This window comes from Chlorocebus sabaeus, chromosome X, assembly GCF_047675955.1.
Source record: "Chlorocebus sabaeus isolate Y175 chromosome X, mChlSab1.0.hap1, whole genome shotgun sequence".
NCBI classification, from domain to species: domain Eukaryota; kingdom Metazoa; phylum Chordata; class Mammalia; order Primates; family Cercopithecidae; genus Chlorocebus; species Chlorocebus sabaeus.
In genome coordinates, this window is record NC_132933.1 from 14,317,299 (window position 1) to 14,461,477 (window position 144,179).

The following is a 144,179-nucleotide window of genomic DNA, read 5'->3' on the forward strand; positions in this document are numbered from 1 at the left end:
GAAAGGGACAACCGGTACCAGCCACTGCAATAACATGCCAAAATGTAAAGACCATCGATGCTAGGAAGAAAATGCATCAACTATCGAGCAAAATAACGAGCTAACATCATAATGACAGGAGCAAATTCACACATAACAATATTAACCTTAAATGTAAATAGATTAAATGCTCCAATTAAAAGACACAGACTGGCAAATTGGATAGAGTCAAGACCCATCAGTGTGCTGTATTCAGGAAACCATCTCTCATGCAGAGACACACATAGGCTCAAAATAAAGGAATGGAGGAAGATCTACCAACCAAATGGAAAACAAAAAAAAGCAGGGGTTGCAATCCTACTCCCTGATAAAACAGACTTTAAACCAACAAAGATCAAAAGAGACAAAGAAAGCCATTACATAATGGTAAAGGGATCAATTCAACAAGAAGAGCTAACTATCTTAAATATATATGCACCCAATACAGGAGCACCCAGACTCATAAAGCAAGTCCTTGGAGACCTACAAAGAGACTTAGACTCCCACACAATAATAATGGGAGACTTTAACACCCCACTGTCAATATTAGACAGATCAACAAGACAGAAAGTTAACAAGGATATCCAGGAATTGAATGCAGCTCTGCACCAAGCTGACCTAATAGACATCTACAGAACTCTCCACCCCAAATCAACAGAATATACATTCTTCTCAGTAGCACATCACACTTATTCCAAAATTGACCACATAGTTGAAAGTAAAGCACTCCTCAGGAAATGTAAAAGAACAGAAATTATAACAAACTCTCTCTCAGACCACAGTGCAATCAAACTAGAACTCAGGACTAAGAAACTCACTCAAAACGACTCAACTACATGGAAACCGAATAACCTGCTCCTGAATGACTACTGGGTACATAACGAAATGAAGGAAGAAATAAAGATGTTCTAGAAACCAATGAGAACAAAGATACAACATACCACAATCTCTGGGACACATTTAAAGCAGGGTGTAGAGGGAAATTTATAGCACTAAACGCCCACAAGAGAAAGCAGGAAAGATCTAAAATTGACAGCCTAACATCACAGTAAAAAGAACTAGAGAAGCAAGAGCAAACACATTCAAAAGCTAGCAGAAGGCAAGAAATAACTAAGATCAGAGCAGAACTGAAGGAGATACAGACACAAAAAAACCCTTCAAAAAATCAATGAATCCAGGAGCTGGTATTCTGAAAAGATCAATAAAATTCTTAGACCACTAGCAAGACTAATAAAGAAGAAAAGAGAGAAAAATCAAATAGGTGCAATAAAAAATGATAAAGGGGATATCACCACTGACCCCACAGAAATACAAACTACCATCAGAGAATACTATAAACACCTTTATGCAAATAAACTAGAAAACCTAGAAGAAATGGATAAACTCCTGGACACATACACTCTCCCAAGACTAAACCAGGAAGAACTTGAATCCCTGAATAGACCAATAACAGGCTCTGAAATTGAGGCAATAATAGCCTACCAACCAAAAAAAGTCCAGGACCAGATGGATTCACAGCCGAATTATACCAAAGGTACAAGGAGGAGCTGGTGCCATTCCTTCTGAAACTATTCCAATCAATAGAAAAAGAAGGAATTCTCCCTAACTCATTTTATGAGGCCAATGTCATCCTGATACCAAAGCCTGGCAGAGACACAACAAAAATGAGAATTTTAGACCAATATCCCTGATGAACATCGATGCAAAAATCCTCAATAAAATACTGGCAAACCGAATCCAGTGGCACATCAAAAAGCTTATCCACCATGACCAAATGGGCTTCATCCCTGGGATGCAAGGCTGGTTCAACATATGCAAATCAATAAAGGTAATCCAGCATATAAACAGAACCAAAGACAAAAACCACATGATTATCTCAATAGATGCAGAAAAGGCCTTTAACAAAATTCAACAGCCCTTCATGCTAAAAACTCTCAATAAATTCGGTATTGATGGAACATATCTCAAAATCATAAGAGCTATTTATGACAAACCCACAGCCAATATCATACTGAATGGGCAAAAACTGGAAGCATTCCCTTTGAAAAGTGGCACAAGACAGGGATGCCCTCTCTCACCACTCCTATTCAACATAGTGTTGGAAGTGCTGGCCAGGACAATCAGGCAGGAGAAAGAAATAAAGGGTATTCAATTAGGAAAAGAAGAAGTCAATTTGTCCCTGTTTGCAGATGACATGATTGTATATTTAGAAAACCCCATTGTCTCAGCCCAAAATCTCCTTAAGCTGATAAGCAACTTCAGCAAAGTCTCAGGATACAAAATCAATGTGCAAAAATCACAAGCATTCTTATACACCAATAACAGACAAACAGAGAGCCAAATCATGAGTTAAATCCCATTCACAGTTGCTTCAAAGAGAGTAAAATACCTGGGAATCCAACGTACAAGGGATGTGAAGGACCTCTTCAAAGAGAACTACAAACCACTGCTAAATGAAATAAAAGAGGACACAAACAAATGGAAGAACATACCATGCTCATGAATAGGAAGAATCAATATCGTGAAAATGGCCATACTGCCCAAGGTAATTTATAGATTCAATGCCATCCCCATCAAGCTACCAATGACTTTCTTCACAGAATTGGAGAAAACTACTTTAAAGTTCATATGGAATCAAAAAAGAGCCCGTATTGCCAAGACAATCCTAAGCCAAAAGAACAAAGCTGGAGGCATCACACTACCTGACTTCAAACTATACTACAAGGCGACAGTAACCAAAACAGCATGGTACTGGTACCAAAACAGAGATACAGACCAATGGAACAGAATAGAGCCCTCAGAAATAATAACACACATCTTCAACCATCTGATCTTTGACAAACCTGACAAAAACAAGAAATAGGGAAAGGATTCCCTATTTAATAAATGGTGCTGGGAAAACTGGCTAGCCATATGTAGAAAGCTGAAACTGTATCCCTTCCTTACACCTTATATGAAAATTAATTCAAGATGGATCAGAGATTTAAACGTTAGACCTAAAACCATAAAAACCCTAGAAGAAAACCTAGGCAATACCATTCAGGACATAGGCATGTGCAAGGACTTCATGTCTAAAACACCAAAAGCAATGGCAACAAAAGCCAAAATTGACAAATGGGATCTAATTAAACTAAAGAGTTTCTGCACAGCAAAAGAAACTACCATCAGAGTGAACAGGCAACCTACAGAATGGGAGAAAATTTTTACAATCTACTCATCTGAAAAAGGGCTAATATCCAGAACCTACAAAGAACTCAAACAAATTTACAAGAAAAAAAAAAAATCAAAAAGTGGGCAAAGGATATGAACAGACACTTCTCAAAAGAAGACATTTATGCAGCCAACAGACACATGAAAAAATGCTCATATCACTCACCATCAGAGAAATGCAAATCAAAACTACAATGAGATACCATCTCACACCAGTTAGAATGGCGATCACTAAAAAGTTGGGAAACAACAGGTTCTGGAGAGTATGTGGAGAAATAGGAACACTTTTACACTGCTGGTGGGAGTGTAAACTAGTTCAATCATTGTGGAAGACAGTGTGGCGATTCCTCAAGGATCTAGAACTAGAAATACCATTTGACCCAGCGATCCCATTACTGGGTATATACCCAAAGGAGATAAGTCATGCTACTATAAAGACACATGCACACGTATGTTTATTGCAGCACTATTCACAATAGCAAAGACTTGGAATCAACCCAAATGTCCATCAATGATAGACTGGATTAAGAAAATTTGGAACATATACACCATGGAATACTATGCAGCCATAAAAAAGGATGAGTTCATGTCCATTGTAGGGACATGGATGCAACTGGAAACTGGAAACAATCATTCTCAGCAAATTATCGGAAGAACAGAAAACCAAACACCACATGTTCTCACTCTTAGATGGGAATTGAATAATGAGAACACTTGGACACAGGAAGGGGAACATCACACACCGGGGCCTGTTGTGGGGTGGGGAAACGGAGGAGGGATAGCATTAGGATATATACCTAATATAAATGACTAGTTAATGAGTGCAGCATACCAACATGGCACATGTATACATATGTAACAAACCTGCACATTGTGCACATGTACTCTAGAACTTAAAGTATAATAAAAAAAAGAAAAATTAGCATGAGATGTACCCTCTTAACAGGTTTGTATGTGTACAATACAGAACTGTCAACTGTAGGCACAATGTTGCACAGTGTATCTCTAAACGTATTCATCCTCAGTAACTGGAACTTTACACCGTATGATTAGCAGCTACACATTTTCCCCTTTCCCTACCCGCTGGCAACCACCATTCTACAATCTGTTTCTATGAGTGTGAGTATTTTATGCTTCTCATGTAAGTAGAATCATGCAGTATTTCTTCTTCTGTAACTGGCTAATTTCACTTAGCATAATGATTTTGCTTCATTTTTAAAATACAAGTTGCAATAAATGTAGTGTTGCATTTTGGAAGCCATTGAGCAAATAATAAGCTAGCCCAGGATTATAATTGTAGACTAGGGAAGAGATCCTTTTGTAAGATTCATGCTGAGGCTTGTTAAAATTCACTTTCCCTCTTTAAAGAAGCTACACAAACAAAACTCTCTCAACTACTCAAACAGTTTTTTGGTGGAAAAGAAAAAACTTAGACACTGTGGGAACTCTAAAAACCGGTCTCTGATAAGCATGCGTATTGGGCCAAAACATTGTAAGACTGCATTCCTAACCAGTCCTGATTAGTTCCTGAGAACAAAATATAAATAAGGAAATTGGTCATCACCTCATAGAAATTCATTTTCATCTGTCTTCTCTTACATTTTCATACCCCGAGGGATGTGTTATGGGACACCTAGAGGCTTGTCTCCTTCCAGTGTTCCATTTGTGGTTTTGAAAATTGTGATTTCAAAATGATGTCCAAACAAATGACTCTGTTCTGCCTTTAGCAATCTATCAGTATCAGTGGTCCTTTTCCTCCTACCTCCTCAAGTTTGTCTTATTTTCTTCTCCTTCCCCTTCCCTCTAGCCACTGTTGCTTTTCTCATGTCAACCAAAATCCCTTGGGCTTTGGAAAGAAGTCATTTGTTCTCCAGGAGTAGATGAAATAATCATGCTCTGAAGTGCAGTGAGGGACAGTAGCACACTTGCTCCTGTAACATGCCCTTGTAATGTAGACATCCGACACGCATGCACTTGGCTCATGTGGCTCACCTCTTACCACAACTGCAAAGGTAAGTCCATATCAGAAGAGACCAATTTAATAGCCTGCAAGTAAGCAGTTACACGACACAGAGCCTCTCACAAATATGGGAGGCAAGATAAATCAAATAATTTAATAATGCATGAAATTTCTACAGGAATCAGCCCAATTATGAAGAGATTGAAAATAAAAGAACACCAGGGAATTACAGTGAGTGAAAATGAGAAATGACTTTTAATAAATTGTACTCAGGATTACTTTAGAGTCATATATTGTGAAAGCTTGGGCTAAATGAATGCTGAGTTCCCTTTCATTTTTGTCATTTTGCAGATGAGGTCTTGAGTGGTGATTTCACCAAAGTTTGAGTTGTGTGATCCTGATCAAATAATTTAATCTCTCTAGGACTCGGGTTCCACATCTATAATTGGGGAGAACTTTTGGGAAAAATAAAAGTGATAAATTGCAGTGCTTGACAGGTCATGTCATGGTGTTGGTGACTGAATAGTCTATAAATAGGAGAAGGTTTAATGCTTTAGTAAAATATTGCTAAGTGACATTCAAGGATAATAGTAATTAATCATTAATTCAATAAATAAATGAATTTAAATTATGCATGCTAGCTGTCTTCTAAATGCTAGCCACTTTGCAGCGTTATAGAAATATGAAGATGGATAAAATCAAATCACAGGCCTCATCTGCCTCATTCCCAGCCCTATTTTCATCCTAATTAACATATGTCCTACCTTCATCTCACCTATTTCTTGTTATTTTGTTGTATAGCCTTTTAGTTGTCTTAAATTCTTGCCAAAATAAAGTCCAGCATAAAAAAATAAGGAAAGTATTTAGTTCATTTATACATACATACACACATAAACTAGTACTTACTCTTGTAGAATGCTTTTAGGAAGACACGCCCATTAACAATTGCAATATGTGATACATACTGCAATTGAGATGTGTGCCATAAAGCAGAGACAGGAGGTTTAACTCATTTTGGAATTAGGGGTTGTCCATTGGAGATCTCCTAAAAGAGGTGACATTTGAACGGAGCCTTGATGAATGAGTAAGCATTTATCATGGGAAAGAAGGCATGCTACCCTCAGGAAACAAAAACAAAGAGGCAGGAATATGCCTAGGGAATGAAGAACTGTATCGTATAGCTAAAGCATAAAGGAACAGGGCAGGGCACTAAAGTGTGGTATTCTGGTGGCTAGGACATGGTAAGCAGTGGAAGAAACCAATGCAAAATAAAATCATTAATCAAAGCAGAGCACACCACTGTTACAAGACAGTAAATTCAGAGCCATTTATCTTCAGTTGTCATTCGGTATATTGCAATGGCTTTCCCATGTCCACCTGAAACTGTGCACTAAGCAAGTACATTCTTTATCAAAGTAATTATCTCAAATGCCAAGTCCTTTTGTTGTTTAGGCATTAAACACTCAAATTTCCAGCAAGAATTTAGAGATTTCCAACTGAAATGTTTTCATAATAAAATAGATACAAGTTTTGCTTTATTGACCTTAAATGAGGACATTTTAAAGGAGCCTGGGCATGGTTAGAAGCACTTATGCTCTGACACCTTTCAGTTAGTTAAAATATAAGGGTTTCCTCTCAACACACAAAGCTGAACAAAAGGCTGTCATAGATGCTATGGTGGAAAAACTTGCTTAATTACACAAATGTGTATTTTTATTTCAAATAAAAATGACCTTTTAGTTCCTCAAATATCCATGTCAAAGTCAATCACAGAAGCATGCCATATTTTTCCTTTCCTGAATTTTTAAATAACCCTCTATCCCAAATTCCTCCTATAAAAAGCATTACAGTGATAAGGAGGTGCCTTTTGACTCGTCCCCAGCCTTAGGTTATCAGTGGCTTGCACTCTGACTTCACACAACCAAAAGTATGGCTCATCTCCAGTGGCTTACATTTGAAGGGAAATTCAAATTAACATCAGAAGAATTTCTGGTTCACCTTCCAGAGTACAGAAATTGCCTGCCAAAATGATGATCAGCGCACTATCTTGTAACTCTGGGGCTCTGAATAGCCAGTAAGAATATCTTGGAATGCAAATGGACACATCTTTTGTTTAACCTATGTAGGAATGAATGTGCTTCTTCAGCAAAAAATTATGTATGAAAAAATATTGTGGGACTATGTAACCAGGTAACCAGTGGTGATTTAATTCCTATTTGCATGAACTTAAGTAAGTCACTTGCTTTATCTTTGTTTCAGTCTTCTCATCTATAAAATGGATGCTATAATACATTTGGAGAATATTTTGTACAGTAGTTAAGGAAAGCACTTAACACTATGCTTGGCACTTTGCATGTGTCATCATAGATATTAGATATTATTATTACTGCCATGATTTCTCTAGAGTGATCCTACAGAATCATCAACAGTAAGGCTACTAGAATTCCTTAAAAATAAGTACTCAGTCACCATAAACTTTTGAACTGAGGTATTTTGAACATTATTTAACTCAATAAGCATCTACTGTTATTTTACAATATTCAGGGATCTGTGGTAATGACAGATGATTCAGACAGTTTTCATTCCTAAAGAGCTTCCAATTTAAGAGTAAATATAAATGCATGCGTGGACAATTTGGTACAGAATTGTCTGTGAAGGCTGCTATGTTAGATGTGGAGAGGAGATTATAAGAATTTAGAAGCCACAGGACTTGTCTCTGTTGGACAGTGAGGGGGGTGGTGGTAAGATGCTGCCTCAGAACAAACATTTATTGAAAATCTTCTATAAGTCAGGCTCCATAGGAGGCACCAATTATACCCATTAAAAGTAAGATATACATTATCCCTGCCCTCATGGGATTTACTCTAAACTTAAAAATATGGGAGGATTTGGTTTGGTAGAGGGAAAGGAAGTCAGTTTTAAACATTTTGAGTTTGAGATCACTATGGAACATTGAGGCATAAATATTCGTTTGGCATCCAGGATGATGGAAGTGGAGCTCAAAAGAAAGCTAAAGACTGTAACCTCCTTGAGAGGAGGAACTTTGTCATACTCACCATTTTACCCAAAGCACCAAAAGGGCTTTGGCATGTAGTGGGCACTTGGTCAAATTTGTTGAATGAATTGATACACAAAGACAAAAAGTCACTACTCTTCCTATTATTATTCCTATCATTATCACTATCATTATCATTACTATTTCTGTATAAAATCACCCAGAAACAAAGCTACTAAAATTGGCCTTGGTAAAATCTTGAGATTCAATGAGATCATTGGGGATGTTTAATGCTTTGTGTATGTAAATATATATAGCTACTATTGGATTTGAAATTTTCTGGATAAAATATAGACATTCTTGGGGAATCATTTTAACTTTTATTTTCTTCTTTATATATTTAACTAACATTTCTTGAATACCTTCCTTTACCAGACGTCATGCTAACTGCTGGGAACACAAGCATAAACTACTTATCAGTCTTCAAGAAGCTTGCAATTCTCAAATGGCATCACTCACATCAAGAAGAGGGTGGCAGAAAAGTGTAATCAAAATATATTATGTTGGTGCAAAAGTAATTGCACCAATCCAGTAAAAAGAAGAAACAGCATTGGGCAGTAGGATATCATATCAGAATTTTTAGATTACTGTTTATTTCCAAGAGCTGTGCTAGTGTATTTTCAAATACCAAGTATGAAATGTATCCCTTTTAAAAATAAATCCCCAGTCTAATTTTTCCATCCAGATATCTAGATATAATAGAAAAGCATATTCAAATATGTCTTGGTATAACTTCGGGGAGGGCTGCTTTTCGTCTTCCAGAACACAGCTTAATTCTTGAGGGGAGACTCAAGATTCATCACAATGAGCTCAAGGAAATAGAACAAGTCTTTCAGAGAAAGTAACAGCATTGATTAATAAAAATGATGGCATGATCTTATGTATTTACACTATTTTGTTAAATGATGAAAAGTGTCTATCCTCCAAAGTGGCCATGTATGCAAGCTTTTCCATTATTTGTAACATGGCAAAAATAAAGAATTTGTTCTATTCCAACAAAAAATTCCTGTTCACATAACTGGGGACATGAAGAGAGGATGGGAGAAATGAATACTTGCTATATAATGTGTCCCATGAAATGAGTTAAACTTTTGGCTGCTCGAGATTTTCAGGTAGCTAGCCCTAACAAATGAGGTCCTATTAAATATGGTATGATGAGATATGGTCCAAAATATATTAAAATAGCATTTCATAATTACTGTTGTCTCTAGATTTTTTTTTTAGAAATAGATGGTAATTACATAGATTTTGGGATATAAACATATGTATATCATGGATTTAACACACCTGATTCCTAGTATAAATATGACATGTAAATTATGAGATATGAATTAGCATACATAAAAATATGCATACATACACATCCTCAATGGATAGCGTGACCAACTTGTCCCAGTTTGCTGGGGCTCTACTGTTTTTAAAACTATAATTTTCCTGTCCCAGAAACTCCTTTAGTCCTGATAAAATCAGGAGAGTTGGCTCCTATACTCATGAAATACATCAGTAGAAATGACAATGTTATACTAAGTTGAAAGTCTAGCATACTTTTGAAGTGTAAGCAGAACAAACTACTATAGAAATCTCACGAAACCTCACAGGTTTTCATCTTGATTCTCTTCTTCAGTGTCCAACATTTCAGGATTACTGGATGAACATCCCCTTGACGCTGGTTCTTGCCAAGATCTTGGCTTAGGGATCGCTTTCTTTGGTGAACATATAAGAGACTGCAAAAAAAAAAAAAAAAAAAAAAAAAAGAAAAGAAAAGAAAAAACACCACAGAAAATTATTGTCAAAAATGTCCTCAACAGTACCTAACAAAGAGTTTAGGCTCTCAATAAATATTTTTGAATACAATAACTTAATATTCCCAATTCCAAGGATTCAATTTGTGACAACACTAACTTGCGAGATCATAGATTGGCTGATGTAACATAATCTGATTTATGATGAAAAAAAGGTACATTTTCCAATAGCTAGCATTAAGCTTTCTGTGTTAAAGCTTTCCTGGTTATCCTTGGCATTTTGGTAATGCCAAGAATTACCACATTAATGGTAATAATTTTCTTCTTTAAGCACCCATCATGCTATACAGTATGTTTGAACTTTTACATACAGGCTTTAATTCACACAGAAACTCTGGGAGAATAAGTACTGTTATTATCTCATTTTTTCAAATGAGGAAACTGAGGTTCAGAAAAGTAACTTGCTCAAGTTCACTTAGAAGAAGTTAAATTTATGTCAACTATATTTACCTAACCACTTAGACATACTGTCTCTTTAATGTATTTCTTAGATCCGATTATTCATTCATTCTACAAATATTGGTTGAGTACCTACTAAATTCCTAGCACTGTTATAAGCTGTGGGAATATAACATCGAGTCAAATAAAATGTCTCTATTCTAAAGGAGACAACACTCTGGTAGGGAGACATAAGAAATTATTATTCCATATAATATCAGCAAATAATAGGGGTCACTAAGTGTTTTAAAGTGAGAGTTCTGTGAAAGAAGGGGGCTATTATAGATTAGATGGTCAAGGAAAGCCTTTCAGTGAAGGCAATATTTGAACATAAGAGAGAGTTGAACAAACAAGGGAGTTAAAAGCATCCCAGGCACAGAGAAGGGCAAGTGTACAGTCCCAAAATGTACACTGCAAAATGATCATGCTTCGCAAGTTCAAAAAAAAGACCAGTGTAGCTAAAGCACAGGGGTAGCGGGCAAAGTAAAAGGAGACAGAGTTAGAATATACATGGCAATGCTAAAACAATGCTCTTCTTGGTAATGATATATTCCATTGGTACATACAGGCAATTTTACCCAGTAATGTTGACACCTGATAATTTAAATCAATTAATGTGTTTCTTTGAACTAACTTATTTATGGCCACAAATGAGAATAATAAAAGAGGGGATAAAAAGTGAGATTGAAAGAAACACTTAAAATTTACCAACATGTGAATACTGGTCACTGAAGGTGGATGGAATTCTATCAGCCAATGTAGATTAACAGTTTTTTGAGGGGATCACCAAACTTTTTTTGTAAAAAGCCATATAGTATTTTTTTTAGCTTTGTGGGCCATATAGTCTCTGGGTCAACTACTCATTTCCACTATCATCGCACAAAAGCAACCACAGAAAATACATAAATTAATAGGCATATCTTCATGCCAAAAAAAAGCTTTATTGACAAAAGCTGGTAGCAGACAAGATTTGGCCCATAGGCTATGGTTTGCTGACCACTGCTATAAGTAAAAGATATATTTTATTTTTCTGTGCTACATCAGATTTTCAAAGTTTCCTCCTGAAAAAAAAAAAGAGAGAGAGAGAGAGAGAAGCATGCATTAAGATGAAAAAGTAAAAGTGAAGGGCATCAAGAATGTCATTTATGAGATATTCCCAGGGGGCGCAAAAATGTGCTCTCACCAAGCCTTGCACCCTCCCATTCAGCATAGAGCTTGCAGCCCAGTATGTATTCAGTCAATGTTAGTGGAATTTGATTGACTGTTTCTATCTTTAACTGGTCACTTGGTGATATTTCATTTTGTCTGGATCATCCCTATCACTACCACTGTTGTCAAGAAAGGATTTAATGAGTGCGTGTGAAAGTTCTGTACTATATGCTGTGCCAAGAATAATAGAGAATTTTTGCCCTGGCTATTATATTAATTGTGAGAAGTCAAAGTTTTTTAATAAAGACACTATTGATTGTCTAGAATCTTTATCAGGTGGTCACCCATCCCTAATCCTGCAGATATACACTACTGTTTTCTCCACAATTTCCTATGAGAAAAATATTATCTAATTTGTTAAAGTGTAATTATTCATCTGGGTTTGACCCACAGCACTGAGGCTTCCTCCCTTGCGGAGATTTATCTGAACAGCCTGGGTCTGGATATAGTGGATTTCTTACTCGCTCTACCTATTTAGCACTAAGATAATCCCTTGAAAAATGGTATATTCCTACACCTAAATTCAGTTTCTTCTACCCTATAAAATAAAATTATCATTTCTTGAGGGTTGGAAGAAACAAAAAATTAAATAGTACATTCAGATTCTATGTATATAGCATAAAACCATGTTGATAAATATATTAAAGAAACATAAATTAAACTCAAAGCATTTTAGGTAATGATAAAAGCTATAATTAGTAGTTTAGCTTGAAGTTAGTCTGCATCCATTACTAGGAATTACGACAAGTGACAGTTACGGTGATAAAAGAGAAAATAGACTAAAGAGACATTAACATACTTATTTTATACAAGGGCATTACTTATTGGCAGAAATAAGAGAGTGAAGTTTTGCTTTATTAATACAATTTTTTGAAAAGACTATGAAATAGGAAGTGAAGATAAGTCAAAACACTGAGAAGTACAAGGAGCTTCCAGTTGGTTAAATGAAAAAATGAACAAAACCTATTTAAAAACAACATCAAATTTTAATGGCAAAATGAAAACCTTTGCTTGAAGCAATAAAGAGACAAATAAAAACATCAGCAGTCAAGCTAGCAATGAGAATGACAGGCTTAAGAAACTTCACCACAATGTCGAGATAGAGAATGAAGAAATGAAAATGATGAGAGAGGATTGTAGATATGGACAGATCCAGGTATGCAGTGTCCAGAAAAAGAAACAAGAAGTCATGCAACTGAAGCTATTTAATCCAAGGCATCGTTGTTTCTGAACTAGTGGAAAAGCTGAATAAATACTTTGAAAAGTCTCATCATGTGATTAGAAAAGTCAATGAAAAGACAACCAGGGTTAGCCATAAACTGGCAAACTGTTTTTGAAGTACAAGCACAAAAAATCTATAATCATCTAAGCAGGTGCACAAGTTATCTTCAAAGGAAAATAAATTGGGCTTTTCTCAAATGTTTCATCTGAAACACAAAATGGAGACAGTAAATCATGAAGATTTCAAGACCTGGTCTTAGCCTCCCTCTCTTTTCTCTGTACCTTTTCTCCCTATATGATCTTGTCTATAATCACATCTTCTATACATTCAAAACAATTGCTAAAAGAAAACAATGATAAATTTTACTACATTACATATAAGAACTTCTTTTCTTGAAAAGAATTAATAAAGTGAATGAAGAGGCAAATCACTAACTAGGAAAATATATTTTCAATGCATATGCTAGACAAAGGATTACTATCTAGCACATAAAAATCTTCAATAAATCATTAAGGAAATGATAAACTACTCAATAAATGAGAAAATAGGTGAAATTTTTTAACCAAAAAAAAAAAAAAAGAAATTTGCATAGGGCTATGAATAATAAAATGATATATTCAATAATAAAATAATATGTCCATAATGTGGAAGAATATGCAGAAATTTGTTCAACAATAAAGTCATATACACTAACATGGTTTGTTACTCAAGATTTAGGAGACATATAATACATTGTGTGTTTTCCGTTAAAAGAACCCACATAAAATAAGACATTATATACTTTTTACATTGTGTCTTTGTGTGTAATAACTTTGTCCTTCTCTTCCTAATCATCATCCACATTGGCCTAAATTTATTCCTTGAACAAATCAATAAAACCATTTTTGTTATTCTTGTGATTCTTGTTTCCTGGAATATCTTTATCTCATTTACTCATCTTTCAGTTCTTATCTCAAAACTCACCTCCTCAGAAGGTCTTTTCTGGTAACCTAAAATAAAGTAAAAACCCTCTTACTGCTATCATTTTCCAGCCCTTTGTTTTTCTGCCTCTACAGCACTCACATTTAAGACTCTTAACAATTGTGATTTTTTTAATCTTTTCCACCTGAGTGGAAGATAACAGAATGGCAGAACATTATTCTTACGTTTTAAATGTCCAACAATCCCACACATAACTGATCTTCAGAGAACAGGTGCCTTGTCCCACCTTAGTCGTCCCTCTCCAGGTTAGATAGCCTCAGTTCCTTCCATCATTTTGAAAAATCATTCTACTCTGAATAGTCTTCATTTCTTATTATTCACTTTAAACATTTTAACTCCTCTCCAAACTGAGTAGACTGTTAATTTCTATTGGACAAAGTGAAGTTAAGTGTCTCTCTCATTTTAGTCACTACACTTTCATTTATGCAGTCTAAGATAGCATTCTTTCTTTTGGAAAATGACACAAATTATACTGTGATTCATATTGAGTTTACCACTGACACTAAACTGTCTTCTACAAGTGCTGCTACGAAATGATGCCCCCAAATATGAATATGTGTACTGGATTTTTGATCCCAAGGGTGTAGATTTATATCAATTTTTATTAAATTTCATTCTGATATATTTTGTCTATCATCCCAGCTTGCCCATATGTTTTTACATTCTAATTCCCTCACCAAAACTACTTGCTCTCCCTTACAACTTTATCCATGAATTTGATGAGCAAATACTTAACTACTTTATCTAACTCACTGAAAATAATCATAATCAGGACAAGGTTTGAGCTAGTGTCCTGTGGTATACAATTATAAATCTCTCTCTAGTTGTATTACAGTACAATCAGGTATAATGCAGTCAGTCAGAAACACAATCATGCTTATATTTCTTCATGTTGTCTACAATATATTATGAGAAATAGTTTCCAAATGAGCTGTCGAGGTCCATATGTATTTTGTTACCTGCATAAACCTTATCTAATAAGCTATTAAACTACCTAATAATAATAAATATACTAAAATGACAGTACTAACAGTTAATATTTGTTGAGTACTTATTATGCACTATACAGTATAAGCATTTTATATGAAATAGTTCCTCTAATCTTCCCTACGAAACCAGGAATATATGCACTATGTTCACATTTTGAAGATGAAAAAGTGAAGTCCAGAGAAATTAAGTTAGAAAAAATTATAATTACTCAGAAATAAGTTATTTTTGTGAACTCAAATAAGTTTTTATTTTTTGTAAGCTAAGAGTGCACTTATTTTCTTAAAGGTATAGTATTTTGCCATGTAGCATATTCTCAAAATAATTTGAAAATTAATATAATACTTTCTGAAACAATAGTGTTATTCATATGTAAATATCAAATTGCTGAGGTATAAGAGAATGAAACATACAGACACTGTTAAATATGAGATACATTTCCTTAACCTGGAAGAAATTACTTGCCATTTGTAAAATCCCATAAAATATTTGCTACCCAAGTACCTTGGGAATTCTACAAAATAATCAATTGCTCATTCTAATTTAATGTTTATAATTCCACAAAACAGATGTTCTCTTCCCATGAGACTTTAGTGCAAATCTTATCTCCTCTTACCATTTACTGTCACTGGCTAAGATTACTTAAAGGGCATCATCTCTCTCCTCAGTTATCATAATTGGGAGCTCTATCCACAGTTTATTGGTTCATGCAAAACAGGAAGTAGGGACACGCTCCAGTTGAAATATGAGAAGAGCATGAGAACTGAGCCATGTGGAGCTAATGAGAACTGTCCTTTAAGAGCATAAAAAAGTACAAACACAGTCTTCCTAAAACCTTGTTTTATTAACCTTTATCAACTGCTGAGAAACTGGAACACGACGGAATTTTTGAACTTTCCTGTCAGCGGCAAAAGGGTAATGCTTTTTGTGATTGCTGTTTGGCAAAAACCTGGCTTCTCATTCCAAAAGTTCTCAAATTAACTTCATTCACAACTGATTAGAGAGCACAAGGATTATGTGGTTTTATTTTTGCACTTTTGCCACCACTGTGTAATATGCAAGTGAGGAATATTTGTTGCTCTTGATGTAGAACAATTTATTAACGTTTGTCAATAGCTGGCAAACTATTTACTACCACTGAGTTAATGCAGAAAGTTGCAGGGAGGTCATTGAGAATGTATTCGAGTTGAAATGAAAATGATGAAATTCCACTTTTTTCTTGTTTTACTCAATGTAAATGAAAAGCAGTCCTTATTAACAGTTGCTGGTTGCCAGGCACGGTGGCTCACGCCTGTAATCCCAGCACTTTGGAGCCCGAGGCCGGGGGATCATCTGAGGTTGGAAGTTGGAGACCAGCCTGTCCAACATGGAGAAACCCCGTCTCTACTAAAAACACAAAATTAGCCAGGCGTGGTGGTGTATGCCTGTAATCCCAGCTACTCAGGGAGGCTGAAGGAGGAGAATCGCTTGAACCCAGGAGGCAGAGGTTGCAGTGAGCCGAGATCGCCTCACTGCACTCCAGCCTGGGCAACAAGAGCGAAACTCCATCAAAAAAACAAACAAACAAACAACAACAACAAAAAACCACAGTTGCTGGCATTTCCCTACAGTAGGATCACTTGTCACTTGTTTCACTTGTTTTTAATCCTGTCAATAAGAGCTGTTGTTTTCCCCCAATGATAACACACCCTAATGTGTGTCTGTGCAGAATAATATACCTGTCTGCGCCTGTCTGAAAAAAATATTTTTTAAAAGGTCAAAGACAAATTTCTGTTTCAGACTCTGAATCTCCCCAAGCAGTAGGTTTTAGCTCTTTGCATTTTAGTGTGGATTATGGCCGTGAACTTTAGAGTCAGTCTTCCAGAATTGAAATTTTGATTCTACTGACTGCTATTTATGCTATTAATAAGCCTGCTGTAGAATTAAATTCATTAATTCATATTAAGTGTTTAGAACAGTGTCTACTACCTACTGAATGTAACTGCTGTTGCTGTCAGTAATGAGAGGCCACAGAAATGTGTGATCTAGATCCAGATTCTGGCTCAGATTTACTATTTGTAACCTATATGACTTTAAGCGGTACATCTTACCTAACCTCACTGGTTCTCAGATTCCCCATCTGTAGCTTGGGGTTAAGGATGTGTATCCCAAAACGCTGTTTTACAATAACATTAAATAATTCAGGTAAAGTGTTTAGCATAGTATCTGGCACCAAACAAGCCAGGAGTGTCATTTACTACTAATATTTCTTGCATGAGAATCATTCATATATTTACAAACATGAATAAGAAAAACTTTGCATTTTCCAGGATACAAACGCAATTAACCTTTCTAAGTGTTTACTAGTTATTTGTATGCTTATCCTCTGAATCATCTCTTATTAAAGAAAAAGTTATTAAACACTTGCATAATTTTTTATTAGCTCATTTCTGTTTCTGTTTTCATCTCAATTTGTAGGAATCCGTACATATCATGCACTGCTTAACTATGGGAATGTGTTTCGAAAAATGTGTTGTTAGGCAGCTTTCATCATTGTGTAAACATCATAGAGTGTACATACACAAACCTAGATGGGATAGCATACTATACACCTAAGCTATATGGTACAGCCTATTTCTTCCAGGCTACAATGTGTACAGCATTTTACTGTACTGAATACATAGGCAATTGTAACACAATGGAAAGTATTTGTGTACCTAAACATAGAAAACTTAAAGTAAATGTATGGTATAAAAGATAAATGTGGCACACCTGTATAGGGCATTTACCATGAATGGAGCTTACAGGACTGGAAGTTAGTCTGGGTGAGTCTGTGAGTGAGTGGTGAACGGATGTGAAGTCCTTATTGTAAACTACTACAGACTTTATAAAAATTGAACACTTAGACTACACTAGATATATTAAAAACAGCTTTCTTCCTTCAACAATAAATTAACTTTATCTTGCTGTAACTTTTTTACGTTATACAGGTTCAACTTTTTGAATCCTTTGTAATAACATTTAGCTTAAAAAATAAACACATTACACAGCTGTACAAACATATCTTAATTATTTATATCCTTATTCTATCAGCTTTCCTCTATTTTTAAATTTATTTTACTTTTTAAACTTTTTCTTTGAAGACACAAACACACATTTGCCTAGGGCTACACAGGGTCAGGATTGTCAATATCACTGTTGTCCACCTCCACAACTTGTCCCACTGGAAGTTTTTCAGTGGCAATAACAGGCAAGATGTTGTCATCTTTTATGATAACAATGCCTCATTCTGGAATACCTCCTGAAGGACTGACCTCAGACTGTTTTATAGTTAACATTATTTCAGAAGAAGTACATTCTAAAATAGTGATGAAAATTACAGATAGCATAGTGAATACTGTGAACCCAAAATATCTGATGCAGGTGTCAATTAGGAAGTTTATTTTGCCAAAGTTCAGGATGCACACCCCATGACACAGCCTCAGGAGGTCCTGACGACATGTGCCCGAGGTGGTCAGGGTACAGGTTGGTTTTATACATTTTAGGGAAACACAAGACATCCATCAATATATGTAAGATGAACATTGGTTCAGTCCAGAAAGGTGGGACAACTCAAAGCAAAGGAAGGGGCTTCCAGATCACAGGTAGATGAAACAAATGGTTGCATTCTTTTGAGTTTCTGATTACCCTTTCCAAAGAAGGCAATCAGATACACATTTAATGACTTTGAATTGAATAGGAGGCAGGTTTGCCCTAAGCAGTTCCCAGCTTAACTTTTTTCTTTAGCTTAGTGATTTTGCGGTCCCAAGATTTATTTTCCTTTCACAAAATATAACCAGCAAAATACTTGTTTGTTGTCATCATCAAATATTATTTACTACACATAATTTTATGAATTGCACATTTATATTACTGGCAGTAGAGTGGGTTTATTTATACCAGAATTACCACAAACATATGAATATTGCATTTTGCTACAATGTTACTAGGCAAAAGGAACTTTTCAACTCTATTATAATCTTATGAAAACACCATAGTATATGCAGTGCATCATTGACTGAAATACTGGTATGTAGCACATGAGAGGTATGGACTATATATTTATGTCCTCCCAAAATTCATGTGTGAAAGCCCTAATCCCCCTGATATGGTTTGACTCTGTATCCCCACCCAAATCACATCTCGAATTGTAATCCCCAGGTGTTGAGAGGGTAATCTGGTGGGGGATGATTGGGATAATGGGGGTGGTTTCTCTCATGCTGTTATCATGATAATGAGTGAATTCTCATGAGATCTAATGGTTTTGTAAGTGTTTGGCAAGTTTCTTACTCGCTTGCTGGCTCTCTCACCTGCCACCATGTAAGATGTGCCTGCTTTCCCTTCCACCATGATTGTAAGTTTCCTGAGGTCTCCCGAGCCATGCAGAACTGTGAGTCAATTAAACTTCCTTTGTTCATGAATTACCTAGTCTTGAGAATATCTTTATAGCAGTGTGAAAAATGGGCTAATTCAGTAAATTGATAGCACAGAGAGTGGGGTGCTGCTATTAAGATATTTGAAAACGTGACAGTGACTTTGGAACTGGGTAATGGGCAGAGGTTGGAACCGTTTGGAGGGCTCAGAAGAAGGCAGGAAGATGTGAGAAAGTTTGGAGCTTCCTAGAGACTCATTGTATGGTTTTGACCAAAATGTGGATAGTGATGTGAACAATGAAGTCCAGGCTGAGGTGGTCTCGGATGGAGATGAGAAACCTATTGGGAACTGGAGCAAAAATCACTCTTGCTATGTTTAACAAAGAGACTGGTGGTATTTTGCCCCTGCCCTAGAGATCTGTGGAACTTTGAACTTGACAGAGATGCTTTATGGTATCTGCCAGAAGAAATTTCTAAGTTGCAAAGTGTTCAAGAGGAAGTAGAGCATAAAAGTTTGGATTATTTGCAACCTGCCAATGCAATGGAAAAGAAAAATCCATTTTCCTGGGAGAAATTTAAGCCAGTTGCAGAAATTTGCATAAGTAATGAAAAGCCTATTGTTAGTCACCAAGACAATGGGGAAAATGTCTCCAGGGCATTTCAGAGATCTTGCTGGCAGCCCCTCCCATCACAGGTCCAGAGGCCAAGAAGAAAAAACTGGTTTAATGGGCCAGGCCCATGGCCCCCTGCTGTGTGCAGCATCAAGATTTGATGCCCTGTGTCCCAGCTGCTCCAGCTCCAGCTTTGGCTAAAAGGGACCAAAGTACATTTCGGGCCATTGTTTCAGAGGGTACAAGACCCAAGCCTTGGTGGCTTCCATGTGGTGTTGGGTCTGTGGGAGCACAGAACTCAAAAATTGAGGTTTGGGGACCTCTGCCTAGATTACAGAGGATTTATGGAAATACCTGTTTGTCCAGGCAGAAGTTTTCTGCAGGGGTGGGTGGAGCTCACATGGAGAACCTCTGCTAGGGCAGTGCAGAAGGTAAATGTGGGGTTGGAGCCCCTACACACAGTCCTCACTGAGGCACTGTCTAGTAGAATGTGAGAAGAAGGCCACCATCCTCCAGACCCAAAAATGATAGATCCACAGACAGCTAGCACTGTGCACCTGGAAAAGCCAGATACTCAATGCTAGCCTGTGAAAGCAGCTGAGAGTGGGGCTATACCCTGCAAAGCCACAGGGGCAGAGCTGCCCAAGATCATGGGAACCCACCTCTTGTGCCAGAGTGACCTGGATGTGAGATATGGAGTCAAAGGAGATCATTTTGGAGCTTTAACATATAATGACTGCCCTGTTGGATTCCATACTTGCATGGGGCCTGCAGTCACTTTGTTTTGGCCAATTTCTCCAATTTGGAATTAGAACATTTATCCAATGCCTTTACCCCCATAGTGTCTTGGAAGTAACTAACTTGCTTTTGATTTTGCAGGCTCATAGATAGAAGGGACTTGCCTTGTCTCAGATGAGAGTTTGGACTGTGGACTTTTGAGTTACTATTGAAATGAGTTAAGACTTTGGGGGACTGTTGGAAAGGCATAATTCGTTTTGAAATGTGAAAAGACATGAGATTTGGGAGGAGCCAGTGGCAGAATGAAATGGTTTGTCTCTTGTGTCTCCACCCAAATCTCATCTCATATTGTAATCCCCAGGTGGTGAGGGAGGAAGCTGGTGAGTGGTGATTAAATCATGGGGGTGGTTTCACCCACGCTGTTCTCATGATTGTGAGTGAGTTCTCATGAGATCTGATAGTTTTGTTAAGTTATTGGCAAGTTCCTTCTTCGCTCTCTGGCTCTCTCACCTGCCACCATGTAAGATGTGCCTGCTTCCACTTCTGCCACGATTGTAATTTTCCTAAGGCCTCCCCAGCCATGAGGAAATGTGAGTCACTTAAATCTCCTTAGTTTATGAATTATGTAGTCTCAAGTGGTATCTTTATAGCAGTGGGTAAACTAACTAATACACCCTCTATGGTTGTATTTGGAGATGGGGCCTCTAAGGAAGTAATTAAGATTTGATGAGTTCATAAGGGTAGGGCCTTTATCTGATAGAATTAGTGTCCTTATAACAGACATTAGAGAGCTTGCTCTCCCTTCCATGTGAGGACGCAATGAGAAGGCCACTGTCTATAAATAGGAAAAAAAATAATCACCAGAACTCATCATACTGACACCCTAATATCAGATTTTTGGTCTCCAGACATGTGGGGAAGAGAAAGCAACTACTTCAAAGAGGAAGGAAAAACAGGTAGCCCTATTTTAATTGCTCATCAGTGACATGTAAAAAGCAGTAAACAGCTTGGCTTTTTGTTTGTTTGTTTGTTTGTGTGTTTTTGAGACGGAGACTCACTCTGTCGCCTAGGCTGGAGTGCAGTGGCATGGTCTCGGCTCACTGCAATCTCTGCCTCCTGTATTAAAGAGAATTCTTCTGCCTCAGTTTCCTGAGTAGCTGGAACTACAGGCGCACACCACCACGCCTGGCTAATTTTTGTATTTTTATTAAAGGTGGGGTTTCACCATATTGGCCAGGCTGGTCTCAAACTCCTGACCTCGTGATCTACCCACCTAATCTTCCAAAGCGCTGGGATTACAGGTGTGAGCCACTGTGCCCAGCCCAAAGCTTGTTAATTATAGTTCTAAACGACAATAATGTGGAAAGATAGTGTATTAGTCTGTCCTTATATTACTAATAAAGACATAACTGAGACTGGGTAATTTATAAAGGAAAGAGGTTTAATGGACCACAATTCCACAAGGCTGGGGAGGCCTTACAATCATGGCAGAAGGCAAATAAGAAGCAAAGTCTCATCTTACATGGCAGCAGGCAAGAGAGCTTGTGCAGGTTAACTCCCACTTATAAAACCATCAGATCTCCTGAGATGTATTCACTACCATGGGAACAGTAGGGCAGAAGTCACCGCTATGATTCAATTATCTCCACCTGGCCCCACCCTTGACATGTGGGAATTATTATAATTTGAGGTGAGATTTGGGTGGGGGACACAGCCAACCATATCATTCTGCCCCTGGCCCCTCCCAAATCTCATGTCCTCACATTTCAAAACCAATCATGCCTCCCCAACAGTCCCCCAAAGTCTTAAATCATTTCAGCATTAACTCAAAAGTCCACAGTCCAAGGTCTCATCTGAGACAAGGCAAGTCCCTTCTGCCTATGAGCCTGTAAAATCAAAAGCAAGTTAGTTACTTCCGAGACACAATGTCAGTATGGGCACTGGGTAAAGATGCCCATTCCATATGGGAGAAATTGGCCAAAACAAAGGGGCTACAGGCCCCATGCAAGTCCAAAATCCAACAGGGCAGTCACTAAATCTTAAAGTTCCAACATGATCTCCTTTGACTCCATGTCTCACATCCAGTTCACGCTGATGCCAGAGGTGGACCCCATGGTCTTGGGCAGCTCCGCCCCTGTGACTTTGCAGGGTAAAGCCCCTCTCCCAGCTGCTTTCACAGGCTGGCATTGAGTGTCTGCAGCTTTTTTAGATGCACGGTGCAAGCTGTCAGTGGATCTACCATTCTGGGGTCTGGAAGAGTGGCCCTCTTCCCACAGCTCCACTAGGCAGTGCCCCAGTGGGGACTCTGTGTGGGGGCTCTGACCCCACATTTCTCTTCCACACAGCCCTAGCAGAGGTTCTCCATGAGGGGTCCACCCCTGCAGCACACCTCTGCCTGGACAGCCATGTATTTCCATATATCCTCTGAAATCTAGTCAGAGGTTCCCAAATCTCAATTTTTGTCTTCCACATACCCGCAGGACCAACATCATGTGGAATCTATCAAGGCTTAGGACCTGCATCCTCTGAAGCAATGGCCTGAGATGTACCTTGGCCACTTTTAACCTTGGACTGAAGTGCCTAGGAAGTAGGCACCAAGTCAAGAGGCTGCCACAGCAGAGGGTCCCTGGACCTGGCCCAGGAAACCATTTTTCTCTTCTAGGCCTCCAGGCTTGTGATGGAAGGGACTGCAATGAAGGTCTCTGACATGTCCTGGAGTCACTTTCCCCATTGTCTTGACAATTAGCATTTGGTTCCTCCTTACTTATGCAAATTTTTGGAGCTGGCTTGAATTTCTCCCCAGAAAATAGATTTTGCTTTTCTACTGCATTGTCAGGCTGCAAACTTGTCAACATTTTATGCTCTGTTTCCTCTTGAACACTATGCTGCTTAGAAATTTCTTCTGCCAGATACCCTAAATTATCTCTCTCAAGTTCCAAGTTCCACAGATCTCTAGGGCAGAGGCAAAATGCCATAAGGCTCTTTCTACAGTAAGAATGACCTTTACTCCAGTTCCCAAGAAGTTCCTCATCTCCATCTGAGACCACCTCAGCCTGGACTTTATTGTCTATATCACTATCTGCATATTGGTCAAAGTCATTCAACAAGTCTCTAGGAAGTTCAACAGTTTTCCATATCTTCCTGTCCTCTCCTGAGACCTCTAAACCTCTGTTCTAACTTATGCCTGTTACCAAGTTCCAAAGACACTTCCACATGTTTGGGTATCTTTAGAGTAGTGCTCCACTCTCTGCGGTACCAATTTGCTGTATTAGTCTGTTGCTGTATTAGTTTGCTGCTAATAAAGACAAACCCAAGACTGGGTAATTTATAAAGGAAAGAGGTTTAATTGACTCACAGTTCCACATCACTGGGGATGCCTCACAATCATGGCAGAAGGCAAATGAGGAGCAAAATCACGTCTTACATGGAAGCAGGCAAGAAATCTTATGCAGGGGAACTCCCATTTATAAAAACCATCGTATCTCGTGAGACATCAGACGTCCAGGAGAAAAGCATGGGGGAAACAACTAAAAGTACTAAGGGACAAAGATATTTAGAGAAAGTTCTGGTTTGAAAGTAATAAAATGAGACCTGGCTTCAAAAAAGGGAAACATTGTTTTCTGAATGAAGAAACACTCAAATATGCATTTAACAGGAAAAAAAATCACCAAAGAAATCTGAATAAGTTAAGCAACTTGTTTGCAGTTGGGTGAGAAATATGGGTTGTTGCTCATTTAGGCCTGTGGAAGGAGGTTGGAGAGGAGAGATGTTCAAATGATGATTCATCGGGTCCAAAGAGAAAATGTCATAGATCAGCCACTACCACAACTTCATTTTATAAGTTAATCATAAGCCATATACAACCACTTATTATGAAGTATCTAAGGTTATACGGTTTGGCTGTGTCCCCACCCAAATCTCTTCTTGTAGTTCCCATAATCCCCACACGTTGTGGGAGGGACCTGGTTGGAAGTAATCGAATCACGGGGTCAGTTATCCTCATGCTGTTCTCATGATAGTGGGTGAGTTCTCACGAGACCTGATGGTTTTGTAAGGGACTTTTTTCCCTTTTGCTTGCTTTCCCTCTCTCTTGTTGCCTTGTGAAGAAGGATGTGTTTGCTTTCCCTTCTACCGTGACTGAAAATTTCCTGAGGCTTTCCCAACCATGTGGAACTCTGAGTCAATTAACACCTCTTTCTTTATAAATCACCCAGTTTTGGGTATTTCTTCATAGCAGCGTGAGAATGAACTAATACATAAGGGTACCAGAATGCCTAGCTATTGAGCACAGGTGACCAAAGATAATTGTGTCTTCAATAAAAACAAATAAGCGGTCAGTAATCATGAGTTAACAGCAGCTTATACATAACATGCTAGCTCTTGGAGAGTTGGCAAAGAAAATCAAGAAGTAGCTTGCTTTTATTTATGTATTTATTTATATTATTGATGTCAATAACAGTAGCCATTTTATCAAGTGCCTATTATGTGTCTAATATAGTACCAGGTTTTTTACATAAATTACCTCATTCAATTCCAGAGTGACCCTAAGACATAGAGGCATACCATTATCATCTCATTTTATACATCAGGAAATTAATCCTTACAGAGGTTAAGGAACTTGCTCAGGGACAAATAACCTTTAGGTGGTGATGCTTTAAAATGAGGTCAAACTTCAAAGCCTATGCTCTAAACCTGCTATGTTAGATACTAAGCTGTATTCTTCCTGCTACAACCCTAGTCTTAGCCAATATTATCTTATACATGCATTGTTGCTACAATCTGTCACGTCTGTGGTCTTATCGAATCCACAACAACCAGTGGTATTTCTAAAAATTAAATCAATCTACATCACTATCATGCATCAAAGCCAAAATGGCTTTCCACTACATATAAAATAAAACCCAAGTTCTTACCCTGTGAGTCTCTACATGTCTTCATCTTTGCCAAGCTCTCTAGTCTCAGTTGTCTATTTCCATTCTTCCTCCTCTCACTCTACTCCAGGCATACTTGCCTATTTGCTGCTCCTCAACACATTGTTCTTATTCTTACTTCATGACATTGCTACTTGCTCTTCTTTCTATCTAAGATGTTGTTTATGAAGTCCTCACATAGCAGATTCTATCCATTGTTTAGTTCTGAATTCAAAAGTCAACTCCTCAGAGAAGACTTTTCCCACATCTCCTAAGTAAAATGTTGGCCTCTGTCCCACTACTACCATTCTCAACCTTCCCTTTGCCCATGTAAATATAAATTAAACAACTGCGCAACTATAGACTGTATGCTCTTAACTGTGAGTCCAGGATCTAGAACAGGTCTGACACATATCAGGCACTCCATAAAACATTTGTTTCCTGAGACATTGGTACAATAAAGTGTCATATTCATACGACCATTAATGCATATATTAGATAAATGCATAAATACATCATATGCATAAACGCATATTGTGTGCAGTACATGAGCTTCTTGTAGTCATCCTGAAGAAGTGGAATTTATACCCAACACTCAAAATTTGGTTTTAAAGTCAAGACTAATGGTGCCACACATGCACCAAGAGGGCACCATAAAGATTATTATTTACATGAGTCAAACAACAAAAATAGAGTAAGACTATATGAAACTTCAGCCCTGATGCTTGACTGACAACTGAAATTTCCCATGTTGTATTTATTTTGAACTAGTTTACATAACATTCTATGAGGCCTGCTGCCTAAAATCAACAAGGAAGGTATAAGTTCCATTGCCTTGTTCAAGAACTGAATGTTTGTTTTAAAAAGTGAAATGAGTATCTTGGTCACTATCAATGATGTCTGGAACTCCCAAAGTCTAGAACAGCAAACACAAAGGAGTGCCTTGGTAAGAACATGGTATTGTGGTTTTGATATGTACAGAGAAATGTATAATCTTAATTTATATTTGGGGTATCTATGAGTCAAAATATTTCAACAGTTCTTTACCCAAAATGGGGCAACCCTGGATAAAGAATTGTTTTCTCGATGGCCAGACCAAAGAGTCAGACCATTGACAATAGCTCAAAGGTCTCTAAAAATGTTCAGATGAGGTCAATTATTGGCCAGGACATCCAGCGTTAAGATGACTGTTTAAAGTTTGGCCGATCGAATCTTGGGTTTTGTCCTTTATCATGGAAATCCTGGTTAAGATATGAAAAGCAGCAGTTCTCAAGCAAGCTCTGTCAGGGATGAGGGTGGTAATGCCATTGGTAGTAGTGAATGATAACCCTTTGGTAGTCACTCTGTTGATTCTAAGGGACTCCCTGGTTATCCAAGGAGTCTGAGAGAACAATGTCCTCTTCCAGAACTGTGGAATCTAGTGAGGGACTGAGGACAGAGGAGTTGCCATCTCCTATAGGTGGGAATATACAGAAAAATCAGGTGTGGCTCCATCCTGTAGTGAGGAAGTGTCACTAGCCATGATGAACTGAGTGCTACCTCCATGACCCAGGTATAATGAACAACTAGATGTTGAGGGTCACAGGTTCAGGGCCTAAGAGAGCTTACATTTCTGGTCAAAACCCAGTAGGTTGCCAACAGTTGCCACACTAATGGCATATGGCATAAAGCCAAACAGAGAAGTTCCTTGTATCAGAAGCCCATGGGCAACTAATGGCTATCATTGCTGGTCCGGTGACTTCAGTAAGTATGAAGTGAGGTTGCTAAAATCTCTACAGTGAAGAAGTCTCTGGGGATCCCTAACACAAGTGCCTGCTGCATAGCAATTTAGACAAATTCCAGAGCCTTTTGTTGCACGTGGCCTCATTCAAGATGGACCAATTTACAAGTGAAAGAATAAATAAACTTAAATAAATTTCTATGTAGGGAATATATTACCTCTGGGATCCAAAAATGTCTAAATGATATTAGACTTGTTTTAAAAATGTGGGTGCTGAGACTAAAAGCTTTCTCTTGACACTATTGGATTGGAGCATCCCTCAGATTACCAAATAATTTTCAGAAATTTAACTGACGTAGTGTGGCTATGTACTACGTGTGGGGGCAATGGCTGATTTCCTTTTTGTGATCTTTTTTGCTAACATTTTTATGTCCTGAAGAAGTGTGTCATAGGAAACTCCTCAGAAGAGATTGTCATCAGTGTAATGTCATACTTGAGCATCTAAGAAAATCTTGATATAGTTAACATTCTGCCTGTGAAGATTATATGAGATGACAGGAGTGGAAAGATACCCCACCAAGTACCCTGGTAGAGTTGTATCGTGTCCCTTTTAAGGTGAAGGTAAGTACACTGCAGGTGAGAGGCTGTTGAAACAGGAACTGAACAGAACATTTAGCCAAATGCTTTGCTATTACTGCAAATTATTTACCAGCTACGTATTGGATGGAATCAGTAATTTGAATAATATTAGGTATGAAGACCTGATGAGGGGGACCATGGCATTAAGGTTACAGTAATATACACTGAGGCACCATTTATATTTTCCAGATTGAAGAACAATCCAAATTTGGCTGTTAAATGCATAAGCAGTGAGGGTAGTCATCTATATAGGTCTAATTCTCTAAATAGGTCTTACATAATGGGCTTCATTTACTGAAGATTCTATTTTAATTTAGATTTGGCTTTTTAAAAAAACAACTGAGGAAGATGTTAATTATTAACTTATCTTAACTGGGTGAGGCAGTCCATAGGGTCCCATTTTTCAAGCTGACTACAAGTACCAAAGACTTAATTTTAATTTATTAGTCATTAGGTCAGATTGTCCATGATCAGTAGGGGATATTTGGAAAGAACTGATGCCATGGGTATGGGGATTGTAGTCAAGGGAATAATTCCAATAGTTGAGGCTAGGCATGTCTGTTCATTTCCATTTTAAATTCAGTAACTCTCTAGCTGTTTTTATCAGCTTGCCCGGATGTGGGGCAGAAGGGAATGAGATGAAGCTTAAAATCTGGCGGCAGACAAACATCAAAAATGGAATCAAACTCATTATTGCATACTACCACCCCACAACACATCACAATTCTCTCTATCTATACCCTCACTGCCACCCTCCCCCCCACACAGAAACATCAATTCCTTTTCCTCTTTTACTGTGGGATAAAGTATTACGCAGGAAATTTGTCTTCAGTGCTCATTCCTCATCTAGTTCTTAATCCCAATGTCTGGCTAACTGTGGCTGCCAGCCTGTCTCATAACCTGGAAGGTTCACAACTCCCTCCCTCCTCATACACATGCTCTTCCCCTTCTTTCCTTCCCTCCCCATTATTAGAAAACACCACAGAGACACACAGAGCTTTTCAGAATCTTTTGGTTGAATTTTAATCATCAACATCCAAGAATCCTGGTGCAGTATTTCGTTTCTCTGCACAGGAGATCATTTCTAGAGGTTAACCTAGAGATGAGACAAGTCTTGGTCTTCCAGGGGGCTCTCAGCATCACTTGAGGTGGAGGATGATGGGCCCTCAGCATCACTTGAAGTGGGGGATTCCTCTTGGCTCTTGTCATCCTCATTTGGTTTATTTTCAAGCCCATTTTTACTATTCCTCTGATAGAAAATTATCACTTCTGACTTTTTTCCTGCTTTACGTCTCTCCGAATTCTCCTGAATGAATGTTCTTATCTTCTTTGCTGCTTTTAGCAGCTGGAAGAAAAACAGAGTGAGCCAAAATAGACATTAATTTGGAGAAGTGGATGGGGAATGTGTGGGAAGGGAGATTTTGTGATGATGAGTACAGGTTGAGGAAAGATTTTGTGCCAGGTAAGGACAAGGTAGGAATCTTGGGTTAGGTATCAATGGGAAGGAAGAGTCACATAATTACGGATAACTGACCTCATCGTTTCCACCATCTTTAGCTTCACTCTTCCTCCCTTTCATGCTGGGATTTTCTTCGCCTGTGGTTGTGGATGGTCCAGGCATGTCTGAACTACCTTCTCCTTCCTCTTCAGTGTCTTCTGGGAGAGTATAGTGACGGACGCCTACATCCGGTTTTGGCTCCTGGGTAAGCTCTGCCATCTTACAGCAATAGTAGCTTATAGCTTCCTTAATTTCGTCAGGGATATTTTCTATCTCAGCACAATGGTATCTTATAGTGCCTTCCTCTTCTTCTTCTGCCATGCTAGATCAACAGTAACTTAGAGCCTCTCTTAACTTTTTCCTAATCTCTGACACCCTAGAGCAACAGTAGCCTACCCTAGGCCTCCTGATTTCTCTCTATATATACTCCTCTGGACAATGAGATGCCATTCTTCAGTTTTGATTGGCCAGCAAGAAATTCCTCTGCCAATGGTAGCCCTGGGGTGGCTAAGACATCACAAAGCACCACTCCTGACAACTCCATGGCTTAGACATCACAAAGCACCACTCCTGACAATTCCATGGTGGGAGGGACAGGGTACAGAGGAGTTTAAATGGTCTGGTTAGAGAAAAAAGAGAGCTTCCTCAACACCACTAAGGGTCATTCTAAAGTGATCTCTCACCCTTCTTCATCTCTTCTAGTTTAATTGTGGTGTGTCACATGGCTTAGAAGGGTGTTTTCCCCAAGCCATTCCCCATGGCTACCTCACTCAGTCATTCATTCTGTTGTCTCCCAGCCTTCACCAATACTGGATATTTTGTATGCCTTATCGAAAATCCTTCTGAGCCAATGTGCCCATATTTAAGTCTCAACAGAGATGTGAGTTATCTCACTTTTCTCCAACACTTGCCTCTACCAGACAACTTTCCCAGGGTGTGTGTGTGTGTGTGTGTGTGTGTGTGGTTACTGGATACAATTCATGGACATTCCTCTCTACCTTATTCATACAAGTTTCTTCCTTCAGAGAACCTCATATCAAGTCAATATCAGGATTATGGGACTCCTCCATGAAAATGGTTGAATGAATCGCTTGTTTTTTTCCACAAGGGTGTCATGGATGTTTCTCCCTAAAACTCTGATGATCAAAATCTTTTTTGTGACAGTGACCTAAGCAGCATCGTAAGAAGCATTTTTAAAGCTCCTAGTGAGTTATCTGCTTTTAGGAGTGTGTTCTCAACATTTCAAATAGTAACTGCTCTCCCTCCATATGAGTGACCACCCAATGGGCCTGTATATTGAAGAGACTCTCAGTCTTTCTCCTGAGCTGTCTATAGAAAGAATACTAACACCTGGTTTAGAAACAACTGATGGTAAAAACGAAAGAGTTGTATCCTTGAGCCTAGTTTCAGTCATATCTTATATTGGAATTGAGATACATGATTCAATCTGAATTCACAGATCCAGGCTGAAACACAAGACTCAGGGCTGAAATGTCAATTAGTTGAACTGCTGACTTACGTTGTTGAAATCTTTAGCATAGGCTTGGTAGAACCCTACCAATGCTGCACAAAGCAGTACAGTTTAAAGTACAAGCTAGGCCGTAGGCAGTAGCTCAAACTGCATGTCACCAGGAGGTAGCAGTGCCAGTTAGGAAGCTGAAGCAAGAGAAAAAAGACCCCCGGTAGATATCCTCTTCACAGATTCAATGTGACAGGATGGATTCCACACCAAAAATTTGGTTTGGATGTCAAAACTGATGATACATGCACCAAAAGGGAATGGAAAAGTTTATTACTCACATAATGAGGCTTTCTGGAGAGATCAGGGCAGGTTTCCAAGCAGGTACAAGAATGCTTGAGAGAACAGAGAGAAAAAAAAAACTGGCTTGGCTTTTATGATGGTTAGAGGGGTAAAGCTGGTATGAGTGTCCTACACACAGACTAGGGCTTGCATGGTTTGACCTTCACACTAGCCCTAAAGAAGGAATCACCTGGGCTTTCTTATCAGATCTAGGTAAGAACAGGAAGAGGAAGTGGTAGGTCTTGAAAGTTGTTAGCCGTCAAATGTAAAACATGGAATCAGATTCTATTACAAAGCTATTTTATAAAAGTGTTGTGTAAATGCAAAATGTTCCAGCATAATTTAGAATTTTCACAATCACTGTAACCAAGCTGCTCATATTGTTTTTGGTTTAAGCTGCGTTTCATTACATTAGCATAATCCAAATTATGGTCCTTTAAATATTATTTAAGATAGCTTAGGATTATTATTTCTCTGTTCATCAACACAGAAACTGTGCAGAAAGACAAAGCTGTTACCATTAACAAGTCTGCTACTCTGTCTACAGGAGTGCAGGCCTAATTTCACTATCTGCTAAATTATGTGAGGCTTCTTACCTTCTTCCTATCTCAGATGATTACTGGACAATTCAAAGACTGTAATCATAATTACAGAAGTCAACATTTATTGACCACTAAATATATGCTGAAATTATGCTAAATAATTGTCGTACCTGAGACTGGGTAAGTTACAAAAATCAGAAATTTATTTCTCACCATTCCAGATGCTGAGAAGTCAAGATCAAGGTGCCAGCAGGTTTAGTTGTCTCGTAAGGGCTTGCTCTCTGCTTCTAAGATGATACATTTTTACTGAATCCTCTGGTCGGGAGGAACACTATCTTCACATGGAAGGTGGTAGGAGGAAAAGCCAGTCTAAAGTTGTATGAAGATTCTTTTTAAGGGCCGTGATCCTATTCATTAGTAAGGAGCCCTCATGCCCTAATCACCTCTTAATGACCCCGCCTCTTAATACTATCACACTGGCAACATCTGAATTTTGGAGGAAACATATTTAAACCATAGCTATAACCATATCCATATTCAACGCTTGTCACAACCCTACTGAGGTAATTTGCAAAATAACACTTTTTGCCACCTCCATTCCAATTGTGGAAGCAGAAAAGATCATGGAGGAGAACACATGGGAATATTTATAGGGCAGGTTAAAAGGGACATGTATCACTCCCACTCTGGCAAGAGCTCACATAGCCACATTTAACTGCAAGAGAGATGGATAAATGGAATCTACCAAGAAGAGGATAATTTGAGTGTTGGTGATCAGCTAGCAATCTGCTACAACTGTCCCATCATCACTTTATTCCTAGTACATAGAGTACAGACTGGTATGTAGTAAGTGGTCACAAACCTATCTGTTGAGTGAATGGGTTTGACTATTTGGTCAGAGTTACATAGAGAAACATATAGAACTAGGTCAGAAACATATAGAACTTGGTTAAGTAATTTTTTTAGATATGCCACCGAATGCACAAGCAACAAACAAAGATTGAACTGGACTATATCAAATTTAAAATTCTGCTGCAAAAGATTCACCAAAAAATGGAAAGGCAACCCGAAGAAAACGAGAAACATATTTGCAAATCACGTATTTGGTAAAGATCTAGTATGCAGAATACTCTTACAACTCAAAAACAAAAAATAAAACACCCAATTAAAAGTTACGTAAAGAACTTCAGCTGACATTTATCTAAGGAAGATGTATAAATAACCAACAAATACATGAAAAGCTGCTTAATATCATCAGCCATTAGGGAAAATGCAAATCAAAACCACAATAAGATACCACTTCACACCTACTAAGATAATTATATTATTATTTTTTTCTTTTTGAGATGGAGTCTTGCTCTGTCACCCAGACTGCAGTGCAGTAGCCTGAGCTCAGCTCACTGCAATCTCCACCTCCTGGGTTCACTGCAATCTCCACCTCCTGAGGCGTTTCTCCTGCCTCAGCCTGCTGAGTAGCTGAGATTACAGGCATGCACCACCACGCCCAGCTAATTTTTGTATTTTTAGTAGAGACAGGGTTTCACCATGTTGGTCAGGCTGATCTCAAACTCCTGACCTCATGATCGCTCGCCTCAGCCTCCCAAAGTGCTGGGATTACAGGCATGAGCCACCATGCCCAGCCGAGAGTGTATTTTTAAGAGGGTAGATTTAGAGCATGCCTGTGTGTTGATGTGAATGATTAAGTGAAATCAATGATTGTAAAGAGCAAGAGGATAACTGCAGAAGAAACAATATATATATTGATAATGCAAGAGGAGTATCAGAGCACTAGTAGATGGGATCTATGCTAAAAGTAGAAGATCTGGCCTTACATGAGAAGAGGTTATGTTTATATATTGTACAGAAGAAAAGGAAATGATTATGATATGGTTACAAATGCATGTAAGATGGTGAATTTGGTGGTAAAGATATAAGGGAATAATTCTCTGTTGATTCTTCTATTCTCAGTGAAAGAAGAGGAAAGGTCATAAAATGACAGGCATGAGAGGGTGGGTTTCTGAAGAACTGAGAAGAGGATAGGGTGTTGAATAGTTGGTTTTCATAGTAGAAAAGGACACACAACATGGAAAGATTGCTCATTTGAGATACGCGGTTAAGAATTTCAGGTGACATCAGTCAGTCTACTCTGGAAAATTTCTATACTTCAAATGAGCTCTGGATTTTGAAGAAGAAACAGAAATGATTTGAAAGTGACAAAAAGGAGCAAAGTGGCCACTTACTCCACCTCTAGTCTCTGGGGTAGGTGAGGGAAACTGGTGTTCACATGAAAGGACAGCCACATTCCAGTTATAACAAGAGAAAGGGAAGAGTTTGAAGCTACTGGGGAATTTCTTAATGACAGACTATGAGTTACAGACGACAGAAAAGAAGGGCTAATGATGGAGAGAGAGCTGGGTTTAATTTTGTTATGTATATAGCAATATGTGGATAAGTGATCAGGCAACGATGAATAATCTGCAGGTAGGTGACTTAAAAGTGATGAGACAAGATGGAATTAATCCTGATGGTCTCAGAGGAAGGTCACTAATCAGATTACGCTACAGTCCAGAGTATTTATCTGGAATATGAGATATACTTAAGACTGTTCTTTTCTGTACTTTGTATGGCAGTCTGGGAAGTGAGTAAAGACCTGCCTGTTGACTGCTTAATTAAGAGTGACCTAGAGCTCAGAAGAATCCAAAAATACCAGTAAAAAAACTTTCTCTAAATACCATGTATTCTGCTTTCTGATCCAGCCTTCCAAAGATAAACTACTGAGAACACTGGAGAGGGAAGATTTGAAAAGAGAGGAGTGTGTATGCTCAGGAGTGTGGGTATGAATAACAAAGACCAGTCGTGGGAAGCTATTATAGGCATATGAAGCTCTGCACTATTCTTGAACAACCCAACAAGCCTGTACACCCAGGGCTCAGATACAGACACCAACACTTACTGGGCACCTGCAAAGCCAAAGCTGGGGATGCAGAGAGGCTGAAGGGAAGCGTATTAGCTCAATGTAGGAATGTATTTACTTGGGCTTTCTAAATGGCAGATGGGGAAAAAATGAAAGAAAGGTAAGTGAGGTTTTTATCTAACTTCTCTCCTCAGGAAGCAGCACTTGAAGTTGTATTTCCTACATAAATTCGCCTGCTAAAACTCCAGGGAGCTCATCAGTGGGCAGATGTTCTCACATAAGTACAGTTACTAGCAAACATTTAATAAAAATCATGACTGCATCTGGCTCGCATTAAAAGGTTTATCTTTGTTATTGTCTTTTAAGAGAACAGTTCCCCATGCTTATAAATCCTGACTCAGAATATGAATTCAGTCTGCCTCAGGTGCTTTGTGGTTACACCTTCCTGCTAGAAATCAGCACGGTCCACAGAGAATAAATTTGGGGAGTATTGCCAAAGTGGTGTTTTTGTGTGTTTTTCGGTGTGTATACACTGGAATGTCTAGGAGTTATGCACAGTCAGGGCAATGCATTCCTAAGATTTAATTGTTTTTGGTCAAATGTTTACAATGTATGTGAGAGTCATGGCAGGAGAAGGGAAGCATTCATTGAATCCCCAACAGATATGAGCTCAAACCCAGGAATCCCTTAGTCACATTTTGAGTTAAGTGCTTACCCACTCAGTCTATTTTTGCATTTCTAAAAAAATTTAAAAAGATGGAGATGAGTGGGTAATTCCTTATGAGGCTATTGTAAAGATTAAGGGATCCATGAAAAGAGTGTAGCACTACAATCCACACGAGAGAAAATAATTGCAAATTATATACCTGATAAGGGATTTGTATCCAAAATATTTAACGTACACATATAAATCAATGAAGAAAAGATAAGTAACCCAGTTTAAAACGGGCAAAGAATATGAACAGGCATTTCTCCCAAGGAACATATGCAAATGACTAACAAACACATTAGAAAATGCTTGACAGCATCAATCATCATGGAATTGCAAATCAGAACCACAAAGATATCACTTCACACTCAGGAGGATGACTAGAATCCAAAAGTCAGATATTCACAAGCCTTGATGAGGATGTAGAGAAATGATAGCCCTCATACAGCGATAGTGGGAGTGTAAAATGGTGCAGCTGCCTTGGAAAATAGCTCAGAAGTTCCTAAAAAAGTTAAACATGAAATTAGCATATAACCCAGAGATTCCTCTCCTAGGTATATATCCAAGAAATTGAAAATATGTTCACACAAAAACTTTTACAAAAATTGTCATAGCAACAATATTTACAATACCCAAAAGGTGAAAACAACCCAAATGCTCATCAACTGATGAATGCACAAAAAAATTGACAATCCATGTAACAGAATATTACTAAGCCATCAAAAGGGATGAAGTACTTGGTACATACTACGACATGCATGAGCCTTGAAAACATCATCTTAAGTGAAACAGGCCAGTCACAAAAGATCACATACTATACGATTTCATTTATATCAAATAACCAGAACAGAAAATCTATAGACAGAAAGTACTATAAGAGTTGCACCAGGGTTAGGAGTTGGTGGCATGGGGGGTGATAGCTAAAGGGTACAGTTTCTTTATAAAGTGATAAAAGTGTTTTAAAATTGACTGTTTTGATGATTGCACATATCTCTGAAATACTAACCAACATTTAATTGTACATTTCAAATGGATAAATCATATGGTATGTTAATTATATCTCAATAAAGCTGTTTTTAAAAGCCTATGTGCTAGTAGGGGATAGCGGAGCAGAGTTTCAGTGACTCAAGAAAGAAAAAGTGTGTAGCAAGGTAACCCAGAACACAATAAATGCTAATTAAGTATCACCCATTATTATTCTACCATCATTTACTATATTCCTCAGACCAATTCAGTTTGTCTGTTTCAAAATCAATCCATAGCAAATGATTAAGTTAGTAGTCAGAAATTAAATGTGACCCACAGATGATAATTATTGAGAAAATGATCTTTGGAACCACACAATTATGGATCTACCATTGCTAACATATGGGCATATTAACTTTCCAGTTTCTTCATCTATAAGATGGACATAATAATGGTGCGTGCTCCATATAATCATTATTAGAAATAAATAAAATAAGATATGTGCTGAGAGCAATACAGTGACTGGCACTCATTAAAAATTACTTTCCCCTGCTTGGAGCCAACATCCGACATGTTCAAATGCCAACAAGAGATCTTTCCAATCTTTATATGTTAATAATTTTATTTTAAATGTAAAACTTTTCCTGGAAATTGCTTCTAATAACAACGTTTTGCTGCTTAAATATTGTCAGCTGCCAAAATGCAAAATATTCCAAAAGGCTGCATTTTTTTTTTTTTTTTTTTTTTGCCGAGTAGCTGGGACTACAGGCGCCTACCACCACCCCTGGCTAATTTTTTTTTGTATTTTTAGTAGATACGAGGTTTCACCATATTGGTCAGACTGGCCTTGAACGCCTGACCTTGTAATCTGCCCACCTCAGCCTCCTGAAGTGCTGGGATTACAGGCTGGCTAACTTTTTTTGTATTTTTAGTAGAGACGAGGTTTCAACATATTGTTCAGGCTGGCCTTGAACTCCTGACCTTGTGATCTGCCCACCTCGGCCTCCCAAAGTGCTGGGATTACAGGCGTGAGCCACGGCACCCGGCCAAGGCTGCATTTTTATACTCATTGTCCTCTACAGGTAACTTGTAGATAGATACAAGTCATTGATACTCGTTGAGTTAGAAGATACTCTTTTGTTTCTTTTTAATTTTGTGGGTACACAGCAGGTGTATATATTTACAGGGTACATGAGATATTTTGATAGAGGCATACAATGTGTAATAATTACATCAGGGTAAATGGGGTAGACATCATCTCAAGCACTTGTCATTTTTTTGTGTTACAAACATTCCAACTGTACTTTTAGTCATTTTAAATTGTACAATAAATTATTGTTTATTGTAGCCATGCTTTTGGGCTACCAAATACTAGATTTCGTTTATTTGGTTTAATTAGCCACTGGTGTTCCTTTGCTGCACTCTTTGGCTACCTATAAGAAAACTGTTCACTGAAAAGTCAATGAAATAAACGTGATTTAATGAATATGGTTGCTAACATCAGAAGTGAAAACTCTTACGAGCTAATTCAAGATTGTAGTATTGTGAAGTCTTTTACTTTTTTTTTTTTGAGACAGAGTTTCACTCCATCGCCCAGGCTGGAGTGCAATGGCGGCATCTTGGCTCACTGCAACCTCCACCTCCTGGGTTCAAGAGATTCTCCTGTCTGAGCCCCCGAGTAGCTGGAACTACAGGCGCCCGCCACCACGCCCGGCTAATTTTTGTATTTTTAGTAGAGACGGGGTTTCACTATGTTGGTCAGGCTGGTCTCAAACTCCTGACCTCGTGATCCGCCTGCCTCGGCCTCCCAAAGTGCTGAGATTACAGGCGTGAGCCACCGTGCCCAGTGGAAGTCTTTTACTCTTAAGGGTTTTTTTGGTTTTTTTTTGTTTTTTTCAGATTTGCTCAAAATAAATGACCTTAAATAGAAAAAGAAAAAAATACAACAAGATGTTAAAGAACATGTCAAGACGTGCTTGGAAATCAATACACAGTTGCTTTTAATACAAAGAAGAAAGATGAAACCTCCACAAAACCCCTGCTGGAACAAATATTATTCACTCCAGGGATTAAAGAGCAGAGCCATTTTGCCACAACTGTGTATCATCCATCCAGATGTGTGACTTTTTTTTTTTTGAGATGGAGTCTCACTCTGTGGCGCAGTGGCATGATCTCTGCTCACTGCAACCTCCGCCTCCCAGGTTCAAGCGATTCTCCTGCCTCAGCCTCCCAAGTAGCTGGGATTACAGGCAGCTACCACCACGCTGAGATAATTTTTGTAGTTTTAGTAGAAACGGGGTTTCACCGTGTTGGCCAGGCTTGTCTCAAACTCCTGACCTGAAATGATCCACCCGTCTCAGCCTCCCAGAGTGCTGGGATTACAGGCATGAGCCACGGTGCCCGGCCCAGATGTGTGACTTTTTACAAAATCTATGAAGCCTTCCACATTTCATTCTATAAAGTAGAAAGGCATTCACTGAATTTAAAAATAACCATAAGTACTTTTGTAATCAAGCTTAAATTTTTCTACAGTGGAATAAAACACATTTTTATACCTTATAACTTTATTCAGAAATGTAGCAAAGAATTGTCTATAAAAGTCTCAGTCTTCATATATAGCTCCAACATTATGCTTTAGTTCTGGAATTTTAGCTGTTTTAAACTAACTTAACAGAAACATTAACGAAAGCAAAACATACATTACAGGCTGTCTGGGGGAAATCTGTGCCCAGTAGCAAGTCTTTACACAGAGAATGGCATATGTCAAGTGTATTGTCTTGTCAAGATGTGAGCAAGTGACAGGCCAATGTGAAAATTTTAATCCTCGGAAGAAACTGCACGATGCTGCTTCTGAGAACAGGATGACCTGAAGGTCACAGAGATTGTCCCTGAGAGGGAAATCTCTTTATAGATTCACTTTGGTCTGGTAGCATGATTTCTGTCCACTCCTCACAACTACTGTGTTAATTCATTGGGCTCACTTGTGCTTACGGAATCAGATGCACTTTACTATCTTTTTGGCTTTGTCTCCTCTGAAATGCCTCTTGTCCATACCCTTGCTGGGCCATGCCAATGTCACTCCCATGTTGACAGCTTCTCTATCAGATCCTTCAGAGCCACCTCATCTTGCCCTACCATCATGCCACTACCCTGAACAATTTCTTCACATTAATGACTAATCATGTCATTAGAGCTAGCATTCAACAAGCTGTTATGTCCCAGACACTGTTCTAAGCACTTTACATGCATTAACTCATCCTCCTAACAACCCTATGAAGTAGGTTTGATTATCAGTTTTACTTTACCAATAAGGAAACTGAGGCTCAGAAAGGTTACATTGCTTGCTGAAGGACACAAAAGTAGGAGGCAGCAGAATTGGTATTTGTAGCCAAAACTGGTGACTCAAAATGTTATATACTACTGTCTCATTCATTTTTTGTCTTTTGCTAAATATTATATGAAAACTACAATATCTTAATTTACATTCCTTGATTTCTACTGCAGCAGATATAGAATGCCCCAAAATACATAGGACATGATATATTGCTCATGTTTTCTTTGCTTTGTTATTTTTAAGTATCATCAAACCTGGAACCTTAGAAATTAGAATTTGGGACAACAAAGGAGATGTTATTGGATAAAGAAACTGATCTTGATAAATATCATGGCTTTTCTTGCTGTCCAGCAGCACCATTAGATTATAGTTCTCCATAATTTTTAGGAACTGTTGCTTCAGTTGACTATAGAGATCTCCTTTACAATAATAACTCTCAGGATCTCAGTGGTGTGGCTACCCCACCAATGTTCTCCAAACCACAGCTGTCCCACCTCCTCCAGTCATTGGCATACAAAGCCCTTTTATATCTTATTCATTTATATCTTATTCTAGTTTTACCCTGCTACTCAGTTATTCTGAAGCAAATGCTAGACATTATATAATTTTAACCATTAAAATTTTAGTATAAGTCGCTAATAGGTAGTTTTTTTAATAAAAACATAACCAAAATACCATTATCACAGCCAGAAAATTAACAGTAATTCTTGAATGTCATCTAATATTCAGCCATAGTTCAAATATCTAATTATTTCACAAAGTTACAAATTTTCATTTTTACAGTTTGTCTGAATTAAAATCCAAATAAGGACCATGTGTTGCAATTGATATACCTTTTAATTCCATTTAAAAAATTATAATTATGGCCAGGGATGGTGGCTCATGCCTGTAATCTCGGCACTTTGGGTAGATTGTTTGAGCCTAGGCATCATAGCAAGACCCCACCTCTACAAAATAATCAGTGAAACTGGTAAATTAATACCTATCAATGGAATTTTCTGCGTTTTAACCAACTAATTATTTTGAAATCACGTTGGCCACAAGGTAAAACTCCAAAGCATGCTAGCTTAGTAGACTGAAATAGAGTAAAACTGACAAGGGGCATGAACAGAGCCCATTCAAAACTATACTGATTTTTTTTCAGAAATAGGGACTGAGGAAAGGCATGTAAGCTTTCTGTGGCAACAGAGAGCCTAATAACTTTTCCTGAATAAAATCACAGTTTCTCTGCCCCTCCAGAGTCATAGGGCATTTTTGTTTCTGAAAGCAGCCCCTAAGGTATAAGGCAGGCACACTATGAGAGCTCTGGAGTCATATTTATATAACTAGCAACACTTTATCTTTTTCCATTGTGTGTTTAGAAACACATAGTGACCCAGATTTTTTCTGTAGTGCCATTTGTTTGGTCCACCAATTCATCAGCATATTTTAGTGAAATTATTTACCTTATGTTAAAAGGGAAGGCAATAGCTTTCACAGCCAAAGAGATGTGATATGTTTGTTATGATAGTTGGCAGGCTATATTTGATGGTATGACTACACTTGTTAAAATTAGTCCAACTATACTCAATGTGATTTTTTATTATTTTTCTTCTTGGAGGACTGCAAGCCTCACAAAGAAGCAAACCGGGATTATATGATGTCTTTTTTCTCTTTCATTTTGCCTTTCTTACCTAGTGCTAAGCAGTTAGTTAATAACCAATACAAAACTTGAATAAATGAATCCATCAGTGAATCAGGCAATCAGTAATCACAGACTTAATATTTGGTTTGGTCCTGCCATCATGGGAAAGCTCTGTTATCTCTGGAGTAATTATTAAGCCCAAGTTCCTTTGATTATACAGAGACAAAAAAATAATAATAATAAGGAGATAGGTATTTTCCATATAACGGAAACATTCAGTATAATAAACTAAATTTATAATATAAACTGAGAAATTATCCTTGTCATATTAGGTAAACCAAAATATACAATTAGCCAAAATAAACTTAAATTTTATAGCATTTACAGATAAAGTTAAATGCCATTTATTTCTTTGACAGAATAAATTAATAGGGTAATGTTTTGTTCAAATTTTTTCCTGTTTATTCAGGCCTTGCTCATAAGCAATTTCAACTTCCATGTCCAAATAAATTAATCACATTTAATGTGTTCATTGGTGCAATGACATGCCTAAGGCAAGTAGGTGGAAACTGATTTTGCCAGTGTCATTAGAATGTGTTTTTGTCCAACTCTGAATGATCATACTTAATGGCAGTGCTAAGACAGATGATGTATTTGTTTTTGTTGAAGGAATTTCTTTTACTAAAAATAATTAAATGTGTAGTTAAGTCTGTTTCCATATGCATATAGTTAGTTACTTAAAATCTTATATCTATTCTGAACCCAGCTGTGCTTGGCCACATTTTTTTCAATGTTGAAAAAATCGATATGAGACTTTATAAGTATATTAACCTCCTTTTAGTGACTATGCAGAGGGAATAATGACTGCCCAAATATCTCTAAACTTTAATTATCAGAAATTGCAAATATATTACCTTACATGGCAAAAGGAACTTTGTAGATATGATTAAGGATCTTGAGATGAAGGGATTATCCCCGCTTATCCAGGTGGGATCAATGTAATTGCAAAAGTCCTTCCTTAAATGAGAGGGAGAAAGACAGATGAGTCAGAACTAGAGCGATGGCATCATAAGAAAGACTACACTGCCCATTGCTTGCTTTAAATATGAAAGAGAGCTATAGGTCAAGGAATGTGGGAACCTCTAGAAGCTGGAAAGGGGCAAAGTAACAGATTTTCCCCTAGAGCCTCAAGAAAAGAACACAGGCCTGCAGACTCTCTGCAGAATTTAGCACAGTTGATATCCATTTTCAACGTCTGATAGCTGCAATGGTAAGATAATAAATTTATGTTGTTTTAAGCTGTAAAGTTCATAATCCTTTGTTAAAGCAGCCACAAGACACTAATACAGTTGTTACAGTAGGTAGCTAGTCAGGCATGAACAGGGCAGGAGAGGGCTCCACCTTCCTCCCCCTGCCACACACTAGGAATGTCAAGTGATCATCAGATGATAGGCAGTTGTTAACTGTCTCCCTAAAATAATAATTGGTTACAGCGAGTGCCAGAGAAAGGCGGTCTCCTGATAGAAAGAAAATACCTGAAACTGGTGATCAGCAGCTTCCTGATAAGATCTCAGAAGTTGGGCAAGTGGGCTCAAGCATGCACTTTTGGGCTCTCAATTTGTATATCTTAACATTGATAGATTGAAATAAATGGAAAAAAAGTTACGTGCTTCCACCAGCTTCTCTTCCAACTAAGGCAGATACTCGCAATGGTTCACTGCACCCTTTTCCCCGAATCCAGATAGCTTCACAATCCCAAACCCAGCAATCCAGGCAGCTGCTACCAGAGTTAACATGTCAAGGTGAAACTTACTCATCTTTCTTGGAAACTGATCTCTAAAATGGCTTCCAGTTCCAAGAACTTAAGTTTCTGTGCTTTTCCAATTTAATGATTCTGCCCCAGCTATTTAAAAATGACTTGATAAGAGTGAATCTTCTCCTGCAGTTTCATTGACTCACTTCTCCTAAGAGTTTACAAGTTTTTATGAAATTGAGGAGGAGACAAAATTTTTGCAGTATAATAAACCTGATTTAGAGAGTTGTTTCTTGTGCTGACAAAAAAAAAAAAAAAAAAAAAAAGACAAGCTACAGAGAATAATAGGACAGGTGATTTATGTTGGTGCACTTGACCTTAATCTGTCTCTGTTGTTCTACTGAAAGTTGATAGCAGTTGAACAATAAGCATGATGATGACCTGAGAAAGAAACAAAATGAGTCTGGAAGGCTAACATTTAGTTAAACTATAAAGTCAACTAGAAGGAAGAAAGCAACTGCCCCCAAATAAGAAGACAGTGTTATGTAGTGGAAACAGCACAGGCTTTGTAATTACACACGGCTAGATTCAAAAAAGAACTTGAAACCTGTGTGAACTTAGGGAAGTCACTGAACTTCTTGGAATCTGGGTCTTTACATGTAAAAATGAGGCATAATAACTACCTCAAGTGGTTGTGATGAAAGTCAAATGAGCTGAGTTTATTAAGGTCAGCGAAAATGTCCAGTACATGATTTGGTATATACTAAATGTTTGATACATGTCAGTTTCTTTCCTTCTTTCCTTCCTTCCTTCTAAAGGGAAAACATGATCTGAAGCACCTTTCCTTACGCAAAATTCTGGCTACAAAGACTGCTGCATGCTTTCTTCCTGAGGTGAATCTTTTAAATTTAGAAATAATTTTTAGAAAATGTTTTTTGCTGTAAAGAAATCACTGTCAGATTAACTGCTGCCTATAGATCCTTTCTGCATATTTCTCTCAAGGTGGAGATTAAAAACTAGAATAGGAGGACATTTTGTAGCTCTGCTCTGAGAAAGTCTGATTGAACTGGGATTTTCTGATTAGGTTGGTAACATAAAAATGTTATTTGGTGGAATATAAAATCACTGGTAGTAATTCTATATAGAGCTGAATTTAAAAGGCAAATAATAGTGTCTGTTAACTGACTGAGCTAGGGAAGAGGTTTGAAAATGTGGCTTGCAGGCCTTATAGGTCAGATGGTCAGAGAAGGTGGACAGAGAAACTGTCCCTAGAAAAACAGCCTTGTCACAGAATACATTGCAGTATTGGCCAGCAGGACGACTGGGAGCTTCTAGGAGATACCATGTTGTCTTAAACATCGTCATGCAAATACAAGAACACGATTAAAGTATAAAGTAATGCAAAATCATGAAATCTTTCACCTCTTGAAAAGAATGGGAATGAAAATGTGCAATATTGGGACCTTTGAATCCCACATGCAAGCGGTTCCCAGCACAACATGGACTGTATTGAATTAAGAATCTCATCAGGATACCTAGGGAAGTATGATTGCTACTTTCACCCTTACTCCCATCTCAATTGGCTTTGTCTGTGGCATCTGTATTTGCACAGCCAAATATTTCAGTGCAATTTGAAGAGCTGAGTATATTTGCTGAAAAGTTAATGGGGTTTTTAATCTCTTAGAAGCTCGGTAGTTCCGAAAAAAAATATTTCTGTTTGTGGAAAAAGAACAGAGGCTTGTCATTTGAAAGATTTTATATGCATAAATGTAAAGTTCGACAAGGCTTTAAAGAAATCTTTAATGCAATTCATAATGTACAGCAGGCATTCACTAAGTTACACTTGCACAACTTCTGAAGAGCTGCAAGTAAAACATGGCTGATCAGGAACACAGGAGTAGTGCTCTTCCAGTTAAAACTTTTTTTTCTTACTCTACATCTAATTAAAGATATTTTCCTGGCACCATTTTATTCCCTTCAAATTGCTACAAGAACTGTGTTAACGAAGGGGAGAAATATTTCTGGGCTATGAGACAGGTATACAGCATAAAGTGAACAAAATATATTTCCCTAAGACACTGATTTCATCTCACCTTGGGGCATAAAACTATATAACCCATACAAAGGTCAGCTCCTGGCCTCAAGGTCCAATCACACAGAAGACTGCATTCAAAGAAACAATAGTATGTTAATCAAAAAAGTTAAAAAATTGAAATTCTTTTTTTTATTCTCTCTTTGACTTCAATAATGCATATTGGGACATTCCCTCCACTTGGGGTGGCTGAGGCGTGCAGGGTCTGTGGGCCTGGATACTAACGGGCCAGGGCTGACAAGGTAGTTGGGGTCAATGAGGCAGAGTGGAAAACAGAGCTGAAAGATCAGGGACAAAGAGGAGGTTAAAGCCAGGAGGGAGCTAAGGCTAAGGAAGTAATTGGGGCTGAGTTTTCGGCCGGGGCTGAGGGGGCAGCAGGTTACACTGGGGCCACAGAGCCAGGATGAAAAATGCAGTCAGGGCCAGAGAAGGTACCTGGAGCAGGGTGGAGCTGGGGATGAGATTGCAACTGGGAGCCTCTAATCGACTACCATTGCACTGGGCCACTCTATTTATGCAGGTTTTAGACAGCTTCTTCCTTCCTGGAACAAACATATTAGAAGTGCTTCCACTTGGCTCTTCTTCAGACTGTCATATTTTTATTCTGTCCCTGCCTTCTAACCTCAGCCCAACAATCCCAACTACCTGTATTTCTGTGGCCCACAGGTCTTAAGTAGGTCTGAGTCCACCTCTCCAATCCCTTGGCGCCTAAGCCTGAGTCTAGGTGAGGTCACCAGAAATGTGATGGGAGAGCTTGTTGTGGAGTAGTGAGTCTTTTGTCCTCTCCACTGAGGCCACCAGATCTCCTCTGTGTCCAGATGTGACTGCACAATCTGGAAGCAGTGTGCCCAGAGCACTTAGCAATTAATGCATTCAGATGAAGGAGGCTGAGTCAATGCTCGGGCCCCACAGAACACAGATGTGAAAGGGCAGATCATTGTAAATGCAAAATGCAGAGACATGTTGAGTGGCCCTCTCTGATCACTCCATGTTTCTCAATTAAGATTTGTCCACTTACATCAGAAGGTAACATTCCTACATAAAGTTCACATCAGATGGCAAATTATGTTATCCTCTTTCAAGCAAAACAACTGTATACACAGGTATGGATGCAACAGGATCTAAAAGGCTTTACTTAATATATAAATATAACAGATCACAGTTTTAAGTGCTTACGTGCATAATATAATTAACTCATAGGTTTAAAATATAACCAAAAACAAAGGGACAATTCTAGTCTCCCAATGCTATTACACTAGGAAAGTTTTCCTAAAACAGGACCATTTCCAGTAGGTGATTATTTAGGGATTATGACAATGAAACATTATACATGTCAGTAAATTCCAGAGCATAGTTTAGGCATCCTAGCTTTTGTCTAGAATTGTAATTACTCATTCCAGAAAAGAGAAAATACAGGAGCTGATATGATAGCACAAAATATTTTTTCCATGTTAAGGCCTCTTGTGGAGGTGATGGTCCATTTTGTTCTTTCTTCAGGAAACACAGTTCAAAAGGCAATGGGCTATTTCAATACATACGTAGCCATCTTCTCTTTGTACCCAACTGACCAAACATGCTTGTTATAGCTCTCATTGCATCCTATCTATTTTACTTATTTATTGGACCTACAAGGTTCTATATGCTACTTTTCACAGATATAATCAAATCTTTCTTTCTTTCTTACTGTATTTTAAAATGTCTACCCTGATTGATATTAAACTTCATGAAGACAACAAATACATTTGATTTGCCATATTTTCTCTAGTGTCTGGCATAATGCATGACTCCTAATAAATGCTCCATAAATATGTGGAGACAGAGAGAGAGGAAAGAAGGATAAAATGAAGTAAAAATGGAAGGAAGAAAGAAAGGAAAGAAAATGAAGGAAGATACAGATGTCAGAAAAGAAGAAAGAAGATGGAGGAAAGGAGATAAATATAAAAGTATTTTTTGGCCAGACGCGGTGGCTCATGCCTGTAATCCCAGCACTTTGGGAGGCCAAGGCGGGCAGATCACCTGAGGTCGGGAGTTCAAGACCAACCTGACCAACATGGAGAAACCCCGTCTCTACTAAAACCACAAAATCAGCAGAGTGTGGTGGCGCATGCCTGTAATCCCAGCTACTTGAGAGGCTGAGGCAGGAGAATCACTTGAACCCGGGAGGCAGAGCTTGTGGTGAGCCATATCGCACCACTGCACTCCAGCCTAGGCAACAAAAGTGAAAATCCATCTCAAAAAAAAAAAAAAAAAAAAAAAAAAAAAGGTTTTTGTGCAGTGCAACCAACGTGACTTATGAATAAATAGGTTAACAATGATTAACCATTTTAACATACAAGACAACAATTCACTTGGCAATGCATGACATTTATAAGACAGCAACATTTTAGTCCTTTCGTACAGCAGATATGTGAACTATAAATTATTTGTACAATTTTTGAACGGTCTTAGTTTCCTTATACTCTAACCTGTTTCCAAATGAATTCTGATCCTTTTTTTAAAATAGAAGTGTCCTATCCAGAAGTCTTTAATGTCTCCATATCATTCCATTCAGTAGCGCTACTCAAAAACCTCAGAGTCATTCTTGATACTTTTTCTTGCCACACATTTCCAATCCATTATCAGGTCTGTCAAGGTTCCCTCCTTGATATTTTTTTAACCTGTCTTTCCCTTCGTCTCCAATGTTACAAGTCTAACCTAAGCTACCATTATTTTTCCCTTAGTCAACTGAAATAACCTCCTAACTGATCTCCTTGCTTCTACTCTGGATACTCTGATCCACCTACCCTCCCACAACCAGAGTGTTTCAAAACACAAAATTGAGCATGCCAAACTGAATGCTTAAAAGTCATCAGTGGCTCATTCCTCATAAACAAATACTAAAATTCTTTTTTTTTTTTTTTTTTTTTTTTGAGACGGAGTCTGGCTCTGTCGCCCAGGCTGGAGTGCAGTGGCCGGATCTCAGCTCACTGCAAGCTCCGCCTCCTGGGTTTACGCCATTCTCCTGCCTCAGCCTCCCGAGTAGCTGGGACTACAGGCGCCGCCACCACGCCCGGCTAGTTTTTTGTATTTTTTTAGTAGAGACGGGGTTTCACCATGTTAGCCAGGATGGTCTCGATCTCCTGACCTCGTGATCCGCCCGTCTTGGCCTCCCAAAGTGCTGGGATTACAGGCTTGAGCCACCGCGCCCGGCCCTAAAATTCTTAACATGACCTACAAGGCTCTGTATGGTATGACCTCTCCATACTTTTCCAGCGATGTCTAGCAGCATTCTCATCCTCACCCTCTACACTCCAGTCCCTCTAGCCTGATTTTAGTGCCTTTAAAGTATCAGTCTCTCCTGCTGTGCAGTTATTATACATACTGCTTTCTTCTGGAATGTTCTGAGAACATCTGGAATGTTCTCATACACCTATGCCCTTTACTTAATTAAAGCCTACTGATATTGTGGGTCTCAGCTCAAGTAACAGTCCTGCAGAAAATTTTCCCTGGACAGCCTTTCCCCCTAGTCTAGGTTAGGGTCGTTTATAATATGTTCCATGTAATCATGTTCTCGGCCTTAATAAAATTTATTTTAGATTGAAATAAAATACTTATGTAATTGACTAATTAATATCTATTTCACCAATTAGAATATAAGAAGTATGAGAACCATGTCTGTTTTTGTCAGCATTGTATAAATATTTTCTAGCATAATGAGTACCACATAATTTATAATCAATACATATTATTGAAGAAGTTAAACAATCAAGTATACGCAAATATGGATGGTTTTTTTAATGTTCTCATAAACATTGGGGACATTTTTAGAAATGTATTTGTAACCTAAAATGAAAACTCAGATTTGATATTTTAATTAACTGCCTCTATGATTAAAAAGGAACAATAACATCACTATTGTACTTGGTGACACTTTCTTTTTTATGAAAAAATGTTGAAACATTGTGTTTTCATATAACTTTGTGATGAAACCAAATTATTATGCTGTACATCTCAATCGCATCATCAAATCACCTTGAATTTGAATAATAAAATGTCTCCACTGAGCCAAAGTTTGATTCTGATTTCAAGTGTCTGCCTATGGGAGAATGGTACAAGTGTCTATTCAAATGATATCAAAGCATTAGGTGATATTATGGTCTTATACAGAGAAATTTATTCACTGATGTGTTTTGATAGAAAAATATCCTCAGAGACTTTTTTCACACTAAAAGTTTGGAGTCAGTCTTTGCAGCTACAAGTCATCTGAATTGCTATCATTTAAAAATCCCAGGCTCCTTTGGCTAGAACAACAACAAAGAAGACAGTTTTCTTTATTTAATTGCACATATTGCATCTCGTTCTTATTCTTAAATGATGGAAAACACGAAGGTTAGATTAGAATTGTAGGATGAGCATATGGATACTACTAGTGCTGAATGATTATAGTCTAGGTTTGGGCCAAAAGAGAGCTAAATCAAATTAAATTGCAAGGTAGGATATAAAATTCATACAGGGCACAACATTCATAAGAAAAATAAAAATAGTTATGAGGAAATGGTGGACTCTGCGTGTAAAATAAAAGTGTCGACAATAAGAAAAATAAGAAATAAGAACTTTTCTGGCTCTTTTTGTAACCAAGTACCCCCATTTTTCAAAGAGATAATTTAATGGTTTTCTTTTCTCTTTTCCCCTCTCCCTTTACTTCCTACTTAGCGCTTTTTGAAATGCAAAATAACCTCTCACCTCTCCCTCATCAGACATTCTCTACAGGGCAAGTTCATCTGTGTGCTCTGGATCTCTCCTCCACAGTTGCCAGCCTATTTGCAGATCAAAGCATGTTCCCCATGGTACTCCCACCTCCAGGGGTTCGCCTCAAGAGGATATGCCAAAAGCATGCCCACTTGGACAACTGCCCAGTAGATAACTGCGCAGGAGCAGGGAGGACCCGTCCCCTTGCTCACTTCTCCCTTACCTTATAAAAGTGTCGCTTTTTGACACATGAAAAAATGCTCATCATCACTGGCCATCAGATAAATGCAAATCAAAACCACAGTGAGATACCATCTCACACCAGTTAGAATGGTGATCATCAAAAAGTCAGGAAACAACAGGTGCTGGAGAGGAGGTGGAGAAATAGGAACACTTTTACACTGTTGGCGGGACTGTAAACTAGTTCAACCATTGTGGAAAACAGTGTGGCAATTCCTCAAGGATCTAGAACTAGAAATATAACTAGTTTCTCATAGTTATATTTCTCATAGTTATATTTCATTTGACTCAGCAATCCCATTACTGGGTATATACCCAAAGGATTATAAATCATGGTGCTATAAAGACACATGCACATATATGTTTATTGCGGCACTATTCACAATAGCAAAGACTTGGAATCAACCCAAATGTCCATCAATGACAGACTGGATTAAGAAAATGTGGCACATATACACCATGGAATACTATACAGCCATAAAAAAGGATGAGTTTGTGTCCTTTGTAGGGACAAGGATGCAGCTGGAAACCATCATTCTCAGCAAACTATCGCAAGGTCAGAAAACCAAACACCACATGTTCTCACTCATAGGTGGGAATTGAACGAGAACACTTAGCCACTGAGTGGGGAACATCACACACTGAGGCCTGTTGTGGGGAGAGGGGAGAGGGGAGGGATAGCATTAGCAGAAATACCTAATGTAAATGACGAGTTGATGGGTGCAGCACACCAACATGGCACATGCATACATATGTAACAAACCTGCACATTGTGCGCATGTACCCTAGAACTTAAAGTATGAAAAAAAAAAAAAAAAAAGTGTCTGCTTTTTGCTCCAAAGGCCAGACAGCACATTTAAATCTCGGGGCTAGCTTGTCTCTGGTTGGGGAGGAGTTTGGAATGTTTCTGGTTGGAGATATTATTTGTGGTTTATGGTCATGCTGACCTTAGCCATTAGGCTGATGCCCTTTGGATTTAGGCGGTTTTTGATTAAGGTGAATTTTAAAAATGACAGTGCTTGTTCAAGATGGCGATACTCCTGCTTTGTCAATTTAGACCCTATAGTTACAAAAAGGACAAGGGGCTGTGTGTTCTTTTGGGCTACTTCCTCCTAATGAGGGGACGGAGAGTTTTTTGGTTTGGGGTTGACAGGAGGAGCAATGCCGTCTGTAGATGTTTTTGGGTAACTGTCTGTGAAATGGCCATGATCCTGTTAGTTAAAAATTTCTGAAAAAGGTTAATTATGCAGGGTGAGAACATTACTCCCAGGCATATTATTAAGAGAGGGCCCAGAAACGGGATGACCCATGGTATGATTTTGTTTCCAAACCAAGAATCTATTTGGTTGTTTTGGTACTCCCTTAGCTTTTTAGCCTTTTCTTTAAGTTTTTTAAGCAGCGTTTTTTACCAGGCCTGATTGGTTGACAAAGAAACAATATTCCTTACCTAATGAGAGGTAGAAGCACGTGTTTGGAAAGGCCCATGTGTTAGTAACCGTTATTCCTGCTATGAGGATAATAATTAAGCAAAATGCTACAGTAATTGAGATTTTTTTGTCTGATATTTTACCCTGAGGGTGCTACAGTATATAGTTTTACTGCAAATAGTAGAGTGAGTAAAGCAATTTCCACAAGGGTGGTGTAGTACATAATTCCCATTAAAAAGTTTTAATATTTGGCTTGAAAGGAGAGGTAGGAATAACAAAAGCACTCGGTGAGGTAGGGGTGAGAAATGAGTAAGATGAGTAATTCTTTCTCGGTTATTTATTTTTTATGATTTTTAGCTTAAGATTTCCTGTTTCTTTATTTCCTCCTGTGAGGGTTAGGGGGCTTAGAGGCAGTGCCTGCTGAAACATCTAGTTTTCAGTTGATAGGGCTTTAAGAAAGCACAGCTTATTTTGGAGACTTGTAGCCAGAAACAATAGAATTTAAACAATAAAAAATAATAACCAAAAAACATTAGGCAACTCTAGAATTTAACAACAAGGTGTGTTATAGTTTTGGAAACATAATATGCTCTCTCCACTTTCCCATTTTTATTAAAAGACAAATTATGGTAGGTTTGCTTTATTATACTTGGCATAATTATTTGCATACAGTGCAGCAAGAATAATTATTTGTTACATAGGCCTTTTAAATTGGCTTTGATGGAATTTGGTTTTGTAGAAGTAATCTGAGATAAGACTTTTTAAAGCCAAGCCCAGCCATGGATTTGTACCATTAAATACCTATGAGTTCGGTGAATTCTTCCCCTCTTGATGTTTCAAGATAACTTAGGGTTCCTGGACTGTTAGAAAGTGACATGTTTTATTTACCACAGATTAGAAACCCTGTACAGGGACTGTGTACACAAAATATGAGGCCAGTTTTTCAAGGGCTTTATTGGTTTTATAAGTTAAAGCTTGATTCCTTAAAGGAAAAGCACACCATTCCAGTTAAAGCCTTGGTAAAAATAACCAGTTTTTCCAATCGTGTCCCGTTACAAAAGAAAACAGATTCTTGTGCACTTTTGCAAATAACTATATTGCCATAACTTAAGAATACTCACAGATAGTTTCCAAATTTTAGAGAAAATCAGGTAGAGAGAAACAAGTATCCTCCAAATTTTGTTTATGGGAGTTAACAGTTGAAAGTTAAAAGTTAAACAGTTAGAAGTGAACGGTTAACTCCTATATGTGAGTTAGCAGTTAAAAGTGAACAGTTATGGGAGTTAGCAGCTAGAAGTGAACAGTTAACTCCCGTACATATGGGAGTTAGCAGTTAGAAGTGAACAGTTAACTCCCATACACATGGGAGTTAGCAGTTAGAAGTGAACAGTTAACTTCCCAAACATATGGGAGTTAGCAGTTAGAAGTGAACAGTTAACTCCCATACACATGGGAGTTAGCAGTTAGAAGTGAACACTTAACTTTCCAAACATATGGGAGTTAGCAGTTAGAAGTGAACAGTTAACTCCCATACACATGGGAGTTAGCAGTTAGAAGTGAACAGTTAACTTCCCAAACATATGGGAGTTAGCAGTTAGAAGTGAACATTTAACTCCCATACACATGGGAGTTAGCAGTTAGAAGTGAACAGTTAACTTCCCAAACATATGGGAGTTAGCAGTTAGAAGTGAACAGTTAACTCCCATACACATGGGAGTTAGCAGTTAGAAGTGAACAGTTAACTTCCCATACACATGGGAGTTTTAAAACTGAACAGTTAACTTCCCATACACATGGGAGTTAGCAGTTAAAAGTGAACAGTTAACTCCCATATATATGAGAGTTAGCAGTTAAAAGGTAACAGTTAACAGTTAAAAGCTGTTAATCGCTTTAAAAAAAAATTTCTTTGAAAGACAAAGGGTTAGCAATATATTAAGCAAAACATTAAACAGATTACTTTAGTTTCCTATTAGTTTAGTTTATGCAGTTAATTCCTATCCAGCTTTTTATCAGAAACCTGCATTCAGAGCTTTATAGCTGATTATAAAACCACCCTTTAAAGAGGACTAAAACAAGACAACAATTGTTTATCGATGACAAAAAGTTTTAGGGTAGCCATAGTTAAAGACACAATTGACAAGGATATTTGTTACCTCTGTGACACATAATAATTTTAACAAAACAATTATAATTATTACTGATAATGTACAATAAGATGTATTAGTTATAGGAGTCTGTCATAACTTTGGAACACATACCAATAGCATATTTATACAAATATAGTCCAAAGAAAGCCAAATACCATTTTATATTTGACAAGGTTTACTGAGTGATTTTATATCATATAAGCCAAATTTTACCATTATATTAGTGTGCTATTAATGTTAAACTCCATTTTTAATAAAACCTTGTAGACACACTTACCGAATTTTAATGTTTGACCATAAGGTAAGATTTTGAGAGACCCTTTTCAACCTTTATAATTTTGGTTAAAGAGCAGGTTAGTGCTTTAACAGAAACCCAGTGTGCTTTCATTTTAATGCTCAATTTACAGAAAAACTGAATGACACCCCTTTAACTTTAGCCAATATGTATACACACGAAATCTTCGTTACAATTAACCTTCCAAAACTTGCTTAAACCTTTAAAACAATTTTTTAACCTCTTAATGTAGGCAAAAATTCACATTCTTATGCCTTCTTATAATCTTTTTACCAAAAATATATTTTACTTTCTTTACACACCTTGCTCATAAACTGTTTCTTCAATAGTTTTAAATACATGTTACACTGCTAACTTTTAGCAACCTTTACTTTTGCTGAAAACCCTGGTAAGTTTGGGAATTTAATTATGTACTAGGTGTAGGGCCTAGGACTTAGACAGAAGTGCAGATAAGGTCTGGCTTATTCCAGCAGTTCACTCCATGAGTCCTAGGTTTTATTTAGCTGCAAAGCAGGCAAGTAGTACAGCTGAGAGTTAGAGTGACATTTTATAAAGCATTTAGGAGGCCTACTTACTTTTAAATTGTACAACATTTCTTGCATAAATTCCCTTTTATAAAATTTTTCACGACTTTCACAGACAATTTCTGACATGCCTTAACTTTCTGACTTGTTGTAAACATCCCGTTTTTTAAACAACAGTTAATTTACTTTAGGACAAAAATTTACCATATAAGATTCTTTCTTATACAAATTCTCTTTTCTTTAATATTAAAGATGATAACAGTTCTTTCCCAAAACAAATTTCCTTCATGTCTGTGGACTAGACTGCCTAAGGCCACAAGATCAGAAGTAAGGGTATTTTACTAAATACTTTAAGATGTAGTTATCCTTCATTAAACAAATATTAATGCTTTATTTGTTTTAAAAATTACACAAGCAAAGATTATTTTGTTTGGGCTGTGTTATAGTTTTGTAGCCTCTCTGCCAAATCTTGACACCTTATAGTATTCTGCAGCAATAACTATGAAATTGCTTGATTAATAAATGCAAACACAAATGTATGCAGGTAACTCTTCTGACACTTTTAACTTTGTTGTACCAGTAAGTTTTAAAGATTAAAGTTACAAGAAATGAAAGATCCCACAGCTTTTACTTTTCCCTTAAAAATATTTGATTTAAGTGCTTATTTTTTTTTTGCCAATTCATTAGAGCTCTTTTAATAAACATTGCACACATGAAACATACATAGCCACACAGACAACCAGAAGATTTAGTAGTTACAAGATTTTTTTTCTCCTAATTTTCCAATTGGATTATTGGCCTTCAGGTGAGGCCTTTTAAGAAGAGGGCTAAGAAAACAAGTTTCTAGGGCCTAATAAACAAGTATAGTTGGAAAACAAAGGTAGATTTTTGAGAGGTACTTATTTATCTTTAAGTCTAGGGGTTTCATAAGGAAAACAGATTTTTCCCACAATGGGATTGGAGGCATCTTTTTTGTTTTCCCAAGGAGTCCCAGGCCACCAGGAGTCATGTTAGGGTTTTCATACATGCACCAAGAGTGGCAAGACAGAGTGGAGAAAAGTAATTTAGTTGACTGGGAAAAAACCTTTTCCAGGAAAACAAAATTTGTTAAGAGGAAAACATAAATGCGGCTGGGTGCAGTGGCTCTCGCCTGTAATCCCAGCACTTTGGGAGGCCAAGGTGGGCGGATCATGAGGTCAGGAGTTCGAGACAAGCTGGCCCAACATAATGAAATCCCATCTCTACTGAAAACACAAAAATTAGCTGGGTGTGGTGGCAGGCGCCTGTAGTCCCAGCTACTTGGGAGGCTGAGACAGGAGAATCGTTTGAACCCAGGAGGCGGAGATTTCACTGAGCCAAGACCACACCATTGCACTCCATCCTGGGTTACAGAGTGAGACACCATCTCAAAAAACAAAACAACACAAAACAAAAAACCGTAAAGCCCTTTTGAATATACTTATAGCTTTGATTTGCAACAAATCAGACATGGAGAAAGGGACATGAACGCGAGCAAGGCCTTCAGCCCCAGCCACTGCCCGGAGAGGGAGAATGGGTTAAATGGAGTAAAAACAATTAAAAGTTAAAAGTTTCGGAGGAAGGAGAGACCTGAGGAGGGAGAGTTTTTATTAGGAAGAAAGATTGTATAAGAGGTGCAAGCGAGACACAGGGATGGCCGGAATTTACAGTACAGGTAGAAGAAAGCCTGAATATAGAGAACCTCTTGTCATTGCCATTCCTGGTTATAAAGACAAGGGAGGGCAGATTTTACCAGTCAGTTGAATTAGTGTCCAATGTTGGATGTTCCAGTTGGAATGTCCAAAGGGGCTCTTGGACTGCAGCTGCATGAGGAAGAGAGAAAGAGAGAAAGAAAGCGAGAGAGAGAGAGAGAGAGAGGAAGGGAGGATGAGGGAAAAGTGAAGTGAGAGAAAAAGACGGGGTGGGTGGCCAGAGACCCATAGGATTTAGGAATTAACTCAGGATGAGCTGTCGTTGCCCACTGCTTCCTGGGTTGCAAGAGAGCCTCTGCCCCCAGCATCTGTCCCAGGTTTCAGCACCAAATGCTAAAGAGTTAAAGAAAGAGGAAAGAAACACAAAACACAGCTTCACAGTTAAAGACAGGTTTATTTTAGAAAAAATCTGAGAGGGGATTCTTGGCGATTTCAGTTAAGAGCACTTACTTTTTTTTTAACAGACTAACAGTATATATTGCTTTTAGGGTGAGGAGGCTTATCACAAGCTTGGAATGTTTCTGTGTCGGGGAGAAGCTTACGGTAGGGTTGGAATGTCTCTGGGTGGAGGGTATGTTATCTTGGGGCTGGCATCTTCCTGGCCAGAGCGGGATTATCTTAGGGCTAGCTTGTCTCTGGTCAGGGAGAAGTTTGGAATGTTTCTGGTTGGAGATGTTATTTGTGGTTTATGGTCATGCTGACCTTAGCCATTAGGCTGACGCCCTTTGGATTTAGGCAGTTTTTGATTAAGGTGAATTTTAAAATGACAGTGCTTGTTCGAGATGGCAATACTCCTGCTTTGTCAATGATGTCCTAAGCCTCTAGACTCTGATGGCTTGGCATCATCACTGATTGCAAAAGCTATGTCATGCCTAATGTGTATTTTCAGGAAGGAACAATCACCATGTTTCTGAGTTTGGAGACCTGGATTCTTGCCAGAGACTATGGGTTCCTATGATCTCTTCCAGCTTTAATGTTCTATGGTAAAATGATGTCCAATGCTTTCTCTATTGCAAAAATCTGGCCAGATGTGGTGGCTCACACTGTAATCCTAGCACTTTGGGAGGGTGAGGCAGGTGGATCACATGGTCAGGAAATCGAGATCAGCCTGGCCAACACAGTGAAACTCCATCTATACTAAATATACAAAAATTAGCCAGGTGTAGTAGCAGGCGCCTGTAATCTCAGCTACTCAGAAGGCTGAGGCAAGAGAATTGCTTGAAACCAAGAGGCGGAGGTTGCAGTGAGCTGAGAACGCACCACTGTACTCCAGGCTAGTCGACAAAGCAACACTCCTTCTCAAAAAAGAAAAGAAAATCAGGATACATAGTGGATATTTTAGAAAAGAACGTTCCAGACAGAAGTATGCAAAGACCCAGATATGGATGGCAGGTTAGAGGAATCACATGTATGGTGTGGTGAGTTACAAGAATCACAGATTGGGGAGTGTGATAGTAGCAGAGTGATTCATGAGAAGAATAAGTATTAATGTCAGAGAGGTAATAGGTGCCCAAATCATGTACAGCCTTATTGGGAATTTGGATTTTATTTTAATCAAGATGAAAAGTCTGTGGAGTTTTCATCAAAGGAAAAACATGATCTGGCTTAAAATATATTGTAGGAGATCAAGGATAGAAGAAATAATCCATTGTCATTATTACATCACCAAAGATTTTTCAGAATTATTTTTTGTTAGCTCAGATGATTTTCAAAAACATCTTTAGCTACTTAACTTTAAAAAAGTAATTGTCAGTATTCAGACTTGTGAAGCTTTCTACCAATTTAGATTTAGAGATAGTATCCTCTCTTCTTTTCTCTCCTCATCTCTTTTCCTCCCTCCCTCCCTCCTTCCCTCCCTCCCTCCCTCCCTTTCTTTCTTCCTTACTTCCTGGTCCTCTTTCAGATTCCTCCCAGAGCATAAGATAACACAGGACAAGATTTGCTGTCTGAAATGAGTTCAAGCCCCCTGTTATTACAAGAGTTCAAAAATGCAATGACCTCCAAAGGATGATTAAGAAATAGAATCAGTCTTAAGTTGTAGTGTGGTGTATAGGGATCAGTCTCTAGGGTCTGTAGTCAGTCAATGACAAAGTATTTGCTGACTTTCAAATGGATCAGTGATTTTTTGTTTTTGTTTTTAGACAGAGTCTGGCTCTGTTACTCAGACTGGAGCGCAGTGGCATGATCTCAGCTCACTGCAACCTCCACCTCCTGGATTCAAGCAATTCTCCTGCCTCAGCCTCCTGAGTAGCTGAGATTACAGGTGCCCGTGACCATGCCCAGCTAATTTTTTGTATTTTAGTAGAGACACAGTTTCACCATTTTGGCCAGGCTCATCTCAAACTCCTGGCCTCAGGTGATCTGCCTGCCTCGGCCTCCCAAAGCACTGGGATTACAGGTATGAGCCATCACGCCTGGCCAGATCAGTGATTCTTAATTTTCTTGGCCATGAAGAAAATGATGCAATATGCTCTTCAAGGGCCTTTCTGCAGAATAGAGAAGATGCAAAGTATTATCATTTATTAACACCTTTGTTATACCTATATCTCTCTTACATTCAAAAAATTTTATTTGAATGCAAATAGGTATGAGAGACAACATTTTTTATTGAAATAGCTGGCACATGAATATACCCGGTTACAATGCTTGGCTGAAGGAGAAATGCAATGCCATTTTATGTAATTGCACTTAATTTGCATGAGTCTCACACTTAATCAATTCAGAATCTCAGAATTTCCCAATGCTGTGTCCATCGAACATCTCCCGAGATGCATATCATCCCATCTGGACCTAAATGGCTAATCGATGCAGAACATTTTCATGTCATCCTTCAATCCCAACCACAGGGCATCTTCAGATCCAACTCTCTTTAAACCACTTAGTGTCCTTCTTAGGGGCATGAGAAACATTAAACTGTTTTCTTTCACCATTCCAATTCTTCAAGAAACAAATTAGAGCTGTCATAGGCCATTTACTGACTATGTGCTGCTCTCAGGTAGCCTCACTCCCTCTACTGTACTGCACACAAAAACATAGTACATGATAACTACGTAAGACTCTCTCAGGCCCATCTTCCCAGGCAGAACACTTGGACATTTCTTTCTTTTTTATTTTTATTATTTTAAACTGACAGATAAAGTTGACTGTATTTATCATGTATATAATGTTTGAAGTATATACATTGTAGAATGAATAAATACAGCTAATTAACATATGCATCATCCCACAAAGTTATCATTTTGTATTGAGAACACTTAACATCTACTCTCTTAGCGTTTATCAATAATACAACACATTATGATCACCTGTAGTCACCATGTTGTACAATGTATCTCTTGAGCTTATTCCTTCAGTCTAATTGAAATTTGGTATCCTTTGACCAATGTCTTTCCAGACACCACCACCAAGCCCCTAGTCACCAACATTCTGCTCTCTACTTCTATGAGACTTCTTAATTTTTTGCCATTTTATTTTTAAATTTTTGCTAACTTTTATTTTAGGTTCGGGGTACATGTGCAGACTTGTTATATAGGGAAATTGTGTGTCACAGAGGTTCCAGCCACCACCACCAAGCCCCTAGTCACCACCATTCTACTCTCTACTTCTATGAGGCTTCTTAATTTTTTATTATTTTATTTTTAAATTTTTGTTAACTTTTATTTTAGGTTCAGGGGTACATGTGGAGGCTTGTTATATAGGGAAATTGTGTGTCACAGGGGTTTGGTGTACCAATTATTTCAACACCCAGGTAATCAGCATAATAGTTGACAGGTAGCTTTTCAATCCTCACCCTCCTCCCATCCTCCACCCCCAAGTAGACACTGGTGTCTGTTGTTCCCTCCTTTGTGTCCATATGTACTGATGTTTAGCCCTTACTTATAAATGGAAACAGGTGGTATTCCATTTTCTGTTCCCATGTGAGTTTGCTTAGAATAATGGCCTCTAGCTCCATCCATGTTGCTGCAAAAGACATGATATCACTTTTTCTGGCTGTATAGTATTCCGTGTTGTTTATATACCATATTGTCTTTATCCACTCTACTGCTGATGGGCATTTAGGTTGATTCAATATCTTTACTATGGTGAATAGTGCTGTCACGAACATGTGCATGCATATGTCTTAATGGTAGAATGATATATATCCTATGGGTATATATCCAATAATGCGATTGCTGAGATGAATAGTAATTCTGTTTTAAGTTCTTGCAAAAATCACCAAACTGCTTTCTACAATGGCTGAACTAACTTACATTCCCATAAACGGTGTACAGGTGTTCTCTTTTCTCTGTAACCTTACCAGCATCTGTTATATTTTGACATTTTAAATTTAATTTAGGTTTTAATTAAATTTAATGTAATTTAGTTTTTAATTAAATTTAGTTTAATTTAAATTTTTGTTTAATTTGTCAATTTTTGTTTTTGTTGCAATTGCTTTTGGCATCTTTATCATGAAATCTTTGCTTGGTCCTATGTCCAGAACGGTATTTCCTAGGTTGTTTTCCAGGGTTTTTATAGTTTTTGGTTTTACATTTAAATCTTTAATCCATGTTGAGTTGATTTTTGTCTATGGAGAAAGGAAGGGGTCCAGTTTCAATCTTTTGGATATGGCTAGAAAATTATCCCAAGACCATTTATTGAACAGGGAGTCCTTTCCCTGTTGCTTGTTTCTGTCAATTTTGTGAAAGAGCAGACGGTTGTAGTTGTGCAGCATTATTTCTGGGCTCTATGAGACTTTTTTAGATTGGGACATTTATGTCAATTTCTAACTACTTTTGGCTAGAGGCAATTTTGCCTCTTTTATCTTCTCAGGCATACAGAGATAATTGCGATCTCTGGCTCTAAGAGCTATTAGGGATTTCTATTTATCTGTTATTCGCCCCACCCAACCAAAGGCTTAGTATGAGCATGAATTGGGAGCTCATGGTGCAGGACTCCATCTTAGGGACCAAAAATGTTTATTTACTCATGGTAGATTAAGGTACATAATGCTTCATTTCGCATTTCAATAAAGTCTCTTCACATGGTCTCAGTAAAACATGCATATTCATCAAGATAAGCTAGTATTTGCTGGAAAAACAAACAAATCCAAAATCATAATGACTTAATATAATAAGGTCTAATTCTTGCTCATACTAAATATCAAGGGTTACTTAGGGGGCAGTCAGGAAGCAGTGACTATATAAATTAAATTACCAGTAAGTATGACTGAGGAGGAACAGAGCTATGGGGGTCTCACATTGGCAATTAGATATTCTGGCTCAGAAGTGACATCTGTCACTTCTATTACAACTCATTGACCTGAACACATTATACCCTCATTGTACCGTACCATCCCATGGTGTCATGCTTAGTTATATGATTGCTTTCACGAATAAAAAAAGTAAGCATAAATTATTTAGCAGAAGTTTTAAAAGCCACAGCATGGTTTTTCATATTTTTTTCTCTGCCACAAAGCTGGCAATGCTCTGGTTCCTCTTTCAGCCTAGATTCTAAAATGAGGATGACATTGAACAAAGCTGTAACCAATATACAATCAACAAGTAGCATGATCAAGAAATAAAGTTTTACTATTGTAAGCCACACATATTTGGAGTTGTTTGTTACTGGAGTATAACATTTCCCAAACAAGTTTATATAGCCTAAAAGTGAGGGGAATAGAAATATTATGTGAACAGCACTAACAATTTATAAATGCTTTATGTTCTGACCTCCTGGGTAATAAAGTTGTGGATGTGGAATAAAATTGAATTTATGATGAAAGTGATTAGTGATATAAAAATGATATTTGCACCTAGAAATACGCTTCTTAGAGTAAGACCAATGTCTTGACATTGTGCCCACAGAGGAAGAAATTTAATTAAGCACACTATTTTTCACAGTGAATGATATTTACATAATCATAATGATACACACACTCATAGTTTTCTACCCATACAATCAACTAGCTATAGATAAAAAAAGAAAAGTACTTAAGAGTTACATAAATTTGGTGCTTACAGAGCCTCGGTGCTAGAAGAGGGCAAGGATGGGTACAGGAAGGATATAAAGAAAGAGGAAGGAAAGAATTACTAATACTTCATCCTACAAAATAGGGAGTTAAGAAAAACTGTTTCTTGTTGGTGGACAAGAAATGGAAGAAACAGAGCTATATATAAGTAAAAGTTTTATATACTTTAAAAACTAAATTGTCACTAATTGAAGCTAGATACTACAAATTAAGATATTCATTGCAATCCCCTGAGATATCACAAATAAAATAAAAAAATATATATAAAACATTAAAATGATACATTATACAATGTCTGTGTAACACAAAAGAAAAAAGTAGTGAATCAAGAGAGAAACAAGAGAGACATCATGCAAATAGAAAATTTTTAAAATGGCAGACATAGATTCTATCTTACCAGCAATTTCACTAAAGGTAAATGGATTAAATAACTCAATTAAGAAGCAGAGGTTTCTAGAATATATTTAAAATAGTCCAACTATATGCTGTGTACAACAGAAACACTTTAGATTCAAAGACACAAATGGATTGAAAGTAAAAGGATGGAAAATGATATTCCATGCAAACAGTGACAAAAGAACAATGAAGTGGCCATTGACAAAACAGATTAAAAGGCAAAATTTGTTGCTAGGGACAAAGAAGGACATTTTATAAAGGTAAATGTGTTAATCTGTCAAGAATATATGACAATTATAAAAATAATTGCACCTAACAGAGCCCAAAAATAAAGCAAAAACTGACAGAATTGAAAATAGATATAGAACAACTCAACTGTAATAATTGGAAACTTTAACGTCCCACTTTCAATAATGGATAAATAAACAAAAATTTGTTGATTGCCTTCATTATGAGAAGCAGTATTCTAAGCTGTGGGAATACAACAGTAAAAAAAATAAGAAAAAATAACAATTTTTACTTTCAAAAAGTTTAAACTCTCATGGTGGTGTGCTATGGTTTAACATTCATAGCACTTATCACTATACAACATAGCTTAGATTTCATTTATATGGTTTGTTTTCTATCGCCCTTCATTCATTTTCTGTTGCTTATAATGTAATACTTAAAACTGGGTAATTTATAAAGAAAAGGAATTTATTTCTTACAGTTATGGAGGCTTGGAAGTCCAGGTTGAGGGGGCACATCTGGTGGGAGCCTTCTTGCTAGTGTGTTCTCTTTGACAAGTCCTGAGATGACCAAGGGCATTACATGGCAAGAAGACTTAGTATGCTAACATGCTATACTCAGGTCTCTCTTCCTCTTACAAAGCTACCAGTTCCCCTCCCATGATAACCCATTCATCTATTAACACATTAATCCATGAATTAACACATTAATCAATTCATGAGGCCAGAAGTCTCATAATCCAATCATATTAAAGAAGCCACCTCTCACCACCTCTCAATACTGCCACATTGGGGATAAAGTTTCTTTTTTATTTATTTATGTATTTTATTGGGAATAAAGTTTCAACATGGATTTATGGAGGTGACATTCAAACCATAGCACACCACCATGAGAATTTAAGCTTTTTGAAAGTAAAAACTGTTATTTTTTTCTTATTTTCTTTTACTGTTGTATTGCCAGGGCATAGAATAGTGCTTCACATAAAGAAGGCAATCAACAGATTTTTGTTAACTAAATACTATTGAATGAACTAATAAAAGACAAGAAAAAAATTCCAAAGTTTTGCAGTGTTTTGTTTTTGGAAAACACATCAATCTACATTAAACAAAGCAACTGAGTATTTTATGATCATAAATATAGGAAATAATATTATTGAGTTAAAAAACTAAGAATGAGAATAAAATGATTAGGAAAACTGGCAATATTTTTTAACCATAATGCAAAATATTTCTTATAAAGAAGCTGAGGTTATCCATCATACTTTCTGATTCGTCAAGATTGTGAAAAGAGATTCACTTGTTCTGGTAAAAAAAGAAAAAAAAAATCCTTAAAAAAAAATAACTGTGCTGAAAAATAATTTCTAGAGTGCAGTTGTGTATGTTAACATACCCTTGAGGCACTTACTTGACTGCTGGCCAATTGGATTTCAGGAGGCTTGCCTGAAGTCCAGCATGTCTTTATCCTGGCTTTGGCATAAAATAAAAAACAAGAGCTTTAGTCAGGAAAAGCTGACTAAGCTATCTACTTCCTAACTATGCAAACTTGAAAGACTGACTGAACTTTGCTGAGCCTCACTTTCTTATTTATTAAATGGGCCATACTACCTATCCGTGAGAGTTTTGAAAACTAAAGTATCATTTAAAAATCTATGGGCAGGCATGGGGGCTCACGCCTGTAATCCCAGCACTTTGGGAGGCCGAGGCAAGTGGATCACGAGGTCAAGAGATCCAGACCATCCTGGTCAACATGGTGAAATCCTGTCTCTACTAAAAATACAAAAATTAGCTGGCCATGGTGGTGGCAACTGTAGTCCCAGCTACTGGGGAGGCTGTGGCAGGAGAATCACTTGAACCCGGAAGACGGAGGTTGCAGTGAGCTGAGATCGCGCCACTGCACTCCAGCCTGGGTGGCACAGTGCAAAAAAATAAAAATATATAAATAAAATAAAATAAATAAAAATACATAAATCTTGGTCCTAGTTGAGACTCTGTCTCAAAAAACAAACAAACAAACAAACAAAATCTAAAGCTAGTAGGTGTTCATTAAATGACAGCCATTATGATTAGTTTTACATGATTATTTTATTGCTCACGATTATACACATGACTGGTTTGGGAGTATGCAGTATTATTCCCTTAATGGATTTGCATCTGTTATAATTAAGAAACGTCATTTATCTAGCTACCAACACGTACAAGTTATTTCATGAATAAGGCCTGTTACCACTGTGGGGAGGGCTGTTTTAAGTTTAAGTCACAGGGTGACAACTTGAACGAAGTAATTATCTTTGTGTCTAGGGATGTGGTATAAGAATTTCAAAAGGACAATTCTGTCTTGTTAAAATTTTTGATAATTAGTCTATTGACAGATTGGCAAAGTTAGTTAGTGATGTGAGTTTCCCACTTTGTATTTCAATTGAAATGCAGTTTAATTTAAATGTCATCCAAAATAAATTTTTTTTTTTTTCTTTTGTGGGACAGAGTCTTGCTCTGTTGCTCAGGCTGGAGTACAGTGGCGATCTTGGCTCACTGCAACCTCTGCCTCCCTGGCTTAAGCGATTCTCCTGCCTCAGCCTCCCGAGTAGCTGGATTACAGGCGCCCACCACTATGCCCAGCTAATTTTTGTATTTTTAGTAGAGACTGGGTTTCATCGTGTGGGCCAGGATGGTCTCCAACTCCCGACCTCAAGTGATCTGCCGGACTTGGCTTCCCAACAAAATAAATTCTTAAAAAGAGAACGATTTGCAATGATCCTATTTTGGCATATTATAATTACATCTTTCATATTACTCCTTCATTTCAATCTTCTTTCAAGTAGAAAAGTATAATTTATAAGTTTTCTGTATTTTAAATGAAGACACAGTAATCACAAAGGGGGGAAAAAAGTTGAATGAAGGAATTAGCCAACTTACACCCCAAATAAAACTTATTTTTAGTTTGTCAGACTACTGTCTTACTGCTCCCTTCACAGTAGCTCTCAGAGCAATAGTGTAAATGGAAAATAGTGTGTCATCAAAGAGTGTGGGGTCCTGCTTAGAGTCTTTTAACACATGAGATATAGTGCCATCAAATGCCACAATCCTGCAGAAAAAGTCAATGCAATCTGTTCCTGAAACATGCATCTTTTACAATCAAAACCAAAGAGGGTATACGTGGTAAACAACCTAATTCTAATGTGGCAAAATGAAGATTTGGGGACAAACACCAGAATTAGCTGTCTTCAGCACTGGTCAGCAGGTTATTTTTATCCTAATTCAAAAAATGTAATTCATTTCACATTGACTGAGCTTGTCATGTACCAGGCAATATGTTAAGTAGGTGCATAGGGAGGATTTACATAGGACAGAGTTGGGCAGGGCTTGACCCTGGTTATCAACAGACTTTCAGTCTATTAAAAGATATAAGCCTTATGTTTTAGTTAACCACTAAACATATCTGGCATATTCCAAGTTGTGTGTTACACATTTATTCATAAATTAACGAATCAGATTTTCAAAACAACACCAAGGAGTGGTTACGGCCCACATTTTGTTGATGAGAAGACTGAGGACCCTGTAGCTAAAGTTTGATTCCACAGGTAACAGATCTAGTAAATGACAAAGCTGGAGTGCGCATCCTGACTTTCACATTCTAAGTCCAAAAGCTATTTCCGCTTTACCACACTTTCCTCCTTATATTTCATGTGTGAAATGCTATAGGAGAGTGACAACGCAATCTAAGAGTTTAAGTAAGCCAATATTGAATCAGAAGTTTTGGCCATCCTTCCTGGGAGAATTGTTTCAACTAGAACTTGTTGGGTAGGCATAATTTCAGTAAATAGATGTGAGATGGAACAGAGGGGAGAAAATGGGCCTGTCATCTTGGGAATATCAAAAATAACAGCTGACTTTCAAGAGCAGAGACCTGTAAGGATGATGCCACCATTAACCATAATGGGAAACTCAACCAAGATAAGGCATGAAGCAATTGGTATTTATCAGGACTGCATCTATTTAAAAGACTGAATAATTCAAAATCCCATATTATCACATTTGTGCTAGAGCCTACAGTATGGAGCTGGGAAAGAGATGAATAAATAGAACTTGCCTTTTACCCATTAATTGTGTGTCTATTTCATTTAACTTTCAAAAGTAGTGCATACTTACTGTTTTTGAAAAAACAAACACTACAAGATTAAAAAGTTTCAAAAAATTACATTCCTCAACTCCATGTCTACAGTGCAAATGTAATCAAATAGCCTAGTATGCACTCCTGCACTTCATTCTCCACCTCTTACACACATGCCAAAATACATACATATACATATGTAAATATTTAAAATCAACTGCATTGAGTTATACTTTATGTACAATAGAATGGAACTATTTAAGTGTTCATTTTGTCATTTTAACAAGTTTTTACACCCATGCATTCACACTGACAATCAAGATACAGAATATTTCCTTTACGTTAAAAATATTTTTGTGCCCCTTTGCAATAAATCCTCACTGTTTTCAGCCATATCATTGATCTATTTTTTCCAATACATTAGTTTTACTTCTTGTAGAATCTCATAAATAGGACTATACTACCTGTATACTTTTCTCTTCTGGCTTCTTTTACTTACCATAATGTGTTTGATATCCATCTATATGCTGTATATATCAGTAGTTAGTTCCTTTGGATTCCTGAGTTGTACTCTATTGTATGAATATACTCTGATGATCCATTATCAGTTGATGGACATTTGAGTTTATTCTAGATCATTAGCTATTACAAGTGAAATTCCTTTGGACACACATGTGTATGTCTAGATGTTGCTGTATATTTTCATTTATGTTGGTGAGCCATAAAGTATGTTTAATTTAAAATGCCAGACTTTCCTTAAAGCTGTTGTAAATTTTTACTTTCTCACCAGCAATTTATGAGCATTCTGGTTTGCTGCACAACCTCACCAATACTTGTAATTTTCTATCATTTGCTATTTACTAGGTGTGAAATAGTATCTCATTGCGAGTATAATGTGTATTTCCTTGATGATTAAAGACCGAGAATTACTTCATGTGTGCCTTGGCCATCTGCATATCTTCTTTTGTGAAGTCACAAGTCTTTTCTCAGATAAGTGTATGGTGAATATTTTCTCCTAATGTACCATTTCATTTTGTTAATAGTGTCTTCTGAAAAGCAGGAACTTTTAATATTGATAAATCTGGTTTAACATTTTTCTTTTCTTGTATAGTTCACAATGCTGGTGTCCCACATTAGAAATCTTTGCCCTTAACAATGTCATAAGCATTTATATTTCCTTCTAGGTCTATTTTTGGACCATCCATTGTCTTCCACTAATTTGTCTATCCTTATGTTAATACCATGCTGTCCTGATTATTTTAGCTTTATATTAAATCTTGAAACCATGCTGTACATGTCCTGAAGCTTTTCTTTTTTTCAGAATAATTTTGAATCATTAAGTTCTTTTTATTTCCATATAAATTTTTATCTCAGTTTCTAAATTTCTATTTTAAAAAAAGAACCTGCTGACATCTTAATAGAGATTGTATTGATCAATTTTAGGAAAACTTACATATTAACAATATTGAGTTTTCCAATCCATGAACACAGTATAGCTATCCATTTATTTAGTATTTATAAGTTTATTTCAGCAGTGTTTTATAATTTTACATGTACAGGTCTTATAAGTACATTTTAGTATATTTACCTATATCTATTTTATACTGTTATAGATGGCATTTTAAAATTTTTATTTTCTAATTCTGCATGCCTAGGATACAGGAATACATCTAATCTTGTACATGGTGGCCTTTTATCCTGTAATGTTGGTAAATTTATTTACCAGTTCTAGTAATTTTTTAAAAGATAATTTAGGATAATCTATCTATCTATCTATCTATCTATCTATCTATCTATCTATCTATCCAGAGAGATGTATTCTGTGACTACAGTTTAATTGTTCCTTTCAAAGCTGTATATATCTTATTTTTTTCTCTTAACCAGAAAGAATTCAGTGCTAAATCATGAGTATGATGTTAGTTTGTCAGTTGTAGTAGTTTTTTCACAGATGCAATTCATCTGGCTGAGAAAGTTTACTTTTCTTCCCAGTTTTCTGAGAATTTTTATCATAAATATATGGTGAATTTTCTCACAAGCTTTTGCGGCATTTATTGAGATTTTTTCTTCCTTCATTGGTTAATAAAGTACAAATTTTGTTTTTCAAATGATAAATCAATCTTACATTACTAAGATTAAAAAACATTTTGACAAGATGGATTATTCAGTTTGCAGATATTTTGAAGGACTTTTGTATTTGTGCTCCTGAGGGAAGTTGTATTGTGATTTTCGTATCTAGTTATGTTTCTTTCTGGACTGTGTATCATGGTATATTAGTTTCCTATTCCTGCTTTAAAAAATTACCACAAAGTCAATGGCTTAAAACAACAAAATTATATTATTTTACAGTTCTGGAAGTCAGAAATCCAAAATGTGCCTTATAGGGCTAAAAGTAAGGTATCTTAAGGACTACACTCCTCTGGAGGCTTTAGGGGGAAAGCCTTTTATGGGAGAAAGCTTTTTACAGCTTCTCGAGATTGTCTACGATTTTTAGCTTGTGGTCTTCTTCCAGCAATTACATCACTCTGATCTCTGCTTCAGTTATTACATCTCTTCTGACTCTCCTGCTTCCCTTTTCCCTTTAAAATAACCCTTATGATTACATTGAGCCCATAATCCAGGATAAATATTCCATTATAAGATTCTTAACTAGTCACAACAGAAAAATTATTTTGATGTGTAAGGTAACATATTCAAAGGTTCTGGAGGTTAGGGCTTGGACATCTTTGTGGAAGAAGTAAGTATTATTCTTCATACTGACTGATCAGTCATCACACTGATTGATGCTAGCTGACATGGTTTGGCTGTGTCCTCACCTAAATCTCATCCTGAAGGCAGGAACCTGGTGGGAGGTAATTGGATCATGGGGGCAGGTATTTCCTGTGCTCTTCTTGTGATAGTGAATAAGTCTCATGAGATCTCTAATGGTTTTTTTTGTTTTTGTTTTGACAGAGTCTCACTCTGTCGCTCAGGCTGGAGTGCAGTGGCGTAATCTCGGCTCACTGGAACTTCTACCTTCTAGGTTCAAGCAATTCTCCTGCCTCAGCCTGCCCAGTAGCTGGAATTACAGGCACCCACCACCATGCCTGGCTAATTTTTGTATTTTTAGTAGAGACGGGGTTTCACCATGTTGACCAGGCTGGTCTCAAACTCCTGACTTCAGGTCATCCACCTGCCTTGGCCTCCCAAAGTGCTGGGATTACAGGCACGAGCCATAGCGCCCGGCCTTGATGATGGTTTTATAAGGTGGAGTTTCCCTGCAGAAGCTCTCTCTTTGCCTGTTGCCATTCACATAAGATGTGACTTGCTCCTCCTTGCCTCCTGCCATGATTGTGAGGCCTCTCCAGCCATGTGGAACTGTAAGTCCATTAAACCCCTTTCTTTTGTAAATTGCCCAGTCTCGGGTATGTGATTTTTGTTGAGACTAAGTCTTGCTCTGAGGCCCAGGACGATGTCGGCTCACTGCAACCTCAGCCTCCCAGGATCAAGGAATTCTCCTGTCTCAGCCTCCCAGGTAGATGAGATTACAGGTGTGCACCACCACACCCAGCTAATTTTTTGTATTTTAGTAGAGATGGGGTTTCACCATGTTGGCCGGGCTGGTCTCAAACTCCTGACCTTAAGTGATCCATCTGCCTTGGCCTCCCAAAGTGCTGGGATTACACGTGTAAGTCACACACCCAGCCCAGGTATGTCTTTATTAGCTGTATGAAAATGAACTAATACAGTAAATTAGTACCAGTAGAGTGAGGCACTGCTGAAAAGATACCCCAAAATGTGGAAGCTACTTTTGAACTGGGTAACAGGCAGAGGTTGGAACAGTTTGGAGGGCTCAGAAGTAGACAGGAAAATGTGGGAAAGTTTGGAACTTCCTAGAGACTTGTTGAATGGCTTTGCCCAAAATGCTGACAGTGATATGCATAATAAAGTCCAGACTGAGGTGGTCTCAGATGGATATGAGGAATTTGTTAGGAACTGGAGCAAAGGTGACTCTTGTTATGCTGTAGCAAAGAGACTGGCAGCATTTTGTCCCTGCCCTAGAGATTTGTAGAACTCTGAACTTGAGGGAGATGATTTAGGGTATCTGGCAGAAGAAATTTCTATGCAGCAAAGCATTCAAGAGGTGACTTGGGTGCTGTTAAAGGCATTCAGTTTTATAAGGGAAGCAGAGCGTGAAACTTTGGAAAATTTGCAGCCTGACAATGGGATAGAAAATAAAATCCCAGCCAGGCGCGGTGGCTCACACCTGAAATCTCAGCACTTTGGGAGGCCAAGGCAGGCAGATCACAAGGTCAGGCATTTGAGACCAGCCTGGCCAACATAGTGAAACCCCATCTCTACTAAAAATACGAAAAATTAGCTAGGTGTGGTGGCACGTGCCTGTAGTCCCAGTCACTCGGGAGGCTGAGGCGGGAGAATCGCTTGAACCTGGGAGGTGGAGATTGCAGTGAGCCGAGATTGTACCACTGCACTCCAGCCTGGGTGACAGAGTAAGACTCCATCTCAGAAGAAAAAAAAAAAAAAGAAACAAAAGAAAATTCCATTTTCTTAGGAGAAATTCAAGGCAGCTGTAGAAATTTGCATAAATAACAAGGAGGCGAATGTTAACCCCTAAGACAATGGGGAAAATGTATCCAGGGCATGTCAGAGGTCTTCATGGCAGTCACTCTCATCATAGGCCTGGAGGCCTAGGAGGAAAACCTGGTTTTATGGGCTGGGCCCAGGATCTTCCTGGTGTGTGCAGCCTAGGGATTTGGTGTCCTGTGCCCCAGCTGCTCCAGCCGTGGCTGAAAGGGGCCAACACAGACCTCAGGCTGTGGCTTCAGAGGGTGCAAGCCCCAAGCCTTGGCAGTTTCCACATGGTGTTGAGCCTGCAGGTGCACAGAAGTTAAGAATTGAGGTTTGGAAACCTCTGCCGAGATATCAGAAGATAGTATGGAAATGCTTGGATGCCTGGGCAGAAGTTTGCTGGAGGGGCAGGGCCCTCATGGAGAACCTCTTCTAGGGCGGTGCAGAAGGGAAATGTGGGGTCACAATCCTTACACAGGGTCTCTACTGAAGCACCGCCTAGTGGAGCTGGGGAAAGAGGGCCACTGTCCTCCAGACCCCAGAATGGTAGATCCTCTGACTGCTTGCACCTTATACCTGGAAAAACAGCAGACACTCAACGCCAGTCCATGAAAGCAGCCAGGAGGGAGGCTGAACCCTGCAAAGCCACAGGGGTGAAGCTGCCCAAGACCATGGGAACCCACCTCTTATATCAGTGTGACCTGGATGTGAGACATGCAGTCAAAGGAGGTAATTCTGGAATTTTAAAATTTGACTGCCCCGCTGGATTTCAGACTTGCATGGTGTCTGTAGCCCTTTAGTTTTGGCTAATGTCTCCAATTTGGAATGGCTGTATCTACTCAATGCCTGTGCCCCCATTGTATCTAGGAAATAACTAAGTTCCTTTTGATTTTACAGGCTTATAGGCAGAAAGGACTTGCCTTGTCTCAGATGAGACTTTGAACTTTGGACTGTGGACTTTTGAGTTAATGCTGACATGAGTTAAGACTCTGGGGGACTGTCTGGAAGGCATGATTGGTTTTGAAATGTGAGGACATGAGATTTGAGAGGGTCCAAGGACAGAATGATATGGTTTGACTGTGTCCCCACCCAAATCTCATGTTTAATTCTTATGTGATGTTGGAGGGACCTGGTGGGAGATAATTGAATCACAGGGACAGGTCGTTCCCATGCTGTTCTCATGATAGTGAGTAAGTCTCATGAGATCTGATGGTTTCATAAGGGGGAGTTGCCCTGTACAAGCTCTCTCCTTGCCTGCCACCATCCACATAAGATGTGACTCTCTCCTCCTTGCCTTCTGCCATAATTGTGAGACCTCCCTAGCCACATGGAACTGTAAGTCCATTAAACCTCTTTCTTTTGGAAATTGCCCACTCTTGGGTATGTCTTTATTAGCAGTGGGAAAATGACTAATACACCAGCCTTATAAAATAAAATTGGAAATGCTTTCCCAAACCTTTTTTCTTTTTCAGTTTTAAGAGACAACATCTCAGTATATCTCCAAGGTTGCTCTTGAACTCCTGGGCTCAAGCAATCCTCCTGCCTCAGCCCCCGAGTTGCTAGGACTATAGGCATATGTCACTACCCCTGGTTCCCTGACCTTTAGTTTCTGAAATAATTCATATATGATTTTCGCATGAGTCCCATTTTAAAATTTGATAAGACCATCAGTAAAGTTATATTGATGTGGAGTTTTCTTTGTGGCAAGGGGATTCATTTGGAACTCAATTACTTTCATGTGAATATGGATCCTCAGAGTTCATATTTTGGATTATAGTTGTTTGCAAAGTTGTGTCTTTCAAAGCAGTTGTCCATTTCATCTATGTTACAAATGTATTGTCATAATCTTCTTTGGAATGTGTATAAATATTTTAATGACTACAGGATATATAGTCACATTCTCCTTTGCACTCCTTATATTTGTAATTTGTGTCTTCTATCTTATTCTCCTGATCATTGAAAAAAAATTCTTCTAAACTTACACAATGTAATCATGATTTCCAGCCCCTTTACTTTGTGTAGCTCTAAAACTTGTGTAGTACATATCATTTTCCTTCAATCTGAAGAACCTCCTTTAACATTTCTGATGTTTCAGGACTGCTGCTATAAAATTATCTCTGCTTTTGATTTGTGTTTCTAAAAATGTCTATATTTTAACTCCAAAATTTATTTTATTTGATACAGAAATCTACGTTGATAGCTGGATTTGCTTAATGCTTTACAAATTCCGTTAAAGTGTCTTCTGGCATTATAATTTGTGACAAGAAGTCTGTAATAATTCTTTTTATTCCTCTACATGTAACACATCTTTTTTGTTCTGTTTTTAACTTCATTTGCCATCTTCTATTTTAGAAATTTTACTATGATACATTTGGTTTGGTTTTCTTTGTGTGTATTCTCCTGTGTTTTATTGAACTCCTTGGTTCTATGAATTTAGTTTTTAACCACATTTATGAAATGTCCATTATGTCCATGTATGTATATACTTTAGGTGGAGTCTCGCTCTGCTGCCCAGGCTGGAGTGCAGTGGTGTGATCTCGGCTCACTGCAACCTCCGCCTCCTGGGTTCAAGCGATTCTCCTGCCTCAGCCTTTCGAGTTGCAGGGACTACAGGTGTGTGCCACCATGCCTGACTAATTTTTTGTACTTTTAGTAGAGATGGGGTTTCATCATGTTAGCCAGGATGGTCTCGATCTCCTGACCTTGTGATCCATCCACCTTGGCCTCCCAAAGTGCTGAGATTACAGGTGTGAGCCAACACGCCCATCCTCCAAAAATTTTTCTAATCTTATCTCCCTCTCTTTTCATTCTTGGTCTCTTAATATACATATACAGAATCATGTAATATTATTCTCCTGGTCACTAGTGCTTTTGTTAAAAATTTTTTTTTTTTTTTTTTTTGGTGAGATGGAGTCTCACTCTATCGCCAGGCTGGACTGCAGTAGTGTGATCTCGGCTCACTGCAACCTCTGCCTCCTGGGTTCAAGCAATTCTCCTGCATCAGCCTCCCGAGTAGCTGAGACTACAGGCATGAACCACCATGCCCAGCTAATTTTTGTACTTTTAGTAGAGACACGGTTTCACCATATTGGCCAGGATGGTCTCGATCTCTTGACCTCGTGATCTGCCCACCTCAGCCTCCCCAAGTGCTGGGATTACGGGTGTGAGCCACCATGTCCAGCCTGTTAATATTTAATAAACATTTCAGAATAGTTTTAGATTTACTGCAAAGACATGAATATAGTACAGTAACTTCCCATATAAGAAAATCTCATACCTTGTATTTTTATTGTTAACATCTTACACTAGTATAGTGCATTTCTCAATACTAATAGCCAATATTCATATAATATTATTAACTAAAGTCCTTGTATTACTCAGTATTCCTTAGGTTTTACCTGTTGCTGCTTTCTGATCCCATGCAAGACACCATATTACATTTAGTCCTCAAGTCTCCTTAGGCTCTTTTTGGCTGTGACAGTTTCTCAGATTGTCCTTACTTTTTATGACCTTGACAGCTATGAGAGGCACTAGAGTGAGCTGTTTTATAGAGCATCTTTCAATGGGGATATGTCTGGTGATACTCTTATCATCAGACTAAGATTATGAGTTTTGGGGCAGAATCTCACAGAGGTAAACTACTTTTCTTGTCATATTATATCAGGGTTATGTGATATCGCATGACAAATTGCCTTAATCACGTTATCAAACTAGCATATGGCAGGTTTCTCCACTGTAAAGGTACTCCTTGTTTTCCATACATTGCTTTTTCATAGCAAATCATTAAGTGAAGCCAACACTAAAAACAGACGGGGATTAAACACACTTCTTGGATTAGGGGGTATTAACATAAAATATTTGAAATTCTTCTATAAGGATTTGTCTATTCTCCATTATTTGTTTTTTTTTTTCAATAATTAAGTTATATCACTATAAAATCCCAGATATTTATTGTAAACTTTGGGGTAAAATTTAACATTACCTCATTAATTTTCTTCCTCAAATTATTTCATCTTTGACCATTGTATGCTCTTTCAGTTGGCTCCTGTGTCCTTTTGATATGCTCTCACCTTTCTGTTTTTAAAATTTCTTTACCTTCTGGTACCACAAGATGCTTCAGGCAAATCTTATGTACTTCCTGCCCGAGTTCTAGAATCAGCCATTTCTTCAGACATTCCTATTTTGTTTTTGTCTTTAATTATATAATGATATTAGAAACCTAGACCTGGGTCCTAGGTTTGCTGGTTGCGAATGGGTTGCCATTGTTTTTAGGCCCTCATAGTTGACAAAGCAAGAAAACATAGGTATGTGTACTAAGCTGTGTAAATCAGCATATCTATAAATATTTCTGTATGTATGTTACGTTCAACATGAGTTTATACTGATATCTTCTGCTGTAATCCATTACTACATGTATTATTCTAGTTTTCTGCCTTGTTTGTCTACAACCTTTCATTCCAACTGTGAGAAACTAGGCTCCGACAATCCATCATTTATTTGCTTACTTGGTTAGTTACAGTGTAAATGTATACTGCTTTCAGAATTGTTAACCCATGTTCCCATGGGAGACAATGTTATACAACAGAGTGCAGTGTTTATGTGAGCTCCTTTTACATTTAATCTCCTAAGCTCATTTCCACCTTTTCTCCTAACCTCCCCAGTAAGATTATTTAATATATTTGTAAATCAGTCATATTCTGTTGTCACAGTCTCAATTTTCTATCTTTGTTTCAGTTTAAGTAATTCTCATATCTTTTATTTTGCAGTGTCTACTGTGATAGTAATTACACACACTTCATTTTCAATTTCAGATGGCATATGTTTCAGCTCCAAAATCCCATGTTTTGTCTTCCATTACTCTCCTCATTACAGTATTTTAATAACTATTTTAGGCTGGGCCTGGTGGCTCATGCCTGTAATCCCAGCACTTTGGGAGGCCAAGGCAGGCGGATCACCTGAGGTCAGGAGTTTGAGACCAGCCTGCCCAACATAGCGAAACCCCGTCTCTACTAAAAATACAAAAAATTAGCTGGGCGTGGTAGCCGGCACCTGTAATCCCAGCTACTCGGGAGGCTGAGGGAGGAGAATAGCTTGAACCCGGGTGGCGGAGGTTGCAGTAAGCCAAGATCGGGCCACTACACTCCAGCCTGGGTGACAAGAGCGAAACTCCATCCCCCACCCCCGCCCCCCAAAAAAACCAAACTATTTTAAAGCTTTGTCAGCCAGTTTCATCATCTCTGATTTCCTCCAGGTTATGGGTCACAATTTGCTGTTGCGCTGGTTGTTTGTTTGTTTTGTTTTGTTGTTGTTGTTGCTAGGCAATAAACTGAAGATCAGCTTAACCTTTTTGGATACTAATTTTAAAGTTTGTTTTTAAGCATCACTCGGGTATATCTAGAGTAGCCTTTACTCTTGGGATGGTTTAGCCTTCTGGTGCCCACTGATTGCTTAGAGCATTAAGTGACGTTTCTCTACTTCACTGGTAGGGTATTGAAGATGTTTCAGTCCTATGTGGTAGGAAATTTTGAAAAGCAGTCTTTGACAGCTGGCAACTGGTCACTCATACTAGGCCTCAGTGCTGTTAGAAGCTGGGCTGCCACTCACAGCTAAGCCATATTATTCTCTTGTTGAAGAATGGACAATTTCACAGAACACCAATTTCAGATCATGATAAAGAAAGATAAAACAAGATTATTTCATAATTTTGTCTGAGGACAGACAAAAATAAGATCACTGTGCAATCCAAAAATATCCCACCTACCTGCTAATTTGAGTGACTGCTACTTGTTTTCCCAGTTACAGCTTTATATTTGTTCTAGTCTGCCCTCCTTTTATATAAATTCTACTCAGATACCCAGTTATAGAATTACTCCTGTTTCCTGACAGCAGTTAATCTAGACAAAACTCCCACTTCCTTAGACCCTTTACCAAATTACCCAGCCAAAGCCCAAATCCTATAAGAAGTTCTTTCTAATACTCTATATCTGAGTTGTCATGTACTTACAGAACTTTTCCTTCCAATATAAACAGCCAGAAAATATATTGGAAACAATTTTTTTTCTAATCCAGACAATGGGCAGTGTAGGACTATGATCACTAAAAGAAGGAAAACAAACGAGATGGTGTTTATTCTCCTTCACCGCAATGAATGATTAACAAACCCAACTTCTTTAACGACAACTGTGTTCTTGTAGGGCAGTGACAGTGAGCTCTGAAAAAATTTCAGTTGATGATTCCCAGGCAGTCGTTCTTTCTCGTCTCATGGGACTCACCCTGCAAATGTGTTGATTAGTAGTGAAGGATTCAAAGGGCCCCCAGAAAGATTTCTGGAGCTTTTTTTCGGCATAGCTCCCTCCTCTCTATTATTCTGCTACAAAATTCCATTCATTTCAAATACCTAAATTCTGATTTCTATCTTTTCAATTTAGTGAAACAAAAGTGTCTCTTACTTGAATTCTTTCTGTGTCATTGTTCTAAAATTGCTTCCTGGTAGGAAGCTGGAGTGATTGCCGAGCTCACCTCTTTGTTTCTCTTAGTGAACACAGTGCTGTACTGCCCATTATCCTGATTAATGAAAAAATCTGTTTCAAATATTTTTTCTCATTTTCTGGTTGTTCACATTGGGAGAGAACATGGACAGAAGTGGAAGTTAGTAAACAATAATGTACTATATAGTTTCAAATAACTCGAAAGAGGTCATTGAACATTCCTAACACAAATAAATGACAAATGTTTGAGATGATGGACGTGCTAATTACCCTAATCTGATCACTATACGTTGTACATATCAAAGCATCACTATTAATGCATAAATATGTAATGCATACATATTTACTAGTATTATTTATCAATTACAAAATTAATTTAAACATTTAATCATACCATATATATTTCTTTGCTATTTTCAATCCCCACCTCACCCCTTTGTAAACATATCAAAGATATACTATAAAATTCTACTTTATTTAATATCTGGTTAATATTTTATAGGATATATTCACTAATATGAATATAATCAATGCACTTTTAATGAACATTTTTCCAGTGTATATGTCTGTGCATGTGGTATATTGTTATCCCTATACATAATGTTGCATTATTTTATTAATTCCTGTGTCCATATGCTCAAAATTATTGAGATGCTACTATATGTTAGGCACTATGTATTAAAATGGTTATGGCTTCTGTTGCTGTAACTATGAAAGGAAAAGAAAAACAGCAATGACTTTGGCTATTTCTGAGAAATGTACTTTAATTTTCTAGAATGGAATTTCTTAACTCTTATCAGAATCCTAGTTTATAGAATCAGGTAGATCCACTTTATATATCTGCAAAATATCTTATTTATTTCTCTCACAAATTCGTTTTTAAAGTTTATATGCAAGCTGTGATTGTATTAAGTGCAATTTTAAGTAACTTTTTTGGTGACAAGCTTATAATCAGGTGAGTCAAAGCCACTTGCTACATACATTTCATTTTCTAATATGCTATTTAAGGCAGGATACTGATGTAACCAATGGGCTATAGATAGTTTTAGGCAGTAGGTGATGTGTGGTTAAATTTTAAACATGATCAAAAAGAGAGGTAAAAATCCTTAAAATGTTTGATTGAAGAAATAAAATCACAGAGTTTCTTACTAGTCAACAGCTTTGCACTTTAGGATGAGAACAGGATATAAAGAACCAGAAAAGAGTTATAGCCTTTTCTTCCCTCTTGGTAATTTCTTGTCTGTGCTACCTAAGCAGGGCAGAAGGTAGGCTTACAGGAAGGGTGTATTAGTCCATTCTCATGCTGCTATAAAGGACTGCCTGAGACTGGGTAATTTATAAAGAAAATAGGTTTAACTGACTCACAGTTCCACATGACTGGGGAGGTCTCAGGAAACTGACAATCATGGCAGAAGGGGAAGCGAACATTTCCTTCTTCCATGATGGCAGGAAGGAGAAGTACCCAACAAAAGGGGGAAAACCCTCTTATAAAACCATCAAATCTCCTGAGAACTCACTCACTATCAGGAGAACAGCAGGATGGGGGCAACTGGCACTGTGATTAAATTACCTCCCACTGGGTCTCTCCAACAATACAGGGGGATTATGGGAACTACTACAATTCAAGATGAGATTTGGTTGGGGACTCAGCAAAACCTTATCAAAGGGTAATTAAAACCTGTTATTATTGGGAAACATAATTTTTTATACCTAGAAAAGGAAGAACAAAGGCAAAGGTATTTAATGTGAAACTGGTTTTGAATCACGAATGATAATCATAATATAGGGTTTACTGTATTCGAAATGCTACTCTTTATGATTTCTGTTTTCACTCATTATGGTTTTTACTTATTCTAGTAATAAAAAAATGAGGACTTTAGAAAAAAATGAAAAGAAGAATATTTGAGAACAATATTAAATTTCCTTTTCAGTTAACTATTTGCAATCCAGTTTCCTTTCTAATTTATTAAATCCTTATTCTGTACTGTTTGTTATATATTGGGAGTCAAAATATGTTTAAAAATGAAGGGGGGCAATAAGCAGAGAAGAAATGAGTAAAATCCATTCTTGGCTCAGGCATCTTGAAATACCAAGTCAGCAATACAAATAGGCTTTCATTTTCAAGCACTTACCGAGCTATCTATAGCTTTCTAAGTACTATTATATTTAATCCTAAAGAGGGTTCTATGAGGTTAAGTACTTTCATTATTCCTGATTCACACATGAGGAAATTGAGGCTTAGAGAAGTCAGTAGCTTGCCTAAGGTCACACAGCTAGTAAAATGTAAAGCTAGGTTTCAAACCCAGGTCTGTGTGAATACTTCATTTTAATTTTTGCCTATCATTTTCTACTGTTTTAATTATAGAGAGTTCTTTGTAAAGTCCTTAATCTTTTTAGTGGTAATTTTTTTTTTTTTTTTTTTTTTTGAGACGGAGTCTCGCTCTGTCGCCCAGGCTGGAGTGCAGTGGCGCAATCTCGGCTCACTGCAAGCTCCACCTCCCGGGTTCACGCCATTCTCCTACCTCAGCCTCCCGAGTAGCTGGGACTACAGGCGCCCGCCACTGCGCCCGGCTAATTTTTTTTCTATTTTTTAGTAGAGACGGGGTTTCACCATGGTCTCGATCTCCTGACCTTGTGATCCGCCCGCCTCGGCCTCCCAAAGTGCTGGGATTACAGGCGTGAGCCACCGCGCCCGGCCGGTAATATTTTTTTTCTTATGGTTAGCTTCAATTGGATGTTCCTAAGTAAGACATTTTTCAAAATATGTATGACTCTTGGCCTTATAAGAATGGTTTGACTCCATGACTTTACAGGATGTCTCCCTAGCCTTACTGTTTTCTCAGAAAGTTAATGAGATGAGGTGGGCAAGGCACACGGTAGGAGCCAGAAGATTTCCCTTAATCTAAGCTCTGCCTCCTATGGCCCTGGTGCTCTTGGTTGATATTTGACTTTACTCTGCCAAGGGGCAAGGAAGAGGCACTTATTACACAAAGATAAATGATCAGATGTTTCTCAAAGTCTGACTTTGGATCATTTCTAGACTTCTGAAAAGGTTTATTTATTCTGACTATTTTTGCCAGTGTTCTTGCTGCTTTTATGGAGGAAATGATTTCAAAAGTCCTTGTTTTGCCATTGTACTTAACATAGTTAACAAATTCGCTACTTTAAAAATTTAAAGAGAAAATACTCTCCCTTATAAATATTACCATAACAATGTTAACTAAAATATTAGAAAATTGAATTATGTGGAATTTTAAAATAAATAATACACTATGGCCATGTAATGTTTGATGAGGAAATTAAAATAATCATCCTATATTTGAAAATTAAAAATAGAATCAACCATATTTATGTGACTGTGGTAGGTAGTTTTTAAAACGTCTTCCAATGGTCCCTATTTCTTAGTATTCATGCCCTTGTGTAATTCCTTCTGGGACAGTTAATTTAAAGGTCAACATGACTCGGTAAAGGGATGCCCAGAAACCTGGTAAAACATTATTTCTGAGTATGTCTGTGATGGTGTTTCCTCAAGTGATTAGTATTTCAATCAGTAGACTGAGTAAAGAAGATTTTCACTTACCAAACCACTAGACATCAACTAATATTTTGAGAGATAAAACAGAATAAAAAGGCAGAGGAATGGATAATTCTTTCTGCTTGAGCTGAAACATCCATTTTATCCTACCCTTAGAAATTGCAGCTCCTTGTTCTTGGGCCTTTAGACTCAGACTAAATTATACCACTGGCTTTCCTGGTTCTCCAACTTTCAGACAACAGATGGTGAAACTTAGCCTTCACAATTGCATGAGCAAGTTCCCATTCTCTCTCTCTCTCTCTCTCTCTCTCTCTCTCTCTCTCTCTCTGTCTCTGTCTGTCCATCCGTCCTACTGGTTCTGTTTCTCTAGAGAACCCTGACTAATACAAGTCTCTTTTTGTGTGAGCTGAACCCATGGATTTCCTTCTAATAAGTAGAATAAGGCATGAGTGATGGAGTGTCAGTTGCAAATTACATGACAAAAGACTTTGTCTATTATGTTACTGGTACTCTTACTGACCCTCTATTTTGCCCTTGCACCTGCTCATACTGATGAAACCAGCTGCCTTGATGTATGCTGAACTATGGAAAAATCCACTTCCCAACAAGCACAGAATTATTTCCTCCCCCAGCTCATCCATAAAATGACTGCAACCTTGATTGGATCCTGTCAAAACCCCTGAGTCAGAAGAACCTCATAAGCCACATGCAGATTGTTGACCTACAGAAACTGTAAGATAATAAAGGTTTTTCTTTTAAGCCTAAATATTGTTGTAATTGTTTACGCAGCAATATATAATGCAATGATAACTGGAAAATTATATAATTATATTTACTGCTGTCATCACTGCATTGAGTTTTAACTGAAAGAATATAGTAAATTAGGACTAGGATACATACTTCCTCAATGACAATGACAATCCAAATCAATAGCTGAAACTATATTTAAAAGTAAACTCTATAGGATCCTCAACTGACATCAGGACATAAATTATTCAAGGTACTGGGTGAAAGAGAACACCATTTGAAAAGAAATATAGATTCACTGCATGTCACATCATGCACCAAAAGAAATAAAAATAGGTTAAATAATTTCTAAAAATAAAATTATAAAAGTGGGAAAAGAAAATACTGGTAAATATTCATATAATCCTGAGTTTGGAAACTCTTTTAAATACAACACCAACCAAGGTCAAAAACCTTAAAGAAAAATGTTAATATATCTGGCTACACAAAATTACAAATTTTAGGATTTCATAAAAATACATTAAAATTTTAAAAGAAAATTAATCAACTGTAAAAAATTTGTTGAAAATACTAGTTGTGGAGGTTCCAAGATGGCTGAATAGGAACAGCTCCAGTCTACAGCTCTCAGTGTGAGCGACACAGAAGATGGGTGATTTCTGCATTTCCAACTGAGGTACCAGGTTCATCTCACTGGGGTTTTTGTCCAACAGTGGGTGCAGCCCATGGAGTGTGAGCCAAAGCAGGGCAGGGCATGGCCTCACCTTGGAAGTGCGAGGGGTTGGAGAATTCCCTTTGCTAGCCACGGGAAGCCATGACAGATGGTACCTGGAAAATTGGGACACTCCCACCCTAACACTGCACTTTTCCAAGGGTCTTAGCAAACGGCACACCAGGAGATTATATCCTGTGCCTGGCTGGGAGGGTCCCACACCCACGGAGACTCATTCACTGCTAGCAGAGCAGTCTGAGATCGAACTACAAGGCAGTAGCAAGGCTGGGGGAGGGGCGTCCACTATTGCTGAGGCTTGAGTAGGTAAACAAAGTGGACAGGGAAGCTCGAACTGCATGGAGCCCATCGCAGCTCAAGGAGGCCTGCCTGCCTCTATGGACTCCACCTCTGGGGGCAGGGCATAGCTGAACAAAAGGCAGCAGAAACTTCCGCAGACTTACATGTCCCTGTCTGACAGCTTTGAAGAGAGTAGTGGTTCTCCCAGCATGGAGTTGGTGATCTGAGAACGGACAGACTGCCTCCTCAAGTGGTTCACTGACTCCTGAGTAGCCTAACTGGGAGGCACCTCCCAGTAGGGGCCAACTGACACCTCACACGGCCAAGTGCCCCTCTAAGAGGAAGCTTCCAGAAGAAGGATCAGGCAGCAACATTTACTGTTCTGCAATATTTGGTGTTCTGCAGCCTCTGCCAGTGATACCCAGGCAAACAGGGTCTGGAGTGAACCTCTAGCAAACTCCAACAGACCTGCAGCTGGAGGTCCTGACTGTTAGAAGAAAAATTAACAAACAGAAAGGACATCCACACCAAAACCCCATCTGTATGTCACCATCATCAAAGACCAAAGGTAGATAAAATCACAAATATGGGGAGAAACCAGAGCTGAAAATTCTAAAAATCAGAGCGCCTCTTCTCCTCCAAAGGAACGCAGCTCCTCACCAGCAATGAAACAAAGCTAGATGGAGAATGACTTTGACGAGTTGAGAGAAGTCTTCAGATGATAGGTAATAACAAACTTCACTTCTCTGAGCTAAAGGAGGATGTTTGAACCCATCGCAAAGCCTTCAACTTGTCCATAGCTAGGTTGGTCAGCAAGGCATTAAACACTCAATGGAAACTCCATTGCGCCCATCAACCCCAGAGCTCTGGACAGGTAGAACGCACGAAATGCACCCTAAAAAGTACTCTTACTAAATTAATCCTAGAAATCAGTGAGAATTGGGTAAAGCTCCTTCCTTTAGCCCTTGTTAGAATAAGATGCACACCTTACTGGGCTGGGTTTTCACCTTTTGAAATCATGTATGAAAGGGCTCTGCCTATCTTGCCTAAGCTAAGGGATATTTAGCAGAAATCTCACAAGCTAATTTGTTACAGTACCTGCAGTCTCCCCAACAGGTACGAGACATCATCCAGCTGCTTGTCCGGGGAGCACACCCCAATCCAGTTCCTGACCAGACGGGACCCTGACACTCTTTCCGGCCGGGGAACCTGGTGTATGTTAAAAAGTTCCAGAAAGAAGGACTCACTCCTGTCTGGAAAGGACTTCATACTGTCATCCTCACCATGCTGACGGCTCTGAAAGTGGACAGCATTCCTGCTTGGATTCATCACTCTCACATCAAAAAGGCCAACAAAGCCCAGCAAGAAACATGGGTCCCCAAGTCTGGGTCAGGCCCCTTAAAACTGCACCTAAGTCGAGCGAAGCCATCAAATTACTTCTTTTTATTTACCTCTTTTGTTTGTTTCTACCTGTCATGCCTTCTGTCCCTTCCTACTCTTTTCTCCTCACTTCTTTCATGACAGGATGTGTGTTTGCAAACACCACCTGGAAGGTGGGTATCTCCAAGGAAGTCTCTTTTGCAATCGATTTATGTGCTTTGTTCCCAGAGCCTGCCCATACCCTCGAAGAGCAAAGCAATCTGTCAATCACGGGAGCAGGGAGTGTCAACCTCGCTGTAGGGTTTGGACATACTGGAAGCCGGACTGGATGTGGAAGCTCCAAAGGTGTAGGAAAAGGACTCCAGAGCACTGATTTTTACCTCTGTCCTGGAAATCACCCTGACTCTAGTTGTCGAGATTCTTACCTGGTTTTCTGCCCTTCCTGGACATGTGTAACCTTAGCCACTTACCCTAGAGGATCAACCCGGTCTTCAACCCTCTCCATAACTCACACTCCCCCTCCTAGACCATGTACTATGGGAAATTGTAACCCTCTTACTATAACTATCCATAACCCTAGTTCAGCTCAAAGGTATTACGGCATGTCATGGGGATTAAGGCTTTATATCTTGGGATTTGATGTTGGAACTATGTTCACCACCCAGAAAAAAATCCTTGTCCCATGGAGCCCTCCTAAGCCAATTGGACCTTTAACTGATTTAGGTGACCCTATCTCTTCATTGCCTCTTTCAGTCATATAAGTTAAAACCAGGTACTATGAGTGCCCATCTAATTTTTGGTTCTTGTAAAGGTGTTTTTATCTGTGTAGGTAGTTGTTAACCTGATATCCTTGTGGGGGGGACGAATGGTGGAGCCTTCTATTCTGCAATCTTGCTCCACCTCTGCCTGTCCACAGCTCTTGCCATCACACTGTAGATCTTTCACATCTGCAGTGTTTCCCATTAGAGTTCCCTTGAAACTCTAAAGTAATTTTACAAAGTTCATTTACTAATCCTCTGATTGAATATCAATTCAAATGGGAGTATTGGCTGTTCCACTAACTTGGCTCCTATTTTTGCCTTATTCCCTTTCTTACATTCTTCCTTCTGCCTTTAATGCTTTACTTGCTTCTCTTTCCTTCCATGTTCAAGTATTTCCTGAAGCTTTCCTTCCTGCTTCTAGCCTGTCTTCTCTGAATTCTACTGGCACTTCTTATATGTTCTTTGTTTTAGAGTTATTTGTATCTGTGTGTGGCCCCTTGCATAGCCACCTTCTTATTAGAGACACTGCCCGAGGGTGTCTGCAGTACAGAGTGTTCTGCCCCAGTGTCAATTAGGAAGCTTACAGGCTGGCCCCACACTGTGGCAGTCACCATGGGCTCCCGGGGGCCAAGGGAGAGGGAGCCCCAGTCCCGTCAATCATCAGATTCCTCTGCAGCAGGGAGGGTGAGGATCTTTTTGTTCTCTGGTTTTAATGGGCATTCCTTTTTCCAGTGTCCAATCTGCTTGCAATAAGCACATTGGTTTCTTTGTAGGGGAGCCCGCTCACCTTTTTGGCCTTTCTGGCGGGGACCCGGGGTCCCCTGGCCAGTGCTTTGTGGTGGAGGCCCTTCCTTCTTGACTCCTTGGATAGTGGCTACTAAGATCTTTGCCTGTCTCTTTGATGCTTTGTCAGCAGCCCTTTCAGCTGCCTGAGCTGCCTATTTTTGCCTTTTAAACTCTCGATTGTCAAAAACTTTCTGGGCTATTTCTAAAAGTTGGCTGGTGTTCATTCCAGCAAATCCTTCCAGCTTTTGTAATTTTATTTTAATATCAGGGGCTGCCTGAGTCACAAATGCCAAATTAACAGCACGGCTATTTTCGGGAGCCGCCGGGTCGAAAGGGGTATAAATCCAATAGGCCTCCAGGAGGTGTTCTAGAAACGCTCCTGGTGACTCATCAGGCCCCTGGACAACTTCAGTTGTCTTGGACAGATTCATGGGTTTTCGAGCGGCTCCCTTGATACCCGCAAGGAGATACTGGTGAAAATTTTCCAAAGCTCTCTTCCCACTCGAGGACTTTGGATCCCAATCAGACTGGGTAGAGGGAAAAACTTCCTCAAGGAGGTCTTGGGCTTCCTCCTCTGGTCTACTGGCTGATATAAGGAAATACTTTCTGGCCTCTCTTCGGATACGGTCCCTCTCTTCAGAGGTGAAAAGGGTTAAATGGAGTTGCTGACACTCATCCCATGTGGGCCGGTGAGTCTGGAGCACGGACTCCATCAGTGAGGTCAAAACCTGGGGCTTTTCAGAAAAAATGGGGGATTATGAGCCTTCCAATTGTACAGGTCAGAAGTAGAGAAGGGGACATAAACTAAAAAGGGAGCAGAGTGCTCACTGTCCAGAGGGATTTGGGCTTCTCTCAGCAGGATTAGGGGGGTCACCTCCTCTGGCTGAGGCCGTAATTGTGTGGCTATAGGCGGAGAGGCCACAGGGGATGTAGTCGAGGAGACAAGGGAAGATTCTGGGGGAGCAGGAGGGTTGTAGGGCAGCAGACATGGGTGAGGAAAACTTTTCTCTTCTTCAGAAGGAGGCAGTACAGGAGGAGCCGAGGGAGCTGAGGGTCAGGGCGGAAGTGAGGTCTGGCTCAAAAGGACCTTGGAGGTAGGATTATGAATGGTGCATGAGCAGAGCCATGGAGGAGGGCTCCAGACTAAACTCAGCCATTGATCAATGTAGGGAAACTGTTTGAGGTGACCAGGAGTTCCAGCAATGACCTGCCACACATCCTGAGCAGCTGTGAGGTTTAGTGATGCTTCTGGGGGCCACACGGTTCCAAACTTTGGCCATTCTACTTCACAGAGTGTCCGGAGTTTGCCTTTTTTAAAGTAGACTCTGTAATCCTCTGAGAAGCCCAGAGAGAAATTCTGCAACATACCTTGGAGAGGACTTCAATCTCTACGGGACCGGGAAGAAGAGTTGTCCATTCTGGAGGCAATTTAACAAGGTTTAAGCAGAAATATTAAACCCAGCATGGACAGAGATATTCACGGCCTTGGGGGCTGTAGTATCAGAAGAACAGAAGTATTATAACTAGAAGAAGTAGGAAAACAACTATAGCCAACACTTCTTGCCACATAAGGTCTATCTCCTCAAGTTTTGAGATCAAGGGAGAGGATAAAAGGCGGGTCCGAGGCCAGTGGGACCTACATCGTGATCCCCTACTCCTTTTTGACTTATAAATATCTTTGGTGTCTCCAAGACTCGAAGGCCAAAAGTTCAAACTTGGCCTTTTCCTTCAAGGGTTTAAGGAGGGAGCACAGAGCCAAATCTTGGAGGTGCTGGACTTGCTGCAACACAGGAAAACGAGATGTGTGGAGTAAGGAATGGGGATGAGGAGGAAAGGGGCCACTCGGATCTTCTGAAAGGTTGGAGTAACCACGGAGGGATAAAATAAGAGTCCAGACAGAGCAAAGGAGTATGGGCGTAGCTTTCTCTGCGCAGTGCCTTATTTAAGGGCACGGGAAAAGTTACGGGATGACAGAAAAGGTGAGCAAGGAGGTCAGCAGGGTGGCTATTTTGGATCCACCACTGGTCTAAGGAGAAGATGGACCAGTCGTCGGGGCGTGGGGTATGGCAATCTAAATACCAGCAATCTATATGATGCCAGAAATCCCAAATGGGCAAATGTCTTCCACACCCCTCCTCATAACAACACCTGATTTGTTTCTGACAGAAAAGACAGGACTGGGATGGCCAGCCCAAATGACTAATGAGAGATTTGACCTCCTGGGATAGAAGAAGATTGGTACTGAGGACCTTGAAGAAGTCCTTGCCCAGTCGTCTTGGGCAGTATCAATGACCTGACATATGAAATTTAGACAGACACCAAACAAGACAACAGACAGTGGGGTATACAAACAATTATGGCAATTATTTTTATAGACAGACAAGGGGAGGGGGTCCCATGATGGAATCAGTCAGATGCCCGCCTGGCTACTCCTCTCGCAGGGACTTAGGCTCCTCTTGCCATTGGCAGGCTGGTATAAACCCCAGGCTTGGATCGAGCTATGCCCGACGCTGCCCTAAACCTTATGAGGTTGCCATGGAACCGCAGGTGAGGGCCCTCTCGAACTCTGTAGCTTTCATTGTGGAGCTACAAACTGGAAATTCAAGTGCAAGCCCTTGAACTCCACATTCACTCACTCACTCACACAGAGTTTATTACAATGTTTTATACCCGTTCTAAAAACAGAGGTCTCCTAGAGACCTGAACTAGAGGAGGAGAAGAGAGAGATTGACTACACTTAACAGAGAAGCCGGACAGAAACCAGCACTGTGTCCTCCATTGTCCTGGAGTGCGGACAGAGTCTGAGGGAGGACCCTCCTCAGGGAAGTTTCCCTCCCAGAGAGGCAGAGTCAGATCTGACTTACCTTCCTGGGACCAGAGACTGAGGACTCAGGAGCTGAATTTGGTTGGGCAAACTGGCAGTCGATCCGTTCCCCTCCGCCTATGGGGCCCTGGAACATCTTCAGATGGCGCCTCCCCTATAAGCCCGCCGTCTGTCCAGAAGAGCCCGGAACGAGTCCGGTCTTCACCCAGTGGCAGATCTCACTGGGGCCTCCAAATGTTATAACCGAACGAGTTATAGAGAAATGCCACACTATGAGACTAATTCAGGAGTCCTTTATTGCCAGCGACCGAGAGATGGCTTGAGCTCAAAATTCTCTTGGCTCTGAAGAAGAGGCTAGATTTCTTTTTATAATTTGGTCTAAATAGGGGAGGAGGAGTTTAGTTGAAGCAATTTTTACAAAAGCAGAACAGGCAAAAAGTTAAAAAGATGAATGGTTACAGAAACAGTTACAGAAAAATAAACAGTTCCAGGTGCAGGGGCTTAAACTATCACAAAGAGATAATGCAGGGGTTTTGGGTATCATCAACCGAGCACGTCCCCAGGAGCTACTGGTTCAGCTTGCCTCTATATCTTATCAGTAAGTGCATTCCTGGACGTGGTTGGAGTCAGCTTGCACTAGTTATGTCCTTAAGGGAGGGGGATAAGGGGGACTGCAAGTGAAGAAACAAAAATGGAGTCTGTCCGACTCTCTCAGCTGAGAAAGACAATCAGGTTAAAACAAGGTAGGGCATCACAGTAAGCCATCACTATGCCTCAAAGCCCTAATCTTCTCATCTGAACTGAAACTCTTCAGGTGACGAGTTGGGTATATTCTACTGCAAAATCAAAGTTAAAATTCCAAGAAGGGTGACAATCAAAGAGTTTAATTTTGTAGACAGGAGAGAGAGAAAACAAGAGACGAGAATATTTTATTTATTAGATAAAGATGACAGAAGGGTGGTTCTTTGCAGGCTCCAGAAACCTATGTTAGCATATTCAAGAAAAGACAGTCAATATCAGAGGGTACACACATGTAAAATAAACTCCTGACTAAAGAAGAAACTTATTTGCCACTTTAGAAATGGAAACTCTAACTGCCTAGTAGACTAGCAATACAGAGTCACATAATAGTACCACAATATGTCTGAGTTGAAAATTATTCAGTCATCATATTAAACCTTCTCATTTTATGATGGAAAAAAAATGAGATAAGGAGGCCGAGCGTGGTGGCCCAGGCCTGTAAGCCCAGCACTTTGAGAGGCTGAGGCAGGCAGATCACCTGAGGTCAGGAGTTCAAGGTCAGCCTGGCCAACATGGCAAAACTCCATCTCTACTAAAAATACAAAAGTTAGCCCGGTGTGGTGGCAGGCGCCTGTAATCTCAGCTACTGGGGAGGCTGAGGCAGGGAGAATCGCTTGAACCTGGGAGGCAGAGGTTGCAGTGAGCCAAGATCGCACCATTGCACTCCAAACTGGGCGTCAGAGCAAGATTCTGTCTCAAAAACAAACAAACAAACAAAAAAAAAATGAAATAAGGAAAGAGGAGGTTTTTTTGTGCAAGGTCACAGAGCTAGTTGGGACAGAGTTGGAAATAAAACTCAGTATTTCTGATTCTCATGCCAATGAATTACAACTGTAAGTCGTTATTAATTCAATAAACATTTATGGAGCACTAAATATGACTCAAACACAGTTAAGTCACAAATAGTAAAATGTGACCTGGGGCCTGTCTATAGCACACTGACACTGGTATTTTTCTGATGGAAGACCAGGAGCTGACTAGCTTTTCTGGAGTAGCCCAAGTCTTTCTTGAAATCCTCTCTAACAGAGACAATAGCAGCAAAAAGCTTTTTATCAGCTGGTCCTTTAAATCATTTAAAAATCTATTTTTCTCTATACAAGTGCTGACTAATAGAAATATAACATAAGCTAGTTATGTCATATAGTTTCCTAATAGCCATAATAAACACATAAAAAGAAATAGTTGAAATTATTTTAATTCATGCTTGATTTAACCCAATATATCTAACATATTGTCATTTCCTATGTATTTGATATAAAATGTATTAATGTCATATTATACATTATCTTATTTGTACTAAGTCTTCAAAATGCAGCATGCATTTTACCTTTGCAGCACATTCCTATTTGAACTGGCCACACGACAAATGTGCAATCATTTGTGGCTAGTTGCTACTATAGTAGACAACATAGCTTCATATCATATATTAGAAAAATTAGTCCATGATATATTTCTGAACAAGTAATTAAAATGCAACCAAAACATGTTATACTTATAAAACATATTATGTTTAACGCAATAAATTACAAAAGATGAAAAATTCCTTTTCAGATGGATTCTTATGAACTTCAATTAAGTGTACTTCTTCCTTTAGTTATTCTATGTCATGCCTGAGCATGCTAGGTCATTGGAAAGGTTAAATGAAAAGAAGCAAAAAGAGCATTAAAATAAAATGTTATATTAAACCCAGTACATTTTTAATGATTTCTGGCCTTCACTTATTCCAAGTCTTTATAATTGAGATTAAACATTATTTGCTCAGTGGTAGTCAGAACAGATAACAACAGAAATGGAGCCACTTTTCTGGTAATACATTAGGGAATTATCTGTCCATTTAAATTAGGGTTTTTTTTTCTATATCACTGTCAAGACTAGATTTTCATAAAAGGAAGATCATTTTACATGGAAGGAATTACTAAGCAGGCTAGAGGTTCGAAATCCATTACCTATTCATCACCTAGTTAATAGATGTTCATCCTCTATAACCTTGAAGAAACTCTGCCACAAAATTCAAAGGCAACAAACAGGTCATATTTCTGAACCTAGTGCTACAAAATATGGCTGGACAATATTACAGAAATTTCCAAATTAAAACTTTCTAGAAAATTCAAAATCTATGGTCACAGTAGCTATAAGTCAATGAAATGCTACAGTAAATTTTGGATCCTGGGAAAAAGTGGCCTAACATTACAGTAGCTACCAGAAGGTACTTTCTGCAAAATTGTTAAACACCATCCTCTTAGGGGTCCATTTTTCCATCACTCTAAAGAATAAATGCTCTGGGGAAAATGAAGTATTTTTATGGTTTGGCTGTGTCTCCACCCAAATCTCATCTTGAATTGTAGCTCCCATAATTTTTTTTTTTTTTTTTTTTGAGATGGAGTCTGTCTCTGTCACCCAGGCTGGAGTGCAGTGGCACAATCTCGGCTCACTGCAAACTCCGTCTCCCAGGTTCAAGCGATTCTCCTGCCTCAGCCTACAGAGTAGCTGAGATTACAGGCATGTGCTACCACACCTGGCTAATTTTTATATTTTTAGTAGAGACAGAATTTTGCCACGTTGGCCAAGCTGATCTCGAACTCCTGACCTCAGGTGATCCACCTGCCTTGGCCTCCCAAAGTGCTGGGATTACAGGCATGAGCCACCGCGCCCAGCCAGCTTTCATAATTTCTACGTGTTGTGGGAGGGAGTCAGTGGGAGATAATTGAATTATGGGGGCTGTTTCCCCCATACTGTTCTCATGGTAGGGAATAAGTCTCACGGATCTGATGCTTTTATAAGGGGTTTTCCTTTTTGCTTGATTCTCCTATGCTCTTTGCCTGCCACCATGTAAGACGTCCCTTTGCTCTTCCTTCATCTTCCACCATGATTGTGAGGTCTCCCCAGCCACGTGGAGCTGTGAGTCCATTAAACCTTTTTCCTTTATAAATTACCAAGTCTCAGGTATGTCTTTATTAACAACATGAGAACAGACTAATACTGGTATAAACATTGGCTATTTCATTATTTTTTATTTTCATTTATCTTGCTTCATGGATTGACACTTGACACAATATTACTTTTCTTTACCTGAAAAGTTGTAAAATATTTTATTTCATTTCCAGGTTTCTGGGGAGTAAAAAAATCTTACTTTACCTCTATTTTGCCTGCAATTTCAAACTTTCCTGCTCTAATTGTTAAGAAGATAAACAAGTAAAGTTTGTATGTAATTTAGTTTATAATAACTAAAATAATATGGGTTTTAAGGAAATATCAGGAAGTTTATTTTCTCAGAAGTTTATTTTATTTACTTATTTATTTTTAGATGGAGTCTTGATCTGTCTCCCAGGCTGCAGTGTAGTGGCACAACCTCGGCTCACCACAATCTCCGCTTCCCAGGTTCAAGTGATACTCGTGCCTCAGCCTCCCGAGTAGCTGGGACTACAGAAGCCTGCCACCACACCTAGCTAATTTTTGTATTTTTAGTAAAGACAGGGTTTCACCATGTTGGCCAAGCTGGTCTCGAACTCCTGACTTCAGGTGATCTGCCCGCCTCGGCTGCCCAAAGTGCTGGGATTGCAGGCATGAGCCACCACACCTGGCCCCAGAAGGTTACTTTCAAATAGTGTTATCTTCAAGTTTCCAAATATGAGTGTCTGCAGTTGCTTGGGGGCAGAAACCTGTCAATCATAAATGCTACAAATATTACTATGACCTGGAGGCATTTACAAATTGGAGGTTTATGTGAGGAATTGTTGATGGAATCAGGAAAAAGGCTGTGGGAAGATGCCGCCTTTAACATATATCTGTGCAACCCTCACCTCCCAATTCTAATTCAACTACAAGTCTACTCTACTTACAAGACTGCTGCTGAGGCAGAAATATCTATGAAACTCCAAGACTATAAAAACCAAGCCCTATGTATGCTGGGGTCCTCACAAAATTAGAGGATGACTGTGCTGTAGCTATCTGCTCAGACTAGAGCTTCATGATCTGCCAGTCAGGGGTGAGAAGTTGCTAGAAAGAGTTTAGCCAGAGAATATCTGTGAGTCCTCCTGCAGGATGGGAAGTGGTAACCCTAGCTCCCACTGTGCTACAGAAGATTATAAGATGCTCTGAGCCTTCTATATGCCTAATGGGACAGAGTGGAAATTCTTGCAAAGAATGAAAAAGCAAGAGAACAAGTTACTAGTGAAATGAAGCTGCTGGCAGAGATGGATGACAATAAAAATATGTTAATAATATAAAACGCTTGGGGCAGTTCCAAGATGACCTCCAGGCTACAGCTCCCAGCAAGAGCCACACAGAAGACAGGTGATTTCTGCATTTCCAACTGAGGCACCAGGTTCATCTCACTGGGGTGTGCCGGACAGTGGGTGCGGTCCACCGAGCGAGAGCCGAAGCAGAGTGAGGCATCGCCTCACCCAGGAAGCACAAGGGGTAAGGGAATTCCCTTTCCTATCCAAGGGAAACCATGACACACAACACCTGGAAAATTGGGTCACTCCCACCCTAATACTGCGCTTTTTCAAGGGTCTTAGCAAATGGCAGATCAGGAGATTATATCCCGCGCCTGGCTTGGAGGGTCCCATGCCCACGGGGCCTCCCTCATTGCTAGCACAGCAGTCTGAGATCAAACTGCAATGTGGTAGCGACGCTGCCAGAGGGGCACCCGCCATTGCTGAGGCTTGAGGAGATAAACAAAGCAGCCGGGAAGCTCAACCTGGGTGGAATCCGATGCAGCTCAAGGAGGCCTGCCTCCCTCTGTAGACTCCACCTCTGGGGACAGGGCATAGCCAAACAAAAGGCAGCAGAAACCTCTGCAGATGTAAATGTCCCTGTCTGACAGCTTTGAAGAGAGTAGTGGTTCTCCCAGCACGGAGTTGGAGATCTGAGAACGCACAGACAACCTCCTCAAGTGGGTCCCTGACCTCCGAGTGGCCTAACCGGGAGGCAACCCCTAGTAGGGGCAGACTGACACCTCACAGGGCCGGGTATCCCTCTGAGATGAAGCTTCCAGAGTTTGCTGTTCAGCAATATTCACTACTCTGCAGCCTCTGCTGCTGATACCCAGGCAAACAGGGTCTGGAGTGGACCTCCAGCAAACTCCAACAGAACTGCAGCTGAGGGTCCTGATTGTTAGAAGGAAAACTAACAAACAGAAAGGACATCCATACCAAAACCCCATCTGTATGTCACCATCATCAAAGACCAAAGGTAGACAAAACCACAAAGATAGGGAAAAAACAGAGCAGAAAAGCTGAAAATTCTAAAAATCACAGCGCCTCTCCCCCTCCAAAGGAATGCAGCTCCTTGCCAGCAATGGAACAAAGCTGGATGGAGAATGACTTTGACGAGCTCAGAGAAGAAGGCTTCAGACGATCAAACCTCTCTGAGCTACAGGAGGAAGTTCGAACCCATCGCAAAGAAGCTAAAAACCTTGAAAAAAGATTAGACGAATGGCTACTAGAATAACCAATGTAGAGAAGTACTTAAATGACCTGACAGAGCTGAAAACCACAGCACGAGAACTACGTGACAAATGCACAAGCTTCAGTAACCGATTCGATCAACTTGAATAAAGGGTATCAGTGACTGAAGATCAAATGAATGAAGTGAGAAGAGAAGATTAAAGAAAAAAGAGTAAAAAGAAATGAACAAAGTCTCCAAGAAATATGGGACTATGTGAAAAGACCACATCTACATCTGATTGGTGTGCCTGAAAGTGACGACGAGAATGGAACCAAGTTGGAAAACACTCTGCAGGATATTACACAGGAGAACTTCCCTACCTAGCAAGGCAGGCCAACATTCTAATTCAGGAAATACACAGAAGGCCACAAAGATACTCCTTGAGAAGAGCAACTCCAAGACACATAATTGTCAGATTCACCAAAGTTGAAATGAAGGAAAAAATGTTAAGGGCGGCCAGAGAGAAAGGTTGGGTTACCCACAAAGGGAAGCCCATCAGACTAACAGTGGATCCCTCAGCAGAAACTCTACAAGCCAGAAGAGTGTGGGGGCCAATATTCAACATTCTTAAAGAACAGAATTTTCAACCCAGAATTTCATATCCAGCCAAACTAAGTTTCATAAGTGAAGGAGAAATAAAATCCTTTATAGACAAGCAAATGCTGAGAGATTTTGTCAGCACCAGGCCGGCCCTACAAGAGCTCCTGTAGGAAGCACTACACATAGAAAGTAACAACCGGTACCAGCCACTGCAAAAACATGTCAAAATGTAAAGGCCAACAATGCTAGGAAGAAACTGCATCAACTAACAAGCAAAATAACCAGCTAACATCATAATGACAGGATCAAATTCACACATAACAATATTAACCTTAAATGTAAATGTACTAAAAGCTCCAATTAAAAGACACAGACTGGCAAATTGGATAAAGAGTCAAGACCCATCAGTGTGCTATATTCAGGAGACCCATCTCACATGCAGAGACACACATAGGCTCAAAATACAGGGATGGAGGAAGATCTAACAACCAAATGGAAAACAAAAAAAGGCAGGGGTGCAATCCTAGTCTCTGATAAAACAGACATTAAACCAACAAAGATCAAAAGAGACAAAGAAGGCCATTACCTAATGGTAAAGGGATCAATTCAACAAGAAGAGCTAACCATCCTAAATATCTATGCACACAACACAGGAGCACCCAGATTCATAAAGCAAGTCCTCAGAGACTTAAAAAGAGACTTAGACTCACACACAATAATAATGGGAGACTTTACCACCCCACTGTCAACATTAGACAGATCAACGAGACAGAAAGTTAACAAGGATATCCAGGAATTGAACTCAACTCTGCACCAAGCAGACCTAATAGAGATCTATAGAACTCTCCACCCTAAATCAACAGAATATACATTCTTCTCAGCACCACATCGCACTTATTCCAAAATTAATCACATAGTTGAAAGTAAAGCACTCCTCAGGAAATGTAAAAGAACAGAAATTATAACAAACTCTCTCTCAGACCACAGTGCAATCAAACTAGAACTCAAGATTAAGAAACTCACTCAAAACCGCTCAACTACATGGAAACTGAACAATCTGCTCCTGAATGACTACTGGGTACATAACAAAATGAAGGCAGAAATAAAGATGTTCTTTGAAACCAACGAGAACAAAGACACAACATACCAGAATCTCTGGGACACGTTTAAAGCAATGTATAGAGGGAAATTTATAGCACTAAATGCCCACAAGAGAAAGCAGGGAAGATCTAAAATTGACAGCCTAACATCACAATGAAAAGAACTAGAGAAGCAAGAGCAAACACATTCAAAAGCTAGCAGAAAGCAAGAAATAATTAAGATCAGAGCAGAACTGAAGGAGAAAAAGACACAAAATACCCTTCAAAAAATCAATGAATCCAGGAGCTGGTTTTTTGAAAAGATCAACACAATTGATAGACCGCTAACAAGACTAATAAAGAAGAAAAGAGAGAAGAATCAAATAGACACAATAAAAAATGATAAAGGGGATATCACCACTGATCCCACAGAAATACAAACTACCATCAGAGAATACTATAAACATCTCTATGCAAATAAACTAGAAAATCTAGAATAAATTCCTGGACACATACACTCTCCCAAGTACAAACCAGGAAGAAGTTGAATCCCTGAACAGACCAATAACAGGCTCTGAAATTGAGGCAATAATTAATAGCCTACCAACCACAAGAAGTCCAGGACCAGACGGATTCACAGCTGAATTCTACCAGAGGCACAAGGAGGAGCTGGTATCATTCCTTCTGAAACTATTCCATTCAATAGAAAAAGAGGGAATCCTCCCTAGCTCATTTTATGAGGCCAACATCATCCTGATACCAAAGGCTGGCAGAGATACAACAAAAAAAGAGAATTCTAGACCAATATCCCTGACGAACATCGATGCAAAAAACCTCAATAAAATACTGACAAACCGAATCCAGCAGCACATCAAAAAGCTTATCCACCATGATCAAGTGGGCTTCATCCCTGGGAAGCAAGGCTGGTTCAACGTACGCAAATCAACAAAGGTAATCCAGCATATAAACAGAACCAAAGACAAAAACCACATGATTATCTCAACAGATGCAGAAAAGTCCAATGACAATATTCAAGAGCCCTTCATGCTAAAAACTCTCAATAAATTAGGTATTGATGGAACGTATATCAAAATAATAAGAGCTATTTATGACAAAACCATAGCCAATATCATACTGAATGGGCAAAAACTGGAAGCTTTCCCTTTGAAAAGTGGCACAAGACAGGGATGCCCTCTCTCACCACTCCTATTCAACATAGTGTTGGAAGTGCTGGCCAAGGCAATAAGGCAGGAGAAAGAAATAAAGGGTATTCAATTAGGAAAACAGGAAGTCAAATTGTCACTGTTTGCAGATGACATGATCGTATATTTAGAAAACCCCATCGTCTCAGCCCAAAATCTCCTTAAGCTGATAAGCAACTTCAGCAGTCTCAGGATACAAAATCAATGTGCAAAAATCACAAGCATTCTTATACACCAATAACAGACAAACAGAGAGCCAAATCGTGAGTGAACTCCCATTCACAATTGCTTCAAAGAGAATAAAATACCTGGGAATCCAACGTACAAGGGATGTGAAGGACCTCTTCAAGGAGAACTACAAACCACTGCTCAGTGAAATAAAAGAGGACACAAACAAATGGAAGAACATTCCATGCTCATAGATAGGAAGAATCAATATTGTAAAAATGGCCATACTGCCCAAGGTAATTTATAGATTCAATGCCATCCCCATCAAGCTACCAATGACTTTCTTCACAGAATTGGAAAAAACTACTTTAAAGTTCATATGGAATCAAAAAAGAGCCTCCATTGCCAAGACAATCCTAAGCCAAAAGAACAAAGCTGGAGGCATCACACTACCTGACTTCAAACTATACTACAAGGCGACAGTAACCAAAACAGCATGGTACTGGTACCAAAACAGAGATATAGACCAATGGAACAGAATAGAGTCCTCAGAAATAATAACACATGTCTACAACCATCTGATCTTTGACAAACCTGAGACAAACAAGAAATGAGGAAAGGATTCCCTATTTAATAAATGGTGCTGGGAAAACTGGCTAGCCATATGTAGAAAGCTGAAACTGGATCCCTTACTGACACCTTATACGAAAATTAATTCAAGATGGATTAGAGACTTAAATGTTAGACCTAAAACCATAAAAACCCTAGAAGAAAACCTAGGCAATACCATTCAGGACATAGACATGGGCAAGGACTTCATGTCTAAAACACCAAAAGCAATGGCAACAAAAGCCAAAATTGACAAATGGGATCTAATTAAACTAAAGAGCTTCTGCACAGCAAAAGAAACTACCATCAGAGTGAACAGGCAACCTACAGAACGGAGAAAATTTTTGCAATCTACTTATCTGACAAAGGGCTAATATCCAGAACCTACAAAGAACTCAAACAAATTTACAAGAAAAAAACAAACAACCCCATCAAAAAGTGGGCAAAGGATATGAACAGACACTTCTCAAAAGAAGACATTTATGCAGCCAACAAACACATGAAAAAATGCACATCATCACTGGCCATCACAGAAATGCAAATCAAAACCACAAAGGAGATGCCGTCTCATACCAGTTAGAATGGTGATCATTAAAAAGTCAGGAAACAACAGGTGCTGGAGAGGATGTGGAGAAATAGGAACACTTTTACACTGTTGGTGGGAGTGTAAACTAGTTCAACCATTGTGGAAGACAGTATGGCGATTCCTCAAGGATCTAGAACTAGAAGTACCATATGACCCAGCCATCCCATTACTGGGTATACACCCAAAGGATTATAAATCATGCTGCTATAAAGACACATGCACACGTATGTTTATTGCGGCACTATTCACAATAGCAAAGACTTGGAACCTACCAAAATGTCCATCAATGACAGACAGGATTAAGAAAATGTGGCACATATATACCATGGAATACTATGCAGCCATAGAAAGGGATGAGTTCATGTCCTTTGTAGAGACATGGATGCAGCTGGAAACCATCATTCTCAGCAAACTATCGCAAGAACAGAAAATGAAACACAGCATGTTCTCACTCATAGGTGGGAATTGAACAGTGAGAACAGCTGGACACAGGAAGGGGAACATCACACACCAGGGCCTGTCATTGGGTGGGGGGAGGAGGGAGGGATAGCATTAGGAGATATACCTAATGTAAATGCCGAGTTAATGGGTGCAGCACACCAACATGGCACATGTATACATATGTAACAAACCTGCATGTTGTGCACATGTACCCTAGAACTTAAAGCACAATAAAAAATAAATAAATAAATAAAAAGATAAAACACACACATACACACGAAAAAATAAATAAAAAACACTTAAAGAAATTCAGCCTGGCATGGTGGCTCATGCCTGTAATCCCAACACGTTGGGAGGCTGAGGTGGGAGTATCACAAGGTCAGGAGTTCAAGACTAGCCTGGCCAACATGGTGAAACCTCGTCTCTACTAACAAAATACAAAAATTAGCCCAGCATGGTGGTGTGCGCTTGTAATCCCACCTACTCTGGAGGCTGAGGCAAGAGAATTGCTTGAACCCAGGAGGCTGAGGTTGCAGTGAGCCCACATCACACCATTCCACTCCAGCCTGGGTAAGAGAGCAACACTCCGTCTCAAAAAAAAAAAAAAAAAAAAAAAAAGAAAGAAAAAAAGGAAATTCAATTATGGCATTGAAAGACTGTGAAACAATAAAAATATCAGATGTGAATTAAAACATTTAAATGATGAAATGAGACGGGATACTACTTCCCGAACACAAATTACATCCTTGGATGATCAAGCAGAAGAAAAATCTCAAAAGATAAATGATGATGGGAAAACTTCATATCCACATGCAAAAAAATACGACTAGGTCTCTTCATCTCATATACAAAAATCAACTCAAAATGGATTAAAGGCTTAAATGCAAGACCTGAAACTATAAAGCTAGTATAAGAAAACAGTGAAAATGCTTCAGGACATTGGTCTAGGCAAGGATTTTTTGGATAAGAACTCAAAAGCACAGGCAACAACAGTAAAAATAGACTAATGGGATTAAATCAAACTAAAAAGCTTCTCCACAGAAAAAGAAACAATCAAAAGAGCAAAGATACAACCTACAGAATGGGAGAAATATTTGCAAACAATGTGCTGATAAAGGATATAATGTATATCTGGAATACATAACAAATTCAAAGAACTCAACAACAAAAACTAAATAATTTGATTTAAAAATGGGCAAAAGACCTGAATAGACATTTCTCAAAAGAAAATATACAAGTGAACAACAGGTATATGAAAAAATGCTGAACATCACTAATTATTAGGGAAATGCAAATTAAAATCACAATAAGATAATCTCACACTCTTTAGAATGGCTATCATGAAAAAGACCAAAAAACCCCACAAATGTTGGTGCCTATGTGGTGAAAAGTGAACTTTTATATGCTGCTGATGAGCATGTAAATTAGTACAGCCATTATGGCCAATAGTATAAAGGTTCCCAAAAATGTTAAAAATGGAACTACCATATGATCCAGCAATCCCAGTACTGGGCATATATCCAAAGGAGATAGAATCATTATGTCCAAGAGATATCTGCATTCTCATGTTTATTGCAGTACCATTCACAGTAGCCAATATACAGAATCAACCTAAGTGTTCATCAGTGAATAAATGCATAAAGAAAATGTGGTGCATGTACACAATGGAATACTATCCAGCCATAAGAAATAATAAAAACCTGTCTTTTGCAACAACACGGATGAACCTAGAGGACAGACATTATTTTAAGTGAACTAAGCCCGACACAGAAGGACAAATACTGCATAACCTCACTTACATGTGGAATCTTAAAAACGCTGACCTCATAGAAGTAGAGAGCAGTTACCAGTTGCTGAGGAGGGTACTGGGGAGGAGAGATAGGGTGAAGTTGGTCAATGAGTATGTCACAATTAGCCAGGAGAAAAAAGTTCTGGTATTTTATAGTGCTGAATGGTGAATATAGTCAGCAATAATGTATTATATATTTCAAAATAGCAAAAAAGAGGATTTTGAATATTCTTATCACAAAAAAATAATAAATATGCTAATTACCCTGATTTTACTTATTTTATTTTATTTCCTTTTTTTTTTTTTTTTTTTTGAGATGGAGTCTCACTCTGTTGCCAGGCTGGAGTGCAGTGGTGCAATCTTGACTCACTGCAACCTCTGCCTCCCGGGTTCAAGTGATTCTCCTGCCTCAGCCTCCCGAGTAACTGGGACTACAGGCGCGTTCCACCACGCCCAGCTAATTTTTGTATTTTTAGTAAAGACAGGGATTCACCATATTGGCCAGGATGGTCTCCATCTCTTGACCTCCTGATCTGCCCGCCTCGGCCTCCCAAAATGCTGGGATTACAGGCATCAGCCAACACGCTCGGCCCCCTGATTTCTAAACAATGTATACATGTATTGAAACATTACATTGTACTTCACAAATATGTACAATTATGTGTCAATTAAAAATAAACTAAAACTAAAATAAGATATGTAAATCTGGCTAGAAAAGCTGAGGAACTTTGAGCATAGACCCTGAAATTAATAGGGGTTCCAGAAAGAGAAAAATCAACAGATGAAGTAATCATTAAGGAAATAATTGAACAGATTTGAGTGTACCTATTGAAAACAACATGGGGGTTTCCAGAAGGGACTCATTAAGGAATATACAGTTAGGCATATCCTGATCTTAAAAAAAAAAACAAAAAATGCACATAGCATCTGGAGAGGGAAGTAACTTTCAAAAAAATTACATTAATATTGGACTTGTCATCTCTAATACCAAAAACTAGAAGTTGTAGGCTAAGGGGCAAACTACTGTGAAAAAAAGAAAGTGGGACCCCCAAATCCAGGCAAGACATACATAGTGCCCATAGTTCTCTTTGAGTAATATTTTCAAGAAAAGACTAATGGACCCCAATCAAACATCTAATAAACTCTGCCAAAGCCTTAAAAAAGGAAACAACGATGAAAGGAAAGAAACAGAGGTGACACAAAATACTGAAATATATGTAAGTAAATCTAAATGCAATATGCCATTGTGACTATGAATGTGTAGTATACATGAAAGAGAACAGATATACTAAAGGGGAAATCTAATCATAATCTGGAACTAAAAATATTATTGCAGAAAAGTTGAAGGGAGGATAACAATAGGAGCAAAATCCAAATTCCAAACCAGGTGAAAGATGGGAAAGAAGGAAAAAATCAACAAAAATAGAAGGATAAATAGAAAACAGACTATGATGACAGACATAAGTCCCAATATGACAGTAACTACAATAAATGTAAATAGATTAAACTCTAGAACCAGTTTCTGCAAACTGTGACCTGAGGGCCCAACAGAACATAAAGTTTTATAGGGACCCCACCTGTTTACATATTGTCTATAAATGTTTTTTATCCTATAATGGCAGAGTTGAGTAGTTGGAAAAGATACCATATGGCCCACAATGCTGAAAATATTTTACTATCTGGCCTTATACAGAGGAAGCTTACAACATCTGTTTTAGAATCATAAAAAGAGATTCAATGATTGGATTATTTTAAGAAACACATATTTATTATCTACAGCAAACACATTTAGAGCAAAAAGATATAGTCATTCAAAAATAAAAATACAGGAAATTGTAAATTGAGCAAATGTGAACCAGAAAAAAAAAAAAAAAGACGTAAAAACTTTAATTTCAAGAAAAGGTCATCATATACCAGTAAATGGTCAAGAGATCAAGGAAAATATATAATGACTATGAGCATGAGCATGTATGCACTTAATAATATAGCTTTGAAATAAACCATATGGCAGAACTATGCAGCCAAATAGTTAAGCTGATAAATGTACTTGGAGATTTTAATGCATCCCTCTCAAACCCTGGTAGTTCAAACAGATAAAATTTAAACTAAGGTAATGGACTGTAGATTTGTTTACATTTAAAATTGATATTCAGCCAACAAAAAATATACTTCATTTTCTTTTCTTTTCTTTTTTTTTTTTTTAAGAAGGAGTTTCGCTCTTGTTGCCCCGGCTAGAGTCCAATGGTGCAATCTCGGCTCACTGAAACCTCCACTTCCCAGGTTGAAGGGATTCTCCTGCCTCAGCCTCCCAAGTAGCTGGAATTACAGGCATGTGCCATCACAGGCAGCTAATTTTTGTATTTTTAGTAGAGATGGGGTTTCACAATGTTGATGAGGCTGGATGGTCTTGAACTCCTGACCTCAGGTCATCCACTCGCCTTGGCCTCTCAAAGGTCTGGGATTACAGGCTTGAGCCACTGTGCCCAGTCTCATTTTCAAGCACACAAGGAATATTCTCATTAACTATATTAGGCTGTTTCACAGTATGTATCAAATACCTTAAAATTATGCAAATCCTTTAAACCAGCAACTTCTCTTTCAGGCATTTACTTTAGGGAAATAATCAGATTTGCACATAAATATATTTTAACATAATGTTCATTGCAACATTGTTTATATTAGAAATAGATTGGTAATAACCCACTGTCACACAACAGAGCAGTGATTAGATAAATCACTGATGCACTCACACGTAGTTGGTAACAGCCAGGAATGCCCCTTCTTGGACATAAATAAAAAATTGCTAGTTGCAATATAGGCATAGACAAAGGGCCATTGTATAACCTGATGCACAGACCCAGATGAATGAAAATGCTATGCTTGCAAATAAATGTGAAAGAACAATTATTTTAGGACCTGGAATTTTAAAGCTAAGCCTTAGTAATGAATGGTACTTCTTGAGTAGCAAAAGTATTCACTTTGGGGCTAGTATATGATGCTTTGGGGAACTTACGTGACCCTTTAAGCAGAGGTCAAAATAAAAGCCTAGAAACTCTTTTGCTCAGGACACCATGGATCTAACAAATTCCTGACAATGGACAGAAAAGGGACATTCAGAAGCCACCCTACCTCAGGGTATGTCCTATGCCAATCTGTTCTCTTACCTTTTTTAGCTTGATAAAGCTTATGAGTAGAAGTCGTAGATACATACATTTCATTTTCAGCATTCCTCACATCTGATCTGATTTTTGTCCAACACCTAAGGCATAATTACACCAAAAATGATAAATCTACTAAGAATAATGTTAGGCAAATACTGAATTCTTATAGTAAAAGTTTATTATGATATATCCAAAAAGCAATCACTAAATAGCATTACAGAATGAGACACCATTAAATTATAGGTATCCTTTGGACACATACATAGAAAAAGTAACTAGAAAATGTATACCAGCTTGTTCTCCAGAACTGAGATTATAATTATTTAACTTCTTTTTAGTCTTATGTATTCACTACATTGACAGCAATTAATATGTATTACTGTGGTAATCAGAAAAATTAATGTTATTTCATAAATTAAATAAAAATGAATGCCATAAAATTAATGTGTAATATCTCATATGGTAGTTCTTAATTAGCCCACTTTTTTCAACAACACACTGGAAAATTCCCACTGAGTTTGATGGAAATTATAAAGCCGGTGGGCGAGGGGAAGAACTGACTCAATTTCTGTTTCTAATGCTAGTGTAATGGATAATTTCTAATTTTGGACTCCAAAACTAAGACAAATTGAATTTATCTAGGAATATAATTCATATAAACGAGTTTACATACATAAAATTAAAACTCTAATTTTAAACATAAATAATTAACAATAATTTAGGACAGCTAATTTAAAATCCTTAGGATTAAATATCTTAATTTAAATAAAGAAAATGTATTATTTCCATTATTATACTGTTTTCCTGGGAAATACAACATAGTTCCTACAATGGGAAAAAATAGTGACCTGGATCTGCTAAATATCTCACTGTGAATTGGACAAGTCAGATTTATCTCTAAATCCTGTATCTGAATACTATTATGCATTTATATATTTATTTACACATAAATTATATATATTTTTTATGTTTCTACAGAGCAGTCTTCTAAAATACACCACTATTTCAAAGTTTATTCACTGAGCAGGTTCTATTTTCTTCATGTATAACATAGAATAAATGATCTCTGATGATTGCTTAAACGGGGCAATTGTCACCCTACAGACACAGCAGCTCTATGAAGGAATTTGTGTTGATATAAAGTCATCTCAGTTTTACACAGAGATTCACAACACTAAGTTAAGAACAAATGTGTCCCCATAAAGAAACTTTCTTTGCCAATCTGACCCAATGACCGCATTGAAATGTCCCTGCAGTGATAAAGCACACCCAGGCTCACCCATAGGAATGCCTCCTGCTCCAAAGAAACTGGAATTCCTTTAAAGAATCCCTATAATCTCCTGTCATTTGTAATCTCTCCAATATGTGAAACGGTTTCTCAGTCACCATGCTCTTAAAGTTCTTCCTACGCATCCAGATGTATTCATTCACATCATCATTTTACGTTTTTGTTTTATAGGTTAATTTATACAAAGGTCTCATTTGCAAATAAAGGAAATCATTCTACTGGTATTCAGAAGTATCTAAAAGCTACAACTACTTACTGCTTTCAGTAATGCTATCACAATATACTATGTTTATTTATTATTTCTGCAAAGCAAAACTAAAACTGAAATCCACAAAAATACAGCTAATTCATTTAAATAGCATTAAAATTCCTCATTATATCTAGCTGAATACTATAATGGTTAATTCTATACTATCACTGTGACAGCAACGCAATTAACATTTTGTTCATTTAAAATGTTTTCTAGAACAAAAGATGAATGCTTCCAAGTAAATTAATGCTCAAAAAATTATTTTAACAATTAAATCAGAATTTCTAACACTGTATCTCACAGTTACATTATCATTTAGTGAATTCAACATGAGTGATATCACCCCTATGACTATTAAATGAACTAATAAATGATCATCTACTTCTTTAGTTTTTTACCATGAAAGCTAAAATGTATATTTTTATCCCTTTTGCACGTGATTTTTCTTTTTAGCTCATTCTAATAAATGAACTCTTTAATCCACCATTGTTTCACACATAATCTAATTTGGGTAATATAGTTCTCTATTTCTTTATCTTATGACTCATACTACCACATTATTTCTTTAATTGTGTAATTGACTGTAATGAATTTATTACAAGAGTTAAATGTTACTATAATGACAGTTACTGCATTATTAGATGGTTTCTAATAGTTAAGTAAAACATTTCTTGATTGCCAAACATTAATTTTATTAGGAATGTAAATTTTTCTAGTGTAATCACTTATTGATATGGCTTTAAAGGCACCAACATGTCTCTGGCAAATGTTGGAACACATATTGTCATGGGCTTTAGCTATTGGTAAGTCAAGTACCACAGAGGACTGTAAAATAAACCTTCGAAGCCAAGTCCTTGATGCTGTTTCACCGACTCTATGAAATAACATCAGACTATAGTTAGATATCTTGCTCTGCTACCTAGTTTTACGGCTTGATGAGTCTTGCCTTGCCCTTTGTGCGTAATTCCTCATGACCTGGCCAGTGACAAAGAAACATAGTCATACTAAGTCATTATCCCTGGCTAGATAGCTTATAATTAGCCTTCAGTAGGCCAGATGCTGTTGCGATAGCCACCATTACAGGGAAAATCTCTTTAAACCAAAAATCAAAGCTTCGTCCAAAGCCTACTTGTTTCAAATAATCTATGTATAATCAAATATAACAGTTAGCAAATGCTAGGAGTGTGGCAGACACAAAATATACTGCCCAGCTCCCGCTTCAAGGAAGGAATTGCTGCCCATCTGCAGGGAGTGTGGTCAGCACGCAGCGTCTAGCTGTCAACTCCTTCAGGGTCTGCCTCAGCTGCAGAGTCACCTGGCCCAAGGTAACGCCCACAGAAGCCTACATCTGGCATCTGCACAGGTGGCTTCATAGCCATAAAGGCTAGACCATTCCAGGCCAATGCCTGGTATCACTGATGCACAGTGCTTTCTCAAGAGCTGCCAGTAAGGCTGAATGAGGCTTTGTTGAGCCTGCATAGAAGTTCAACCTCTTTCTCTGCCCAATCCTGCTTCAGCCTCCTCCCTCTCACAGCTGTTGATCCTTAATAAATATCTGACCCCCCATACACTCAACCTCAATGTCTGCTTTTGAGATCTCAACCTCCAGCAACATATCAGGTGGTATATATTTGTATGTGTTTGTGCCTTGTAAATGTCAAATTCTGTTTATAGCATCAAGGCAAACTAAACTTCCCTTCACTGCAAAGCAACTAAAAACCATGTATAACCTATTTTTAAAACTTTTGAAATGTATCACCCATCCAAAAAATGAGGAAAATCCTTAGAGGCTAAAAAATGAAGCTAAAATCTAAGTACTGCTCCATGTAGAGCATTTAATAGGAACTAACATGACTCAGCCAAGGAATTTATAACTGGTCAAGTCCCTATGTAAAGACATCAGGAATAGGTAAATATACTGTGGCAGACTCTATAACTATTCACTAAATGTTCCAGTGCTGCTTCTTTAGTCTTCTTCCCTGTAGAAGGATACATCAGGAGAGCCCGTGGGACTCGCTTGGGCTAGTGAAATGTGGAAGTGATATGTGTCTTTTCCGGGCAGAAGGTTTAAGAGAGTGGTTCACTTTGTCTCCTTTCTCTCTGCCATGAAGACTGACAGTATTCCAGAAAGAAGATACTCCATCAGCTTGTTTTCTGAAGTAAGGATGACATAGCATAGCAGCTGGGAGTTGTTGTTCACGTCTGTAATCCCGGCACTTTGGGTGGCCGAGAAGGGCGGATCACCTGAGGTCAGGAGTTCAAAACCAGCCTGGCCAATTTGGTGAAACTCTGTCTCTATTAAACATACAAAAATTAGCTGGGTGTGGTGGCAGGCATCTGTAATTTCAGCTACTTGAGAGGCTGAGGCAGGAGAATCACTTGAACGGAGGCGGAGGTTGCAGGTTGCAGTGACCCTAGATCGCACCACTGCACTCCAGCCTGGGCGACAGAGGGAGACTTCGTCTCAAAAAAATGACACAGCACTGAGAAACAGCCAATCCACAGTAGACTTGTAGCATGAGTGAAAAGTAGATACTTATATGTATCCAAAATGTAGGATCCATTTGTTACTGAAGCAAAACCTTGTGAATCTTAAATTTAATTTTATTCAGCATCTACTTAAATGTTATCTCATCTAATTCTCAAATCAACCTTATTAGGAAAATAATTATTCTAGTTAGTGCTTTTATTTGCAAACAACGGACACCAAGTCTGGTAACATAAGCAGAAAAACAATTTGTTAGAGAGATAACACACTGTTCTTAGAGTCCATGAGAAGAGCAAAGAGTCAGGTGAAGAATACATGGAAATAGTCAAGGGAGAAAGAGCTCACCCAGAATCACCCAAGAGAAGCAGTTTTCTTAGGGTCCCACTGGAAGCACTGTCACTTCTCAGTACTCTGTATCACACTACTGGACTCTAGCCTCTGCCACAAACACTGCAAATAAGTGCTGACTCTCTCTACATCTTAGTATACCTCCTAAAGTGTCAAACTTCCCGGCAGAAGCGTCCACATGGCTATGCTCATCCCCTGGGTCTATGCCAACAAGTTGAAGTTAGGAATATCTGCCCCTCATTCGGTTTCCAAGTAAAAGGTAAGACCCTGACTCACATTTCTCTTTGGATTACCCCCAATAAATGTTATTTAGATACTATGAAGACAAAAGTGATTGACATAGTATTTCCAGAAAAAGAAAGTTGAGAAAACTGAAGCTTGGAGAATTTAAGTCACCAATTCAAAATCACACACCAATAATGACTTGTATCAGTTAGAATGCTTACAGCTGCAAGTAACCAAAATCCACACCTCAAGCAATGAGGCGTATGTTATCACACACAAAAGGTATTCCAAGTGAAGTGAAGGCTTCTGGGTGGATTGGATCAACTCTTTAACAATGTAATTTGTTCATGTAATTTCTTAGCCCTCCTGTCCAGTTTCAGTTTCATATTAATGCTAGTACCCCTCATGGTTATATAATACCTGCAAGAGCAATCAAAGCTATGCATGTCTTTGTTCATTTTCTACCAGAGAAATTCTATCCTATCACCCACTTACAGCCTCTTTCTTGCTGAGCCAAATTACATCACGTCTTCATCCCTAGACATTGCCACATACTGATTAGTTTAAGCGTGGCTTCCTGAAATAATTGCTGGCAAGAGGAAAGGCATTATTATGATTGATTGGTTTATCATTTATTCTGAAGCTGAAGATAAGGGCACCTTTTTTTCAATTACATGAACTTCATGAAGGAAGGCAAATGCCTGAAGAAAATTATGGTTCTCTTAAGAAGAAAGAAGGGGGAAATGGATAATCTGTAGGCAAACAACAACCATGTTCTGCCTACTTCTAATACATACATTTTTAAAAATGTCCACACCTACATGAAATTCCTTCAAGCATCAGTAAAGAGAGGCTCCCTAAAGTTTCTTCTGGGTAATGCACTCAACTCAATTCCATCATCTCTAAGTGATGTGTCAGTGATCCAAGACTAAATAGTATTACACTAACCCCAAACACATTGATGTATCCATGATGGAGGAAAAACAAGGCAGCATTAATAAAAGTTATTATTTTAGACCATCCTGGCCAACATGGTGAAACCCCAACCCTTTTAGAAATACAAAAATTAGCCTGGCATGGTGGTGCACACCTGTAGTTCCAGCTACTCGGGAGGCTGAGGCAGGAGAATCCCTTGAACCCGGGAGGTGGAGGTTGCAGTGAGCCGAGATCGCACCACTGCACTCCAGCCTGGTGACAGAGTGAGACTCCGCCCCCAATAAAAAATGAAAACTTATTATTTTTGGAAAACAACAAGAGGGAAAATAAGTGATAATTCTTTACAATACAATATAATCTGTTAGATAGCAATAGAGAGGATGTTCTGTCCTAGAAGTGAATTGATTTTCCTGATCATCCAAGCTGGCTTCCCCTGGTTCTGTTCTCTGAGAAAATATCCTTCATCAGTATTCCCCCAAAGTCAGATGCAGGATAATCATTTTCCAGATTATTCCTCATAACAGGTTTCACTGCCTTAGTAGTCTACTTTGTATTGGTGTAAGCATACAGACAAAGGGATCAAGGTTGTTGGCTACGATTTTTGTTTCTTTGGCAGTAAAGCACACATAAATTCACTAGGCTTTCAGTCTGTTTACTTTCAATCAATTCTACTGGCTAGGAACCCCAGTCAGAGACATTGTCAAACCATGGACTTTGAATCTAAGAATATCACTTTCCTTGCTAGAGCTTTCAAAGTGCTACATTCAGCTTACGTTTAGCTATTATAGGACATTTATGAAGATAGGAAGAAGAGCCACCATACTCCAACATCCAAAATTTCCTCTAATACATTCTATATAGGAACATGATGATTTCCAATGTAAAATGAAAAGTAGTTTAACAAAATGCTTTTTAATCATACGAAGCAACATGTGCCAAATACTTACCACTCATTCATTCATTTAATGATAACTTATCGAACAGTTAGAGCCTAATGTAGCTATTGGTACAGTAAGGCTACATAACAAACAAGTATAATATCTCAGAGGTAGACAAAAATATGCATTTTTCTCATCCATGGGTCTTCAAAGTCAACGAGGGCAGAATAAATTCCGGCTGAATATTGAATATAGGTGTGCTTCGCTATGTGTCTCATTCTGGTATATAGATTGAAGCAGTCGCAACCAGGCAAGGTATCTTTTTTTCTTTTTTCTCACAGCCATTGGCAAGTAGACGAGACAAGCCCAACTTTAAAGGTACTTCAAAGGTACATTTCAACTCTGTTCTCATATCATGATAATCTCCTCTAGAAACACTTTCAGAGACATACCCAGAAGTAATGTTTAATTCAAGATCTGGGTACCAGGTGACCCAATCAAGTTGACATATAAAATTAACCATTACGTCATCCATTTATCATAAGGCCATGACAAGGAAATGTATGTATAATACCAGTACTACAAGTGACTGAATAATTACGACAATTTAATATACCACATCTGCTGCATCCCAAGAGTTGTTACAAACACTGAGGATACAGCAGTGCTCAAAACAGGCAAAGCTACAATGCTGCTGGGTTTTAACTTATAGTTGTGGAAACATAAAAACAAGTGAGCACAACCCCATGTGTATTTATAAAATGTTACACAATGTTAAAAATGTTAATGGTAGGCCAGGTGCAATGGCTCACCCTTGTAATCCCAGCACTTTGGGAGGCCAAGGCAGGTGAATCACCTAAGTTCAGGAAGTCGAGACCAGCCCGACCAACATGGAGAAACCCCGTCTCTACTAAAACCACAAAATTAGCCGAGTGTGGTGGCACACGCCTGTAATCCCATCTACTCGGGAGGCTGAGGCAGAAGAATCACTTGAACCCAGGAGCCGGAGGTTGCAGTGAGCCGAGACTGCACCACTGCACTCCAGCCTGGGCAACAGGAGCGAAACTCCATCTTAAAAAAAAAAAAAAAAGTCAATGGTAGAATCAATGGTGGGTAGACAGTGAAATGTCTGAAAAAGCGAAGCAGGTTAAGAGGTTTATAAAGTGGATGTGTTTATGATATTTTGGATAGGGTCAGGGAAGCATCTATGAAGAGCTTACATTTGAGCAGAGATCTGACAGATGGGAGGGATGGATCCAAACTGAAATCTGGGAGGAAAGAGTTCCAAGCAGATGGTAGAGCAAGCTGAAAGGGTTTTAAGATGAAACACGACCTGGTGTGTTTTAGGACAGCAAGAAAGCCAGCACAGCTTAGAAGACTAGTAGTGGATGAGCCCAGAGTGTTAAGCAGTAGTATGATCACACAGGGACTTGTGGCAACAAAAAGAACTTTGAATTTCATGTAAAATATTATGGGTAATATTACAATGTTTTAATATAAATAGATATGAACATTTTAATTTATTAATAAGGGAACCAATAGGGAAGAAAGAAAAGTGAGTTCCAAGAGTATTTGACAAGCAAGGATTTATATAGTCAGGCAAAAAAACAAAAACAAAAAAAAAAAAAACAAGCCTATGTAAGACTTCTAAGTTAGATATATGGTTATGTGTTTTTCTACAGGAAAAGAAAACCATAGTAGTTTGGGTATTAACTTTTCCACCAGACTACATAATTCTAACACCTTATCAATTCTTTGGTTCACCTCTAACCTCACAGGGTTCTAAATTGACTTCACTGTTAATAGCTGTGGATGATTATTAGCTAAATAAATTGTGACAAAGCTGCAATCGGATGAGAATGTGCGTCAGAAGAATGTCAGAGGAGAATCAGTCAGGCTTCTTAGGACATATTATAACATGATATTGACATATCAGGTAATTAATGTTTTGTGATTTTTTCCAAGTTTTGGATAAAGCTTTCTTTCACAAAGCTATTGGAGGGAGTATGATATAGTTTGGATGTCTGTCCCCTCCAAATTTCATATTGATATGTGATCCCCAGTGTTGGAGATGAGGCCTGGTAGGAGGTGTTTGCGTCGTAAGAGTGGATCCCTCATGAATGGCTTGGTACGCTACCCATGGTTCTCATTCTATCAGTTCATGTGACAGCTAGCTGCTTAAAAAGAGCCCAGAACCTTCTCCTCTCTCTCTCTCTTGCTCCCTCTCTCACCACATGGCATGCCTATTTCCACTTCACCTTCTGCCATGAGTAAAAAGTTTCCTGATGCCTCACCAAAAGCTGAGGGTGCTGATGTGATGCTTGTACAGTCTGCAGAATTGGGAGCCAAACAAATCTTTTATTTACCAATTACCCAGTCACAGATATGCCTTTATAGCAACACAACACAAACTAACACAGAACAGAATGTTGATATTATATGACTTCTTTTTTAAAAGAATTGCTTTTGCTGTTATGTGGTGAAGAGATTGCAAGATGCAACAATCAAAGTAGAATCACCACTTAGGAGCTTCTTACAGTAATTCTGATGAGAAATGATGGCAACTTGGACTAAGACACTGTCGGTGCAGATGGAAAAATGTAGAGAGATTCATAAGACAATTTGATTGTTGAGTTTGCAGGAATTGCTGATATGTGCCTTTTTCAACATATCCCCTTTTCAGACCATAAACATTACTAGTAGTTCATAAGGCTTACCATTAAGGAGAGAGAGGCAAGCTCCAAAGTAACCCCTTTCCCTGATTTGTTTGCAACTTTACTGGTAACTTGTCTTTCCAAGTTCAATGTCAGTCCTCCATTTTCCCTGTTAGATAGTTAAAGTCTTCAGGGACAGTGGAAAGTAATGTCTTCTTCCCTCCAGTAATGTTGAGAAACATGTCTTAATCATATCACTGCAGCAATTCTCCCCTCTATCTAGCATTGCTCTTTTCCCACTCTTCTAGGTCAATATCAGATACAACTATGCTATTATTTCTATCATCTTAAGAAAAACTATCTTGATCTCACTTCTTTGTTCAGCTTCACCCATTTCTGTCCTCTGAAAAACAAGTCTTAGAAAGTATTGTCTATACTCTGTTTCTATTTCTTTTTTTTTTCTTTTGAGACGGAGTCTCGCTCTGTCACCCAGGCTGGAGTGCAGTGGTGCCATCTCAGCTCACTGCAAGCTCCGCCTCCTGGGTTCACGCCATTCTCCTGCCTCAGCCTGCCCAGTAGCTAGGACCACAGGCGCCTGCTACCACGCCCAGCTGATTTTCTGTATTTTTAGCAGAGACAGGGTTTCACCTTGTTAGCCAGGATGGTCTCAATCTCCTGACCTCGTAATCCGCCCAACTCGGCCTCCCAAAGTGTTGGGATTATAGGCGTGAGCCACTGTGCCCGGCCTCTAATTCATGTTAAACCCAAATAAAGCTTAAGCTCCCACCATTCCAATAAAACTGCTCTTGTCAAAGTCACAATAAATTGAATTGAAATAAAATGAATTAAAACCTACTATTTTTATTCTGAGGCCTCATCTTATTAAAGTTAGCAACAGCATTTCAACAAGTTGGTCATATTCCCTTCTCTGATAGACTTTCTTCATGTAGCTTCCAGAATACCACACTTGGATTTCTTCCCAACACTCTGTCCACTGCTTCTTGGTTCCCTTTCGAGGTTCCTTGTTATTTCTCAGACTTCTAAATGGCAGAGTGCTCCTGGCCCTTAAAGAGTCTATGTACACTCATGTATTTGATAGTCTCTTTGTATCCTGGCTAAAATACCATCTACAAGCTGGTGTCTCCAAAATGTATGTTTCCAGACTAGATCCCTTCTCTGAACTTTATATGCCTACCTTTTTATTTTATAGATAACAATATTCTTATATATAAATATTCTTATATATACTTGGCCAGACATGGTGGCTCACAGCTATAATCCCAGCACTTTGGGAGGCCGAGGCAGGTGGATCATGAGGTCAGGAGATTGAGACCATCCTGGCTGTAACATGGTGAAACCCCGTCTCTATTAAAAATACAAAAAATTAGCTGGGCATGGTGGCACGCACCTATAATCCCAGCTACTCGGGAGGCTAAGGCAGGAGAATTGCTTGAACCCAGAAGGCAGAGTGATTGAACCCAGTGAGCCGAGATTTCGCCACTGCACTCCAGCCTTCCAGCCTGGGCAACAGAGAGAGACTCCATCTCAAAAAAAAAAAAGGGTAGGCAATAAACATGAACCGATATTTTTCAGAAGAAGGCATACAAATGGCCAATAAACATGAAAAAAGGCTCACCGCCACTAATCATCAGAGAAATGCAAATTAAAATAACAATGACTTGCCATCTCACAACAGTCTGAATGGCTATTACTAAAAAGTCAAAAAACAACAGATGTTGGTGTGGAAGTACAGAAAACGGAACACATACTCTGTTGGTGAGAATGCAAATTTGTACAGCGTCTTTGGGAAACAGTATGGATATTTCCCAAAGAACTAATAATAGAACTACCATTCAATCTAGCAATCCCACTACTTGGTACCTACCCAAAGGAAAAGAAATTGTGATATCAAAAACATACCTACACTCGAATGTTTATCGCAACCCTATTTGCAACAGCAAAGTCACGGAATCAGTGAGCGCCCATCAGTGGATGACTGGATAAAGCAAATGTGAGAGAGATTATATAAGTGTGTATGTATATATATCTATGTGTATATATATATGTGTATATGTGTGTGTGTATATTTATGTGTGTGTGTGTATATATAGAGAGAGAGTACTACTGAGCTATAAAAAAGAATCAAATAGCCGGGAATGGTGGCTCACGCCTGTAATCCCAGCACTTTGGGAGGCTGAGGCAGGTGAATCACCTGAGCTTAGGAGTTGGAGACCAGCCTGGCCAACATAGTGAAACCAGTCTCTATTAAAAATACAAAAAAATTAGCTGGGTATGGTGGCAGGTGTCTGTAATCCCAGCTACTCGGGAGGCTGAGGCAGGAGAATCACTTGAACACAGGAGACAGAGGTTGGAGTGAGGCAAGATCGCACCACTGCACTGCAGCCTGGGCAACAAGAGTGAAACTCGGAAAGGGGAAGGGGAAGGGGAAGGGGAAGGGAAGGAAAGGAAATCATGTCTCTTGCAGAAATATGAATGAAATTGAAAATTTATTCACTTAAGTGAAATAACTCAGAAACAAATAAAATATTGCATGTTCTCACGTATAAGTGGGAGTTAAATAATGTGTACACACAGACGTGGAGGGTGGAATAATTTAGATACTGGAAACTTGTAAATGTAGGAGGCTTTGAGGGAGATGAGAAACTATCTAATGGGTACAATGTACACTATTAGGGTGATGGTTACATGAAAAGCCCAGATCTCACCACTACACAATATATTAATGTAATAATACCACATTAGTACCCCCTAAATATGTACAAATTTTTTAAAGGCCTAGTTAACATCTCAACTAAAATATCTAATAGTAATAATAATAATAATGACTACTAATGCTTGTATGGTGCCACTAATGACTGAGTGTTCCTGTTCTCTCAAAATTAATATGTTGAGATCCTAACCCCTGATGTGATGGTATTAAAAGAGAGATTTTTGAGATGTAATTAGGTCATGAAGACACACTCATAAATGAGATTTATGCCTTTACATAAAGATTCAAAACAGTTGCTTTTTCTCTCTTTGCTCTCTGCCATTTGCATATTCAATGAGAAGTTGACAGTCTGCAACAGGAAAGAGGTCCCTCACCAGAACCTGACCATGCCAGCACCTTGATCTTGGACTTCCAGCTTCCAGAAATGTGAAATAAAAGTCTATAAACTGCCCAGGGTGTGCTAATTTCTTATAGTTAAGATCGGTTCTTATTATTTGCCAGACTTTATTGTAAGCACTTTAAAAAAATATATTAATTCAATTCTCACAAAAAACCTATGATGTGTTGTATTAGTTCGTTTTCACACTGTTGATAAAGACATACCCGAGACTGGGAAGAAAAAGAGGTTTAATTGAACTTAAAGTTCCACATGGCCGAGGAGGCCTCAGAATCATGGCAGGAGGCAAAACGCACTCCTTACATGGCAGCGACAAGATAAACTAAGATGCAAAAGCGGAAACCCCCGATAAAACCATCAGATCTCGTGAGACTTATTCACTACCATGAGAACAGTATGGAGGAACAACCCCCATGATTCAAATTATCTTCCACAGGGTCCCTCCCACAACACATGGGAATTATTGGAGTACAATTCAAGATGAGATTTGGATGGGGACACAGAGCCAAACCATATCATGTGTAGTATTATTATCCCCATTTTTTGTATGAGCAAACAAGTTACAGACATTAAATAACTTGCTCAGGGTCATACAGTTGCTGAGTGGTGGAGTAAGAACGTGAATTCAGGCAGTCTGCTTCAGAATTTTTGCTCTTAACAATATACCATCACTGTCAGTAAATAATAGGTATCCCAAAATTATGGCCCAAACTGAGCTCAGGTGCTCCCATAAACCAAGCTTTTACCTCCAGAGATTTTTCTATGTCAAAAAAAAAGCAACTCCAGGCTGGGTGTGGTGGCTCATGCCTGTAATTTCCACACTTTGGGAGGCCAAGGTGGGCAGGTCACTTGAGGTCGGGAGTTCGAGACCAGCCTGGGCAACATGGCAAAAACCCGTCTCTACCAAAAATACAAAAATTAGCCAGGCCTAGTGGCATGTTTCTGTAGTCCCAGCTGTTCAGGAGACTGAAGCAGGAGAACCAACTGAACCCGGGAGGTGGAGGGTGCAGTGAGGCGAGATCGTACCACTGCACTCCAGCCTGGATGACAAAAGGAGACCCTGTCTCAAAAAAAAAAAAAAAAAAAAGGCAACTCCACTTGCTTAGGTAAAAAATATTGGAGTCAGCTGGGCATGGTGGCTCATGCCTGTATTCCCAGCACTTTGGGAAGCTGAGGCGGGTGGATTACCTGAGGTCAGGAGTTTGAGACCAGCCTGGCTAACATGGTGAATCACCGTTTCTATTAAAAATACAAAAAATTAGCTGGGCGTGGTGGTGCGCGCCTGTAATCCCAGGTACTCGGGAGGCTGAGGCAGGAGAATCGCTTGAACCCAGAAGGCAGAGGTTGCAGTGAGCCAAGACTGCGCCCCTGCACTCCAGCTTGGGCAACAAGAGCGAAACTCGGTCTCAAAAAATATATATATATATATATGTGTGTGTGTGTGTGTGTGTATATATATATGTGTGTGTGTGTGTGTGTGTGTGTGTGTGTATTAGAGTCACCATTTACTCCCCACCACCTCACAAAACCCACATCTGGTTCATCAACAAATCAAACATTTCCACAACCTCCACATTTCCACAACCTCCACTGCTGCCATTCTGATCCCAAACACCATCATCTTTCATCTGGAACACTGCAATAGTATCCTAACTTTGCCCCTCCTTCCATTTTGCCTCTCCTGCATCAAACTCTCCAGTGGATTTTCATCTCACTCACAGCAAAAGTTCCAGTCCTTACAATAGTCTATAAGGTTCTGCATGATCTTCCTCTATATCTTTCTCATTTCATTTCATCCTACTCTCCTGCTCACTCATTATGATCCAGCCATACTAGCCTCCTAGCTATTCCTTAAAAACATCAGGCTTGCTCGTGCTTCAAGACTGTTGCAATTGCTGTTCTTTCTGTATGCCTAAAATGCTATTGTTTAGATATCTGCATAGTTCACTTCCTCACTTCCTTCAGGCCTTTACTCAAATGTCCTTTTCCTAGTGAAGTTTCCTTGGCCACCCTATCTAAACTTAAACTCGGCCCAACCATTGCACAATCTCTCCTAATGCTTTTTTTTTTTTTTTTAATTTTTCTGTTTCTTATTTATTGCCTATATCCTTCTATTAAAAGGTAAGTTCTATGAGAGTAAGAATTTCTATTTGTTTTCTTTGCTGCTGTATCCTCCGTGTCTAGAATAGCATTTGGCACATAGCTGACACTCAATAAATATTTGTTGAAATAAATGAATGAAATCAAGTAATTTTTAACAGTGGGAATCTCAGGTGAGGTAAGTTATCCCTTGGTTGATGGGTATGTATTATCCAAGGTGTCTTTCTCTTAAAGACAGAGATCTTCAGATTCTTCTCTCATTTCAGCCATGTGAATCATATTTCTATAGGCCCTCACAGACCTGGAAGTAAATTTGAGGTAGATTGCCATCACCAACAGGCTAAATTTGATCTGCATAGAGTTAACTGGTGTAAGTAATTGTAGTTATTACATAACTTGGTTAAGCTTTATCTTTTTCTTTTTTTCTTTTTGAGACAGTCTCGCTCTGTCACCAGGATGGACTACAGTGGCGTTATCTCAGCTCACTGCAAGCTCCACCTCCCAGGTTCAAGTGATTCTCCTGCCTCCGCCTTGAGAGTAGCTGGCACTACAGGCGCTGGCCAGCTAATTTTTGTATTTTCAGTAGAGACGGGGTTTCACCATGTTGGCCAGGATGGTCTCAATCTCCTGACCTCGTGATCCACCCACCTCGGCCTCCTAAAGTGCCGGGATTACAGCGTGAGCCACCGTGCCTGGCCAAGTCTTTTTCTTCTAAGGACTTTCCCAGCCAATATCCTTGTAACTTCTAGATTGGAAAAACATAGGCCTCAGATACATATCAATGAGTTTCTTGTACCCTGTGGTATTCTTCTAAAATTCACAAGTGACTAGTGTGAGTACTCTAAGGGGAAAGCTCCTTTCTTTTAAAGTTTTTAAACCTCTGCACATTTAAAAAAAAATTAACTTAAGGAAAAAATCCTCATTAAACTGTAATTATTAACATTGAATACTGATAAAAAAGGAATAAAAAAATTCTCTTTTTATCAATCCCTTAATTCTATGAAGAGCTTTCCAGCTGAAACCCTTTCTGGCACCTGAACTTCATGGGTATAGGAATTTTAACTGAACTCTAAAAGATGGAGCCTGTATATAAGGTATGAATATTTTTGTACACATCTTCATGAGCCACTTGCTCAACAGTACTTTTCTTAATGGAGACATTCAAATATTACATTTGCTATTAACATCAATGGAATTCAGTTATACCTTTTAAATAAATACGTTATAGAGTACGTAGTTTAACTAGGAGCTGGCATGAAAGAAAATCTGTTGCAATTTTAAGACCAGTGTTCCAAGTATTTTATAGAAATATCTGCATTAAGACACTGCATTGCCCCATTATTTGAGCTGGCATTTTGGTCTTACCTTGAAGACACATAACTGACCCAGAAATCATTTTGTGATTATTAGACAGTGACTGCTGTAAAACAGTAAGTGAGGTATTTTTTTTCTCAGCTCCAGTGTTATTAGCCTTAGACAACTCAGATACAGCAGTACCTGCTGATCCAACTATGAAAGTGTGAAGGGAAATGAAAGCCTGTGATCTCTGGGAGAGTCTGATTCTCCCATTTCCTGCCATTAGCAAAAGTAAGTTGTATTAAATACAGAGTTATTTAGTAAATGGGGACACTAAGTAGGCTTTAAAGTTGCTTCTAAGGTGTGCTTATACTGGTTATTAATTTCAAAGTAAGTTGGAAGAACCAAGGGGAAAATAGTATTCCAGGAACTTTTACCTCCGTCTACATGACTTTGGATAGACTGGACACATTTTGCATACAAATGGAGATCCGTAATATTCTAACCCCAGAGGATCAAGCCCAAACCCATATGGTACAGAAGGAATTGTAAGTAGAAAATATAAAATAAGATAACATAATTCCAAATATACAAAATGAAAATAAATGTTGATTAAATTTGCCTATTTAACAAGAAAGATAGTAATATTTGAATCTAAAAATCTAGCTATTTACTACTTAAAAGAAATTCACTTAAAAAAAAAAAACAGCAAACACCAAAAAGGTTGAAATAATTAAAGTGATATAAAAAGACATCCGAGGCAAGAGATTGCGCCACTACACTCCAGCCTGGGCGAGACAGCAAGACTTCATCTCAAAAAAAAAAAAAAAAAAGATATATGAGGCAAATACTAACCAAATTCAGTTGGTACATCAATAATCAATATTAATATGAAAATAAATTGAATTCAAACTAAAAAAAATACTAAATATATGAAGAAGTATACTTCATCATGATAGAAAGGATAATCCACCTAGCCCACTTAGCTTGAATTTGTGAAATTTGAACAGCATAACCCAAAAACACATGAAATAAAACTTGAACACAAAAAGAAACCACTAAGGTAGATTTAACATGAATTTCTTTTCAAAACTGAACAATTAAAATATCAAATTACAAAAAGTATTTGAACAATGCCACTAATATGCTTGATTTAACATGTGTGTTGATGCATGTATGTGCATGTGTGTAGAAAAACAGATGAAAAGGAGAAAATAGACAGAGACATAAGAAGAAAAGTTTTTTTTTTTTCATGCACATATTGAACATTTACAAAAATTGACTATGTTCTGGATCAGGGGTCTGCAAATTTTTTCTGTATAGAATCAGGTATGTGGCTGGGCATGGTGGCTCATGCCTGTAATCCCAGCACCTTGGAAAGCCAAGGTGGACGGATCACCATGTCAGGAGATTGAGACCATCCTGGCTAACACGGTGAAACCCCGGACTCTACTAAAAATATAAAAAATTAGCCGGGCGCTGTGGCATGTGCCTGTAATCCCAGCTGCTCGAGAGACTGAGGCAGGAGAATCGCTTGAACCTAGGAGGTGGAGGTTGCAGTGAGCCAAGATGGTACCACTGCACTCCAGCCTGGGCAACAGAGCGAGACTCTGTCTCAAAAAAAAAAAAAAAAAAAAAAAAAATTCAGATATATAGCAGGCTCTGTCAGTTATAAGGTTATAAGGTCTCTATTACAAATATTCAACTCTGTCAATATAGCACAAAAGCAGCCATACCCTACATAAATGCATACATACATGAATGAGCGTGGCTGTGTGCCAAAAAATATATTTACTTATAAAAATAAGCAACCAGATTAATTTACTCTATGGGCCCTAATTTATCAGTGTGACTCTGTTTCATCTCATAAAAAATTTTCAGCTTAGTCACAATGGCTCACGCCTGTAATCCCAATACTTTGGGAGGCCAAGGCAAATGGATTGCTTGAGCTCAGGAATTGAGACCAGCCTGGGCACCATGGCAAAACCTCATCTCTGCCAAAAAAAAAAGAATAAAAGTTAAAGATTAGCAGGGCATGGTGGCATGTGCCTGTAGTCCCAGCTACTCACAAGGTTGAGGCAGGAGAACTGCTTGAGCCTTGGAGGTGGAGGCTACAGTGAGCTGTGATGACACCACTGCACTCCAGCTGTGGCAACCGAGTAAGACCCTGTCTCAAAAAAAATTTAAATAAACGTTAAAGAATTTACAATTTAGGCCTCATTTACACACACACAATACACACACGCACACACACAAAGAAAGCAGAAATCAGAAATTAAAAGATCAGTTTAAATTTTCGGAAATTAGCAAACTTGCTCTCATATTACTCACATATTAGAAAAAGCATCATATTGGAATTTATAAAATATTTTAAACTAAATAATAAAAATCCACACATAAAATGTGTGGCTTTTTTCTTTCAATCAGATGTAAAAGAATTGAAAAAGTTTTTTCAAGAGATTAATAAACTTGTTAATCTCCCAATAAAACAAAACAAAATACGAGAACATACAAATTCCCAATGTCATGAAATAAAGAGGAACAGCACTAAGAGACAGGACTAGCTGGATTTCCTAGGCTAAGAATTCCTAAACCTAGCTGGGGAAGGTGACTGTACTCACCTTTAAACACGGGGCTTGTAACTCAGCTCACACCCGACCAAGCAGGTAGTAAAGAGAGCTCACTAAAATACCAATTAGGCTAAAAACAGGAGGTAAAGAAATAACCAAATCATCTATCGCCTGAGAGCACTGGGGGAGGGACAATGATTGGGATATAAACCCCAGACATTCAAGCCGGGAGTGGGCAACCCTCTTTGGGTCCCCTCCCATTGTATGGGAACTCTGTTTTCACTCTGTTAAATCTTGCAACTGCACACTCTTGTGGTCCATGTTTGTCCCAGCTTTCGCTCACCGTCCACCTGCTGAATGCCGTAAGTCCACCGCTGCCACCGCTGTTGAACGCCGTCCGTCCACCGCTGCCACCGCTGCTGAACGCCGTCCGTCCACGGCTGCCACCGCTGCTGAACGCCATCCGTCCACGGCTGCCACCGCTGCTGAAGGCCAACCGTCGTCCACCGCTGCTGAACGCCGCCCTCGCAGACCCGCCCTTGACTTCCACCCCTCCAGATCCAACAGGGTGTCCTCTGCGCTTCTGATCCAGCCAGGCACCCACTGCCACTCCCAATCAGGCCAGAGGCTCGCCATTGTTCCTGTGCGGCTAAGTGCCTGGATTCCTCCTAATCGAGCTGAACACTAGCCGCTGGTTTCCATGGTTCTCTTCCGTAACCCACGGCTTCTAATAGAACTCTGACACTCACTGCATGGCCCAAGGTTCCATTCCTTGGAATCCGTGAGGCCAAGGACCCCAGGTGAGAGAGCAAGAAGCTTGCCGCCATTTTGGGAGCTCTGGGAGCAAAGATACGCACAGAACAACACTACCGGCTCTACTGAAAGTAAAATATTCCATAGTGTATATGTGCCACATTTTCTTAATCCAATCTGTCACTGATGGACATTTGGGTTGATTCCAAGTCTTTGCTATTGTGAATAGTGCTGCAATAAACATACGTGTGCATGTGTCCTTATAGCAGCATAATTTATAATCCTTTGGGTATATACCCAGTAATGGGATGGCTGGGTCATATGGTACATCTAGTTCTAGATCCTTGAGGAATCGCCATACTGTTTTCCATAATGGTTGAACTAGTTTACAATCCCACCAACAGTGTAAAAGTGTTCCTATTTCTCCACATCCTCTCCAGCACCTGTTGTTTCCTGACTTTTTAATGATTGCCATTCTAACTGGTGTGAGATGGTATCTCATTGTGGTTTTGATTTGCATTTCTCTGATGGCCAGTGATGATGAGCATTTTTTCATGTGTCTGTTGGCTGTATGAATGTCTTCTTTTGAGAAATGTCTGTTCATATCCTTTGCCCACTTTTGGATGGGGTTGTTTGTTTTTTTCTTGTAAACCTGCACGTTGTGCACATGTACCCTACAACTTGAAGTTTAATAATAATAAATAAATTAAGAAAAAAAAAAAAAAAAAGAAAGTAAAATAATACTAATAGAATATGAGAGCAAGCTGGCCGGGCGTGGTGGCTCATGCCTGTCATCCCAGCACTTTGGGAGGCCGAGGCGGGCGGATCACCTGAGGTTAGGAGTTTGAGACCAACCTGACCAACGTGGTGAAACCCCATCTCTACGAAAAATGCAAAAGTAGCCAGGCGTGGTAGGCGCACCTGTAATCCCAGCTACTTGGGAGGCTGAGGCAGGAGGTGGAGGTTGCAGTAAGCCGAGATCATGCCACTGCACTGCAGCCTGGGCAACCAGAGTGAAACTGTCTCAAAAAAAAAAAAAAAAAAAAAAAAAGAGCAACTTTATGCTGAAAATAGATTTAGAAACTTAGAGACCTAGGAACTTAGAAACTTAGAAACTTAGAAGCTTAGAAACTTATAGACTTAGAAGCTCAGAGACTTAGAGACTTAGAAACTTAGGAGCTTAGAAAAGCCACACCAGGTGGCTATCTAAAAGCACCCACCCAACGACCAGGTGGCCATCTAAAGCACCTGCCCGATGTCCGTGTGGCTATCTAAAACACCCACCCATATTCCTGGAACTCAAACAGAAGAACAAGTCCGGGAAATACCCCGCGCGGGTTCAAACCAGGTTCAAACCAACCAATTAGAGTAAGACATCTTGCTCAGGCCATAACCTGCTCCAATCATCTTGCGCCTCAAGCTTTGTGAATTTTTGTAGTTTTTGCCTTTATAAACTGTCTGTAACAAGCATTCGGGGTCCTGTGGCCAGCTTCGGACATAGGACCCTAGCGCGCTAGCAATAAATCTCTCCGCTGTGATTTCCGTGTCGAGTGGTCTCTCGCGGTGACCCCAGCCCAGGAAGGAATCTAAACACTAGGTTCCTACAGTTTCACCATGTTAGGCTGGTTGTGAACTCCTGACCTCAGGTGATCTACCGGACTCAGCTTCCCAAAGTGCTGGAACCACAGGCATAAGCCACCACATCCGGCCTTCAGTTGGAGTTTCTAAGGAAGTGCTGGCATCACTGCTCCCCTAACCCCAAGCTGCACAGCTCATGGCTCTAAAATACACCCCTTCCTTCCACTAAAGGAGAGGAGAGGAAATAGTTGGGAGGACTTTGTTTTGCATCTTGGAAACCAGCTCAGCCATAGCAGGATAGGGCACCAGTCAGAATCATGAGACTCCCTTTCCAGGCACTAGCTCCTAGATGATATTTCTAGATGCACCCTGGGCCAGAAGGGAACCTGCTGGCTTGAAGGAAAGAATGCAGTCCTGGCAGCATTCATCACCTGCTAACTGATGAGCCAAAAGTGCAAGCAGGTGAAGCAAAATTAATCAAGTAGTACTACATCAAACTGAAAAGCTTGCTGTAGAAAGGATGCAATCAACAGAGTGAAAAGACAACCTGTGTAATGGAAGAAAATGTTTGCAAACCATACTCCTGACAAAGGATTAATGTCCAAATATATCAGGAACTCCTACAACTCAAAAGCAAAAGAAAAAAAAAAAAAACATGAAAAAACCTGGACAGAGGAGTTGAATAGGCATTTCTTCAAAGAAGACATACAAATGGCCAAAAAATAGATTAAAAGATCCTTAATGTCACTAATCATAAGAGCAATGCAAATCAAGACCACAATGAGATATTAACTCATGCTTTTCGGATAGCTGTAATTAAAAAATCAAAAGATAAGAAGTGGGGCAATGATGTTGAGAAATTGAGAACCTATAAACTCTTGGTGGGAATGTGAAATAGGGCTGCCACTATGGAAAGCAGTGTGATGGTTCCTCAAAAAAATTAACAATAGAACAATCTAAATGTCTATCAGTAGATGAATGAATAAGGAAAATGTATATGCATTCAGTGGAATGTAGTATTATTTAGCCTTAAAAAGAAAGAAATCCTGCCATATGCTACAACATAAATAATCCTGAAGGATGTTATGCTAAGTAAAATAAATCAGTCACAGAAGGGCAATTACTTCATGTTTCTACTTATATGAGATATCTAAGATAATCAAACCTGTAAAAACAAAGAGGGCTGGGCATGGGGGCTCACGCCTGTAATCTCAGCACTTTGGGAGGCCGAGGCAGGCAGATCAAGATGTCAGGAGATGAGACCATCATGGCCAATATGGTGAAACCTCGTCTGTACTAAAAATACAGAAAATGAGCTGGGTATGGTGGCGCGTGCCTGTAGTCCCAGCTACTCGGAAGGCTGAGGCAGGAGAATTGTTGCTTGAACCCAGTAGGTGGAGGTTGCAGTGAGCCGAGATTATACCGCTGCACTCCAGCCTGGCAACAGAGCAAGACTCCGTCTCAAAAAAACAAAAAAAAATATAAAGAGTAGAATGGTGGTTTCCAGGGTCTGGCGGAAGGAAAAAATGTATGGTCACTGGTATACTTTCTCAGGTTCCTGGCTCAATTATATTTCAATCTATACTGCTTTGGAGCAGCTCTTTCTTCTGTCTTGGGTTGGTACATTAAAATGTTTCTTAGATTTTGCTAATATTGAACTTGGCTATCTTAATGTTTTCTCTGCTATATTTGGGTTATTTCAGAGTGGAGAAGGTAGAAATGTCCATTACTCTCCCATGTTCAAGCATCAAGTCCCTTTAAAAAATGTATTTAATGACACAAACCTAATTAGACATTCTGGTTCTTTTAAAAATATGAGGAAACATTTTAAGAAGTATACAGTTTGGTGGTGTAATTATATTCAGTTGTGCAGCTAACAACACTAATTCCAGAATATTTTAATCACTCTAAAAAGAAACTCCATACTCATCAGGAGACTCTCATTATTCTTCACCTTAACTCCTGGCAACCACTAATCCATTTTGTGGCTCTGTGGATTTGCCTGTTGGAATATTTCATTATCAATGGAATCAGACAATTCATACAATTTGTGGCCTTATGTGTCAGGCTATTTTCATTTAGCAGGATGTTTTTGAAGTTCCTCCATGTTGTAGCATAATTAATACAATTAATTGTATTAATTAAATTGTATTAATACAATTAATATTTTTATTGTGTTAAGAACACAACATAAGAGCTACCATCTTAACAAATATTAAAGTGCACAGTACAATATTATTAACTGTAGGCACCATGCTGTAAGCAGCGGTTTAGATTTACTTTGCCTAACTGAAACATTATACCCATTGAACAGCAACTTCCATTCATCTGGTGCACAGCTGCAGCTTACAAATGTTGCAGAATTAATGTCCCCAGCATCTAACTTCCAAGGATGGTGGGAGGGAGTAAGAAGGTAATTGCCTCAGTCACCCCATCTTTCAGAGGGACAATTCTGAGTTATGCTCTACACAATTGCTTTAAAGATTCCCGGTGAGACTTAGTCTCAGTCGCCCACACCAACAACCAGCTCAATAATGTACCCTCCATTCACTTTTCTTCTCTTACTCTCCCTGCTCCCATACTCAAAAGACCAATGATCACCTCTCAAACTTCCTGCACCCATTCTTGCACTCATTCTTAGAATGAAAAGAAAAGGACAAATACTCTGCATTGTAAGTATCCCTAGAGCAGCCAATGTCTTCATTGACATAGGGGAAAATGAAACTTAAAAAGAAAAAAAAATACACTCATACACATCAACACACATGCACATACACGCACACACATGCACAATTCTGAATATTAAGGAAAATTCCTAACATCCCCAAACTCTTCCCATGCACTTTCCCTAGATAGATAGATGGAAATTATTTGGCCCAGAAAAGCCTTTTTTCAACCAAAAATGTGCTCAAAACAGAGCAGGCACAAAAAAATAAAAAATACCCTATGAGGGCTGGGAGAAGTGGCTCACGCCTGTAATCCCAGCACTTTAGGAGGCCGAGGCGGGTGAATCACCTGAAGGTAGGAGTTCGAGATCAGCCTGACCTACATGGTGAAACCCCGTCTCTACTAAAAATACAAAAAATTAGCTGGGTGTGATGATGCATGCCTGTAATCTCGGCTACTCGGGAGGTTGAGGCAGGAGAATCACTTGAACCTGGGAGGCAGAGGTCGCGGTGAACCAAGATGGTGCCATTGCACTCCAGCCTGGACTACAGAGCGAGACTCCGTCCAAAAAAAAAAAGTACACTATGAGAAACAAAGGCGAATAGAACAGAAAAAAAATCAGAAAAATAATACCCACTGCTAAAGTTTGCCACAGGAAAGATTAAAAATTTCACCAATTTCCACGTTCTATAATGGAAGCCAAGGTTATTTGGACCAATCCCCCTGTATTAGTTCATTTTCACGCTGCTCATAAAGATATACCTGAAACCAGGAAGAAAAGGAGGTTTAATTGGACTTACAGTTCCACATTGCTGGGGAGGCCTCAGAATCACGGCATAGGACGAAAGCCACTTCGTACATGGCGGTGACAAGGAGGAATGAGGAAGAAGCAAAAGCGGAAACCCCTGAAAACCCCTACAGATCTCGTGAGACTTATTTATTACCACAAGAGTAGCACGAGAAAGACCCGCCCCCGTGATTCAATTACCTCCCTCTGGGTCCCTCCGGAAACGTGTGGGAATTCTGGGAGATACAATTGAAGTTGAGATTTGAATAGAGACGCCGCCAAACCACAACACCTCCCAAACAATTAAAAATTCTGAATAGAAGAAACATTAATTGTATCCAAAACTGATGGGCCAAGAAGGAACTATCAGCCTCATATCTCGAGAGAGACAGTAGTCAAGGCCCGGGACCTACTTACGAAAAGAGGTTAATAGCCGACTCCAAAAGGATCTGGGATTCCATACGACTGTATCTTCACGGTAAGGGTGAAACAGAAGTAAACCCGTCCCTATTTCCAAACTCAAGGAACTTTGGCGAAAGTTGTCTTGGAGCTGAGCAGAACAAGGAGGAAAACAAAAAAATTTGTGCCCCTGAGAAGTCATGACCACAGGCTGGCTATCACACAGATTGTCAAGCCAGTTCCATATTGCTTGGGTATTACAGAAAATCTGAAAACATAAATTTGTGTGTGTTGTCCCAGAGTAGCAGGATCTGTCAGAAACAAATTTCATGCTAACCCTCAAAGAATCCACATAAATCTTTTTACATTTGGGATTTTACCATTTGTTTTATGAATGAGAATGGACTTTAGTTTTAATATATTTTTATATACTCAATTTATATGGTGTTGGTATCAAAGTTCTGCTTGCCTCATAGAATAAGTTTAGGATTTTCCCTATTTTATTTTATAGAATCCTTCATATATATTGAAATGCTCTGTCTGGGGAAAAAAATCTGGGCCTAGTGTTGTATCTGTAGGAACAATCCTTTATTTTCTTTAACATTTATGAGACTATTCAGATTACATACTTCTTACTTCAATTTTACTAAGTTATATACTTATAAAAAATCTGTCTATTTGATCTAAGTTTTCAAATTTGTGGCATAAAGTGTTAATCATATTTTCTTATTAGCTTCTTAATCTATACTGTATCTATAGTTACGTATCTTTTTAATTCTTAGTTTTATTTGTGCTTTCTCTCTTTTTTTCTAAACTTGCCTGAGGTTTCCACCTTTTATTATGTTTCTCCAACAACCAAATTTGAGCTTTGCATGTTTTACTAATTTTCTCTACATCATTATCCCCTCACTTTAGTTTTTCAGAATTGATTCTGTTGTTTCTTTTCTAATTCTTTATTTAAATACGTAGTACATTAATTTTCAAGTTGTTGTAGAAACATTTAAGTCTATAAACTCCTATTATATCACTTTTCCTGCTACTCACAAATTTACTCTGTAATATTTGCAATATCTTTAAGTTCTAAGTATTTTTAAATTCATGGTAATCCATGAATTGCCGAGAAATATTTATGTTATTAAATTTGTTGTTGAATTTCAACTTAATTTTATTTTAATTTGTTCTAACTCAATTGAAAATTCTTTACTAATTTTTTAAACCTCATATCAAGACTTTTATTCATATCAATTGTTGTGTAAATGCTCTCACCTTGAAGAACACTCTCTTGTAAGCTGCTTCCCTGCCACACTCTTGACTGGTTGCCCTCTAAGTCTGATTCAATTTTCTCATCCTAGGATTTTCCATCACCACACTTTTAAGAATTTATCTGTCTCTTGTGTTGTGTCTCCTATTTTCCGCATTCCACATCTTTATCTTTCTTGGTTTACTTCTTCCTTTTGATAGGAAAATATCTCTAGTAGCTTCCTGAGAAAAGGTTCACAGGGAGACAAAATTTTAGAAATGTCGTATGTCTGAAAAATGTATGTTTTCTACTTGCACATTTGATTTTAGTCTATGTGGAAATAGAAACATATGCCAGAAATCATTTTTCTTTAGAATTTTCAAAGCATAAACCCATTGCCTTCTGGTTTATAGTGATGGTGTTGAATTTTGTTGTTGTTGTTGTTGTTTTTTGTTTTTTGAGATGGTGTTTTGCTCTTGTTGCCCAGGCTGGAGTGCAGTGGTGCGATCTTGGCTCACCACAACCTCCGCCTCCCGGGTTCAAGTGATTCTCTTGCCTCAGCCTCCCGAATAGCTGGGATTACAGGCAGGCACCACTACACCCTGCTAATTTTGTGTTTTCAGTAGAGACAGGGTTTCTCCATGTTGGTCAGGCTGGTCTCTAACTGACCTCAGGTGATCTGTCCACCTCGGCCTCCCAAAGTGCTGGGACTACAGGCATGAGCCACCGTGCCCGGCTGGTGCTGAAAATTTTTAAGCCATCTGATTCCTCATCCTTTGTACTTGACCTATTTTTACCCCTGTGGAAACTTATACAATTTTCTCTTTGTTCTCAGTGTTCTGAAATTTTACATTGATTTATCTCGACATGAGTCTATTTTCATCTATTTTGCTATATGCTAGCCTTTTAATCTATAAATACACATCCTTAAATTCTGAGACTTTTTACTGAATTATTTTGCCAACAATTTATTCACCTTTAACATACTTATTTTCTTTCTATAACTCATATAATTAAAATATTGGAAGAAATTATCTTGGAGAAGAAGCTAGCACCACATTGATTCTATTTGTGTCAAGCTATGACAGCTCAAGATTTTCATATTTTATTAAGGAGAAATGTTGTATTTCTTGGTATTCACATTGTTACCTAAAGAAGGGCAATGACTGTTCAAAAATTGAAATGTATGAGTAATAGTTAGAAGACGCAAGCCCCGTATCCTCCAGAACTTTAGCATATGAAAACCTCTAAATTCCAGTCAAGTTGATTTAAGCTTCAGCATTCTCCCAGCTAAAATAAATCTGTTTGTGCTACGTTCTGGGATCAAAGGTGAATAGACATTGTTTCTGCCTTCGGTGATATCTCAATCCAAAGGGAGACAAGTAAAAATGATATAAAAAGAGAGATATCTAGGCTGGGCGCGGTGGCTCATGCCTGTAATCCCAGCACTTTGGGAGGCCAAGGTGGGCAGATCGTGAGGTCAGGAGATGGAGGCCATCCTGGTTAACACGGTAAAACCCCGTCTCTACTAAAAATACAAAAAATTGGCTGGGCGTGGTGGCACATGCCTGTAGTCCCATCTACTGGGGAGGCTGAGGCAGGAGAATAGCTTGAACCCAGGAGGCGGAGGTTGCAGTGAGTCATGATCACGCCACTGCACTCCAGCCTGGGTGACAGAGCGAGACTCCATCTCAAAAAAAAAAAAAAAAAAAAAAAAAAGAAGAAAAAAGACAGATATGTAAAGTGCTATAAAAACTGAGAAGAGGGACAGAATATCTGTGACAGATAACTTGGTTGGGGCAGTTGGAAACAAGGCGGTCTCAGTGTATGCTTTCAATGTGTCACATTTGATTATAGGCAGAAACAAATGCATCTTAACATTTATGGGGTCACAGACCCTTTTAAGGATGTGATGAAATTTATGATGATTCTTTCAATAAAAAACTATACAACAGCATACACATACATTTTGCTTACTAACTCAGAATGTGCATCATCAAGAACTCTGGGTATAGGAGAGTGAGTAGGAATGTTTCAGGCAGACAAATAGGAAAGGGGGGTCCAAACAGGAAACAGCATGTGCAGGACCCTGGAGAAAAGCTTGTGCATTATTGGAATCAAGGTGACTATAACATGACTCAGGGTGACTGGAGCATAAGCTGGAAGAGTAACCAGTCATGGTATAAGATGGAAATAGAAGGCTGGACCCAGTGGCTCACGCCTGTAATCCTACACTTTGGGAGGCCGAGGCAGGTAGATCACCTGAGGTCAAGAGTTTGAGATCAGCCTGGCCAAAATGGCAAAACCCCGTCTCTACTAAAAATACAAAAATTAGCCGGGCGTGGTAGCGCACACCTATAATCCCAGCTACTCAGGAGGCTGAGGCAGGAAAATCACTTGAACCTGGGGGTGGAGGTTGCAGTGAGCTGAGATTGCACCACTGCCCTCCAGCCTGGACGAAAGAGTGAAACTCCGTCTCAAAAAAAAAAAAAAAAAAAAAAAAAAGGCCAGGCGTGGTGGCTCACGCGTATATTCCCAGCACCTTGGGAGGCTGAGACAGGCAGATTACCTGAGGTCAGGAGTTCGAGACCAGCCTGATCAACATGGAGAAACCCTGTCTCTACTAAAAATACAAAATTAGCCAGGTGTGGTGGCGCATGCCTGTAATCCCAGCTACTCAGGAGGCTGAGGCAGGAGAATCGCTTGAACCTGGGAGGCGGAGGTTGCGCAAAGCAGAGATCGCACCATTGCACTCCAGCCTAGGCAACAGAAGCGAAACTCCATCTCAGGGGGGAAAAAAAAAAAAGGTAGAAAATATAAGATAAGAAGATAGCCAGGGATAAAGCATGAAGTATCTCAGATGTCAGTCATGCACTTTGTTTACTCAGAGACAAGACCGTGATTGATTACAATTATGCACATCATGTCAACCCTCTTCTAACTGTTAACAAACAACTGGAACAGCTAGTACGCAGTGGAATACTAATTAACATTCTGACTGTAGGGTTGCACTGGCATTCACTGTAGGTGTTGAATGTGGAGTGCTCAAACCTCAAGCTTACAGCTTCATGAAAGAAAAATCAATGTTAGAATGAAACAAAAAACCCCTCAACAACTACATCAATTATTTTATTCCTTAATAACTTACAGCAGAATGGCAATCTTCAGTGAATAGAAATGCTTCTCAACCATAGAAACAACTTAGATTTACCTAGGAAATTTACAAAAAGCATACCATGTTTGAGATCTATCCCAGACCAATTAAATCAGAATTTATGGGGATCAATCGATCCTGGACATCTGAATTTCAGAAGCTTGACAGATAACTTTAATGTGCATTCAAAATTGAGAACTTCTGTGTTAACAAAAACCATGAAAGTAAGTTCCTATCTACTCATCTGCCTTAATTATACTACACTGTTCTCATGCAGCATGATACAAGTCAAAATTAATTTTTTTTTTTTTTGAGATGGAGTCTAGCTCTGTTGCCCAGGCTAGAGTGCAGTGGCGCCATCTCAGCTCACTACAGCCTCCGCCTCCCGGGTTCAAGCAATTCTCCTGCCTTAGCCTCCTAAGTAGCTAGGACTATAGGCACCCACCACCACGCCCAGCTAATTCTTGTATTTTTAGTAGAGATGGGGTTTCACTGTGTTGGCCAGGCTGCTCTTGAACTCCTGACCTCGTGATCTGCCCACCTTGGTCTCCCAAAGTGCTGGGATTACGGATGTGAGCCACCGTGCCTGGCCAAAATTTATATTTTTAAATATTTAAAAATATATGTGGTAAGGCACGGTGGCTCATGCCTATAATCCCATCACTTTGGGAGGCCGACGTGGGTGGATCACTTGAACTGAGGAGTTTAAGACCAGCTTGAAAATATGGCGAAACCCTGTCTCTACAAAAAAATACAAAAAATTAGCCAGGCCTAGTGGTGCGTGCCTGTGGTCCCAGCTACTAAGGAAGGTAAGGCAAGAGGACTGCTCGGGAGGGTCGCTTGAGCTCAGGAGGCTGAGGCTGCAGTGCACAGAGATGGAGCTGCTGTACTCCAATCCAGTCTGGGCAACAAAGTGAGGTTCTGTCTCATATATATATATATATATGTTTGGCCACTTTAATTCCTCTGCAGTGGAAGTCTGAGCAGCTTGCTTGAGGGTCAGTATCAGGACCTGCAGGCAGCCAGCCTGTGCTAGAAATGTTCAGAGTGGGTTTTTTCACATACAGTTTCATCTTCTGAGTGTACTGCCTGAGGCTATTGTTCTCGTCATATCTTGCAGATCTTTCTGGGGAAAAGGCCGCATGCATCAACAGGTTTTTTGCTAAGGGTCTTGTAATTAATTGGATGACCCTTCAGTCAAAGAATTTCTAGGGACAAGATTTTTCCTCTTTTGGCTCAGGAAACTGCAGGCATCAGTTGCACAACAATATTTAACATTACCACAGCTAATGTCATATCCATTGCCTTAAACAAAATGTACAGAATTTAATATTTTTAGTTACACCCAAACACTATATAGGGTTTGCAATTAATCATTTTTGTATTCTATATTCTGTTTGATACTGAATGTGGAACTTCAAGAAGAGAGTCACACAATGATTTATTCAGGAAATATGTATAGAGCTTGTGTGTATCAAAAACTGTGCTAAGTGCTGACATTAGAAAATATACCATGTACCTGGCTTCAACATGTTGTCATTCTATTAAATGGTGTAATGACACAACATTGAATCATAAAAGTTTCAAAAGAGAAGTTCACACAAAAAAAGAGCTAGGCAAATACATGGGATATTATGATCACTTAGAGCTGGTATCAGTTAAAGCCAGGTCTTCAAAGCCTATAAATGCCAGCATAGAAAACCTAGAACAAACTGTCTACACAAAGGGGAGTTTGTTTTATTTTGTTTTGTTTTTCATAGGAAAATAAGATCAGAGTTTCAAGAAGGTTATAAGACTAACTGCAACATATAGGATGGATTGAAGATCAACAAGAGAAGACAGAAGGTGAGTTATGAGTTTTATTAAATGGTGAAACTCATAGATGATGGTGGCCTGGGCAAAGAAAGTGGAAGCAAGGACCGGAAGAAAGAGAGATGTGAGAATCATTGCAAAGATAAAGAATAAAAGTCTTGGCATGAGTTTTCAAGTTGAGGCTGGTAAAAAATATTGTGGGATTCTTGGCATTCATCTGTCCATCAAATTATTCAGTAAGTCTTTATTTAAAAACTACTAAGCAACAAGCACTGTGCTGGGTTCTGGAGGTACAGCAATGAATATGGGATTAATGGTCCCTGACTTCATAAAGCTTTATGCACAGGGAGAGACGTATAATAAATAAAAGACACAAGCAGTTGTAAATGCTGTGAAGGAAATTTGGGGATGCTGAAAGAGAGTAACAGACAGCAGTGATGGTTGGTGTAATGGACAGAACTACTGTATTTTGGGTACTAATTGAAGCTTTCTCCAAGGAAGTCTTATTTGATATATCCAAAAGAGCAAGCATTGAAAAAGAGGAAAAAAAAAAAAAAAAAAACAGCTGGCAAGGCTCTAAATAGGACAATTTTGGCATAGTTCTGTGTTTGAAGAACAGAGAGTTGCTAATGTGCAGAATAATGCTGAGAATTTGAGTGAGAGGAAAACGGTAACCAGCAGTTTGCTGTCCTTGATAAAAGCAGTTCCAGTGGAATGAGATCAAAACCAAATTAAACTGAACTGAAAAGTGAGTGGGAAGAAATGAGGGAAGTGGGTCCAGTGTATTTAGTGGAGAAAAGAAATGAGGGGGTAGGTGGCAGGGGGATACACAACAGGGAAAATTCTAGTTTGTAAAAGTGATGTAAGAATTTAGATCACAATTGTATATGTATATTGAGCTCGTAGAGAGCGAGAGATTAACGTACATGAGAAAATAAAATTGAGAGCAATGGACTGTGGTTTCTAGCACCTACAGTTCACTCTCACCTTGCCTTTGAGTTGGATAAATGGCTGAAAGCTGATTCTTTTTCAAAGTTGGCTTCTATTTGGGAGAGAAAGGAGTAGGGAACAAAATGAAATTGTAAACTGCATGAAAAAATAAGGATATTCAGTACCAAAGAGGAAGAAAAGAGCTCAGGAACAAGATCCTGGTCCTCAAACCCAATGCTGCCTACTTCCTAGTCTAGTTTCACATCAGCCCTACTCCAGTTCCCAAAAGAACAATGATTGTTTCATTGAATCCAACCAAGAGCACTTTATACATCCCACTATATACATCTGTCATCTAAAAGAAGAAAGAGTATTTTAGGACTAAAATTAAAAAGAATGTAATATTAAGATTAAAATCAAATAACAAATCTAGCTTCATTGAAAACCCGTCTATACTGTTTTCTTTTTTTTTTTTTTAATTCTGCTGTGGATTAGTGAAAATATTATCCCAGTCTTGTGTCTGTCTGGAAATCAATATTGGGAAATCACTAGACTGATTGCCTTATGAAATCTCTTCCAATTCAATTTCCATGATTCAGTTAATAATTATAAAACATACCATATTTGAAGTAAAATAATTTCCTTTTTATCTTCCACTCAGTGATCTTATAAATAACTCTTCGCCAAGTCACCTTTGCAGTTCTCTCAGCTATAGGCATGTAAAGCAACATTTTGACACCCTCATCAGTTTCAAAGGCCTATTCTCCCAACTTTTCAGAGAGCCCAGAGCATTTACAATAAACATATCTCTCAGCACAAAAGATAATAGCTGGTTCAACTGTTCTCTGTCAGCCTGAATGTTGATTAAGACCTCAGTAATCACACTCCACTCTGCACAACTCCAAAATCACAAATGCAGATTAATTTATGAGAACAGAAGGAAAGAATTGAAAGAAAAAAAAGGCTGTTTTGCTGAAAGAAAGGAAAACACAAAAGAAGTCCCACTGGCTAGCTCATTTGGATATTTTTATTTTTAAAGTGTTTAAGCATCCTAGTATTTTTTCAGCACTCTTAAAGAGACAATTAAATATTATATCAAATAGGATATTTAAAAAGATTACTTAAGTTATAACAGGTGGACTCTAAATACCAGAATTATCACTGGCTTACTAAGACCTCTGATCTGCAAGCATGTGCCTGATGATGGCTTTCTAATTCCAACAGCTTGGGCCTGAAGCAAAGTTTATTTTACTGCAAGGTCTACTTTATTGAATTTACTGCCTGTCCTAATTCTATATATTTCCGATTAGCTGACCTTCAAAGCTGATGTTAGTAGAAGGAAACTGTTTTCTGACACGCTAACATTTTAAAGCTAATAGTTTTTTAATAAGCAATTGAGTTTGCAGCATTCTGCTCCTGTTATGTTTTATTGGTTTTTGTGCTTTAATTTGGTATGTGTGTTTTGGCATAACTCCAATGGCAGGTGCAATTTTGAAAATGGAATCAATTAGATTCATTGTGATGTCTGATATAAGCATTCCAAGCTTAACTTTTAAAACAAAATGCTACGCTTGGCTCTTTCCAGAGTCCTGCAAAGAAAATGTATTGATTCCATAGGGCTTTCTCTACTGCAGCTTTTGGAAATTTTGTTTCCTCTCTTCAAATGTCCAAATCCACAATCCCCCAAACAGCTTTTATTGAGAACCACAACCTCATCTCCTCTTTTTTCGAAGCGATTAAGTGCATCTAGCAGGAGAGCCCGAGGACAGTTTGTTTTCCTCTTTAAAATCTCTCTCTAGTGCTTTCTGCAGTACTGCCAATTAATAGGGGCTTCATAAATCTTTGTTAAATGACAGGTTGAGCGAATTTGTCATCTCTTCGACTTGCGGTAAGAGAAATTTCTTTTTTCTAAGACTAAACCTTGTCAGTGATATAGAATTTATCTGATTCTTTCCACTCATGCCTTCTTCAAGACTTTGATTCATCTGATGTATTTCTTCTTAGTCTAACTGTCTTTGGTCTTCATTTCTTCATTAGCCACTTAGTGGCTTCCTGTTAACACAGACAAATGTCTCAGTTTTGTTAAATGTCCTAAAGGGAATGGTGACTGGGACAAGGCGTCTACATTGGAATACTAGGTTGGGTAGCAATTTTCTGTTGCTTTATATCTGTGTGGCGGAAATAAAACCATACACTTGTGTCACGTGCTTTCCATATCTGAGTTTTATCTTAAAATAAAAAGGTAAAAATAAAAACAAACAAAAAAGAAACACATTGAAGACAAGAGGTTGATTAAGGCTGAAGTAAATTAAAATACAAAAGAGACCTGAAGAATCTCTTAGAAGAAAAACACAATTAAGCCTCAGAAGCGACTTCAGCCTTGCTTGATTTGCAAATATAAGCAAAATTTAACTTGAGTTACTTCTTGTAAATGTTTATATCACAGAAAAACAGAATGTAAACTCAACCGATCAGAAGCAGTTAACAAACTTATATAATTAGGACTTTCCAATGGAATAGATCAAATGAGGCAACTGTATAACAGTAACCAATCAAATACCATCTGCTTTACTTCTGTGTGTGTTTTATAAAATTCTCCCCATTGTTTTCCCTTGATGGAGCTCCTGAATGGCTTCTAGTTTAGAGCTGCACAATTCATGGAATATTTTTTGCTCTAACTCTTTAAAAATGGTATTGTGCCTCAGTTTACCTGTTAACATTAGAAATATTAGTCACTGACTTGACAAGGTGAACAATTTCTAAAGACTAGACAGCAACTCCTTTTGTAAGTCAAGCAATTTCCAATGCTTTGTTTTCAACAAAATTGAATGACTTGCGGTTGTCACGTATATAGCTTTCGGTATGTAATTCATGAAGAATTCAAATAATTGAGTGAAATTGCTGTTAAAAAAAATCCTTCTTCCATTCCTGTATACATATTCATGGAAACAAAGTCTCTTTTTGACAAAGAAAAAAATCAAAATAGAATTGAGAATGAACCCTCTCTTATTCTAGCAATTAGTATAGTTATCTATGTCTATAAGAATGAATGAGAGTAAATGAGAGGGGAACAGGAACAATATGTGCCATCTCATTAAGAAATGTATTTTCTTTTTTCTTTTTTTTTTTTCTTTGAGACGGAGTTTTGCTCTTGTTGCCCAGGCTGGAATGCAATGGCACGATCTTGGCTCACTGCAACCTCCGCCTCCCTGGCTCAAGCAATTCTCCTGCCTCAGCCTCCCGAGTAGCTGGGATTACAGGCATGTTTCACCACGCCCAACTAATTTTGTATTTTTAGTAGAGACAGGGTTTCTCCATGTTGGTCAGGCTGGTCTCGAACTCCCCACCTCAGGTGATCCTCCCGCCTCGGTCTCCCAAAGTGTTGGGACTATAGGCATGAGCCACCATGCCTGGCCAAGAAATGTATTTTCAATAAATATTAACATTGTATGTTTAGCAATTATTTTCCAAAAAAACTTAACGTACTCTTTTCAATCAATTTTATGCTGCTATTAATTGAAACCTGCAAGTATGTTTATCAAAACAATATGGGTGGTTATTTTTCTATATTGTTGTGTTACGTGTGGTTTTTTTACTTTCTTCTTTGTACTTTTCGTATTTTTAAATCTTACAATAGGCACATATCATTTTTCACTGAATAAAGCAATAACCTATTAAAGGTATTAAAAAATACTTTCCCTTGAAAACACCTCCGTTAAGCTATTTATTTTCCTTCTCTTTTGCTTATCTCCTTTTCATCATTATTCAGTCATCTCATTTTCTACAAGCATGGGGCAGCCCTACTACTCCACTGAAAATATACTCTTCAAGGTCAGCCTTATCATTACAAAATCTTCAGTCTTTACTTCTCTTGACAGCTCTCCCCAACATTCGGTATAGTCAACTTGTTTGAGACTTGCAAAATGTGTCCCTTGGCTATTCATTCCCTTTTGTTTTTCCCTTTCTGCTTGCATGTTGGCTCTCTCTTTGACTGGCTTTATTATGTCATCTGCTAGTTGCAAAATGTAAACCCCAGCCTAAATATTTAGGACACTACTAGCTGTGTGTCTCCAGGCCATTGTATCATGGTTGAATGACTTTCCAGCCTGCATTTGCCATTCAGACTGTTCTTTGACCTTGAGCCATAGTTCCATAACTGCCATTTTCACTAGGATATCTTGACACCACCTTAAACCCAACATGTCTAAAACCACATCTGTTGCTCCAAGTCAGTTTTCCCTCTAGACTATACTTGTTCTGCCACAGAACTAGGTCATAACTTCATTGCTTTTGCAATAGCCTTTGGCCAAAAACAAGAAAAAGTCACAGAGTGATCTTTAGCTACAGTAGAAAGATGAAAACAGAACACACAGGAAGTCTGAATACAAGAATATTTATTTTTAGAGCTGATTTCATAAAAGAAATCAGACCAATATATCATTATGTCAGTTTAAGCATAGCCATAAAAGTAAATTTGACTTCAAATTTGGAGTCAGTCAGTCTCTGGAGAGAAATGTGTTCATTACCAATATTAGCAGCATTTTATCCTCCATGTCATTTGCATTAAAAACAATGGGGAGGTACAATTCTCTGTTTTTTAAACCCCATATGCAGCCCTTTGCCTACTCTTGTCAAGTATTTTCGAATGTCTTTTGTTGTTCATTACATTTGCACACCCACAAAATACCTAATTCATGTCATGTTCATCTTACATTAAGATGTTACAACACTCAAACTCTTTTAACTGACAGACTTCATCTCCATTGTCTTCCATGTTCTGTTCCTGTTTGTATAAATTCAACCTGCTTTAAAAATTATATTTGGTACTTGATGACTATAAGATAGAGACTGTAAACCTGAGTATTCAAGGCGTATAAAATCTGATCAGAAACCACCCTCCAATCTAATTCACAACTACATTCCTTCACAAACTATGTCTAATCAGCTTTTGATAAATGCTATGCATGAAGTGTGGGATATGATGAGGTTTCTCTTCAAATAACCCGATCAATCTTTTATTCTTTAATTCATAGTACCCCCTCCTTTCTTTTTTCCTTTTTCTCTTATTTCCTTTTTGCCTTTGTTAGATGCCCAGGCACACCACAGTACCAGGTGTTATCAGCACCAGCTCACATTCCTTTCCTTATTTGGAAAGAGGACTAACTTTCTAGCTCATTACAGCTACCCTTTCCCCTTTCCTCTCTGCTCTCTTTTACGTGCCCATCTTATCTTAAAAAAAAAAATCAAATGTTTAGCCCACTGGGATTAGTTCAGATTGCACGACCCGACCCCAGCCAATGGGGAAAGGTACAGGGGCAGGACTTGCGTCAGGAGTAAAGGCTCTCGTGCCCCTTTGTTCAGGTGTGGTCTCATGGCGACTGGCCAAGGAGGCACCTCTCTGTGCAGAATAAAATTGCTTTGCTAAGAATCCTTTTCTGAGTGTTCCTTTTCCTTAGGATTTTGACTGTTATTCCCAACAGTTTGAAATAAAAATGGTGGATACATAGTTTAAAAAAAAAAAAAAATGCATATTGGAAGCAGAGGTGAAGTGGAATCTAGTGAATGCAGCAAATAAGTAAAGAGCCTACAAATGTTTAGGGGTTGAATAAAGTAGGAGCCAGTAAAGGAGAGTGAGAAAGAGAAGTCAGTGAGGCAGAAAGAAAACAAAGTTAAATGTGAAGTTATAAAAGACAGGGGAAGAAGATGTTCAAACAAAGGGAGAATTATCAACTGTTTAAGAGTGGTAGGTGACCGTTATGACCGTTAAATTGGTAGTGGACAGATTGAAATCTGCAGAGGTTTAAGGAACGATAGGAATTTTGAGAAAAAGAAACACTGACTATCAACTATTCTTTTTTTTTTTTTTTTCCTTTTTTTAGATGGAGTCTCACTCTGTAGCCCAGGCTGGAGTGCAGTGGCACAATCTCGGCTTACTGCAGCCTCTGCCTCCCAGGTTCAAGCAATTCTCCTGCCTTAGCCTCCCAAGTAGCTAGGACTATAGGTGTGCGCCACCACGCCTGGCTATTTGGTTTTTTATTATTATTTTTTGTACTTTTAGTAGAGACAGGGTTTCACCATGTAGGCCAGGATGGTCTTGATCTCCTGACCTCGTGATCCACCCACCTCGGCCTCCCAAAGTGCTGCAATTACAGGCATGAGCCACCGCCCCCAGCCAACAACTCTTATAACAGGTTTTGCAGTGAGGAGAACAGATAAATTAGACTATAGATGGAGATTTAGGGTGAATAAAGTTTTTATTATTTTATTTTGAAGATAGTAGTTATTTTAACATATTTGGATGTTAACAGACATGATCCAATAGAGGAGAAACTGATGTTGCAAGAGAAAGATGGTGTAACTGAAAGAGCAAAATTCTTGGGGAGGTGAAAGAGAATGGGGCCCAGTGCAATTGTGGAGGGACTGCCCCTTCATAGGAACAGGGACACTTTTTTGGTTTGAAATAAAGAAAAGGGGTATATTAACATGAGGCTTGGAGATGTCACAGTCAAAAGATGGAGCAGGCTTCTTTCCATTGCTTCCTCCCATTTTCTCAGTGAGGTATACAACTGGAAATAAGCGGATTGGGATAGGTGAATATATGAAGTTTAAGGAAAGGGAATGTATGAAAATGAGTTCTCAGACAGTGAAAAAGTGAACTTGCTATAGAAAAACAGTTGAAATTCCAGGAAGTATTGAGGCCTAATTTGAGTTTTGAGAGCATTAAAGTTAAACCAGGGTGCCTGATGATTTGATTTTCTCCAGCTATGAAGAAATGGTAATTAATGTACAAGGCAAAAATGGGACTCAACTTCATGATTTCCGACTCTTTAACACCAATATTCTTTGTACTATACTCTATTAATGGTATTTTCTTTTTAAATTCACTAGAAAAATCATAGCTCAGGTTATAATTGAGTAAGATATTTTCTTCAAATTAAAAAATATATATCCAAGTGGAGGATAAGCGACAATACCTGTGGAAAGAAATTGAAGAAGCTTACAACAGGAAGCCATTTGTAGCTTGTATGCCAATCAGCATACATTTCCCCCTGTGAATATTGCAAAAGGTCCATATGCTCATGTTGCAAAAGCCCTCTTGGAGCCTTGTAATCAGGCCAGTGGACCATATTGTTAGGCACAATCTAACCTCTTTCATTCTTGGCCTCAAACAAAGGACAGCAGGCTGATAGAGCTAGAGCTAATTAGCACCCCATTCATCTTGCCTTATGCTTAGAATGCCTAAAGGAAACTTCCTTTTTCTGCCTGATGATACAACAGAATCAGTCTCTTTTGCTTTCTGATGTGAGTCATTTATCAATCATCATTCTGCAGACACACTGAGAAGCAAGGAATGTATACACATATACATGCTTATGTTTAAAATGTTCTATAGGGGATATATATGTTTTCTAGCAGGTGTGTATGTATGTGCTTGGCACCACAATATAATGAAAAGAAAAGTGGGAGGGGTTGAGGGCAGCAAAGTCTGGAAACTGAGTACAGCTATTCCTGGAGAGACAGAATGGTGTAAAGTTAAAAGCATGGACTCTGGAGTCAAACTTCTTGGCCTGAATCTTGGCTCTGACACTCACTAGCCACATGGCCCTGGCCAAGTTACTTACCTTTTCCGGACCTCAGTCACCAATTCGTAACATATAAATAATAGTAGTACTTAAAATAAAAGGTTGTTGAAAGAATTAAATGAGTTGATGTTTGGAACTCTAGTATTTACCAGCTGGTGATCCTGGGAACATCATTTAAACTCTAAAGGTTCAATTTCCTTATCAGTAAAACTTACTTCCAAAGCCTCCTCTGCTTTTGCAAT

General features: G+C 38.7%; 1 long non-coding RNA gene across 1 annotated transcript; it reads right to left on the bottom strand.

The window, feature by feature from the left end:
- Nucleotides 1-8,822: 8,822 nt before the first annotated feature.
- Nucleotides 8,823-110,688, bottom strand: LOC140710733 (uncharacterized). Its single transcript, XR_012091832.1, has 3 exons — nucleotides 110,563-110,688; nucleotides 104,924-104,971; nucleotides 8,823-9,967 (listed from the first exon to the last, which is right to left on the bottom strand). It is a non-coding gene; the product is annotated as an uncharacterized lncRNA (long non-coding RNA).
- Nucleotides 110,689-144,179: the final 33,491 nt, after the last annotated feature.